Genomic DNA, 144,179 nt, shown 5'->3' on the forward strand with positions numbered 1-144,179 from the left:
ACATATGACCACTTAAAACAAAACTTATTACACTGTATTTTGGGTTTTAAAGTACAGGCATTTCATTTCATTGTACTTATTATATTGTGCTTAGCAGATATTGCCTTTTTTTTTTTAACAAATTGAAGCTTTGTGGAGTCCTCTGTGGGGCAAGTCTCTTAATGTCATTTTTCAACAGTATTTGCCCACTTTTTGTTTCCCTGTTGGGCTTCCCTGGTCCCCTAGAGAAGGGATAGGCTACAAATTTCAGTAATCTTGTGCGTCCCTGGTGGCTCAGATGGTAAAAAATCTGCCTGCAATGCGGGAGACCTGGGCTCTATCCCTGGGTTGGGAAGATGTCCTGGAGAAGGCATGGCAACCCACTCCAGTACTCTTGCCTGGATAATCCCCATGGACACAGGAGCCTGGTGGGCTGCAGTCCATGGGGTCACAAAGAGTCAGACACAACCGAGCTACTAAGCACATTATTGTCTCCCTGTCACATTTTAGCCAGAGAAGGAAATGGCATCCTACTCCAGTACTCTTGCCTGGAAAATCCCATGGATGGTGGAGCCTGGTAGGCTGTAGTCCATGGGGTCAGGAAGAGTTGGACACGACTGAGCGACTTCCCTTTCACTTTTCACTTTCATGCACTGGAGAAGGAAATGGCAACCCACTCCAATGTTCTTTCCTGGAGAATCCCAGGGACAGCGGAGCCTGGTGGGCTGCCGTCTATGGGGTTGCACAGAGTCGGATACAACTGAAGCAACTTAGAAGCAGCAGCAGCACATTTTAGCCATTTCTCAATGTTCCAAATTTTATTATTATTATTATATTTGTTATGGTGATCTGTGATTAGTGATCTTTGATGTTATGATTGAAAAAGATTACAATTCACTGAAGACTCAGAAGATGGTTATCACTGTTTAGCAATAAGATATTTTAAAATTAAGGTATGCACATTATTTTTAGAGATAATGCTGTTTCACATTTCATATACTACAGTACAGTGTAAATATAACTTTTATATAAACACTGAGAAACTAAAATATTCATATAACTTGCTTTATTGTGATATTTACTTTATTGCAGTGCTCTGGAACAAAAGCCGCATGCAGTATCTCCAAGGTATGTCTGTTTATAGATGTTAATATGTATGTTGCAATAGTAGCACCAAGGATGGAGGGGAGGTAAATGGGACTATAGAGTTGCAAGATATCTATATCTTTATCTTTATCTCTATACCGAATCTCCATATATATATATGTATATATGTATATGTGTCTCCAAAGTTAATTTGATAATAATTTAAGTTGATTGTGATAAAGAAGTGTATTATAATCCCTATAGTAATCATTAGAAGAATAATGCAAAGGAATATAGCTATAACAAACCAACAGAATTAAAATATACTATACTATGAAATATCTAACACAAAGAAGGCAGAAAAAGACGATGAAATGCAAGAGACAAATAGCAAACAACAAAGGGCAGATCTAAATTTGACTATAACACTAATTACATTAAATGTAAATGCACCAAACACTAATCAAAAGGCTGATGTTTTGGGGCCAATCTATATAAAAAAGCTTCATTAGAAAAGACCCTGAAGCTGGGAAAGATTGACAGCCTTAGGTAAAGGGGACGACAGAGGATAAGATGGCTGGATGGCATCACCAACTCAATGGACGTGAGTTTGAGCCAGCTCTGGGAGATGGTGAAGGACAGGGAAGCCTGGTGTGATGCAGTCCATGGGGTCGCAAAGCATTGGACATGACTGAGTGACTGAACAGCAACAACAGTTTCAAAAAGTTAGACTCAACTATATGCTATCTGCAAGAGATACTCTTTAAACATAAAAATACGAGTATCTTGAAAGCAACAGGTTGGAAAAGATATGCAATATGAATAAGTAACGGCTTCCCAGGTGGCATAATGGTAAAGAATCTGCCTGCCATTGCAGGAAATGCAGGTTCAATCACTGAGTCAGGAAGAACCCCTGGAGGAGGAAATGGCAGCCTCTTCCAGTATCCTTGCCAGGAAAATCCCATGGACAGAGGAGCCTGGCAGGCAGCTGTCTATGGGCTTGCAAAGTCAGACATGACTTAGTGACTGAGCATGCATGCATGCATAAGTAAACTTCACTGGCTATATTAGGGTCAGACAAAAATATTTAGAATTTAAGACAAGAAGTATTACTCAAGTCAAAGACATTTCATAACGATAAAAGAATCAATACAGCAGGGACTTGTACCATTGTAAACATATATGTATCTCATAATAGAACTGAAAAATACATGAACCAAATCAAACTTCAAAGAAGAAAAGACAATTACAAATACAGTCAAGTTGATGACTTAAATATGCTTCCTTCAGTAACAGGACTAGTAGACAGAAAAATCAGTAATGGCAGAGTTGTACAACAGTATGAACCAAGTTGGTTTAATTCATGTTTATATACTTTACACTTCACAAAACAACAGCAGCACTCACATTCTTTTCAAGTACAGACAGAATATCAATCAAAATACACTCTATGTTAAACCATAGAACAAGTTGCAATATAGTTAAAAGAACTGACTTTATATAGAACATATTCTCTGACCACAAATAAAGATAGTAACCAAGATAACTATAAACCTCTAAAAAATTGTACATTAAACAATATATATGTAAATAACCCACAAGTCATAAAAGAAGTGATAAGGGAAGCAAGAAAGTATTTTGAACTGAATTAAAATGAAAACACAACATCAAAATTTGTGGGGTGCAGCGAAGACATGCTTAGAAGGAAATTACAGCTTTATGTGCTCATATTTAAAAAGAAGAAAAGTCATTACTCTTAAACGAGCTTCCAAATTTCATAAGTCTAGTTCTTTTATATTCTGCTAGATGATGATGTTGAAGAAGTTACCGCCGGTTTTCAAATGTATTATGGTCGGGTATATATTTCATTTACTTTTGTGAATAAGGGAGATGCGTAGTAAAGAAGAATGTACTAAGTGCCTATCAAGTAACAAATAGTGCACTTAAATGAAACACCTTTTTTTCTTTTGAGATTCAGTGAGGTTTTCCAGAGTCACAGAGCTAGTGAGTGATGTGACTTGGGTGAAGTTCAGATTTGAGTCTGCCTGACTTGAGAGCTCACACTCCCATTAGACAGCACGATGCCTGAGTTCTTGATGGCTGTTCAACCTGTGGTCCACTGTGGATCCTGTGTTTCCTCTTGCTTAAGCTTTAATCTGCTCAGTTTATCTTCCATTATGATACACTGTTTGTTATTAAGTAGAGTTTCCTACAATTTATCCATTGTCAATTTATGGAAGATAGAGCAACTGCCTATCTTTGCCATTGTGTTGCCTTTTAGGTTATAAGGTCATGTGGGCAGCATTCACGTTTACTTCATTATACTCCTCCAGGTTTGAAGTGCCTGCACTGCATGAGCATGACAACATGCTTTTATCACTTATATTTGCTTTAGGAAACACATCTGGTACAACATGTTTCCAGGTGTAAAGATATCAGTTACTGTTAACAGTGACTGCTATAAATTCCCAAACAGTTAAAAAAAGAAAATACATTTATTAAAAATTAATTTCACTAAATTACCCAAATAAGCCATGTCTTAATATGGTTCTGAGTTAACATAACTGATCAGACTTTAATAATGATAACTAACATGTTTGGATGCTTTCCATGTTCCAAGCCCTGTGCTAAGTGATAAGTACCTTATTGCTGTAAATAACCCAGATGGATGAGGAAAAAGGCTTAAACTTGCTCAGAAGTACACAGGAGTTTAGATCTATCCTCAGATTTACTTCTCTCAGCATCTTTATAAATATTCACATCCTAAACAAAGAAAGTATGAAAGAATGGAAGTACATTCTTGTTCTTAAAGCATTATATGAATATCCATTGATATTAGAAAAGCACCAGAAACTCAGATGTATCTGGAGACTTTATAGTCTCTTACAATTGCGTGTCGTGCTAGATGATATTTAAAGTTAATTATCTGAGGCTCATGCAATGTCTTTATCATTCCTTGCCTACTGGTATTTCAATGTTCAATAATGAAATTATTGATGAGCATATAACTCCCCAAAGAATAAGTTAAATAATAAAATATAGAGGTCACTATATTTTATAATCAAGAAATTCAAGGAAATTAATTTTCTGAGTTAGCATTTTGCAGCTACTAAATTAGCAACATTAAAACATATACACAGAGCTTCCCTGGTGACTCAGTGGTAAAGAATCTTCCTGACAATGCAGGAGACCCAGGTTTGATCCCTGGGTCAGAAAGATTCCCCTGGAGAAGGATATAGCAACCCACTCCAGTATTCTTGCCTGGAGAATCCTGTGGACAGAGGAGCCTGGTGGGCTACGGTCCATGGAGTCGCAAGGAGTTGGACACTGAGCATGCATGCATGCATGCAAACATATACACAGTATAGGCACAGCTGCAGCAGATCTGTTATACCCCTATGTAGCTAAAACTCAGCTTTTTTCCTGGTGCTATTGCTTAAAGGAATTTATTATGAGAAAGTGGTAGCACCAAAAACTGTATGAGAATATTAGTTGTCAAAATGAAAACAATTCAAACAGTAATTTGGTACATTACCATATCAATATAATGTAATCATTTAAGTGACTGAGTAAAAATTTAAGTATAATATAATATTGTTTAAATACTCATGTGATTTTCATCTGCATAAAATGAACAGGCACTACGAGGTAATAACTAAAGGCAAAACCTAAAATATTTGGGTGTGAATAGTAGGATTAGGAATCATCTTTCTTTGAGGACATTTTGGTTCCTGTTTGCTCGATGCTTCAACAATATTTAAGAAGACAAAAAGGATACAAGAGTACTTTTGCATTCCCTGAGTCATACGGCAATTTCCTATTGGCGATCTATTTTTCATATGGTAAATTTCCATGTTACTTTCTCCATACATCCAACCTCGAGGGGTGGAATGGCAAGGAAGGTGGGAGGGACATTCAGGAGAGAGGGGACATATGTGTATCTATGGCTGATTCATGTTGATGCTTGGCAGAAATTAACAATTCTGTAAAGCAATTATCTTTCAATTAAGAAGATTAATAAAAATAAAAATACAGCTAAATTTTAGCTATATTTTCTTCAACTAGAGATCACTTCAAGAAAATTAGAGATACCAAGGGAACATTTCATGCAAAGATGGGCATAATAAAGGACAGAAATGGTATGGACAGAAGATATTAAGAAGAGGTAGCAAGATTACACAGAACTATACAAAAATGGTCTTCATGACCCAGATAACCATGATGGTGTGATTACTCACCTAGAGCCAGACATCCTGGAATGTGAAGTCAAATGGGCCTTAGGAAACATCAGTAACAACATAGCTAGCGGAGGTGATAGAATTCCAGTTGAGCCATTGCAAAGCCTAAAAGATGATGCTGTTAAAGTGGTGCACCCAATATGCCAATAAATTTGGAAAACTCAGCAGTGGCCACAGGCCTGGAAAAGGTCAGTTTTCATTACAATCCTAAAGAAGGGCAATTCCAAAAATGTTCATACTACCGCACAATTGCACTCATTTCACATGCTAGTAAAGTAATGTTCAAAATTCTCCAAGCCAGGCTTCAACAGTACGTGAAGCTTCAGATGTTCAAGCTGGATTTAGAAAAGGCAGAGGAACCACAGATCAAACTGCCAACATCTGTTGGATCATAGAAAAAGCAAGAAAATTCCAGAACATCTACTTCTGTTTTATTGATTTTGCCAAAGCCTTTGATTGTGTAGATCACAACAAAATGTGGGAAATTCTGAAAGAGATGGGAATATCAGACCACCTCACCTGCCTCCTGAGAAATCTGTATGCAGGTCAAGAAGCAACAATTAGAACTGGACGTGGTACAACAGACTCGTTCCAAATTGGGAAAGGAGTACATCAAGGCTGTATATTGTCACCCTACTTATTTAACTTATATGCAGAGTACATCATGTGAAATGCTGGACTGGATGAAGCACAAAGTGAAATCAAGCACAAGCTAGAATCAAGATTGAAAGGAGAAATATCGATAACCTCAGATATTAAGAGGACACCATCCTTATGGCAGAAAGTGAAGAGGAAACAAAGAGCCTCTTGATGAAAGTGAAAGAGGAGAGTGAAATAGCTGGCGTAAAACTCCACATTCAAAAACCTTAAGTTCATGGCATTCTGTCCCATCACTTCATGGCAAATAGATGGAGAAACAATGGAAACAGTGATGGATTTTATTTTCTTGGGCTTCAAAATCACTGCAGATGGTGACTGCAACCATGAAATTAAAAGACTCTTGCTGCTTGGAAGAAAAGCTATGACCAACCTAGACAGTGTATTTATTAAAAAGCAGAGACATTACTTTGTCAACAAACATCTGTCTAGTCAAGGCTATGGTTTTTCCAGTGGTCATTTATGGATGTGAGAGTTGGACTGTGAAGAAAGCTGAGTGCCGAAGAATTGATGCTTTTGAACTGTGGTGTTGGAGAAGACTCTTGAGAGTCCCTTGGACTGCAAGGAAATGCAACCAGTTCATCCTAAAGGAGATCAGTCCTGGGTGTTCATTGGAAGGACTGATGCTGAAGCTGAAACTCTAGTACTTTGGCCACCTGATGTGAAGAACTGACTCACTGGAAAAGGCCCCAGTCCTGGGAAGGATTAAAGGCAGGAGGAAAAGGGGATGACAGAGGATGAGATGTTTGTATGGCATCACTGACTTGATGGACATGAGTTTGAGCAAGCTCCAGGATTTGGGGATGGACAGGGAAGCCTGGTGTTTTGCAGTCCATGGGGTCACAAAGAGTAGGACATGAATGAGTGACTGAACTGATATTTTTAAATAACCAAAGTATAAAATAAGCTGCATATATTATAAAGAAGTAAAAAAAAAAAAGGAAAAGAAAAAGTACCTTTGCCTTACAATGGTCAAACTTAAATAAATAATGTAATGCTCTTTTTAGGTTGCTGATTATATTCTGTATAATCTGAAGAGGGAACACCTTATATTTTGAGAAAACTTTTGAAAATTATTTCTTTTCAGCAGCACTGAGGGTGGTATCCTTCTGCAATTTTTTGCTGCTATTGTACATTAACATGACATAATTATTTTTTTGATAAAAAACAGAAACCAATAGAATTGGGCAAAAAGGAAAATGTATAGTAATTTTTAAGGCAAATTAGTTAAGATATTTTTGGGCTTTGTTCTATTTAGTACTTAATCTTTATGTCTTTCTAATTGTATTTATGCACATGGACTAAATTTATCACAGCTATTTTTTCCATTATATTAAAATATATACCTTGAGAAAAACCACAATTCTAAAAGACACGTGTATCCCAATGTTAATTGGAGCACTATTTACAATAGCCAGGACATGGAAGCAACATAGATGTCCATCGACAGATGAATGGATAAAGAAGATGTAACACAAACACTCCAGTGTTCTTGCCTGTAGAATCCCAAGGACGGCAGAGCCTGGTGGGCTGCCATCTATGGGGTCGCACAGAGTTGGACACGACTGAAGCGACTTAGCAGCAGCAGCAGTACGAACACAAAGTGGAATCTTACTCAGCTATTAAAAGAACAAATCTGAGTCAGTTCTAGTGACGTGGATTAACCCAGAGCCTGCTTTACAGAGTGGAGTAAGTCAGAAAGATAATGCATACATACGGAATCTAGAAAATGGTACTGATGAACCTGTTTGCAGGGAAGGAGTGGAGGTGCAGATATAGGGAAGGGACTTGTGGACAAAGGTGGGGAGGGAGAGAGTGTAACAAACGGAGGAAGTAGCATCGACATGTGCACACTCTTGTGTGTAAGGTGGATAGCTGGTGAGAAGCTGCTGTATAACACAGGGAGCCCAGCCTGTCGCTCGGTGATGACCCAGAGGGGTAGGGAACTCAGGAAGGAGGGGCTGTGTGTCTAGTTGTGGCGGATTTGAGTTGTTAAGCAGTAAAAACCAACCCAGCATTGTGGAGCAATTTCCCTCCAATTTAAAAAAAAAAAAAAATTGAAAGTATGTTTCAGATAAAAAAAAAACAAACTTAGGATAAAAAGTCTCACAATAAAAGAATGTTATCTTGTTAACCTTTGCAAACTCAAGCCTCCTCCACTCTCTTTCTTCCCCACCAAGAAAATCTTTGAACAAAGATGAAATCCTATTACCTGGAAATTTATCTGAGAACTGTACATTTCCTTTCCAACTCAGCTAAAGGCTGAGGAGTTTTCAAGGGAAGCAAGAAAAATTTCAGATGCCCCAAGAAAAATCTGACTTGGCTCCATGTCTACTTGCTTAACCACCAATGCCTGAGTATCTCCAAGAGCCATGTGTGGGGATGAAAGGAGCCTGATTTATGAACTTGAAAGATGAGGCCCTCCCCCATCTGTCCTCTCTCCAAAAGGGAGGAAAATAAAGCAATACAAGGTTAATCTTGAGGAATGAGCGGTCACTGGAGAATTCGGCAAAAGAAATGAAAAGGAAAATGAGTTGGCCATGTCTTCACCCTCCACATTAAAACTCTGTGAAGAAAAACTGAAGCCCTTGATTGAAATGCAACCTTCAGATGAATCGTGGTTGATATTCTGGCCTTATTTACTCTGATAAGCAGGTGCTTGTTATAAAGTTTAATGCACTGCCCTTTATGTTCATTGTGCTTTCTCTATAAAGATATACCAATAAATATTTATAAGATTAATTTTTCTCTATTTGGAAGCATTTTAAGGAATTGCCTAAAGAAACGGGGTCAGCAGATCTGGGTATGGATCTTGGTTCCGTGTGCCACTTGTATGACCCTGGGCAAGCTCTGAACTTCAACACACTAAGCTTTAAAGCAGAGATGATGATCACAGCAGACCCCTCACTAAGATAAACCTTAAGGTTCGGAATGGTCAAAACAGGCACTTAGTTAAAAAACAACAACAAAAACTGAAGGATTTATTATGTGACAGGCACTGTTCTAAACCATAGGGGTGAATCAATGAGTCCCTGATCTCAGGGTATGCACAAAGAGACAAAGAAAAACAATCAAGAAATTAGCACATAATTCAACAGTTCTGATAAATGCTTCGAGGGAATGCATAGCAGCTTAGGTGATCAGGTGGGCGGGATAACTATTTCAGGCAGAAGTGAAAGAGGAGAGTGAAAAAGTTGGCTTAAAGCTGAACATTCAGAAAACTAAGATCATGGCATCTGGTCCCATCACTTCATGGGAAATAGATGGGGAAACAGTGGAAACAGTGTCAGACTTTATTTTTGGGGTGCTCCAAAATCACTGCAGATGGTGATTGCAGCCATGAAATTAAAAGACGCTTACTCCTTGGAAGAGAAGAAAGTTATGACCAACCTAGATAGCATATTCAAAAGCAGAGACATTACTCTTCAACAAAGGTCCATCTAGTCAAGGCTATGGTTTTTCCAGTGGTCATGTATGGATGTGAAAGTTGGACTGTGAAGAAAGCTGAGCGCTGAAGAATTGATGCTTTTGAACTGTGGTTTTGGAGAAGACTCTTGAGAGTCCCTTGGATGCAAGGAGATGCAACCAGTCCATCCTAAAGGAGATCAGTCCTGGGTGTTCACTGGAAGGACTGATGCTAAAGTTGAAACTCCAATACTTTGGCCACCTCATGTGAAGAGTTGACTCATTGGAAAAGACTGATGCTGGGAGGGATTGGGGGCAGGAGAAAGGGACGACAGAGGATGAGATGGCTGGATGGCATCACTGACGCGATGGACACGAGTTTGAGTGAACTCCGGGAGTTGGTGATGGACAGCGAGGCCTGGGGTGCTGCGATTCATGAGGTCGCAAAGAGCTGGACACAACTGAGCGACTGAACTGAACTGGGGCTCAGGTACGGCCTTTCTTATGAAAGTGACATTTGACCAGCAAAATGAGTAAAGCAAGAGAATAAGTCCCATGTAACCCGGCTGCCACATATCTGCCTAATTTCATTTAGGCAAGTTTCTACATCTACGTGTGACACACATTTGTACAGGAAGCTGCTGTACAGACAATCAGGGGATTGAAAGAAGCCTGAGAAGTCAGGAGACCAGCAGGAAAATGTATAAAGAGGAAAGAAAACAGTGATAGTGAGAAAAGGAAATATTTATTTTCCTTTGGCCAACTGGGAAGGTCTCATAGCTTCTGAGTTTGATTACAAACAATAGGACCCCAGGTGGAAGGCACGCTGAGCACCTGGGTGGGCTCCTGTAGGGACCGAGCTCCAGAGGACAGATGAAAAGTGTAAGTTGCTGAGTCGTATCCAACTCATTGTGACCCTCTAACTGTAGCCCACCAGGCTGTTCTGTCCATGAGATTCTCCAGGCAAGAGTACTTAAGTGGGTAGCCATGCCCTCCTCCAGGGGATCTTCCTGACCCAGGGATAGAACCCGAATATTGTGCATTGCAGATGGACTCTTTGCCATCTGAACCATTGGGGAAGCCTAGAAGGGGGATGGATATTACTTTTATTTGCAGCCTTGTAACTAAACTTTACACCCAGAGTCAAGCTACCCTGGAAAAGGAGAAAAGGAACTGAGTTACTGCTAATCAGGCTGATCATCTTCTGTTTCTCCACCTGCAGTCCTTTTGGGATCGTGCCTGGGGTATGATTAACTTTGAAGTCTGTATAAGAGTCAGCCCAGGTGTAGCACACACCTAAACAAAGGAGGATTTTCAGAAAATGGTGATTCCAAGCCCTCGGGACAAACAGTGGGAGAGATGGGTATTGCCTAAGTAATTCTCTGAAAGCTCTCGGAAGAACATTAGGCTTAGGCAACGTAGTACAAAATCGATTCATTGTTCTGCTAGGTGCTTTCCCCCCCTGTGGCAATAGAGTCAAAATCCTTATGTGGCAGTTCTAAGTTCAAAGACACTGACTTCAGATGACAGTGCCATTTGTACAGTATCTTAACCAGTGTGTGTGAAAGCTATCGCTTGCATGCACTTGAATTACCAGCATGAAAAATCTACTAATCCCAAATGTTTTAGAAAGCAATCTGCTGCACATTTCAGCTTCTGAGGCGTTATGTGTTACATGGTTCAACTAGTTTCCCAATCTCTCTAGATTTTTTTTTCCCCACAATATTATTAACTTGAAAAGCTTCCACATGTGCACATGCTGCTGCCTAGCTCTGGTCTGTCAACCACTGACCACAGCTCCTCTGCCCACCCTTCAGTGCCTCTGAGGGCAACCGGGCAGGAATGGCCATTTGTGGGGAGACAGGACGACATCTGGCTTGTTCACAGCTGTATCCTAAACTCTTAGCACAGGCTTCCATTCAGAGCAACTACTTAATAAATATTGACTATATGAATAAAATGATGTCTGGGATCCTGTGTCTTAGATACAGTTTATCTTTCATCTTCTCTGAGAAGGATCTAAGGGAGAAGACAGGCATGTATTGATGTGATACGGGTGTTCATTTTTACTTTCTCCCTTTCTGATAGGCTTACTAGACTGTAGACAGGCAAAGTCTACTTGGCCAAGTCTCTCAAGATGTCCTTGTGGAGAAACAGAGTCTGGATCCTCATGCAGTCAACAAGAGTCATGACTGTTGAACAGCTGTGCCCAGAGGGTTCAATGATCAGCCAATAATCAAGCTGGAGTCGAGGGTTGAGAGCCAGGCCTCAGGGCTCTGCTTTATTGATTCATTTTCTAGGCAATGATTTTTTAAAATCTTTATCAGTAAGTTCAACTAACCTTGAGAACAAAGACTTTCTCAATTTGACATAAAATTCTAGAAGCCAATAGCTATGCTGGATAACTGAATCAGGATCCAAAAGGACTCAGATTAATGCAATGGGCCAAATCTAACTTAACAATTTGGTAGTATTTCTAAGAAATTTCCTCTGGGGGAAATGTGGCATCCTGCAGCCCTTGTGAAGTCTTAGGGATACATATATCTATTTAAATTCAGATAGTAGGCTGAACAAGTACCAATGACGGCAAAAGAGCAATTCAAATGAAAAAGGAAGGAGTTTTAATTCACCTTAAGCCCAACCTGAGTAAAACTGATGACTGCCAAGAAAAGCGAATGTGATTTTAGTCAGTGTTAAGAGAACTGTGCTATCTTTAGAAACCAACAAAGTATTCATGGAGCTTCTATTCACATTGTTTTAGTGCTGTGTGGGATAGAGAAGTATCAGGCATAAAATACCGCTTTTATGGTGCATTCTCGTCTGAGGAAGTTTAGCAATCAGAAGACAATGTAAGATAGGGGATTTGACAGCCTATCAAGGAAATGATCCCTCAAACCTTCCAAACACCCAAAACTAAAAGCGAAAACAGAACAACTGGAGGCTTAATGGGACTCAGCAGGCATAATCCATTGATGCTTAGAACCATTGCCCCAAATCATCAGAACCTGCCTCTGTAGTGATCCAATCATAGCAACACACCTTAGAAATTGTCTTTTTTGTTTAGTTTAGTTTTCAATGAGATGTGATTCACTTATCTGGAAAACTCAGTTATGAGGATCAGGCCACTCCTGAAGGGGATCAAATAAATCAGATACCACCATATATAGTTAGAAGCTGAAGTAGAGCGGTCAATCCATGATGCTCGAGAGAGGAGGGGAACACACATGAGAAATCAGGGAAACAGAGAATCCCGCCCCAAACTCTCTATGAGCCAGGCCAGCTCTGAGGACTCTGAGGTCAAGGCCTAACCAAAGACTGGGGAGTACTCATAGGAGGAGGGGGGAAACAGCTGCTTTTAGAAGAGTCAAGCGTGCAATTGACCAAAATACCCCGAGCGGCACATAGTGTCACGTTGCTTTCTACAGCGATGGCACACCACACACGCAGGAGGTCCCGGCTCACAGTATTCTCCCTCCTTGGTGCCTACATGTGAACTTTTCATTTAAGGCTGGAGAAAGTCACGCCAACAGGTAGATACCGGCTTCTCCAAGCATATGGCCTCTGCCCTCCGCTGGCCTTGGAGCTGCCCGGGGTCAGCTTTCTCTGTGCTGGCAGCAGCTTTTCCAGACATCCCCAGTCCCCTATCTCCATTCCTCTCAGGCGTGCCCTACCAGCCCCGCCTCATGAAGTACCTGCTGCCCTCGCGTGACGGCATCTCCCAGCTCACAGTTGTCCCGATGGCTGCCTGTCCGTCTTTGTCCACAGAGACCCCTCTCCTGCTCCAGGCTTGTTCCTTCATCCCTTTGCAGTGCTGATGCTGTGGACCGCCCTCCCGGAACTCTCTGTTCCTGACACCTCCAGGCCCTTTCCAGCATTTCCCTCTGCTCATTGACTGCCCACCCCTCGATTCTGTCCATGGTCCTGCTCTCACATTTCCTTAGCCACCTGATCCACCGGCTACCCTTTCTGAGCAGGCTCTGTTCTCCACCTCTCCATCCTCTGCACAACCTCTTTATCTTTCTGGTATGTCTGCTCCACCGGTCCACTTGCCCAGGGTCTGTTTGTCTTTCAGTATGTTCACAATTTTTGGAACTGATTCTTGGTCCTTGTGCATGCTAAGTTGGTACAGTCGTGTCTGACTCCTTGCGACCCTAGGGAGTAGCCCGCTCGGCTCCCCTGTCCATGGGAGTCTTCAGGAAAGAATACTGAAATGGGTTGCCATGGCCTCCTCCAGGGGATCTTCCCACCCCAGGGATAGAACCCGCATCTCTTCTGTCTCCTGCATTGGCAGGCGGGTTCTTTACTGCGAGCGCCACCTGGGAAGCCCTGTTTCCTGCCCCTTACCCTAAGCTAAATAGACCTCTGTGTGCACCTTCTCCTGAAACTCCCAGTGGACCTTTTACCCTAGGTCCACTCCTGCAATCACTGCTTTCTGTGTTTTCTCTTCTTTTAAATAGCCAAATCTTTGAAACAAGAGACTGCATTGTTCTTTTCCACATCTCTGCGTGGGAAGTGCTCAAAAATCACCTACTGAGTGGATAAACTTTATGTGTGCAAAATATGATGCCAATAATGAGGTCCTTGACTCAGAAGCTACCCAAGTGTTGTCTGGATGACCAATTTTGGGGGCTGCCACTGTAGGGATGAGGAAGAGTCTGTGATGTTCCAATGATTTTGCACCAAGCAAATATTCTTCAAATTCCCTTTTTTTCGAAGACTAGAAATTAACAAAGTTTAGACTGTAAAACAAATTAAACAATACATTTGTGGTATTGTTTTGCCCTTATTTTTCTCAGCAGACATAAGCACTTCTGTGTAACTACTGCTCTGTGTTACAGTGGCAATGGTCATCGGCCGATGAAGACTTAGACCATCCTAGACTTGTACACCTAGGAGGTCTTGTCCCTCAGCAAACGGTCTCTAGCTTTCTACTGTGACTGCTAATCAACCACTGGAGCCCATCTGACATGTGTGCTCAATCTAGGAAACTTGGGTCATCAGCAGCTCCCCTGGAGCCCTCATTGTAGTTAGAAGCAAACAGGGAATGATGACAAGAACATCTTTTCCTCTACTTTGTGCAATTTTTATTTTTAACATAAAGCTCTTTGTGTTAAGGCTTTAAAAAGTACCAGGTCTTATGGCGAGTGTGTGAAAGAAAATCACTTCATAGTTTCTGGCATGACTGGAGACATTCAAAGAGCTCTGGATGTTGAATGAAATCACAGTTTTAAACCTTCCTGAGAGACAGTTATTTCCTCACTAATTCCCCTTAAGCAAAATGTTTAGGATTAGTATGAAGTTAAGAGTCTACAGCTTTTTCTTCTGAGGATTACCTTTCATGGAAATGATCAAATGGAAAAATAATTATTCCACAAAGTCCAATAAAAGAGACAAATCCTCCCAGCAAATCCAGAGATAACGTTACCCTTAAATACCCTCCACTTATTGGGGGGAAGGAAAAAAAAACTTCCTTAGATCCATTCAAATATAAAAACATTCTTTACTACATTGAATTTTATAAAATCCCATTGTTAAATACTTCCTCTCAGGCTCCTGCCAATGGGAGGATTACGGCTGAAACAGACAAGGAATCTGTGACCTCCTCCTCCTCCCCTGATGAACATCAGGGTTCCACTCTGGCACACGTACAGATCTATTTTCTACAAAGGATGCAGCTTTTCAGAGATGTGAAGGGTCTGGAATGAGAACACTGGCCCTCATCAACCCACTTCCTCTATTGGAAGGGAGTCTCCCAAATAGTCCTCAAAAGGAAATGCTGGGATGAAGTCACCCACGTTTAGTCAAGTAACAGTAGCCTGGTGACGGGCTCGTTTCAGAAGGGACCCAAGGCTCAGCGGTGAGACCCAGAGTTCACTGGGCCTTTTCATAATGCAATTTTAGATAAATATTTACACAGATGCACACACGTATTTATTTGTTCTGCTTCAGTGGGACCCATCCAAGTGCTGGTTTTAAAATATAAACAGTGGGAAACTGCTGTAGTAATGACTAGCAAAAGACAGCAATTATTTGCAAGAGTTGAAAACAGTTCATCTAATAAAAAGTGGGAATGTTGTGTGGGAGAAAGAGGAGTGAAATTCTCTAGCAAGTGAGGCCCACTGGAATTTAATAATTCACTTTGGCAATCATATTTGTTTAGTCAGCAGGCCAGAGTTCTTGCTGGGCTGCACAATGCCAGGGATGATCTTCATGTAAAACACCCAGCATGTTAAGAGAGCAACTGTTTCTAGCCAAGCTGCATAAATACACTCAGGGCAGCTCTTCTGGATATATACAAATGATTACATATCTCTGAGCATGTATGTAAATCCAGAAAGGATTCTCGTTAGTCAGAGATTAATTTGGCTGAGATGGTATCAGTTTATTTGAAAGTGGGTTATGAAGCACTATTTCAGAAGTGGCTTCTATGTCAGCAGACAGCCATGCTCCAGTTATACACTAAGATAGTCTCCGGGCTATATTTTTAACATCTCCTTAGTAATATAAACAGAGACTAGGACAAGAAAAACTCTCTTTTTGTGAAATAATGTTTGGACACTTCAAGAATATTCTCCTCAGCACCGTTCATTGAGATTAACTTTCTTTTTCAAAGCTGAAGAGGTGCAGAAGTTGAGAGGGTACAGAGTATGCAAATATTGCTATTGTATTAAAAATAGATAGGTATAGCTGATGACCAGAATAGTATAATGGGGGCTTCCCTGGTGGCTTAGAGGTAAAGAATCTGCATGAAATGTGGGTTTGATCCCTGGGTGGGGAAGATCCCGTGGAGAAGGAAATGGCAACCCACTCTGGTATTCTTGCCTGGAAAAATTCATGAGGTTGAAAAGAGTCAGATACGACTGAGCACAAAGAGTCAGACACAACTTAGCACGCATGAATCCACAGTATAATTAGATTAGTGCAACTCCTATTATGTTAACAGCTCAGATTTATAAATAACGACTGGCCACCTATGGAAGGTCCATAAAGGAGGAGGGAATGCAAAGAAATGGAAGGTTTAAAAATCCGTGGCTGCCCATACGTCTGCGTTCATCTACTAGCACTTCTAGCACAATTGGCATTGACTTCCTGTGCTTACTCAAGGGCTTTCTTATGTTTGACTCTTAAACATCATTTAGGTATTATTACTTTTTTTCCCCCCAAACCTCACAGCTTGTGGGATTTTCCTTCCTACACCAAGGATTGAACCTAACTGCCCTTGGCAGTGAGAGCCCAGACAACTAACCATTGGATCACTAGGTAATTCCCTTAAACACCACTTAGTTGGTTAACACTTTACCAGGATGAACTCTGTATTAAGTATCTTGGTAACCCAGAAACCACAGACCTGGTCAAGGGCCCCACCTGGAAGACGGGAAAGTTAGTGTCTGGGTATAATATGATGGATGGGCTTCCCTTGCAGCTCAGCTGGTAAAGAATCCGCCCACAATGTGGGAGAGCTGGGTTCCATCTCTGGATGGGAAGATCTCCTGGAGAAGGGAAAGGCTACCCACTCCTGTATTCTGGCCTGGAGAATTCCATGAACTGTACAGTCCATGGGGTCACAAAGAGTAGGACAGGCCTGAGTGATTTTCATTTTCATAACTTGATGGATAATGGTGGTGGTGGTTTAGTCGCTAAATCATGTCTGACTCTTGTGACCCCTTAGACTGTAGCCTGCCGGGCTCCTCTGTCCTTGGGGATTCTCCAGGCCAGAATACTGGAGTGGATAGCCTTTGTCTTCTCCAGGGGATCTTCCTGACCCAGGAATTGAACCCAGGTCTCCTGCATTGCAGGAGATTCTTTACTGACTGAGCTACAAGGGAAGCCCTGATGGATAATATTTTTTCTTTAATTAAAAAAAAACAAACCCTTTTTAAAAGAAAAGATGACTATTTCCCATCTAAGATCCTCACAGTCCTTGCTGAAGAAGTCAGCTGTGATACAGAAAAATACCATCTTCTGTGGCTCCTTCTGCCCAAACAGCCTCTCCCTTCTGCAGCCGACCTGACCCAGACCTCTGCGTCTCCCTCCTGGAGGAAGAGCAGCTCAGGCGACAGGGCCATCCAAGCGTCCTGGGTGAAGTGGACACCAAGTCCCGTGGACAATGTTGCCGAGAGACTCATGGAACAGAATGTGTAATTCCACTTAACAGCTGCGGAAGCTCATTAACTACACCGGCCCGAATGATTCTTCCCAACCACAAAATGAGAAACGGCGGCCTATTTACAGATGCAGTGGGAGCCGGCCTTATTTTCTAGCTTTCAAGGGAAACAAAACATTTCTGCATAATAACTTCATCCTATAATTCAACGCTATTTAAAAGCGAAGCTTGCCATGAACAGCAGAGAGAGATCCTTGCTCTCCCGTTTTAAGCCCCGTTGCAGGGCTACTGATGGCAGGGCCCCCGGTGCCTGGAACCCAGGGAGGCGAGGCGAGGCTAGGCACAGCCCCGCATCCTCCTGACTCAGACCACCTCCCCAAACACAGGCCACACTCCTTGTCCTCGGCTTCCGGAAAAGTAGAGCTCAGGTGACTTTCGCAATCCTCCCAACTTCAACTAGCTGTTCTTTCTTAGGCGATGGTCAGCACTTTTTAATCTGACGTTAGGGGCCTGCGGCTTCCCGAGTGACCTTGAACAGGTCACCGAGCTCTGCAGTGCCTTCACCTGTGTTTATGACAGCACAGACCTCGCGGGCTCCTGCCAGGATTAAAGCGTGAGTCAGTAAAAGCACCTAGAACAGCGCCTGCCGCAGGGCACACAATAAACAAATGCCAGCCAGCAGGTCATTGTTACTGAGGCTATTCAGGGCAACACACACCACTACTGTTTATTTTACTTGTATGTTACCAACTCCACCTGAGTAAACATTGTTGGAGGGCACGTATCAGCACCCAGAAGGAAGAGCAGGTTATACGCCAGCGTCCTTTCTCCTCTCCCACTTCTGGGGCCCCGCCCAGACACACAGGTGGAGATGAGATGCTGTTGTGGCCCCACCTGGCAAACACAAGTAGAGACTGGTTGCTGCTGCGCTGGCCGCTGGGTTCAGTTGAGGATGCAGGAAGGCACAGCTATACTTTGCCCCATTGGACAGACTTTCTTGTGGATATTCTTCCTCCCAATAGTAAGTGCTAAGGGGTGCTCTGGGAGGGGTCCCTATTTTTATTTCTCTTCCACATTCTCAGATGCTGTCTTCTTCAGGACCCCTCACACACAGAATGGCCCCATGCAGGGCTTAGACTGAAGGTGTATGAAAGAAATGTCTCCTTAGTGCAGCCTGGTTCATTCGGTATTGGGGTTGGAGGGAATGTTCTACCTTGTGACATTATTCCGTTTGCCTTCCTTTTAATTAGCAAGTATAGTTGACTCCTAAACAAAACAGTGGTTAGGGGCTCCATACAATAAAAACTCCACATGTCAGTTTTGACTTCCTCCGAAACGTCCCCAGTGGATCAGTAGTAGAGAATCTGTCTGCATGGCAGGACACGTGCAGGAGACCCAGTTTCAGTCCCTGGGTTGGGAAGATCCCCTGGAGAAGGGAAAGGCTACCCACTCCAGTATTCTGGCCTGGAGAATTCCATGGACCATGTAGTCCATGGGGTCAGAAAGAGTATAAGATGAATCATTTATCAATACTGTCAATACTGTCAATATTGTCAGTATTATCAATACTGTCAACATCAATATTGTCTTATATGATATGAAACACTGCAGATGTTACATGTATTACTAAATCCAGACATCAAAAATGAAACGCAAATGTGAAAAATGTGTGCTGAATCACTTCAGTAGTATCCAACTCTTTGTGACCCTATGGGCTGTAGACCCCGCCAAGCTTCTCTGTCCATGGGATTCTCCAGGCAAGAATACTGAAGTATTATTATTTACAGGTATAAAGATTCATGCATTGATAACAATGAAGCAGCAATGTTTTATGGTAGCCTCGTGTAATCGATATGACTGCTTCACAGTAGCTTAGCTTATACACTAATAAATGAAATTTCATTAAAACTTTATGACAAACAGTATTACAGTCATATCCATAATACAACATTGGAAACTTGAAAAAAAACTTACCTGTGATGATAGGCTGATGTACAGTTTTTCCAATTATGAGAGAGGCACACTGTATAGTAATGGAATTCTTTGAAAGCAGAATTATAAGGCAGTAAGAAAACTAACACATTAGTTTTATATTAAATATCACTCACCTTATGCCTATGTAAGGATGGGTTATCCACTTCAGTACATGATGTGCTACACAATCAAAGATGGTGCTGATGACACAAAAATGTCTATACAGTTCTTGTTGTTCAATCCTTAGACTTCCACATGAAGACACTCACACGTATTCAACAGATGAGTCTATCAACTGTGCAATATGATGATGACTGTCTACTCATTAAGTGGAGGTGGATCATCATAGAGGTCTTTGTCCTCACTGTCTTCATAACGAGTGGGCTGAGGACGAAGAGGAGGTTCTTGCTGTCTCAGGGGTGGAGGCGGAGGTGGAAGGGCAGGCACACTCGGCACAACTTTACATAAATACATCATAATTTCTGTCTGTTTTGCTTTCCACATTTCTCCAAAAATCTTTTTAAACAGTACCAATCTTTATTCCCTTGTCTGCCTAGGCTTCAGTGCCCACATCACGGAAGGGCCTCTGTTGTAAAATAAGTGAAACACATCACATTCATACTCAGGCGTGTCTGACTCTTTGTGACCCCATGGACTGTAGCCCTCCAGGCTCCTCTGTCCATGAGATTCTGCAGGCAAGAATATTGGAGTGGGTTGCCACTTCCTCCTCCAGGAGATCTTCCCGACTCAGGGATCAAACCCACATCTCCCGTGTCTCTGCATTGCAGGTAAGAGTCTTTATCCCCTGAGCCATCAGGGAAGCCCCAGGAGAAGTGAAAGACAATTTTAAATAATCAGAACCCTTCTGCCAGGTCTTCTGATGTCAGTTTGTTTTCTGGTGCTGCTTCTTGCTCATCACCTGGCACTGATTGGAAGCACTTGTCTCCATCAGGTTACCTTCTGTTAATTCCTCGGGCAGGGTGTCTCTTAGCTCTTGAATTCCTCCAAGGTGCATATCTTGATACCCTTCACACACACCTCCCCCTGCCCCTGAACTTTTCCTCCATATCCACAGTCTCCTTCATGATTTTCTTGATTGGCTCTGTCATAAATCCTGTGAAGTCATGCGCAACATCTGGACAGTTTCCTCCAGTAGGAATGTATTGTTTTGGGCTTGATGGCTTTCATGGCTTTTTCTACAATAAGGATGGCATCTTCAGTGGTGTGATCCTTCCAGACTCTTACGATATTCCATTGGGGGTTCTATTGCCCACTGTTGACAGTTCTTTCCATTGAGTACCATATGCAATGAGCTTTAAATGTCTTTATGACCTCTTGATCTAGAGGCTGAATTAGAGTTGTATTTTGGGAGCAAGTAGATTATTTTGGCACCTTCAGTGTTGAAGTCATGGGGTTCTGGGCGGCCAGAGGCATTGCCCAATATCAAAAGGACTTAAAAGGCAGTCTCTTACTGGCAAGGTGCTTCCTGACTTCACAGACAAAGCATCAATGGAACCAATGCAGAAAAAGTGTTCTAGTCCAGGACTTTTGTCCAACCAAAAGACTAGCAGCTGGTGTTTATCTTTTCCTTTTAAGACTTAGAGGTTCACAGCTTTATAGATGAGGGCATTTCTGACCATAAACCCTACTGGATTTGCACAGAACGGTAGAGTTAGGCTATCTTGTCCTGCCTTAAATCCTGGTGCTCACTCTTCCCTTCCCTACTAACCCATGCCCTTTATGACACTTTTTTTCCCCCCAGAATAGGGCACTTCTGTCTGCATGAAAAACCTCTTCAGGTAGATATCCTTTCCCTTCAATGACTCTGTGTGTCTGGGAGCTTATCTTCTGCCTCTTGGTCAGCAGATGCTGCTTTTCCTGTTCTCTGGACATTTTTTTTTTTTTTTTTTTATTCTTCCAATTTTATTTTATTTTTAAACTTTACATAATTGTATTAGTTTTGCCAAATATCAAAATGAATCCACCACAGGTATACATGTGTTCCCCATCCCGAACCCTCCTCCCTCCTCCCTCCCCATACCATCCCTCTGGGCCGTCCCAGTGCACCAGCCCCAAGCATCCAGCATCGTGCATCGAACCTGGACTGGCAACTCGTTTCCTACATGATATTTTACATGTTTCATTGCCATTCTCCCAAATCTTCCCCCTTCTTTCTGAAGTTATCAAACTATCCTTTGCTGGCATTAAATTCTCCAGCTTTAGCTCTTTCACCTTCCTTCTGCTCTAAGTTGTCATACAATGACTTTAAACTTTGTGAATCATAGTCTACAGGTATGCCATTCTTATAAACCAATCTTATCTCACATAAAAGCTGCATTTTCAACACATGATAATTTCCACCCCCCTCAAAAAAAATGCAAGGTTTTTGCACCTGCTGGCATAGCTGCAGTGACAGTTTCATGAATTTCCTTTTCTTTTCTTACACTGGTCCCTTCTCTGGATTCATTTCTCTTGAAATGGTGGCAACCGCAGCTGCAGACCTCAATCTGTGGTACATATAAAGCACTTCAACTATTTTCTTGTAATGTCATGAGTTTTCTCTGTGTACTGGGGGCACTTCCAGCATCCCTAGGGCACTTCGTGTGGGGCCCACAGTCTTATTCAAGGTCTACTCTGTTGCACAAACATGATGGAAAATACAGGAGAAATGTGAGAGATCACTTTATATTTCAATGCACAGTTTACTGAAGAGATGAACTGCTCATGTGTAGATGATCAGTGTCTCATGGCACTTTAAGCAGAGACTTCCCACACTTGAGTTTATTGCAGTAGCAACAGGACATGGCCCCCAAATTAATTTCATGCCATTACGATTTAATAATGCCTCTGTACATTTACATGTGTGCATGTGGTGCCATGTTCAGCCTGTGATGTCTGTGTGCATTAGCTTTGATAAATTTTAAATTTTTATAATAAATTTGTTCATATTTTATCATAGTAAATGATAAAGAAGACAAGTATCTCTATATATTTTATGCATACATGATGTATCTTCATTTTTATTGATATTTTCAGGCTATTTTGTTCATCTGTGACCTTTTTCAAATTTTCGCACATCTCCAAAATTTTTTCCAGTACATTTGGGGAAAATAAGCATATAAGTGAACCTATTCAGCTCAAACTCCTGTTGTTCAAGGGCCAACTGTATGATACTTCACAGGCATGGGTGGCTGGTCTCAGGATTTGGATAATCCTGCATTTTGGTCCACATGACATTTCATCCCAACCTTATGAGCAATCACAGGGAGCAAATCTTTTTCAAGTTTTTATCCTTCAGCCCCTAACATTCACTATTCTTTATACTAGTAGGCATTCAATATTTACCAAAATGAGTAGTTTTTCATCTTAAAAAAAAAAAAAAGTTACCCACATTCTGATAGACTCTATCACTAATGATTTAAATCCTATCATTAAACTAAAAATTCAAAGAACATTTCATGACAAGAACTAATCCAACGTTTACCAGGGAAATCCAAAGTTGTCACTCTGACCTCATGATGGCCCTGCACTTACCTCTCTGACCCTGTCCTGAACCACAGCATTTCATCATTTATACCTGGCCCAACTTCTGCTCATTTGCACTTGCTTTCCTTCTGCCTGGAAAGCTTTTCCACCCAGAGTTTTACATGATGGGCTGCTCCTCTGGATTTCCATCTCAGGATGGAGGCATCCATAGCATGAAGAAAAGGGAGTAGTAAGACATCCCCAGAAAAAATGCCACTAACCATGATACCTAACGTTGAGCGTGAGTGTGTGTACATGCTTAGGCTTTGTGTATTTGGGGGTAGATGTGGGTAAACTAGGAACATTCTGTCTATGCAGAGGGAAGCCCTAAGGCCTTTGAAGGCTTTGTGGGGAAAGGGATAAAGCAAGGTTGTTTGAAGAACTAAAAGTCAGTGTGGCTGAAGCTTAGAAAGCTGGGGGATAGCAGAAGAGGGGGCACAAGCCAAGCTATGAAGCTCCCTTTAGAAAAGGCTCCAAAAGGAGGGTGTGTGTGCAGCACTGATGTATAGTGCTTCAGTAATAGCTTAACCTCAGACATAGATCCTTCTTCACAAGAAGACAATCGTTCTGCCCTCACTGGTATTCTCCGACGCCCCTGAACCTCAACAGAATCAGTGGTGCTAGGTGTGAGTCGCCTCGAGAACTTTTACGTTTTCTTCAGGAAGAGTGAGCTATTATGTCCCCAGATTCAAGGGAGAGGACGGCTCACCAGCCCCTGGAACTGGTTCTCCAACCCCGAGCATGGCCTAACTTCTCCCAGCACTGCTCCTGGTGCTACCCCAGCTGGGAGACTAGGGAACTCTTCAAGTCGGCTTTGATTAGCTATCAGCACATCTCACTCATTAAACAGGAATTAAACTTGTACCAAAATATCAATAGATTAGTTCTATACAAAAAGGATCAATTATATTTAAGAGAAGCAACAGTTAGGACTGGACATGGAACAACAGACTGGTTCCAAATTGGGAAAGGAATACGTCAAGGCTGTATATTGTCTCCCTGCTTATTTAACTTATATGTGGAATAATACATCATGCAAAATGCTGGGCTAGATGAAACACAAGATGGAATCAAGATTTCTGGGAGAAATATCAGTAACCTCAGATATACAGATGACACCAGCCTTATGGGAGAAAGTGAAGAACTAAAGAGCCTCTTGATGAAAGTGAAAGAGGAGAGTGAAATAGTTGGCTTAAAGCTCAACATTCAGAAAATTAAGATCATGGTATTCAGTCCCATCACTTCATGGCAAATAGATGGGGAAACAAGGGAAACAGTAACAGACTTTATTTTGGGGGGCTCTAAAATCACTACAGATGGTGACTGCAGCCATGAAATTAAAAGACACTTGATCCTTGGAAGAAAAGCTATGACCAACCTAGACAGTATATTAAAAAGCAGAGTCAAAATTTTACCAACAAAGTCTAGTCAAAGCCATGATTTTTCCAGTGGTCATGTATGGATGTGACAGTTGGACTATAAAGAAAGCTGAGTGCTGAAGAATTGATGTGTTTGAACTGTGGTGTTGGAGGAGACTCTTGAGACTCCCTTGGACAGCAGGGAGATCAAATTAGTCAACTCTAAAGGAAATCAGTCCTGAATATTCATTGGAAGGACTGATGCTGAAGCTGAAACTCCAATACTTTGGCCACCTGATGCAAAGAACTGACTCACTGAAAAAGACCTTGATGCTTGGAAAGGTTGAAGGCAGGAGGAGAAGGAGACGACAAAGGATGAGACAGTTGTATGGCATCATCAACTCAATGGACATGAGTTTGAGTAAGCTCTGGGAGTTGGTGATGGACAGGGAGGCCTGGCATGCTGCAGTTCATGGGGTCACAAAGAGTTGGACATGACTAGACTGAACTGAACTGAACTGAAATTGAATTTTGACAAATTGAATTATGCTATTAAAACAACCTTAGATTTTTAAAATTTCTAATAACTCATGATCATTTATTTTTAATTACTCAGATTTAGGAGCAAGTTACTAGAAATCAATAACATCAGCACAGAGACTAAAGAGTAGAAAGATTAGAGGATTAACTCAAGATATAGCTGAACATTATTCTGAAAAGTGTGCAAATTTTCTAATGTATTATTCAATATCTGATGGTCAGAATTTAAGTAAAATACTTCCTAGGGTAAAACAGTAGAGACAGAATTGGAAAAAATACAAACTATATATCTGATACAGCCAAGAAGACCCCTGAGAGTACATGAAAGGAGTAAGTTTCAAAATTAAATTTTCCATATGGGCATTGCATAGTTGAAAGATTATAATTCCAAAGATAATTTTAATCTAACATGATCATTAATCAGTAAGGAATTTAACAAAATCACTTCCTTAATATGCACTTAGATATATTTTGTACAAGACATGAATACTCAATGTTGAATATCTGAATCTGCAAGTAATTCTCTGACTCACTTCAGCATACTTATGCTCAGCACAAATCTTCATTTAAAGAAACAGAGAAATAATGTTTCTATTTATTAACATCACACATCCTGCAAATCAATATATTTTTACTGTGGGAATCATGGCTGCAAGTGCCAACATTACATGGCATTGTGACATTTATTTACATACTGAACTGCAGGAATTTCTTTAGCTTTTACACATGCTTTCCTTTGCTGGTATAGGCATTTGCTCTTTTCAAGAGTTTAACTCTTTAGCTAAAGATACTGAATCCAAAATCCAGAAATAGTAGTTCAGTCCCTGCAAGGGAGCGTATGCTACTAACAAGCTTATGACATATTATCACAGTGTAATGTCTGATGTTTTCCATGACACTTTTCAATAGGAGATTGCATATCTGGAGAGCTCATGCTGCCATTTTTGAAATGGGAGCTGGGAGACATTCTTATTTTACTCAGAGTTGTTAGGGTAACTAAAAGAGTTCATTAATTTCTCCAACCATGCAGGGCTTCAAACTGGGGATAATAAGCTTGCATTTAGTGTTTGTGCTGCTGAATCCACAATCTACTTTAATTTACATTAAAAAGCCTCTACTCTCAAAGTACTACATCATTACATTTATATAATTATTAGACATACCATTTAGGAAAGGCAGACTGAGTATCACTTGGTAACATTAACTTCCCCACTACACTCATGCTGAAGATTTAAAAGTGCATAATAGTGACAGGTATTTGTGTATAACTGAAGAAGCCTATTCAAGAGTATTTAATTCATTGACTAATATTTTAATAATAAGCACATCCAGAGGACGAGATTTTTTTTTTTTTCATTTTATTTACTGGCTTCTTACCATTAAGAAGACTAGTAATAAAACAGGAAAACAATCATAAACCTCCAATTTTTTCAATGCTTTAACAATTTAGTTCATGCATACAGACAGCCACAGTATACACAACCAGATACACCTTCCATAGATACTTAGAGACCTCATTTTGATTCAGAACCAGATGAAGAAAGTCTTCCACATGATTGGAGTCAGACTCTGAGACAGTTCACTGAGCCACCAAGATTTCAGTAAGTCATTTCAAAAATTAAGAGGAATTGTGTGGATCACAACAATATTCTTAAAGAGATAATCTTAAAGAGATAAGAATACCAGACCACCTTACCTGTCTCCTGAGAAATCTCTATGTGGGTCAAGAAGCAACAGTTAGCACCAGACATGGAACAACAGACTGGTTCCAAATCTGGAAACAAGTGCATCAAGACTGTATACTGTCACCTTGCTTATTTAACTTGTATGCAGAGTACATCATGCAAAATGCCAGCTGGATGAATCACAAGTTGGAATCAAGATTGTCGGGAGAAATATTAACAAGCTCAGATATGCAGATGACACCACTCTAATGGTAGAAAGTGAAGAGGAACTAAAGAGCCTCCTGATGAGAGTTAAAGAGGAAAGTGAAAAAGCTGTCTTAAAACATTCAAAAAACCAAGATCACGGCATCTGGTTGCATCACTTCACGGCAAATAAAAGGGGAAAAAGTGGAAGCAGTGACAGATTTTATTTTCTTGGGCTCCAAAATCACTGTAGATGGTGACTGAAGCCATGAAATTAAAAGATGCTTGCTCCTTGGAAGAAAAGCTCTGACAAACCTGGATAGTGTGTTAAAAAGCAAAGATGTCACTTTGCTGACAAAGGCCCATATAGTCAAAGCTATGGTTTTTCCTGTAATCATCTACAGATCTGAGAGTAGGTCCATAAAGAAGGCTGAGTGCTGAAGAATTGATACTTTCAAATTGTGGCTCTGGAGAAGACTCTTGAGAGTCTCTTAGACAGCAAGGAGATCAAACCTGTCAATCCTAAAGGAAATCAACCCTGAATATTCATTGGAAGGACTGATGCTGAAGCTCCAATACTTTCACCACCTGATGTGAAGAATTCACTCACTGGAAAAGACTCTGATGCTGTGAAGACTGAAGGCAAAAGAAGGGGGCAACAGAGGGTGAGATGGCTAGATAGCATCACCGACTCAATGGACATGAATCTGAGCAAACCTAGGGAGACAGTGAAGGACAGGGAAGCCTGGTGTGCTGCAGTCCGTGCGGTTGCAAAGAGTTGGTCACAACTTAGTGACCGAACAACAACTAACTCTCTGGTTATTCTTCTGATACAGGAAAACAACTGGTATCTTTGCATTATTATTTCTAAGCCACCTCAAACTGACGCCACTCAAGGAAGATTTTCTTTTCCCAGTGGTCATTTAGCTACAACTTTAGTGAAAGAAAACAAGGCAATTCTGTCAGCAAATCTGTTTGGGTGCAGTTGGGTTTCAGAGACCGAGCGCTGACTCCCCACGCAGGACTGCCTTCTGAGTAGGCTCCCTTGTCACTAGAGTATTCACCCCTGGTTTTAGTTATTCTTTAATAGAGGAAAGGTTGCATATGCAGAGCATTTACAGATAGCATCATTACAAAATGGAGTTCAGGTTCAAGCTGGTTCAAGCAGGTTCAATCTGAGTTTCAAGCTCAGGAAAAATAAGTATCATTTAAATGAGTTACCACTGCCACTTTTAGAACCTCATATACTTCCATTAGAAATCTCCACTTCAAGGATGCTTCAATTTTTATTCTGGAAAATCCCTTGGAGAAGGGCGTGGCTACCCACTCCAGTATTCTGGCTTGAAGAATTCCATGGACTATACAGTCCATGGTGTCACAGAGTCGGACACGACTGAACGACTTTCACTTCACTTCATTTCAAACATACAGTGGTTGTGATGATTGCTCTGTGTTTTTTTCTTTTAACATCACAATCTTCACAGCAACACAGTTTCCATTTACCTAACACATATTTTGACAATGTTTTAATCTCTGTAACTGACTTACTGTGGTCCACTTCAAGAATTTTATTTTCTAGATCATATATGGTATTTTATTATGCTGATATGAACATGGAATTTTAAATATATATCCACAAAGAAGAAAAACTACATGAAAGCAATTAGCAATAAAGAATTTTAATTTATGCTAATTACTAACTTATCTTACATGCACAACTTTGTGTAGTTGTAGAAATGTAAAGCTGTACATTTTTTTAAAGTCAGATATTTTTGTGAAATTAAAACAAATTGCATCCAGATCTTATTCCAAATATATATAGCACACTTTTGATACTATCTTAATGCAGCATTTTACATTGTCACCATGGAAATAGGGGGCACATAAAACAGTGAATAATAGGCATTAATTTCAGAACTAGCCAGAAGGCTTTCTGGAGGTTTGTAGTTTGTTCATAAGAGTATTTAAGAAGGCTGTACTTTTTACATATTAAAATGTTCCAACAAGTAATTACTTAAATGAAGGAAATAACCAAAGAGAGATGGGAAATGGAAAATTTAGGGGGCAGTGAGGCAAGGAAGGGGAATCTGAGCTGAAGGGAGTGAAGGTCAAAGAGCAGGGGAGGGTTCACTCATTCCTCCTGCAACCATCTCCTTGTGACACAGCTGAGTTATTCCCCCAGAGTGTTTTAAGTTTACCTATTAAAGAACAGGCCACATTTTCAGCTACACATCCCAGGGCCTAGCAGATGGAAGTCCCTCCCCTCTTGCCCCTGGCTCAGAGGTATCTAATCTACTGATCTCTCATGGCCAGTGGCCGGTGTGACTGACTTTTTTTTTTCCCACTTAGAAGCTTTATGTATGCAGAGAATGTGAAGGCATTTCTAAACAGCTCTCTCTCCATCCCACTTAATCACGATATTCAAGTAGCACTATGTCCCACTGCTTCAGTAAACACTCTTACCGACACCATCAGCTTCCCGGGTGCAGCAATGGTAAAGAACCCACCTGCCAATCAGGAGACACAGGAGACGTGGGTTCCATTCCTGGTTTGGGAAGATCCCCTGGAGGAGGAAATTTCCATTCCAGTAGCTTGCCTGGAGAATCCCATGGACAAGGGAGCCTGGCAAGCTGCAGTCCATGGGGTTGCAGAGTGGGACACGACTTAGCAACTGAGCACGTACACACACATTGATGTCATCAGGGGGCAGTGAACAGGGAACTAATTTCTGTATTACTGACAATATTCACGTGTAGAAGATACTGCATTTTAGAGGGCAAAGGATGCCACCTTCATCTCCTCTTAAAGTGTCTGTCTCCTTCCCACTATTTAAATGTCTCATATTAAACAAATCTGCCATAAGGCAAATACAGATTTACAAAAAGGACAAGTTAGAAATTAGGTCCTTCACAGAGATCCACAAGAAGAGACTTTTAAACATCTTAGGCTGCCTTCCTATATCTAGGATAGCATTTTGTATTATTTTAAAGAGATATATGCTATTACATAAAGCAAAGATAACAGCTCATTTGCATGGAGTCAGTATCAACAAATGCCTAAAATTCTGTTCTCATCAGTTAAAACAGGAACAAATAGGTTTCTTAAATAAGAGTTAGTAGAGTCAATGTTAGTTTATTTTAGGCACTTGGTTAAACTGAAAATGACTTTATTACTTAAAGACTAAACCTATAAACAGTAAAAGAGGTTTAATCCAAATAATGTGAAAGTGAATTAACTCTTTACTCTGGCCTTTACTTTTTCTTTTTCAAGAAATTTAGATTTATTAATAGAAATATTTGCAAATGGCTGTAAAAAGCACTTATTTTGAAATTACAGGTAAATATAAACAGCAGGACAAAAAAAATTCCTTTTGAGGCTGATTTGTGGAAATAGTGTCCTAGAACACTTTTTTTCTAAGAACAAAAATACTGTAATACATTCCCTCACTTTTCTTAGGAATATTTTACTTTTTTCTTTCTTCTTTTTTTCTTTTGATGTAGCAAAATCCCTATACAAACAGAGCACCTCTCCTGCTCTAATGAAAATGTAGGGATGGGTTTAAAAGTTACTGAACCTGTACCATTCTCACGCAAGGATGTGAACACGTATTCCCAGGAGAGCACAGTGTCCAGTGGAGTCAAGGAGGCCACTGCTCCTAAGGGGGCTCCTGACGTGGGCGGCAGTCGGCAGCTGCAAACATCCGACTGAAAGCCTTTCTGCAGCCTCACAGCTTCCAGTCGAGGATGTTTACAGCCGCTCACTGTCACAGGGACACTCCTTGCTGTCTGGTTACCTGAGGGTCCCTAAGACAGACAGGCAGCAATTCTGCACACCATTAAGTCTTCTCCCAAACTTTGAAACATTCTAGAGAATGTCTCAAATCCAAAGCTTCATGCATGTCTCTTATGCATCTGCCAGATTGCTATAAAATCCTTTGATAATCTAACACAATGAATGCCGATGGCATTCATCCATTACTGTTAGTGACAAGGAACACACAGGCAATGGTAGGTTTCCTTAACATGCGTGATATAACTAAAATCTTTCTTTGAGTGAAAATGAATAAACATACAAGTTAAATCATGCTAATAAGATAAAGTGCACATTTAACATTAAATACATATAGAGTCTCAATGAAAACATAAGATTTTTATTTCAAACTCTATAAATTCTGACCAAAAAAAAAAAAAAAGACTTACGCACTGCTTTTATGTATCACCTTTGCCCTGAAATCTGCTCCTAGAGACAACCTGTACAGTCAGCTGGTTTTTGAACGAGTAAGCAATAACCAGGAGAGAAACAGAAGGAATAGCAAAGCCTGTAACAGGCGTCTATCAGTTTGTGGGTCAAAGTTTTCCCACTGGAAAAACACAGAGCCTGTCAGTTGCTGACAGGGTGACGTACATTAACTCCAGATCTGAATGTTTTGAATTCCACTCCCATTCTCTTATGAAAATAAATGAGGAAAACTGGAGGGTAGGCTCTATTAGTCACTGCTTTCCTGAAGTAATTCAAAACCCCTCCTCGCCTAGTGAGAGATTAAGTTGATACAAAGAAGTGGGTGTGCCTTTCCCCAAGATTTGTTTTTAGATGATGTTACCAGAAGGTTCTTAAGTTGCAGAAGTCTTAGTTTGTGACACCAAACCCCAAACAAAAACCAAATCCACACAAACACTGTCATGTTTAGTGAAACGAACGAACGTGAAGTGCTCCACAAACTACTTTTTCAAAGCAAAGTGTAACTCTATCTCCTTAATGTTAAGAAAGTTAATCTTTGAGGCAGCAGGTGAAAACAAGCTGAATTATGTTGTGGCCTTTTTCTTTATTAACTAAGGACTTTGAACTATTAAAACTTCCTAGGGAACCACATCTTCTCTCAATGGGTCAAGTCACACAGGGGAACAAAGCAAACTTTATCAGTGCTGTGCGATTCTACATTCCAGAAATTCTTAGTGCTTGGCATTCATATACCACTGCTGACTAGGGCTTGAGTCGGTTCAGCAAACTCAGCTACAGCTTCCAACCTTGTGAACTTCTCACCAAGATACCCCCTTCTTATGAGCTGGTCACAAACAGACAGGCAGGATACTCTTTAATTAAAACAGATGAATACCAAGCCTCACCCTGGGAAGACATTGTAGAGCAGTAACTGTTTACAAAAAGAATATTTTTACTCCCATAAATTTTTCTCCAAGTGACAGATCCCCTACTTGCCTTGGAATCTTACCACTTTTCAATAATAGCTTTAAATTAAAAATGCCTAGTGCAAACTAGGCAAACCACCTCACATAACAATTCAGTGAATGTTGAAAAAGATAGTAAACCTTAGCACAGCTTTGAAGATCCAGACTTTGCTCAGAGCTCTATGAATAAACATTAAAAAAAAAAATCCTCCAAATAAAGCACCAAAGATCATAAGATCTTAGTTACAAGGATTCGTAAAGGGAAGGGCATTTAACAGGCATCAAAAGAATGCTTCACTGCCTGTATGTACAGCCTTCCTTTTTAGCAAGAGACCAACTAGAGGAAATCCATGTGAAAGGTAAAGCAGATTTATCCCCAAAAGCTGCTGAACAATTTTGCCAGTTTGAGTGAGACTTAAAGTTATTTAGTTTAAACTATTTCCTTGTTTTCTGGTTATTAAGCAGTATCGGTTCCACTTGGAATAGCAGTTCTTAAAATGAGAGGCTGGTAATAGGCTTATCAGGACAGAGTCTTCTAACTTCACACACCTGGCCTGTCTCTTGCCCCGTCCACACTCTAATTCTTTTTCAGATGAGGGGAGCGCTGAGAGCAATTGGCAAAAGCTATACAACAATTCTGCTGTACTTTCCTGGCAGAGAACCACTAATCTAGAAAGATGGAACTAAGTAAATTTGCTCAGGACTACAATATCTTGTCACTAACTGAGAAATGTGACCAACAAAATTAATTCAAAACCACAGGAAACAGGCTGCTCTAGCCCTGTTAAGACAAGGCTCCTAAAAGTCTCCTCACCTGAAGGTGTAGCACTGGATGTCTATACCCTGGTCATGTTTTATAGTCTGGGGCAATGGCACCCCACTCCAGTACTCTTGCCTGGAAAATCCCATGGATGGAGGAGCCTGGTAGGCTGCAGTCCATGGGGTCGCAAAGAGTTGGACACAACTGAGCGACTTCACTTTCACTTTTTCACTTTCATGCATTGGAGAAGGAAATGGCAACCCACTCCAGAGTTCTTGCCTGGAGAATCCCAGGGACGGGGGAGCCTGGTGGGCTGCCATCCATGGGGTCACACAGAGTCGGACATGACTGAAGTGACTTAGCAGCAGCATATTAGCTTATTTTAAAGATTTTTTTGATGTGGACTATTTTTAAACTCTTTATTGGATTTTTACAGTGTTTCTCTTTAATGTTTTTGGTTTTTTGGACACATGGCATGTGGGATCCTAGCTCCCTGATCAGGAATCAAACCAGTATCCCCTGCATTGGAAGTTAAAAGTCTTAACCACAGGAGCACCGGGGAAGTGCTTGAAGAATTCATTCCTTCTGACGGTGGATGGTACAGCACTGCTCCTGGATAAAGTTTACAAGTTTTCCTTACCTACCCTGTATCTTTCAGTCTTGAACCCTCCTGTTGACTCTGTCGTCATGAATTTTCCTAAGCTATGCATAATTAAGGATAGCTTAAAATAAGACAGCCACTCAAGCTTCCCCACCTCCCATTCTTCCTAAACCCAATTCTCTGGATTTTGACACATCAGAGTATTGAAGTTAAAGACCCATCCTTGATGGTGAGAGTTCAGGCACTAAACAGCAGGGGGCGGGAGTTACCATCGCTCTATCTGTTGACTAATTGATACTAGGAGTCTCCTTTGGCCATGGGAATGCAGGGGTGCATGTGGCTGGCCTGCCCTCCCCACCTTCTCCATTCGCCCTTGTCCACCCACCCCCACTGCTCTGGTCCTGAGCATCTACAATGCTCTCTCAGAAAGGGAGCGTTCCATGTCAGTGCAGGGCCCAGCATCCGGGCTCTGCAGCCGCATCCTTTCATCTGCCTCTCTAGGGCCTAAGGGCTCAGACAAGGGCATCCTGGCACTGGCTTAGCTCTTCCTTCAGAAAATCCATCTAAGTAAAGACAAGAAACACAAGTGTTCTCCAGTTCCTTTTGTAGAAAGCATATGTAGAACTAATCTGATGTGAAAGTAAATGTACAAACAGAATTCTGCCCTTTAAAATTCATCTTCATCTTCTATTTATACTTGATATTTAGTAGTCCACACTGCTTTTAGGCTAATTCAGAGGCTTCTAATGCTCATTATATTCCTTGCTAATAACAATGACGATGGATTTTCCGTTTCTATTTTCTTTTCGTAATTAATAGAAACACAAATCTCCTGGGTCCTTGCACCTTGAAAATGGCTGAAGGCTGTAGGAATTTACTGGAAACAATTTCCCATGGATTGTGCACACATGGAAAATTAAAAAACTCAAATTCTAGGAAGAAAAGCATTGTCTGGGATAGTACAGACCCTACAGAGTTATAAAGAGGAAAATTTCTTCTACTCCAGAAATTAATGAAATTTTTGTTCCACTGACATTCTCTAAGAATTAAGCTAGGTAAACCATGTGTACTCAAGTCTATAGCCTTACTTTGACACAACCGTTGCTGTGTTCTGAGTAATGCCTATGCACAATCGTGTTTTATGTGTGCCCTGGTATGATGAAGCATTTGCTCTCACCATCATTACACATGTGGTGACGCTAAACTTGGGCAGCTGGAGTCCCAGCTATTGCTCACTCTCCCAATCTGAAGTCTTGCTTACTGTAAGCTCTTCTGAAATCATTCAGGGAGTTCAGGAGGGTGTGAGTTTGAATAAATACAAGCTAGTTAATAATTATTCAATAAAAATTGTGTTTTCATTATAAAGTGCGTGTAAAAAATTAGTAAGTGAAGCCAACTTTTAAGAGCAGAAACAAATATCTAGATCCTTTGTGAGAAAACAATTCATTCAGTCACCAATTCATTCATCATATATATATATCCATTTCCTAAACTCTCATTAATTATTTTTATGAATCCATGTTTAGTTTAATATCAATACAGGTGGAGATATACACATTATTAGGTAGATAGATAATATGTACATGGATGGGTTGGTATACACACATATGCACGCATACACACACATATACATTTTTTTTTCTGTCAGTTAAGAGGGCCTAGAATCTATGGTTCCAGTAATAATGAGAACATCTATTTTCCAGATTTTGGTTTCCTTCTAAAAAATTTATTTTTATTAACATATAGTTGATTTACAATGCTGTGCTTTTTTCAAAATATTTCTTTTTAACTTTATCTTTATTGAAGGATAGTTGATTAAAAATGTTGTGTTGCCATGAGAAAAACAATCCAATCAAAAAATGGGCAGAAGACCTAAACAGACATTTCTCCAAAGAAGACATCTGCTAAGTCACTTCAGTCATGTCCGACTCTGTGTGACCCCATAGATGGCAGCCCACGAGGCTCCCCTGTCCCTGGGATTCTCCAGGCAAGAACACGGGAGTAGGTTGCCATTTCCTTCTCCAATGCATGAAAATGAAAAGTGAAAGTGAAGTCAGTCAGTCACATCCAACTCTTTGCGACCCCATGGACTGCAGCCTACCAGGCTCCTCCGTCCATGGGATTTTCCAGGCAAGAGCACTGGAGTGGGTTGCCATTGCCTTCTCCAAGAAGACATCCAGATGACTAATAAATATGAAAAAATGCTCACTGTTGCTTATTATTGGAGAAATGAAAATCAAAACTACAAAGAGGTATCACCTCATACTGGTCAGAATGGCCATCATCAAAAAATTTATAAACAATAAATGCTGGAGAAGGTGTGGAGAAACGCTCTTGGTGGGAATGCAAATTGATACAGCCACTATGGAGAACAGTATGGAGATACCTTAAAAACTTAGCAATAAAACTATCATACGTCCCAGCAATCCCACTACAGGGCATATATCTTGAGAAAACCATAACTGAAAAGACACATGTACCCCAATGTTCATTGCAGCACTATTTACAATAGTCAGGACATGGAAGCAACCTGGACGTCCACTGACAGATAAATGGATAAAGTAGTTGTGGTTCATATATACAATGGAATACTACTCAGCCACAAAAAGGAATAAATTTGAGTCAGTTCTAGTGAGGTGGATGAACCGAGAGCTTCATACAGAGTGTGGGCTTCCCTGATAGCTCAGTTGGTAAAGAATCCACCTGCGATTCCTGGGTCAGAAAGATCTGCTGGAGACAGGACAGACTACCCACTCCAGTATTCTTGGGCTTCCTTTGTGGCTCAGCTGGTGAAGAATCCACCTGCAATGTGGGAGACCTGGGTTTGATCCCTGGGTTGTAAAGATCCCCTGGAGAAGGAAAAGGCTACCCACTCCAGTAATCTGGCCAGGAGAATTCCATGGACTGTAGAGTCCACGGGCTCGCAAAGAGTCGGACATGACTGAGCTACTTTCACTAGAGTGAAGTAAGTCAGAAAGAAAAATAAATATTGTGTATTAATGCATATATAGAGTCTAGAAAAGTGGTACTGATGAACCTCTCTGCAGGGCAGGAATGGAGACTCAAAGTACAGAACAGACTTATGGATACAGCATGGAAAGGAGAGGGTGGGACAAATTGAGAGAGTAGCATTGAAATATATACATTACCATGTATAAAACAGATGGCCAATGGGGAGCCCCTGTGTAGCACAGGGGGCTCAGCCTGGTGCTCGGTGACAACCTAGAGGGGAGGATGGGGTGGGAGGGAGGTTCAGGAGTGAAGCGCGTGTGTTACCTATGGCTGATTCATGCTGATGTATGGCAGAAACCAACACAACGTTATAAAGCGATTATCCTCCAACTAAAAATAAATAAATAAACAAAAATGTAGTGTGGCCAAACAGTCCTTTAAAATGGTACTGATTTCCAGTTCAGGCCAGGGTCCCCCAGAATGGGGCTCTCCAGGCTTATCAGGGCATTCTGGGTGGTTCTTCCTCTGTCCTGTAACCTGCCCTGACCCCTGCTCTTCTGCGTGGGCTGTGTCCTCACTAGGGAGGGGGATTCCAGAGAGCCAGGGCATCCCAAATCCAGGCGAATCAGGGGCTTTCCATCCCACCCCTCCAGTCCCCGTCCCTGCCACAGTCAGCCATTTCTAGGCTGCAGCCCTCAGGCCACTGGCTGGCCCAGCGCCTCCCTTTCAGGGGCTCCTGTCCCTCGGATTTCCGAGGAAGAGTATGCCCCATTCCTGTTGAAACACAAGGTCTGTTTCTAAAGGGACGTCAGGTGAGTTTAAGATGCATTTCACCATTATAATCACATGGCAGAATTCAGAATTCCAACCGATCCTGGTTTTGTGTTTGTAAATCAAATAGATTATGCAATTGTTAAAACATATTTACAAAGCTCTGCAATGATGGAGAGCATCCGCTATCCCCACAAGTTAAGGAAAAGCCAAGATAAAACTGCATGTATGGTATACACATTATCATGTTAAAAATTCAGAATACACATATATTATTTGTTTCCCTTCTACTTTTCTGAATTTTACAAGTTTTCTTTAATGGTAGTACTTCTAATACAATTATTTTGAAAATGCTGACTTGTTTCAGACATAGGAATTAGTATCTCTTTCATCTCAAGAATAATGCAGACAGCACTAGACATTTCTCAAACCCAGTTTTCAATCTGGAGAAATCTTTGAAGGGACAGAAGATTGTGCAAGCCTCCTTCCTGAAGGCGGCGATTCTATCTCAGTCATGGCTGTGGCTGCTGGAGCAGTTCACAGGTGCCTGACACATGGGAGGGGATCCATATATTCTGGCTGAATGTCTGAAATGTTGGTTAGCAGAGTCTCAGAACACATCTCATTCAGAGTTATTCAGCATCTTTCTTTAGAAAAGTTTATGAGCTCCCAGCTCTTTAAAAAGTGCCTTTCCCCGCTTTAAAAATGATGAAATAAGACAACAGCTAATAACTGGTCCAAGTTGACAGCCAGAGCCTCCATATGAAGCTGTGACTCTCCTCCGGGGTCTCGGGGATCTGTCTCGAGACTAGCTGGTGCTTCTGCCGAGGTGGGGAGATGGGGTCCTGGGCCCATTTGGGGGATGACCGTCCTGCACAGGCCCCTGCCCTTCGTCGAGCCTATTTTCTCTGTGGATAGAAATCTATCACAGCTGATCTCCACCTCATAGAGCTCTTCTCAGAAGTGATTGAGAGCTGTGTGAGACAGGACCATCCACATGCTAGTTATTTTCCTTTTCTCCTTCTCATTGTGGACATGTTAGGGCAGATTCATCAGAACAGCGGTCACTAATGGAAATAAACTACTAGTGTCATCTGGGCCTTTAAACTCGTTACATGATCTCATTTGACCTCACTGGATACCCTTTTTCTCAACTGTAATGAGAGGGTAAATCAGATCCTAAAATTCTTCTAGCCATAAAATCCTATGACTCTAATTCCTTCATTGCTTGAATTGATGAGGTGCAATGGGAACTGGAGTGGGGCAGGGTCGGAAGGATTTTTTAAAAAATAAACATACACCAATCATGGAAGCCGACTTCCCTTAACCAGTGTGATTTTTCTTAGTACAAAGGATCACCATTAACCCTGCCTTCATTCACCATCACTTCCCACACCCACACACTTTAAAATAGCAGACTACAGAACGGCTGAGACGACACTGATAGACACAGCAGTTAGCAGTGACTTACGAAACTTTCTATTGTCTTAATTATCTCCAATGCTGTCTGGTATGGTGACTGGGCTATAAGTCACAGAAAAAGAGAGGCTCATATACTTTATACCGGTGGCACACGTGACAAAAATTGTCTATTCGGGGCCCAACACCAGAGTATTTCATATGGAGAGTGGGCAAATTCACCTGACATAGCTCACTGCATCTCAAAATCAAAGACACTTTCATCAGACTTTTACTGCAAGTTAATGTTTGACTCGGAGAAGGCAATGGCACCCCACTCCAGTACTCTTGCCTGGAAAATCCCATGGACGGAGGAGCCTGGTAGGCTGCAGTCCATGGGGTCGCTGAGGGTCGGACACGACTGAGCGACTTCACTTTCACTTTTCACTTTCATGCATTGGGGAAGGAAATGGCAACCAGTGTTCTTGCCTGGAGAATCCCAGGGACGGGGAAGCCTGGTGGGCTGCCGTCTATGGGGTCTCACAGAGTCGGACACGACTGAAGTGACTTAGCAGCAATGTTTGACTTACACTGTTCTAACACGGGCTTAGTTGCCATGGAAAGATTTTCCAGATTTTCAACAAAATAACTGTAAACTTGTAAGATAAAAATCATACTTGAGGGACTTCCCTGGTCGCTTGGGGGTAAAGAATTGCCGGCCAATGCAGGAGACATGGGTTCAGTCCCTGGTTGGGGAAAATCCCACATGACACGGAGCAACCGCGCCCGTGTGCCCCAACTGTTGAGCCTGTGCTCTGGAGCCCGGGGGCTGCAACCGCTGAAGCCCATGCACCCTAGAGCCCATGCCCTGCCACGAGAGAAGCCACTGCAGAGAGAACCCCCTACTGCAACTAAAGAAAAGCCCAGCAGTGAAGACTCAGCACAGCCAAACATAAGATTGAATAAGTAAAATTATTAAAAAAAATACTTGAACTCAAAGAAGAATAGTTATTAAAAAAGCTGTTAAAATTTCATCCTATTCTATTCACCTAATTAACATGCGCTCACAGCAGGTTTGTGCTAAATTTGAACCACAAGGGACAGCAGATGATGAGACACACTGTGACTGGCCCCGACTCCATTTGTGGATATAAGTATTAAGCGTGGAGGTAAAAATGCTGAGGTCAACCAAACAGCCACAGGAGCGACAGTGACAAATCACCAACTACTGTTTTGCTCCTTCTGCTTCCAGGAGAGAGTCTGAGAAAGTATGGGATGGTTTCCATCACCTTCCAGAGACTTGGGTTTCTAATCCTAAGGAATCTTGGTGTGGCAGTGATCTGGGACATACAAATGGAGAACATTTGATGGACAGTGGAGAAAAATAAAAATTTCCATGATTAAAGGAAAGGATGGACAAGTGGAGAGAAAATGGATAAATGAAAACAGAACATATGAGAAAAAACTTCCCTTCCCCTCTTTCTACTTCTAAGGGTAATCTGTGATTCTTGAAATGCTACTTCAAGAATTTGTTACTGCCATGCAATGATAAAAAAAAATTTTTTCCTTTGTTTTATTGAGAGGGATCTAATTATTAATAAATCTGTTAAGGCCAGTACCCTCTACCTGAAAGCTGAATAACTATTTAAAAATAATGTCTTCAAATCAATAGTTATATCACTTAGATTAGCTCAACAATTTTTATTTAAACTGGGTGTTTTTCATAAATGCTACTGAATAGGGTACCATTCTACAAGGAACAGGATAAAGAGAGACTTCAATGGGACATAAAATGAATTATCAGAAAGTTTAAGGGTAAAATTAACTACCTACTTTGGACTTTTTAGAAGTGTCACAATTTCAATGATTCTATTCCAATATAATTAGAAATTCTTAAGGAAATACTTTCAGGCCTGTGATCTGACCAAGTAAAGTCATTAGAGATGATTTAAGCAGCATCCAAAAAGATCCTAAATTCTCCAAAAGAAGTAACCTTAGTTTTACATCCTATGGAACAAATACCTAAACTATTAAGAGGACTTATCTACAAGAAAAGCACTTTAAAGCCACTGTGAAAAAATAATTAATGAGTCTGAGTCAGTCTTTGAAACCATGAACTTTAAAAAAACCTACTGCATTGGTTGGCATTCCAGAGCCTGAAAGTTCTAACTTTTCTTACCTTTTTTTTTCTAAAGCACTTTTTAAACTTGCCTCTGGTATTTTTTAAAATATGCTCAGAACTCTTAAGGCTCCAGCAGTTTTTTAACTAGTAAAATAAACACAGCAATTGAGTACCTGCAGTTCTGCTAACAGGACTGTTTGTATTCTAAGCCCCATCCACAAAGGCTACAGAGAAAAATATCCAGTATAAACAAATATTACTTAGATACCAGTGGCATCTCAAAGCAGCACACCCAAGTCTCAAAATGCAAAAGGGAGAAATTTTCCACTCCCACCATGCTTAACTCCCTGGCAAACTTCAGGTCAGACAGAAGGGACTGAAACTGCCTCTGTTTCAGTGAAGTTGGGGAGCGAATGTGGGTGTGAAACAAATCAGTAATACTTTTTATTCTTTTCTTTCCCTTTTTTCCTTCAGTGTATCTCCTCTTGTCCCTGTTTGTCTCCTTTCTCTGTATCTCCCAGTGTCAGCTATTCCCCAGTTCTGACAGAAGACAGCTTTATCCTTCAGTCTCCCTGCTCACCATCCGTCTCTGAACTTCACACAACACCACACACACAGCCATCGCTGAAAATATTGTCAAAGTAATACACACAATAGGGCAAAGAGCAAGAATGGAGTGGGCTGGGGTTAAGACAGGGCAGAGTGTGTTCACTCATTTTTGTACCACCCGAACTTCCAGCTGAGAAAGAGGCTGAGCCCTCTAGGGGAAAAGAAGCTAGAGTCCCAGAAACGGAAGGAGTGAGGCACAGCGGGCCCCCAAGGGACCCTGTCCTCTCTCAGGCTGACCAGTGGCTGAGGCCTGCAGCTGGGTCTTCAGACAGGACCACTGTTTCCAGGCCTGGAGAGGCTCCTCTCTCTGGTCTGGCCTTTGCTTCTACTCCCACGACTGACGATCGAGGAAGGAAGTCACGCTGGACTTTGCAATCGGGCCCAGCTGAGTCCCTGATGCCATCCATGGAAGGTCGTCTTCCCCAAACTCTTCTACATCTCTGCTGATTCTCAGCACTGCGGCTCAGTTGTCCCCTCCGTTCACACTTCCTAGCTGCCCTCAACCCAAGCCCTACTCTAAAATAAAACTCTGTGCCTTATTCAATCGTAAAAGTATAATGACTGTAACTATATAGAACAGCTACAGGGGTGAGAGGACCAAATAGACTAAAACTTGTAAAGTGCTTAGAAAGGGTTTGGCACGTGAAAGTACAAGGTAAGAATCTGCTAAATAAAATGAAAATAAACCATCCGTGATTCAAAGGACAGAAAGTGCTTTATGATGATAAAATAGACTTCAAACAGAAAAGGAGAGCAAATACATTGATTCTGTCACTCTGGGTCACCAGTCCAGGAGGACTGCCAAGGGACGGCCCAAGTAAGCGTCGTACCTTCGTGTTCTGTGTTAAAGTGCTTCTGGCCTGGTCCTGAGACACTTCTATAGTGAGGAAGGAACACATGTGTTGAAACCACAGATTTTAGAATGGAAGTGTGAGAGTTCACACAGAGTCTGGGGTGTACTGAATCCGACCACTCGGCGCTACAGTCACTTGCACTCTTTCATGTCTGACTCTGCAACCCCATGCATGGCAGCCCATTAGGCTCCTCTGTCCATGGGGTTTTCCAGGCACGGATACTGGAGTGGGTTGCCATGCTCTTCTCCAGGGGATCTTCCTAACCCAGGGATTGAACCCAGGTCTTCTGCATTGCAGGCAGATTCTTTACCTTCTGAGCCACCAGGGAAGCTTTGTATTAATACTATATAGATACTACTATTACTATTATTTAAGAAGCTTCATTGTCTCTTCTAAAAAATGGTAAGAGTTTGAAGTTAAACATGTAAAGGAAAAGGAATTTTTCTTTTGGGGTGAGGCTATAATGAGATGAAAAGGACAGTTGTAGGTTGTAAAACTGAGGACAGAAAAGGGCAGAGAAAAAATACAGGGCAATATGAACAAAAGGGAGACAACGATGAGAAAATAAGGTCAGCTTCATGGAGTGAGACTATCTCTTGTGCTTGTAATGTGTGACTAAATAAATATTATAATGACTCCAAAACCTAGTATAAACAGGGAACAAATGCATTCCAAATACGGAGCTACATACCTCAGAAGTACAAAATTACCTCATGAATATAAAAGCTCTGGTTTTAACTGAATCTTCCCTATTTAAAAATTGCTTTTAAGACAAAAATATTTTTTAAAATGTCTGGAGTCTTACAGGTACCCCCAAACTGGCAATTCCATGTTTTAATTTTTCTATCAATATTTAGCAAAAAAAGTACTACTTTCCTACAAGTATCAGAAATACTAATTTAGAGACCTGTAAGGCAACTAATTATTAAAAAATTTCCATAGTTAATAAATTTAACACTCAGAAATGATTAGACATTTCATTTGATGTTCTCTGGCTGACAGTAATAAAACATTAAGCTTTAAGAAAGAAATATATTTGATTGATGTTTTTTTAAACAAAATACATCATTTATAATAAAATAAAGTACTACTCAGAGTAATTCAAGGAATATAATTAATTTGCTTTAAAAATAAATCCTTTGAATCCTTGTTTAATAAAAAGTATTAGCACTGATAGTTTTAATCTACAGAAATGGACTTGAAAGATTTTCCAAGTTTATTATGTTAAAAATATGTAGTGTTGAAGTTTTAAGCTTCTCTAAATTTTAGCATTATACCTTGAAGAGTTCTAACTTCTGCCAGAAGCAAAGTATGCCTCCATTAAACAAGAAATTTCCATTACTCCTATCTTAAGAAGTCACACCCCATACAACTAATGGCAGGAAAACATTTCAATTCAAACCTCTGACACCCTCAAGCCTGAGGCAAAATTTAAAAAAAAAAATACAAAAATAAAACACAACTCACATTTTCAAGGAAGAAAGGAAACCCTGCTAAATAAGTAACAATTATGCTGAAGAATTTATATGCTAAGCACGGCTGAATGTAAAAACACCAGAGCAGTCAACCATAGCTTTAGCACTTTGAGTATGATTAACAGAATGAACTTTCAAAGGTCAATTAAATGTCAACACACTTTAAAGAGATATTCTTCTTAAGGCTGGTCAGTGCATAATAGTACCTCACGATTTAGGGGCACCCTTCTTAAGGGTAATGTGCATGTCATGCATGTACTTGCACGCATATCTACATGTCACTAACCAATAAGGATGAAACACAAAGTAAATCATAAATGTTAAGACTAGAGTATATCCAATAGCTGATCCTATTTATTCCATGACTTCAAAGGAAGTCATTCACAGAGCTGATCCTTTATTGCCCTAATACACCATTCTGCAAATTCATCCACCCACAAACCTTCCCTGAATACCTGTGGTTAAATAACTTATCCCCAAAGGCACCTGGCATTTGAAAACTACCCACTTTAGTATCTGTGGGACAGAACACGACCAGTGCCCATTCAGGACACTGTCACCCACTAACTCAGTAAGAGCCCCCATTCCATCCATTAAGGAAGGCCAAATTGCCCCAGAACCTCAGAAGGAGCAGGAATCATTATCAACATCATCTGGCCCAAACCTCTCCACATTCACAGGAAACAGAAGCAAAAAGGCAGAGCAACTTGGCCTGGTCCCCATGGCCCCCTACCAGACAGCAAGCCCAGTGTTACTTAGTTCAGCATTTTCTTGTCTGAATCAAATCTATCATAGACTGGTTCTCCATTAGGACTTTAACAGCAGGTGATAAGTAACCAAATAGCAGTGACTACCATCGGAATTCAGAGGAAGATGGAATCTTTAAGATGTTAATGATCTGTCTGGGAAGGTTCCAAGACGAGCTTGAAATTGAAGATGAGTAGAATGTAGATGGTTGGCGGGGAGGCCTCACTGAAGAGGGAAGCATGGTGAGCTAAGGCCCCTGGTGGGTGAGCTAAGCACCTCTCCATGCACGGATGGGGACCCTGGCTTTAGAACAGGAGGAGGTGGGACAGACAAAGAGGGAGAAAAGGATTTCTACTTTAGAAAACTGAGACAAAGACAGAAAAGGCTAACCTCGCGATAGGTTTGCCAGAAAGAATGGAGATGGGGAGAGAGAAAGATCCAAAGTGCCTCGTAGGGGTCTAGTAATATTCATAGTATTACAGGGCTGTTGTAAGGAAACTAGTGAGCTGATGCGAGAAAAGGGTACTCTGAAAAGTCTAAAAGCTCTAGAAGGTAAAGATGTTTTAGACGTCAGCAGGCAAGAACCTCTCAAATCATGGCCCCGTGTGTTGACAGCATACCTCTCTCTGCAAAGGCAAACTTGCAGTTTAATTCTGGGTCTATTCGTATGAGGTCAGAGATAGAAACATCTTCCTTCAATGATTCCAAAAGCTAGAGCCCAGGGAGGGAAGAGACAGCCACCATCAAGTCTCTGTAGGCTGAGGATCACTGATATTAAAATCCAAATCCAGGGTTACAGTTCTGAGGCAGACCACATCATCCATGGTTTTCTCACTGAATCTAAGAAATACATAACGTGCCAAATAAGGTGGCACAAAAAGGGAGGGGAGGGGCGGCCGTCAACAGCGGGCTGTAAGCGGGAGCCGTGGCGGGCACCCCCTCTGGCCCCTGGCCCTCGGCTCCACTGTGACCGCTTGGCAGGTGACCTTCCCTGTGTCCACTTCTAGGCACTGCCTTCCTCTTCTGTCCCTCTTTCACAGCAACTCCCCAGGCTTAAAAAGGAATTACGAAAAGTTACCAAAGTAAAAGCTACACATATGGAGTATATATTGAGTGCCAGTTATTAGCGGCCAGTAATTGGTACCTTACATAATTCCCCAAACAACTCCCAGGTGGCAGGAACCACTATCCTCATTTTTAAGTATGGAAACCAAAGCTTATGGGGTCACCTACGTAGTAAATGGCAAAGTCAGGACTTCAATCAGGTGTGGCTGACTCTTCAGCCGAGGCTTTGAATCTTCCCGTTTTTTTTTCCATAACCAAGAAAATCCTGACTATGTGTTAGGGATTTTATGGATACAGAAGTTATAAGAGCTAATATACAGTTTGTGGGTTTCCCTGGTGGCTCCCATGGTAAAGAATCCTGCAATGCAGGATACCAAGGTTCAATCCCTGGGTTGGGAAGATCCCCTGGAGAAGGGATGGGCTACCCACTCCAGTATTCTTGCCTGGAGAATTCCAAGGACTGAAGAGCCTGGCGGGTCACGAAGACTCAGACATGACTGAGCGACTAACATATGGTTTGTAGATGAAAGTTTTGGAGGAGAAGGCCAAGTGCCTTCACCACACACACCTGACTGCCGACTGTCAGCCTCCGGACTAAACTCTTCCAGTGTGAGTGTGGCATTGTGTCAAGGGCACGGCTTTCCACCCAGCATTCCTGCTCTGATCTTCCCCAGGTCTCCTGTCCCTTGGGGTCCTTTTCCAATTATTTGCCTGAAACCTTATCTGGACAGTTGAAGAGGAGGCAGCTGGCACTCTGACAGATCACACACACGCTGGGGATGGGGGTGGTCCCATAGTAGGAGGGCTGTCTTGGACCTTGTGCCTTGAGACAACCTTAATTCTGCCTGTAGGAGCGGTTCAAGGAGGGCTCCATGGCCACACAGCCCCACTAAGAGGCGAAGCCAATCTATCTGGGGCTGGAGGAGAAGTGATGAGAGCATTGGGCATATGGGGAGGCTTTTCCAGTGTTCCTGGAAAGCAAGAGTTCCCATTAAACACTGGCAAGAAAACACTAACATTAATTCTCAAGATTTAGTGTGATAAACTCTTTCTGGGAAGAATACAGGTTCCAGAGTCTGCTCACAGATAGTCTGACTCTTCTAGTATTGGAAGGCGCCCAGGAGTCTGAAGTTTTGCAAGAACTACAGCAGAGTCTGATACTGGGGGTCTAAGGATCTCGATTTCCGATACATAGCCCTGACCAGGCCCTACAGGGCTGCCCAACCAGCAAACTTGCTCTCAGGTGACCATACATTCTATAAAGACAGCTTGTTCACAAAGCAATGCCAGGTTCTGGGTGGAGTGGTTATTATTTTTAAATAAGGCCACCAGGCTTTCCAGAAGTTTCCACACTCACAAATGTTAGGGACTTATTTTTCTGATGTCACTAATACACACACACACACACACACACACACACACCCCAACATCTGTCCGGAGTGAAGACGCTTTCAGCAAGATGCTCCTGACAGTACTTACTTTCTATCTGGTGTAAGACTGGAGATGATATTCTCACTGAATATTTAAGTGATTTCAAAAGTTATACTTTTTATCATTCAACTGAACTGCCCTGAAAAGTTTACTTCAAGCAATTAAAAAAAAATGAGTTTAAAATCCAGACAGCACTCAAATAAAATATTAAGGATATGATTAGGACGTTTAACTAGACATTCAATCACAATGCAAACAGCTACTGATTAAGAAAAACACCTCTTCACAGGTTGTGTTCTTCAAAGACAGTGAGGTCATAAAACGTATTATGTTAATATTACTATCTTTCTCCTAGAAACCCTATCATTGTTCTTTGTCTCTTTCCAAATCTGTATCTTTATTTTAAGCTATACATTTTCAGGCTACAAACTGGAATTAAGCTCAGTTTTTCTGTCGGATCTTTATGATACCTTCTTCTTTCCCCTAAAGCACCATAACAATTCTCCTTAAGGATGGGGAAGTTATTATTTTTATCTGAGTACCTGGTATTTTATTCAGCAGATATTTGTTGAGTATTGGTATTTATGCATTCATAGTTTCAAAAAATCAACTTTTGTTATTATAAACTTCTTGAGCAGAAAAAAAATGCTGAGTGGAGCACCTGGCCTCTAGAAGGCACTGCATGAATAGTGAGAAAACCTGGGGAATTTATCATTCAGAGAATAAGATAATTTCTCCTGATTCAGTACTGAGTCCACATTTCATAGTGGAGACAATTCTGGTTAGGGAAAATGTTTCATTTCACTTTGTACGGAAAAAATGCAGGTTATCAAGATAACCAAAAGTTCACACTGCACTGTATTGCGACACAACCTCTCAAGACATTATTTCAATACCATTTAAAGGCCAAACCTTTAACATTAATCATTTATCAAAATTATACATGTCACTAAGATATCCCAACAAAGAAGATTATGTAAGTGAGCCGTTTTGGCCTCGGTGACAACTGAACACAGCAGCTATTTTCAACCCTTCATTAAAATTAGATCAAGATATACTTGCATTGTGTGTTACCACTCCTGCAGGGAAGATTTACATTAAAGATTTACTTTGGTTGGAAGTGACCACTTCTTTCACTTCGTCGGAAACTAGAATTCCCTCCCCTACAGCCTTCACAGGAAAGTTTTCCGTAGAAAGCAGCAGCAATTTGGAAAAACACCACCAAACAGCCGTCCTGTTTACTGTCTCCCAGGGGTAACCAAAGCTCTGTTTTCCTCCTAAACAGAGTCCGGAGGGCGTGAAGGGGCTGCTGGGGCACCTGGCACTTCACCTTGAGCTTGGCTCGGTCCCCAGCCTGGCCCTATACAACTTCGAGGGCTGCCGCAAAGCTGGTCAGTCCTGAGGCGCTTTAAAAAAGAAGCCATGGGGAATGGATTTCCCCCCCGCACCCGGAGAGCGACCTTCACATATAAATGTTTGAAAACACGAGGCTGACAAGTTCCTTCTCCGGGACTGAAGGGGGTGGTGGGGTAGGGGGGGCGGTTCCGGGCGCACGTCAAGGTCTCGGCCCGGCGCTTCGCTGTCCCGCTCGCACTGAGGCCCAGGCAGAACCGCGACCCGAGTTCGCCTCGGAATCTGGGGGGTGGGGTGGCGGGGAGGGTGCCGCGATGGTCGCGCAGCTGCAGCCCCGGGGAGGACATGGGGGCGAAGGCGGCCGGCCGCGGGCCCCGGGTCTGGGAGCGCCCTCGCGCCTCGCCCGCCCCGCCCGCGCCCCGCGCCCCGGCCCCCCCATCCCCCGCGCCCCCAAGGCCGCGGCCCCCGGCCATCCCCCGGTCTCTCTCCGCCGCCCCCTCTCCGCCCTGGCGGCCCGAAGCCAACTCACCGCGGCCCCGCGACGACGCGCCCCGGAGCCCCCGGGGGCCGGGTCGCCCCGCGGACCAGCCGCAAACTTTTCCCGGGCCTCGCGGCGCGGCGGGGCCGTCGGGTCGGGCCGGGCGGCGCCGTAGTCCCGCACCGGCCGCCCGCGCGCCCTTTGTGTCCCGCGCCGCCCGCCGCCCCCTGACAGCTGACGGGCCGCGGCGCCGCCGGGGAGGCGAGGGGAGCTGACAGGCGCGCCCCTGGAGCGGCCACCCCGCGAGAGACGGCACCGCCCGCCGGCGGCCGCCCCGCGCCGCCCGGCCTCCCGCAGGCTCCGCGCCGTCCGGACTCCCGCAGGCTCCGCGCCGCCCGCAACCCCGGCCCGGCAGCCGCTCAGCCCTGCTCCGCTCTCCGCCGCCGGCGCGCTCCGTCAGGACCCGGCCCCGCCCCGCCCCGGCCCCGCCTTGGCCCCGCCCCTGTCCGCTCCCTCCAATGAGTGAGGCCAGCTGGGGCCAGCTCCGTCCAGTCAGGAGCCGGAGAGCGCGGCCCGGCCCCGGGAGGCGAGCCAATAGGAGGCGACTCCGGCAACACACCCGCCCCGGGCCCTGGGAGCCTTCTGCTCCGAGGGCCGTGGGGGAACTGGACCGCCGCCGGAGCCAGTGGGTTGGGCCGGGCGGAGCCGCCGAGCGTAGATTTAGTCCCGGGGAGCGCTGGGCTGCGGGGCGGTACTAGAGTATGAGATGCAGACGAAAGTGGGGACGCTGGACTCTCCTCCTTGTAGTTGTCCTGCTCCCCACCCCGAACTTACACTCCTTTTCTGGCCGAAGTTCACGCAGAAAAGCAAGCCGCACAAACTCGCTGCGGCCGGTGACTGTCCCAGTTCAGGCCTGGCCTTTCCTTTGGGGCTCTACGCCAAGGGCTCCGTCAGGCAGCGCTCGAGATGCTGCGCCGCAGTCCGTAGCTCTTGTTTCTGCCCTTAATAAAATCGTCGGAATGCTAGGGATCTGCAAGTGGGGGTGGGGGTGGGGGTGGAGGACGGAGATCAGTTTCCATCCTGCTGCAAAACGCAGGTGCTCATGGCACTTGCCAGGTCTTTTTTTTTCTTTCTAAAAGAAAATTGCAATGAAAAATAATACAAAAAAAGTAATTTCTGTATGCAAGTCATCTTTACTGTGAGCTTTATTTCTTTAAGAAACTCGCATTCTATCTTCAAAGGAAGTTAAATTATATAGCCAAGTAGACTATTACATGCTCCTGTTTAGTCGCTAAGTCGTGTCCGACTGTTTTGGGATCCCTCCAGGCTCCTCTGTCCATGGGATTTTTCCAGGCAAGTATATTGGAATGAGTTGCCGTTTCCTTCTCCAGGTATATGTATATAACATTAACACACACACAGAGGAGAGACTTAAATAGACCACTGGTTATAAAAGACTGGAGCTGTTAACACAAAAGCTTGCAAATTATAAGCACTCTATTGTTTCTTTGCTGTGAATAGGATTACCCATTTGTTGTTGGTCATACAAGGCTTGTAAGATTTATTGAGAGCTCTTTACTGAAAGCGAATTACGTATGATGAAAACAGTTTTGATAACACATATTTGCAAATGTTAAAATCAAACCATATTTATTTGTACTTCAAATAGCTGACACCTTCAGTTTATTTCTTCTGGTAATAGACTTTGCACTTAAACATTTTTGTGCAGGTATGACCTCTTCCTTCTGCATGCATTAAAAAAAATAATTTTATTTATTTATTTTTGGTTGTTCTGGGTCTTCCTTGCTGCAGAGGCTTTCTCTAGTTGTGGTGAATGGGGACTACCCTATAGTTTGTACAGGCTTCTCTTTGCAGTGGCTTCTGTTGCTTCAGAGTACAAGCTTTAGGGCTCTTTGTGGCACATGGTCTCAGCAGTTACTGTTCCTCCTACGCTAGAGCACAGGTTAAATAGTTGGGGCACCTGGGCTACTTGCTTCATGGCATTTGAGATCTTCCCAGACCAGGACTGGAACCCGTGTCCCTGCATTGGCAGGTGAATTCTTTACCACTGAGCCACCAGGGAAGCCCTGCTTAAAGTATTTTGCTGACCATATTTCGTTTTTTAATGATGATCTGTACAATGAACCAAAAGAAGGAAAAGGAGAGAAAAGGAGAGAGAGGTCAAACAAGTGATGAATGGCTTTTATTACCATCTTGCTTTCATGATTGAAACTTACCACATCTTATTAACTTTAAGAGATAGTATGGACCCAAGACTAAGATTTATCAGATGATTCAGATTCAGATTGGACCAAAGCTCTTAATGACTAACTCTGTCATGAAAGGTCAATATCCCAAACTCTGTCTGCCCTATGGAGGGACGTTGAGGTTCAACCATAGGAGCATTTTGTCAACAGTGTATTTTCTCTAGGATGTTGTGCCGAGTCTTTTCTACAAGCATGTGTCAATATACTAGCCTGATAGCAGCCTATTAATATTTCCTCTGACTGCACATTTTTCCATCTGAAATATTTTTTGAGCCCATCAGTTTTCCTTCAAACATGTGAATGAAATTTCTGCCTCTTAATTCTAGAGCAAAGCTGTACTTCTGAGCGTCTTCCTTCATCCCCTCTTTCTTTGTTTCCTTTTTCTCTCTTTTTTAATGGAGAAATGCTATGAGAAAAATTGAATGTATGCTATGACTGGAAATATGCACAGTTTTACATGGAAATTGTTATTGTCTGGGTCAGATTTCTACCCATATAATCAAGTAACTTTGCAGGCATTTATTAGGCCTTCCCAGGTGGTGCTAGAGGTAAAAGACCCATGTGCCAATGCAGGAGACATAAGTGATACGGGTTCGATTCCTGTGTCAGGAAGATCCCCTGGAGAACGGCATGGCAATCCACTCCAGTACTTTTGCCTGGACAATTCCATGGACAGAGGAGCCTGGTGACCTACAGTCCATAGGCTCACAAAGAGTGAGACATGATTGAAGTGACTTGGCACTCACACATTAGGGATTCACTTAAGGCAATTATGTTTAATTTTCAAAGAGGAAACCAAAGGCATATTTTTAGAGATATTTCCATGTGTCATAATGTAATTTGTTTACTTTGTTCAAAAATATGCAAACTAGTACAGAAGTTTAAATATTACTTCTAACAAATATACATATGGTAACACTACAATGTGAAATTTGCTAAATTTAATTGAACCAGCAGTTGTTATTTTCAACTAATTAACTGCACAGATTTCACTTTATGATTGAAAATTGTGGAAGAATTAATGAATATGAATCAAATAGGGATGACTTATTAAGTGTAAGACAAAACCAGTATTGGGTGTTAGCAATCTATTACAGGGAATGAATATTTTATTAATTCTCTGGATGATATTCATAATTCTACCATGGTGATGCTTCATTCACTAAGTGATAGTTTCAAAGATTTTTCTTAATGATTGTTTCATCAGCTGTCCAATATGGGACAGGAGAGCTGTTGCTGATTTAGAGATCTCTCAGTTTGAACACATATTTAAATGTAACTACTGCTGAGTTTTCCAAATTTGCTGGTATGTTGAGTGAAGCAATATCACAGCATCATCTTTCAGGATTTGAAATAGCTCAACTGGAATTCCATCACCTCCACTAGCTTTGTTTGTAATAATGCTTTCTAAGACCGACTTGACTTCACATTCCAGGGTGTCTGGCTCTAGGTGAGTGATCACACCATCGTGATTATCTGGGTTGTGAAGATCTTTTTTGTACAGTTCTTCTATGTATTCTTGCCACCTCTTCTTAATATCTTCTGCTTCTGTTAAGTCCATACCATTTCTGTCCTTTATCGAGCCCATCTTTGCATGAAATGTTCCCTTGTATCTCTAATTTCCTTGAAGAGATCTCTAGTCTTTCCCATTCTGTTGTTTTCCTCTATTTCTTTGCATTGATCCCTGAGGAAGGCTTTCTTATCTCTTCTTGCTATTCTTTGGAACTCTGCATTCAGATGCTTATGTCTTTCCTTTTCTCCTTTGCTTTTCGCTTCTCTTCTTTTCACAACTATTCCTAAGGCCTCCCCAGACAGCCATTTTGCTTTTTTGCATTTCTTTTCCTTGGGGATGGTCTTAATCCCTGTCTCCTGTACAATGTCACGAATCTCCATCCATAGTTCAAGCTGGTTTTAGAAAAGGCAGAGGAACCAGAGATCAAATTGCCAACATTCGCTGGATCATCAAAAAAGCAAGAGAGTTCCAGAAAGACATCTATTTCTGCTTTATGGACTATGCCAAAGCCTTTGACTGTGTGGATCACAATAAACTGTGGAAAATTCTGAAAGAGATGGCAATACCAGACCATCTGACTTGTCTCTTAAGAAACTTGTATGCAGGTCAGGAAGCAACAGTAAAAACTGGACATGGAACAACAGACTGGTTCCAAATAGGAAAAGGAGTACGTCAAGGCTGTATATTGTCACCCTGCTTATTTAACTTATATGCAGAGTACATCATGAGAAATGCTGCGCTGGAAGAAGCACAAGCTGGAATCAAGATTGCCAGGAGAGATATCAATAACCTCAGATATGCAGATGACACCACCCTTATGGCAGAAAGTGAAGAGGAACTAAAAAGCCTCTTGATGAAAGTGAAAGAGAAGAGTGAAAAAGTTGGCTTAAAGCTCAACATTCAGAAAATGAAGATCATGGCATCTGGTCCCATCACTTCATGGGAAATAGATGGGGAAACAGTGGAAACAGTGTCAGACTTTATTTTTGGGGGGCTCCAAAATCACTGCAGATGGTGACTGCAGCCATGAAATTAAAAGATGCTTACTCCTTGGAAGGAAAGTTATGACCAACCTAGATAGCATATTCAAAAGCAGAGATATTAGTTTGCCAACAAAGGTCCATCTAGTCAAGGCTATGGTTTTTCCAGTAGTCAGGTATGGATGTGAGAGTTGGATTTGAAGAAAACTGAGTGCCGAAGAATTGATGCTTTTGAACTGTGGTGTTGGAGAAGACTCTTGAGAGTCCCTTGGATTGCAAGGAGATCCAACCAATCCATCCTAAAGGAGATCAGTCCTGGGTGTTGTTTGGAAGGACTGATGCTGAAGCTGAAACTCCAATACTTTGGCCACCTCATGAGAAGAGTTGACTTGTTGGAAAAGATCCTAATGCTGGGAAGGATTTGGGGCAGGAGGAGAAGGGGATGACAGAGGATGAGATGGCTGAATGGCATCACCGACTTGATGGACATGGGTTTGGGTAGACTCTGGGAGTTGGTGATGGACAGGGAGGCCTAGCGTGCTGCAGTTCATGGGGTTGCAAAGAGTAGGACATAACTGAGTGACTGAACTGAACTAAATGTAACTAGGGAAGCTGTGACTTTAGGGGTAATTTAGCATTTGTAAAGATAATTTTTTTAATGCAAGACAAAAGGTCTTTTATAAATTGTATCACATGATCAGTGGTAATATGACCAATAATAATGTTATTTTCTCTGTATTTTTACATTTAAGATACTGTCATCTTAATATTGTTTCATCAATGAGCATAACATATAAATGGATTCCCATCTTCTGAATTTTGATCATTGATTTGCCTCTGGATTTTTGTGTGTCTTATGCAAACTAGATTCCTATGTGACTTTTATTCAATCCACTGGATCCAATTCACTGGTTTGAAGATATTGTTATTAGGAACAGTGAAATAATATCTATACAGAGAGAGCATAGATAAATAATTTGCTTGTTTTCCTTTCTATTTTGGACTCAAATGGGGGAAAATTCATTTTATGAACCACAATATCAGATGCTTTTAACACTGCTTTTACAAAACATATTTTTCTTATTTCTTGAGCCTAAACCCTGGAGTGTTTCCTTGTTGTAGGATATGTTTATAGTAAGAGTTATTTATAAGCATGTGAAGGAATAGAGAGAAAATTCCAGAAATCACAGGTGATAGGCACTCTAAACTTCTGTCCCTACTTTATCTTGGGCCACAGTCCTTAAAGAAAATTGTTTTAGAGTTTAGTATTAGGATAAATTTTGTTTCTTCTGAATTAAATCTTTGAGCTATCAAGATGCTCTGAACTAAATTTACAGCTCGATTTAGGAAAGTATTATGGCCCCCTTCACTGTGTTTTTTAAATATATATAAACATAATATTTATCCTGTCTTCGTTTATTTATTTTTCACCTATTTAAGAGCTGACTCATTTGAAAAGACCCTGATGCTGGGAAAGACTGAGGGCAGGAGGAGAAGCGGATGACAGAGGATGAGATAGTTGGATGGCATCACCAACTCAATGGACATGAGTTTGGTTAAACTCCAGGAGTTGGTGATGGACAGGGAAGTCTGGCGTGCTGCGGTTCATAGGGTCACAAAGAGTCGGACATGACTGAGCCACTAAACTGAACTGAACTGATACATTTCTATCTTATATTTTTATGTATGTTTTATGTAAGTTATCTAAAATACTTTATGAAATGTTAATACCATGTTATTAAATGCGTATGTGTGCTTTGCTTAGTTGCTCAGTGGTGTCCAACTCTTTGCAACCTTGTGGACTGTAGCCCGTTAGGCTCCTCCTTCCATGGGATTCTCCAGGCAAGAATAATGGAATGGGATGCCATGCCCTCCTCCAGAGGATCTCCCCAATTGCAGCGATCGAACACAGGTGTCCCTAATTGCAGGAGGCTTCTTTACCATCTGAGCCACCAGGGAAGCCCTATTAAATGCATAATGACATATTTTGAGCCATAGGTAAACCCTGGGTCTCCTGAGCTCATATCACTTACACAGAATGTGTAGTAAGGGCAGCAGGAAGAAGATTCTGTTGTTCCTTCTCAGAGGAAGCAGAATCTGATTCACCAGGCACAACATCTCAAAACTGTTTTCAGAGAGGCAGAAAAATATAGTGGTACATGATAGGGAAAGTTTATTACACTTATTTTTTATGGGAAACATGTATTTATGGGTTTTCTGCAAAATCAGGGGTTTAACTCAAAAATAGGATATTTAACTTAGATACAAACTGAAATGCATAGTATAAATTACGCTAAAATCATGGTCACTTCCCACATTATCCATCAGTAGTCATTATGCTTAATACAGTAATCCATTAGAATATGTTTCAAATGCAATAAACCTTTCTGCTAGGATTAGTATACGCCCATTTCCTTCAATTTTAGTAGTCTCTTTTAGAAAATAAACAAGGCATTTGCTTGTTTTCAGATAATATTCCATCATGGTTTTATTTTCAAAGGTTATCCTACTAAGATCTTTTTTTAGAACCGCTGCAGAGCTTCATCTTATCGTTTTGTTTTGTTTTATGAGATCTATAATTAACTCTAACTCACAGATTAAGAAAACCATATATCCCTTTGAAATACAGTCTTTACACAAAATTGATGGTTGCACCCCTTTTCCTGGCCAGCAAGTTGGTATGTAGGAGGTGCTCAGTGAAGAAAAAGCAACTCAACCTGACTTAAATTATAAAAATATCTTTTATCAGCTCTTATAATTTGCAGTCCACTTTATTACCATGAAAAAAGAAATGAATAACTAGCCAATAGAAGGTAGAAGATGAGAGATAAGAACAAAAGTGGGGAGATGGATAGAGGTGCCAACAGCCTCACTCCACCCAGAAGGGCGTCAAGAAACTGAGCAACATTTACCGGATGAGAAACACAACTGTCAGTAGGTATTTCTAAATTACAAGGAGCAAAACTTAAAATAATAATGAAATTATGAATTGTAGAGATGTTGAGGAAAGAACTACCCTAAAGGAACTAAAACCTCATTTCACACAGTCGAAGGTCAAGTGCATAAAGAGATAAAAAGACAAACATGTATGTACATTATTCTTTAAATTTCATGTTTTCTTTTCAAATAAGGTTATTATTTCATTTTTCCAAAAGCAGGCACATATGAAAGACTTTTTCTTTTGGGGGATGTTGCCATTGGGCAGGAGGAGAATTATTGTTTGATTTTTTTTCTTTTTCTAGAGTGAATATTGTTTCTTTTTGAACTAATATATATTGGAGTTAGTTTCAGGTGTACAAAAAAGTGAATCAGTTATACGTATACATATATTCACCCTTTTTAAGATTCTTTCCCCCTATATGTCATTACAGAGTGTTGAATAGAATTTCTTGTGCTGAACAGTAGGTCCTTGTTGCTATGCAGTAGCCGAGTCGTGTCAACTCTTCTGCGACCCATTGAACTGTAGCCCCCGAGGCCCCTCTGTCCATAGAATTTCCTAGGCAAGGGTACTGGAGTGGGTTGCCATTCCTTCTCCTTGCTGCTTACCTATTTTATATATAGCAGTGTATATATGTTAATCCCAAACTCCTGGTTAATCCCTCCTCCCCTTTGGTAAGGGCTTCCAGTGGCTCAGTGGAAAAGAACCAGCCTGTCAATGCAAGAGATGTGGGTTTGATCTCGGGATCAGGAAGATCCCCTGGAGAAGGAAATGGCAACCCACTCCAGTATTCTTGCCTGAGAAATCCCATGGACTGAGGAGCCTGGCGGGCTACATACAGTTCATGGGGTTGCAAGAGGCCAACACAACTTAGTGACTAAACAATAAACGACAAACCCTTTTGGTAATCACAAATTTGTTTCCTATGTCTGTGGCTCTATTTCAGCTTTCTAAATAAGTTCATTTGTATCTTTTTTTTCAATGAAAATCTTCAATGTTGCAAAAAAGTTTTAGCATGAAATTTATTAAAAAATAAATGTAAGGAATCAATATAAGTTGGAAAACCAGAGTTGTAAAGTATTTAGGGTAGGATAAATACTGGATTTAGGCCCTGCTGCTGCTAAGTTGCTTCAGTTGTGTCCGACTCTGTGTGACCCCATAGACGGCAGCCCACCAGGCTCCCCGTCCCTGGGATTCTCCAGGCAAGAACTCTGGAGTGGGTTGCCATTTCCTTCTCCAGTGCATGAAAGTGAAAAGTGAAAGTGAAGTCACTCAGTCCTGTCTGACTCTTATCGACCTCATGGACTGCAGCCCACCAGGCTCCTCCATCCATGGGATTTTCCAGGCAAGAGTACTGGAGTGGGGTGCCATTAGTGTGCTGAAATACAAGCATTAATCGGGAGTGTATCAATATATGGTGGTTTTAAGAAAGCAAATATAATGGATACATTGTGAAATTATTATGTTTTCTTCACAAGCAATTCTTAATATAGTAGACTATCTTTTTTTGTGTGCTTGAGAACAACTGTGCCTCTGGAGCCCACAGATTCTAGTACAGACTGGGTACGGAAAACATTGTTTGTTAAATGCCTGTTTGTTTTTTGATGAAGTAATTGTGTGGTTTGAAACCATTTGACTCAGCACACAGGAAGACTCAATAGAAAATGTGTTCAATTGTGAACTCCGTAGCTTGAGAAATGAATGAAAATTATGCAGAAGATTCTGTGGAAAGTTACAAAGGAATTAGAAATCTGGAACACAGAATATTTGAGGAATTGATATTTATGAGTTTGGGGGGTTCCAGATTTTTCAGATGTGATTCATTGCTAATTTTCTGTTAGTGAAGGAGAATATTGGGGCTGCTGTGAGGTGCTCACTGGGGATCTTTTGGAATCAGTTCTTCTTGGATAAAAGGGAAATAAATCTGCTAGAATAGTAGTCTGCATAGTAAATATTCAAAAGCAAGGAAAAGAACAATTAGTAGAAACCATGAAGGAAGAAAAGGTGTGTGTGTGTATCTGAGGGACTAAACTGAATCAATGTTTGGATCACCAAATGTTTGGCTTGCCTATCAGTAGATAAAGAAAAAGATAAATATAAAAAACAAGCACAGGAAAAAAATTAAAGAATCATTATGGGAGTAAAAATTACTGTCAGAATGTAATTTTTAAAATCCTAACATGTAAACTTTTATTTTGTAATGTGCTCTACCATCTGGAGGCTTCTCAGGTGGCTCAGTGGTAAAGAATTTGCCTGCCAATGCAGAAGATGCAGGAGACTCGGGTTCGATCCTTGGGTTGGGAAGATCCCCTGGAGGGAGAAATGGCAACCCACTCCAGTATTCATGCCTGGAAAATCCCACAGACAGAGGAGCCTGGGGGGCTACAGTCCATGGGATCACAAAGAGTTGGACATGACTGAGGGACTAAGCAGACATACAGCCATTTGGAGAGAGTATTCATGGAAACTACCTGAATTCTAACCAAAGCATTCTCTTGTCAGTGGGATCTTTCCAAAGTTGTCTGAAAATAAACACATCAATAAATGTTGGATTTTTGTTTTAATTTGGAAAGAACCTTCATGTGTGTCGTTACTGCTGCTGCTAAGTCGCTCAGTCGTGTCTGACTCTTTGCAACCCTGTGGATTGCAGCCTATCAGGCTCCTCCATCCATGGGATTTTCTGGGCAAGAGTACTGGAGTGGGTTGGCATTCCTTCTCCAATGCATGAAAGTGAAAAGTGAAAGTGAAGTCGTTCAGTCGTGTCTGACTGACTCTTAGCGACCCCATGGACTGCAGCTTACCAGGCTCTTCTGTCCATGGGATTTTCCAGGCAAGATTACTGGAGTGGGGTGCCATTTCCTTCTCCACATGCATCATTAGATCCATTAACTTTCCCTCCAGATGAAGAGAAGGCAACTCGGTGTGGCACTCGGGTTAAGAGACATTTTTGAGCTCTGCTGTTTCCATGGGTCTCAGTGAGGCCTCCAAGTCCTCTGAGCATATACAGAGGATGATAATAATAATAAATGGTGTATCTCCTTCCCTGTATTGTCCTGAGGATGGGAGTTGCCAGTTTGTTTGAACATGCTATGCAGACCATCACGTGAGTCACCAACGTTCTCTCTCTCTCTCTTTTTTTAATTCAAAAGAATTTTAATGTGAGGGACCTTTAAAGAGCAAATCCCTAAGCGTCCAATGCCATAAGAGTCGCCCATGTTCTTAGCATCTCCCACTTTATAGAGAATGCAGAGGGGACACAGGTAAAGTTGTATGTGTAAATCACCCCAGGTGCCCAGGCCTCCTAACTAATCACAAGTTCTCACAAGACCTGAAGGGGAGGCAGGAGGCTAGGGCAGTGGGCAGAGAACTCCGTATAGTAAACAGAAATTTTCCTTGCTCCTGGGAGAAAAGAATGGATGCAAAGCACCAGGGAGAGGCTATGAATTGGGAACTACAGAGGATGAATCAGCTCCTGAGCATTCCAAGACTGGGGGACCCAAGTTCTTTTGTCCTCCAGAGAGAGAATTTCTAAGGTTCAAGGGCAAATGTTCACCGACATCTTCTAAACACATGAAAAGCTTTGTTATTGTTGCTGTAACTTGTTTGTTTTGTTTTAATGGATCCATGAAGAGCAAAAGAAAAAAATAGATGGCCATGAAAATGTAAGACCCTCTTCTCCTTCCCCCAGAATTCTCAGAAAAATTGGCAGGGCTTTGGACATCTGTATCTAGATGACACATAGAACAGAATGAAAAAAAAGATAAGCTCTAACTGTATTTGAGGGCTCACTTCTCACTATTGCTAAAGGCTATGGGGCAGAGAAACAGAACGGAAAATTGGAGCATGTGGAGATTATTGCTGAAAGTAGGAAATCCAATGTTGTGTGCTGTACTGCTGTGAAAAATAATTGTTTGAGAAAGCTGAGTATATTTATAACTGCAAAATTTTGCCCTTAATATCCATCAAACATCATGTTTAACTTGCAGAGGGGAATATAAATTGTAATGGCAACCCACTCCTGTACTCTTGCCTGGAAAATCCCATGGACGGAAGAGCCTGGTAGGCTGCAGTCCATGGGGTCGCAAAGAGTCGGACACGACTGAACGACTTCACTTTCACTTTTCACTTTCATGGATTAGAGAAGGAAATGGCAACCCACTCCAGTGTTCTTGCCTGGAGAATCCCAGGGAAGGGGGAGCCTGGTGGGCTGCCGTCTATGGGGTCGCACAGAGTCGGACACGACTGAAGTGACTTAGCAGCAGCAGCAGCAGCAAGGATATAGTCTAGGATATAAGGATATATATATATAGATAGATAGATATACTAAGGATATAGTATAGGATATATTTATATGAGGGGCTTCCCTGGTGGCTCAGATGGTAAAGAATCCACCTGCAATGCAGGAGATCCAGGTTCAATCCCTGACTCAGAAAGATCCCCTGGAGAAGGTAATGGCCACTAACTCCAGTATTCTTGCCTGGGAAATCCTGTGGACACAGGAGCCTGTCAGATATGACCTAGTGACTAACACTGTCACTTTCATATTTATATAAGTAAAATAAAGATTGGAACCTGCTTGTGTTTATGTAGGATTATGCTGATATACATACTTCTCTGTATTTTCTGAAAATTTTCCAATAAACATGTTTATTTAGAGATAAAAATTTAGAGATAGGTTTATTTCCAATAAACCTGTTTATTTAGAGATAAAAAAGAGATAAAAATCTCTTTAAAAGGTATGTCACTGGTACAGAAACTCTCACTTCTCCCTTGCTATTTTATTTACAAAGTCTATGAATAAAAAAGTATGCATTCATATGAATTCTATTATCAGCCTCTTATTGAAAAAAATCTCTTTATTTGGACTTTTGAAAAACAGTTTGAACACATTACTTAGATAACTTTTATGACTAAGGGCTTCCCTGATGGTTCAGTTGATAAAGAATCTGCTTGCAATGCAGAAGACCTGGATTCTATCCCTGGGTTGGGAAGATCCCTCGAAGAAGGAAATGACAAGCCACTCCAGCATTCTTGCCTGGAGAATCCCTTGGACAAAGGAGCTTGGCAGGCTATGGTCCATGGGTTCACAAAGAATCAGACACGACTGAGCAACTAACACTTTCACTATGACCAAGTCAGAACTTGTTATTGTTCAGTTGCTCAGTTGTGTCCAACTCTTTGTGACCCCATGGACTGCAGCACGCCAGGCTTCCCTGTCCTTCACTATCTCCCGGAGTTTGCTCAAACTTATGTTGACTGAGTTAGTTATTCAAACATCTCATCCTCTATCACCGTTCTCCTGCCTTCAATCTTTCCCAGCATCAGAGTCTTTTCCAATGAGTCAGCTCTTTGCTTCAGGTGGCCTAAGTATTGTAGCTTCAGCATCTGTTCTTCCAATGAATAGTCAAGGTTTATTTCCTTCAGGGTTGACTGGTTTGATCTCCTTGCTGTCCAAGGGACTCTCAAGAGTCTTCACCAGCACCACAGTTCAAAGCATCAATTCGTTGGTGCCCAGCCTTGTTTATTGTTCAACTCTCAGATCCTTATTTGACTACTGGAAAAACCATAGCTTTGACTGTGTGGACCTTTGTCAGCAAAGTGATGTCTCTGCTTTATAATATACTAGATTTGTCTAGTATATCAGACAAAACTAACTAGATTTGTCATAGCTTTTCTTTCAAGAACTAAGTATCTTAATTTCATGGCTGCAGTCTCCCTCTGACTGATGGTTTCCAATTTTTTCCCCATCTATTTGCCATGAAGTGATGGGACTGGATGCCATGATCTTAGTCTTTTGAATTTTGAGTTTTAAGTCAGGCTTTTCACTCTCCTCTTTCAGCTTCATCAAGAGATTCTTTAGTTCCTCTTTACTTTCTGCCATTAGGCTGGTGTCATCTGCTTAACTGAGGTTTTTGTTATTTCTCCCAGCAATCTTGATTCCAGTTTGAGCTTCATCCAGCCTGGCATTTCACATGATGTACTTTGTGATTCATGGGGTCGCAAAGAGTCGGACATGACTGAGCGACTGAACTGACTGAACTGAACTGAACTCTGCACTAAGTTAAATACACAGGGTTACAATATACAGCCTTGATGTGCACCTCTCCCAATTTGGAACCAGTCCATTGTTCCTTGCCAGGTTCTGTTTCTTTTTGACCCACATATAGTTTTCTCAGGAGGCAGGTAAGGTGGTCTGGTACTCTCATCTAAGAATTTTCCACAGTTTGTGTGATCCACACAGTCAAAGGTTTTAGTGTAGTCAATGAAGCAGAAGTAGATGTTTTTCTGGAATTCCCTTGTTTTTCTATGATCCAACAGCTGTTGGCAATTGGATCTCTGGTTCATCTGCTTTCTCTAATCCATCTTGAACATCTGGAAATTCTTGGTTCATGTACTGCTGAAGCCTAGCTTGAAGGATTTTGAGCATTACTTTGCTAGCCTGTGAAATGCATGTGATTGTGTGGTAGTTTGAATATTCTTTGAGGTTGACTTCTTTGGCACTGAAATGAAAACAGACCTTTTCCAGTCCTGTGACTATGGTTGAGTTTTCCAAATTTGATGCCATATTGAGTGCAGCACTTTCACAGCATCGTCTTTTAGGATTTGAAGTAGCTGACCTGGAAGTCAGAACCAGGAAATAATATAAAGAGAAGGCAGCTGAATTTTCAGTGTGACAGTTACCTGTAAAATCTGAATTCCAGTTTTTTGGTCACCTGCTTTTCTTTGAAGGATATGGAAAAGCTTACTTCCTTATTCACTTTAGGTAGACTATCTAAGGAATAGTAGAATATATAGTAACAAGTAGTCTCAACATTTGAAACACAGGCATTTTCACATTTTGCAGACTTTGTAATAGAGGAAGAAGATAGGTATATACTCCACAGCTCTCTGTGGGGTATATAATTTAGAGCAGAATTCTCAGCCAGGGAGAGTTTGCCTCCCCAAGGGACTTTTGACAAGGTCTGCAGACATTGGTTGTTATCACTCAGAGGGGGAGGACTGACAGGGATGCTGTTGTGTCTGCTACAATGTATAGGACACCCTCTGCTCAAAGGATCAGCCCAAAATGTCACTAGTGCCTAGGCTGAGAAACACTGCCTTGGACTCCTTTTTATTTATATATAAACAAAATGGCACCATCAGCTTAAAAACTTTAAAAAAGAAAACAATTGTTGCTTACACATTTTCTTTCAAGCAATGGAAAATGGAAGTGATATTTTCCTTCCCCCAAAGTCAAAAGTAGACGTATTTCCAGTTCATTTTTGTGTAATAACATAATATGTAAAAATTAAGAATCCTAATCTTAGACAGCAAGGAGATCAAACCAGTCACTCTAAAGGAAATCAACCCTGAATATTCATTGAAAGGTCTGATGCTGAAGCTGAAGCTCCAATACTTTGGCCACCTGATGTGAAGAGATGACTCATTGGAAAAGACCCTGATGCTGGGAAAGATTGAAGGCAGGAGGAGAAGAGGGTGGCAGAGGATGAGATGGTTGTATGGCATCATTGACTCAATGAACATGAGTTTGAGCAAAGTCCGACAGGGAAGTCTGGCGTGCTGCAGTCCATGGGGTCACAAAGAGTTGGACATGACTGAGTGACTGAACAACAGCAAAGAATCCTAAAATATTTTTTCCTAATGTATGAGAAAACATAATTGAAATGGTCCAGTTCATGGAAAACAAATATACTCCAGCGAGTTAGCTGAGGATGGCTAAATAAAAAACATTCCTTAAAAGAGTATTTTAGGTAGTAATTCAAAATGTTTGGGAATAGAAATCCAATGATATGTCAAGAACACACATTAATGATGACTGCTATTCTCCCAGGCAATAAATGAAAACCCAAAATGCACTTCTGAGATGTTTTATGTGCCTTTTGGAATCAAAAGTTATTAGTAAGGCAGTTTTGGGACCAGATTTGTGGATGCAGTACAGAAATCCCAAAGTGAGATTTGTCTTCTTCCACTAAGATTCTTGGATTAAGAACACAATAATAACAGGAAATTTGTCCACACTTTGTAGACAGCATATCGAAAAGCAGAGACATTGCCAACAAAGGTCCATCTAGTCAAAGCTATGGTTTTTCCAATAGTCATGTATGGATGTGAGAGTTGGAGTATAAAGAAAGCTGAGCGCCGAAGAATTGATGCTTTTGAACTGTGTTGTTGGAGAAGACTCTTGAGAGTCCCTTGGATTGCAAGGAGATCCAACCAGTCAGTCCTAAAGGAAACCAGTCCTAAAAATTCATTGGAAGGACTGATGCTGAAGCTGAAACTCCAGTACTTTGGCCACCTCATGTGAAGAACTGATCCATTGGGAAAGACCCTGATGCTTGGAAAGATTGAAGGCAGGAGGAGCAGGGGACGACAGAGGATGACATGGTTGAATGGCATCACTGACTCAATAGGCAGGAGTTTGAGTAAGCTCCGGGAGTTGGTGATGGACAGGGATGTCTGGTGTGTTGTGGTCCATGGGGTTGCAGAGTCAGACACGACTGAATGACTGAACTGAACTGTACTGTGTTAACCCCACAACCCTGAAATACTTTTAAAGAAAGACTTTTAAAAATATGCTTTCAGTTGGCTATCATGAAATCCAGTGAAAGTCACTCTGTGCTTTTTATTTTTTCTCCCCAGAGAGGGCATTTAACTTGGTTCCCTGTAAATGTGAATGAAGAGTGTTAACTAAAGCATACCTATGTAGTCTGGAATACTTGCTCCTTTCCTCAAAGAATCGTGTATGTTTTTGCACAAGGTGAAGTGATATGTCACGATTATATTTTGGTTTAGTTTTTAATTAAATGTTTCTGCTTCAACAGCCACAAATTGTCTTTGGCAAGTTAGATGAAGACATGCTGCATACAGATCAAGTTACTTCATGCTGTCAGGGGCTCTTTCTTGTGATAGAATTGACTTTAGAAGGTTAATTAGGAAGGCATAAATCCTGTTCTGTAAATATTTACTATAGGTTTTAATTGGTGTAGAAATCAGGAAGGAAAGAGGATTACAGGATTAGTTTGTAAATGCACTTTATTTTACAATATTATTTGTTAACAATAATTTCTTTTTGCTCACAAAAATAATATCTGCTCACTATTTCATGTTTGGACGAGTCAGGAAAGTTTAAAAGAAAAGATGTCTCAGAGGCCACCACTTCTAACACAGGACAACTTCTTTCTGGTTCTTCCATGAAAGGAGGGGGTCACTGTCCCCCAAGGCTATCTTCTGCCTCCACTGTAGACTGAGCAGTCACCCATCTCACCAAACTTCTTCCAAACACGGTTACAGTGTCTCCCTCACATGTTTTCAATGGCTGCACCCAACTCAGTTCTATAAGTGGTTCCTACTTTTTTCTCCTCCATGACACACACAGGTGAGTTCTGATGTGCATATCAATAAGAAAGGCAAATTTCTGGGGCATTTGGTATTACTCTTTCTTTCCCACTCATTTAGTAAAAGTAACATTACACAGATAACTGCAACTAGACTCTAATTCATCAGCTAATGTCTAAACTTCAGTACTTCAGATATTTATAGTAACAAAGTGTGACCTCTATATAACTGATGTGGGATATTTTATGACATTTCAGGTGATTAACATTACATTCAACTAAATATAGGTGAATGCAGCAATGAATGTCCCCGCCCTCAAAATTCCCCTAATTATTTCTGCAATATGAATGGCTGAAAGTAGAGTTATTAAATCTAAGAACATTAATTCTTGATTTAGATCATCAGAATTTCCTTTCAGAAAAGTTGTTCCAATTTCTAGTCTCACATCCAACAATACTGGACTTTAGAATTAACTTACACTTATTGACAGCAACAACAACAACAAAAAACCTTAAAAAGTGTTTGAAATTGAGTAATATTTTCCCTCATGTTTATTTTTTATTTTTTTCCCTTCCATTTCTTCTTTCCTTATTTTACTTTCCCTCTCACTCTCTTCCTTCTTCTTTTCTTACCTGGAATAGATACTTTACGTTCTTTGCCAATGTTTCTATTGAGGTTTAAGGTTAAGATGCAATATTTATTGATATATTATGTTTTGGATATAGGTTTATGTCAAGAATTTCTCCCAGTTGTGTGCTTTTAAAATTATGTTTATTTTTCATGATAATGGAAGTTTCATTTCAGTTTTTGATGCTTTCTGTTTCTGTAGGGAAATTTCACATTTTATTCTCCATAGTCAAATGCATACTATAATTTTTACATGTTTTTTTCCCGGTGCTTTTACTAATTAGAAAGCTCCTTCTCACTCTGAGGCCTGGTAGGTTTCCACATTTTCTTCTAGATTTGTGAGTGGTGTGGGTGGCTTTAATTTTTAACATTAAAATAGTTAATCCATCTGCTAAGTCATGTCAGTCATGTTCGACTCTGCGATCCCATGGACTGAAGCCCACTAGGCTCCTCTGTCCCTGGGATTCTCCAGGCAAGAACACTGGAGTGGATTGCCATCCCCTTCTCCAGGGACTCCTCCTGACTCAGGGAAAAAACCTGTGTCTTTTGTCTCCTACATTGGCAGGCACTTAACTAATGCCAACTGGGAAGCCCAAAGGACCGTGAAGGGACTAAAACCTTCAATCATCTGACCTGGAATCAGGCACCTTATCCATTAGGCCACACAGCCAACGAATAAGTCTACAGTCTACAGTTTATTTTGTTTCATGGTTTAAAGTGAGAACTTTATTATATTTCAATTTGTTAAGTAATTGTCATGCTATTACTAAGTTATCTTTAATGCCTTTACTAACTTGTGATGTCACCTTTAATTCACACAGGGCTTTTTTATTCTTTTTTGATTTATTCATTGTTTTATTATGTAATCTACTTGTTTTGACTGGTTGTCTATCTGTTTAATTCCATTGTTATACTTATTTTCACATCTCAATAAAATCTGGTGGGACATGCTTTTCTCCATTAAACTTTTTATTTTTGTTTTTAGTTCTTCTCTCTTATTTCTAATAATCTTTGGAACTGCTTTGAAAAGATAGAGGATAGGCTTTCTGACTGATATTCCAAGGATATTTAATGGAATTTTGATGGATTATATTAAACCCTTTTTCTCCCTATTTAGTCACAAGGTATGCATGTCTATTAATTAAATCTTTTTATTCTTTTAACAACTACTTGTAATTTTCATTGTATAGGTCCTAAATGATTCTTTTTAAAATAATTTCTGTAAGTATATATTATGTGAACAATATGTTTTTCGTTATATTTTGATTGTACATTATTGACATTAGAATATGATTGATTTTTATATTTATTTTTCATTTGATCATTTCACTGAACTATGTTATTAGATCCAATACTTTTTTCAGCTCATTTCCTTAGATTATTATAAAGATATTATCTGTAAATAAATATGTATGTTTCCCTACTGTTTTAAATTGACAAATATACCTTATGTTTCTGGGTTTTGTTTGTTTTGGCTATTGTTTCTAGAACAGTTGGAAAGATGGTGGTAATAATAGATATTTTTAATTTATGATTCCACCAGAGTGTTGTTATAAAAATATGATTTAGACTTTATGTTAAAGATAGTTATTATTTATCATGTCCATGAATTATCACTTTAAACTTATTAAGCAAGTTTTAAAGCCCAAGCGAGTTATTAAATTTTATCAAATTATTTTCCAGGCCTATTGAGATGTTTATGTTTATTTTTCAGCCTATTGATGTGATTTATTCATTTGGAATTATTTACATGCATTCTTACAACAATCCTCAAATTTTCAGGGTTTTTAAATATAATCTGAACTAACTATGCTAATCTTTTATCAAACTTTTGTGCCTATGCTAAGCATTTTTAGGTTTTTCTAGAAAGGTCATCCTGGCTTTGTAAAATTAATTAGACCATCTTCCCCATTTGTAAAATATGGACAAGAAGAGTATACATTACAGGAATAACTTATTTCCAATGTTGAAAAGTAACCACCAGTAAAACTCTTGACTCTGCAGCTGCCTTGATGGTAGTTGCTGAAAACTTTTCCAATTTCATTTTTTTATAGATAGTGATCTTTGTAGTTCAGCTCACAGCTATTTTCCTTCATTGTCTTTGAATCCTCATTACTGAGATTTTTAACTTTATTTAGCTAATTCATTTATGCTAATACTTTTAAAATCATGTTTAAAATCATCCTTGGATCTAAATTCTTTAAATACTATACATTTTTCCTTCTAATTGTGTTTATTTGTTCATTATTTTATCCTTGATTAGATTTGTTAGCAATTTTGGATAGTTGTCTGTTCTTTGTCTTTAGGAACTCAGTACAGTAGTTTATTTGACAACTAAGAAGAATTAATATCAGTCCTTTTCCAACTCTTCCAAAAAACAGGAAGAAGGGATTTCGTTTGAGCTCATTATAAAAGGCAAGCGTTACCATGAAATGGGTAACAGACAAGGATGTCACAAGAAACGAAAATTACCTGATGAACATAGATGCAAAAATCCTTAACAAACTATTAGTAAACTGAATTCAATAATACATTAAAAAGATCATACACCATGATAAAGACCATAGTGAAGTGCAATATATCCCAGGGATGTAAGAATGGATCAGCATCTGAAAATCAGTCACTGTGATATAATTAATAAAATAAAGGATAAAAATAATGTGAGCATCTCAATAGATACAGAAAAGCCAACATTTGACAAAAGCCAACATTCATTTACTGTCAAAGTTTTGACAAAGCCTATATAAAAGGAATGTACACATAATAAAGACTAAATATGAGAAACCCACAAGCTAACTTTATATTTAACAGTGAAAAACTAAAAGATTTTCCTCTAAAATCAAGAGCAAGAGAAGGATACCCTTTCTTGCCACTTTTATTCATCATAGTATTTTATCTTAACCAGAGCATCCAAACTGGAAAGAAAGAAGTAAAATTGACTATATGTAGATTCAATGGTGGCTCAGATGGTTAAGTGACTGCCTGCAATGCAGGAGACCTGGGTTTGATCCCTGGGTTGGGAAGATCCCTTGGAGGAGGGCATGGCAACCCACTCCAGTATTCTTGCCTGGAGACTCTCTATGGACAAAGGAGCCTACTAGGCTACAGTTCATGGGGTCACAAAGAGTTGGACAAGACTGAGTGACTAAACACACACACACACACGTATATAGAAAACCCTAAAGTGAAAACTGAAAATGAAAGTTGCTCGGTCATGTCCAACTCTTTGTGACCCCATGGACTTTACAGTCCATGGAATTCTTCAGGCCAGAATACTAGAGTGGGTAGCCTTTCCCTTCTCCAGGGGATCTTCCCAACCCATAGATCAAACCCAGGTCTCCCACATTGCAGGCAGATTCTTTACCAGCTGAGCCACAAGGGAATCCCAAGAATACTGGAGTGGATAGCCTATGCCTTCTCCAGTGGATCTTCTTGACCCAGGAATTGAACTGGGGTTTCCTGCATTGCAGGCGGATTCTTTACCAACTGAGCTATCAGTTAAGCCCCTAGAAAACCCTAAAGACTGCATTAAAAACCTGTCAGAACTAATAAATGAATGCAACAAAGTTGCAGGATGCAAAATTAATATTAAAAAATCTCTTTCATAATTACATATGAATAATTAACAATCACAGTGAGAAATTAAGTATATAATCCCATTTAATAGTTCATCAAAAAGAAGAAAATTTGAATACCAAAGATGTGAAAGACATGTACATTGAAAAGTATCAGACATTAATGAAAAAAATTTAAGAAGACGAAAGAAATGGAAGGATTTTTTGTATTCATGGATTAGATGAATTAATATTGTTAAAATGTCTATGCTATTCAAGCAATCTACAGATTCAGTGAAATTCCTCTCAAAATTCCAATGACTTTTTTTTTTTACAATTCTTTACAATTGTTCATAAATAGAACAATTCTAAAATTTATATGGAATCATAAAAGACCCTAAATAGTCAAAGCAATCTTGAGAAAGAAAACTAAAAAGCTGGAGCCATATGTGCCTGACTTTAAACTGTATTGCAAAGCTATAATAATTAAATAAGTATGGTATTGGCATAAAACAGACACACAGATCAATGGAACAAAACAAAAACCCAGAAATAAACCCACATATACATGGTTAATTAATTTACTACAATGAAGTCCAGAATATGAAGTGGGGAAAGAAGAGTCTCTCTCTCTCTTTTTTTTTTAAGCAAACCCCCCCCCCAATTTTAACAAAAGGGACAGAAGATCTGAATATGAAGTTTTCCATAGAAGACATGCTGATGGCCACAGGTACATGAAAAGATGATCAGCATCACCAATCATCAGAGAAATGCACATTGAAACCACAATGAAATATCATTGACCACACCTGTCACAATAGCTGCAATCAAAAGATTAAAATAAAAAATGTTGATGAGGATGTGGAGAAAAAAAGTAACACTACTATACTGTTGGTGGGCTTTCCAAGTAGTGCTAATGGTAAAGATCCTGCCTGCCAATGCAGGAGACATAAGAGACGTGAATTCAATCCCTCAATGGGGAAGATCCCCTAGAAGAGGGTATGGCAATCCACTCCAGTATTCTTGCCTGGAGAATCTCATGGACAGAGAAGCTTGGAGGGCTACAGTTCATGGGGTCACCAAGACATGACTGAAGCGACTTAGCATGCAGACACACAATTGGTAGGAATGTAAATTGGTGCAGCCACTTGGAAAACAGTATGGAGGTTCCTCAAAAAATGAAAAATAGAACTGCCATAGATCCAGCAGTTCCACTTCTGGGTATTTACCAAAAGGAAATGCAAACACTATCTTAAATAGATACATGCAACCCCATGTACACTGCAGGTTCATTTACAATAGCCAAGATATGGAAACAACCTAAGTGTCCATCTGTACATGAATGAATAAAGAAATTGTAGAATACGGTTTGCCCTCAAGTTCATTGGTTTAGCATCATGCATTCAACCACTTTCATTCCATGTTTGATTGAATTCAAGGGGGGCATCTAAGGATACAGAGGGAAAACTGTATTTATTGTACTATGCCACTTTATATGCAACTTGAACATCCTGGATTTTTATATGTATGGGGGTCCTGGAACCTATCTCCCAGGGATGCTGAAGGGCGACTGTATATATACAATGAAATATTATGTGTTAGATCACTCAATTGTGTCTGATTTTTTCAACTCCATGAGCTATAGTCCAGCAGGTTCCTTTGTCCATGGAGTTCTCCAGGCAAGTATACTGGAATGGGTTGCCATTCTCTTCTCCAGGGGATCTTCCTAACCCAGGGATCTAACCCAGCTTTCCTGTAAGTCAGGCATATTCTTTACTGACTGAGCCACCATACAATGAAATGTCATTCAGCCATAACAAAGGAAGAAATCTTGCCATTTGCTACGGCATGGATGGAACTCAAGGGCATTTTGTTAGATGAAATAAGTCATATAGAGAAAGACAAGTACCAGTTGATCTCTCCTATATGTGGAATCAAAAATGTAGGTTTGTGTTACAACAAAAGAAGCTCATAGATACAAAGAACAGACTGGTGTCTGCTGGGGAGCAGGGGGTGAGATAGAAGAGAAATGGGTGAACTGTTTTTGTTTTTATTTTCAGTTTAAACAAGTAGAATTTTTTTTTTTATTAAAGTAAATTATCCTGAATAGATCTTACCTAATCAAACTGTGGTGTTGGAGAAGACTCTTGAGAGTCCCTTGGACTGCAAGGAGATCCAACCAGTCCATTCTGAGGGAGGTCAGCCCTGGGATTTCTTTGGAAGGAATGATGCTAAAGCTGAAACTCCAGTACTTTGGCCACCTCATGCAAAGAGTTGACTCATTGGAAAAGACTCTGATGCTGGGAGGGATTGAGGGCAGGAGGAGAAGGGGATGACAGAGGATGAGATGGCTGGATGGCATCACTGACTCGATGGGCATGAGTCTGAGTGAACTCCGGGAGTTGGTGATGGACAGGGAGGCCTGGCATGCTGCAATTCATGGGGTCGCAAAGAGTCGAACACGACTGAGCAAATGAACTGAACTGAACTGATGTATATTTGCACATTCTTTTATCTTGTCTGTGCCGGTTTGCTTCAGAGGTTCTCTTACAAGTATCATGAGGTTCATGGTTTTGAAACTAGATCTGAACTGTTTTTGCCTTCTACTACAGATTCTCAATTACCCCAATTATTATAACTAATATGTTTGCTCATTTCTTTTATCTTGATTTGTGACTTTTCTCACATTTTTCTAGTAATATTGCTTATGATATAAGCTTTTCCACTCTCTAGTATTTGTTATTATAAAGATTATCTTTGGGTTTTTTGAAATTGTACTTTCACTCTCATTTTTAATTATTGGGATAAAAAAAAGACAAAATAGATTTTTGACTATCTTAATACAAAATGAGGTGTTTTGTTCATTTTCCTCTCAGCTTTGACCTTTCCTCACTTGTGTCTTTATCTTACAATAATGTATAATTATAGACCTAGATAATTATCATTAAATACTTGATATATTTGCCTTCTGCTCTGTAACAAAATTAGCAACAGTTCTTGAGATTATCTTTGTGTTGAACAGGTTTGATGCATGCCCTGACTTCCTGTGTTTGAGGTCTTTGTTAGGACTTATCTCTTGGTCACTAGGAGTACAACTTTAAACTTTTCACATGGATAGTTCATTTTCTGAGCTCTTGCAAACCTGAGACTTTCTGTTTCCTTCTTTGCTGAAGGTCAAGTTATCTGAGAACACAATTCTTGAAACTTTTACTCTCACAATTTTTCCCTTAAGAGATGTTGATGCATTGATTTTCATAATTTTGTTTGTGGAAAATAAAGTCTTATAAATAGCATGTGGTTCAACTTTATTAAAAGTCATTAACTCTTTTCCTTCCTGAATGCTTAAAATAAACTTTCTTAATCACTGAATTCAAAAATTATTTTTTTTCCCAGAACATAATTCAGTGTAGCTCTAGTTCTCTTTTTTCATGAATTTTTGCCTTGAATCTAGTGGACATGTTTTATTTTTATGCTTAAATCATTTAGTTTGGTTATTCATTGAATTTTCCCCTCTGGAACATTTTTATGATCACATCTATTCCAGTAGTTTTCTTTTTCTTGAGATTGTGGTTCTTTGCATGACTATAGTCTTATTTCTTAGAATTTTCATCTTTTCTTCATTTTCCTATGTTTTCTGACTAACCTACTCAACATTTGTCCTTAAGATCTCTGATTTGATTTTCCGTAGTACAAATTCTGGAGCTTATTGCTTTTGTTGCTTTTTAATTCAACTATTAAATATTTCAAATATTCAAAAATTATTTATTTATCCTCTATTTTCCTGATAGACATTAGGGTTGTTGTCAGATCACCATATGATAAGAACCCCACTTAGAAACCCTCACATGTGTAAGAATGTCTCCAGGGTCATGAGCACATTCAAGAATGGAATTTCTGAGTAACAGCTGCATTTTTAGTTTTCTTGTATGTCTCTTGGGTATCATTCACGTCTCATATTAGTATCTCAATCTCTCTTCTTTCTTTCTCTTTAACGTTCTTTTCTACTTTATACAGGAAACATTTTCTCACCTCATGTAGTGGATGACAAACATCATTCTAAAGTAGTGTAAGTAATTTTAAGGGGTGTGTTTTTGACATAGGAGTTAAGAATTCTGTTCCTTTCCCTTTAATTGTCCCCTTTTAAATTTATTGTATGTTTTGGGGTTTTGTCTCTACCCACACTAAAGCAAATAGCCTCTTTTTCTATGCAAATGGTATGCCAGTCGACCTTAGCACTGCTGTTTTTCTACTGTTAAACAAGCTAATACACCACCTTTTAACCCTCTTATTACTGTATGTTCTACCTGACAATTCCATTAACTCATGATGCAGTCGTTTCCTTGCATCTCCCCTCCTGACTTTCCGCCCATCTGAAAAGCTGTAGTACTTGAACAGATATGACTCCTAGCATACCCTGGTTTCAGGCTCTCCTCTCTGCCCAGGTGCTGGGCGTTCCTGGAAATCCCTCCTAGATTCCAGCACAAGCCTGAGAGTCCTGCTTTCTTTGCATTGTATTTTCTACAATTTCTTCAATTTTGAACTACTTTGGGTGAGAAGTAGGGAAAAAGCTTCCTCATGTCCTCCTAGCCCCTTTAAAACAGAACTCTTTATTTCTGATAGATTCTTCCAAGCCAGAAAGACTTGCTACATCTCGAGTTCCAGAGGGTGCTTTGGAATTTTGTACCTCTATGACTCAATTAAGCTATCAGTGATGAGAATGAATAACTCAAAGAATTATTCATTACATACAGGCTAGCGGTTTTTTTTTGTGGTTGTTTGTGGTGGCGTTTTTCTTTTGTAGCTTGGTGCTTCCTGCTGACCTACTTCCTCATAAAATAACAATTAGTTGGTCCTGCAGATCTTACTGAAACTAACAAAGAGTGCCATCTGTTGATGTGGGCGATACATTCTCTAGAATCAGTCCTTGATTGCTGTGTGGAACTCAAAGAACTTCACAGTATTACTTTGCTTTTCATCTTTTTAAATGTCTCAGAGTCACCATCAATAAAATGTAAATAATTCCCATTTTACAGATGACCACCTTGAGGCAAAAAGCAAGGGAATTGTGCTATAATTGAACAGAAAGGCACCCTTCAAATCAATAGTGTAATCGAAGTCATAATTTCTGGAGAGGTGGTTTTCCCCATTTCTCAGGATCTGTGTGAACTTCCCATCTTTAATGGGTGTTTATAACTGTGAAGTTCATCCCTAACAACTGCTACTCCTTCTGGGAAGGTTCTCTCTGCAAAGCACACCTTTGCAAGCACACTTTGAGGAGTGGTAAGGAAGAGAGAGTTGTTCAGCCAGGTGACACACCCTCACATTTCCTCTTTTGGGAATAATCAATAATAACGATTTAAAAATTTCATCCAGTAAGCTAGCAGGTATCCTAATGATCTTATCCCTGGTTGGCTGTTTACATTCAGAGCACCCTGGGTTTACAAACAATTAAAAAAGGGGCTTGATAGAGACCTATCATTACAGAGGAAGAGGTATGCAAAAATCTCTGAGTTTCTATTACATTTCTAAAAGTTTTAGTATTCTTTTAGTAATTTATGCTCTGCAGAGATAGAGGTCTCTTTCAGAAGTTATGGTTATAGGTAGCTAGGCTTCATTCACAAAAGGGTTTTTTATTAATGCTTTCCTATTGAGGAGTAGAAAGAGACACAGGCGAAGACACAATATTAATAATTATGACAAACACAACTCACATTTTTGTGTGCTTACTATATGTCCAGTTCTTTTCTACACATGGCTCATTGAATCTTCAGGACCCCATATGAGGTAGTTACATCATCATTTTCATTTTACAGATGAGATAAACGACAGTAAGAAACCCTCCCAAGAACTTAGGGTAAGTGTATCGTGTCCCCTAAAGTGTACACACTTTCCCCCACCATGCCATCCTCCTTGCAGAGTGAGCCAAGGGTTTTTCAATCTTATTTTATAAACCAAGTTGATGTGTTTAGGCAACTAATCCCCAGTGGATAAAACAGTGCTCAGTTCATATGGGAAGAGTTAGCAAACCATTTCCCAAAAGGACACATTCAAGAAGAAAATGAGTACTAAAAGGGACATGCTTGTGGAGATTAATTCAAAAGAAGTGTCTCTTTGAGATCTCTTTCCCCATTCCTTCATTCGTTTCACTCCAGTGGGACTGGCCCAGCCCCCAGCTTAACCTTTGCTTTCTTGGCTTGCTTAGTAGCTTCCAAAGTGGGGAAGAGTATGCAAAGGAGCCCAAGTGTCAGGGCGGCCAGCTGGCTGCGGGGCATTCCAGCTGCACTGTGCGTCCACTTGCGCTCTTTTCATCCGAGCTGTTCACGGGCACACAAGTCAAAGGCTCAGCTGCCTGTGTGCTTCTCGAAGGATGACAACGCTGCAATGTTCCGGATGTCCTAGCACAACTCACTAGGTCTGTTCTATGTGGACTTGGAGCAAGCTGCCGTGAGTGGAAAATTTATAAGGTCATGGGTGGTTGAGAAATAAAATCATAAGAATAGGAAAGAACAATCCTCTTTATTCCGTGACTTTGGGTCTCCAGTAAGCTAAGAGGCTAAGAATCAAGGACCTAAACACAGCCCTGTTGTATCTTAAGCGTGGGCAGGGCTGCTCTGCGGCTCTGTGGGGCTTAGAGGATAAAGTCAAGCACGCTACTTGGCATCTGAGGCATTCCCTGCTCTGGTCACAGCCTCCTGTTCAGTCCCATCCTTTGGACAAGCCAGGCTGCTATTCAGAGGCTACAGGACCAGTCAACCATTCCATTGTCTGCACCCAAATGTGTCCTAACTGACTAGTGTTCATGCCTTCACAGGGGTTAAATCTTTTCAATATCACTCCTTTTTCACATTTTATATACCATACTTTTCAAAATGAAATCCCATTTCTTCTCCTAGACTGTTCTTATGTTGTTTAAGATCATTGATTCTATCTTACTCCATTTTATTTATTTATTTTTTTTTCTAATTTTATTTTATTTTTAAACATAATTGTATTAGTTTTGCCAAATATCAAAATGAATCCGCCACAGGTATACATGTGTTCCCCATCCTGAACCCTCCTCCCTCCTCCCTCCCCATACCATCCCTCTGGGTCGTCCCAGTGCACTAGCCCCAAGCATCCAGTATCGTGCATCGAACCTGGACTGGCAACTCGTTTCTTACATGATATTTTACATGTTTCAATGCCATTCTCCCAAATCTTCCCACCCTCTCCCTCTCCCACAGAGTCCATAAGACTGTTCTATACATCAGTGTCTCTTTTGCTGTCTCGTACACCGGGTTATTGTTACCATCTTTCTAAATTCCATATATATGCATTAGTATACTGTATTTATGTTTTTCCTTCTGGCTTACTTCACTCTATTTTATATTTATCATAATGCCTAGCACATTCTGGGCCAATAGTAAATGCTCAGTAAATTTGTGATATGAATGAGAGGGATAAATTTTGGGAGACTATACATTTACATTTCTCTTTCTTCTGTGCTGAGAAGGGAAAGCAGTTGCAAGAGGGCTGTCCTGAGAAGGAAGACATGCCACCTCCCATTATGCTGCACAGAATTTCCCAAGGCCTGTGAATGAGACACAGGGAAAAACCGTGAAACCATTGGGTGCAGAGCAGAGACAACCTCCTCAGTAGCTCAGTTTCTGTGGAAAGGAAAAAGGTTAGGCCAATATACAGGCTCTAAGGGAAGAAAAATAAAAGGTTCCTTTAACTAGGAAATATCCTGAATTTCACTCAAAACTGATGCCCTATACACTAATGTTCTAAGCCTCATTGTCTGCCCAGGTGCCAAGAAATGAGAGCAACTAATAATTACTGAATATCTACTAGGGCTTATTAAATATATTTAAAAAGTCAATCTCAGACTGCCTGGATTCAAATTCTGGTTTTCCCAGAATCTTGTGCTGTCTTATTCCCTCAGAAGTTGAATTGAAATAGTGGTAATATTAGCCTCAAAGGATAGTCAAGAGCATCATAAAACAAATATGGATAAAGTACTGAGAACACAGGCTAGTATGTAGCAGATAACAGCCCAACAGTTAGTAAATCGAAAATGTTGAGTGTTATTTCCCAGGAGACATTGTTTTGTGTGGAAGCTCACTGTGGTTTTATTGCAATAGGATGTTCATAGTAGTACTTATCAGAGTAGCTCAAGCTGAAAAGCACTCTAATGGCCCTAGTATCAGAACAGAAAAACAAATTGTGGTATATTCACACAACATCATGACATTTGGCAATGAGAAAAAAATCTACTCCTTCTTGCAATGTTGTGGATGAACCTCACAAACATTATAGTAAGTGAAAAAAGCCAGACATACAATATATGACTCCAGTTACATAAAGTATAACAACTGGCAAAACTAATCTGGGCTGTTAGAAGTCAGGATAATTGTTACCATCCTCTAGAGAAGAAGAAAACTTCTGGAGTGCTGGCAATGTTCTGCTGCTTTGCCTGGATACTGCTTCCTCAGCTGTGTTCATTGTGTGGAAATCCATCACCTAGTATATTTAGGATACATGAGCTTTTTGTGTGAGTATTACACATCAATAAAGAAGTTCCAAAAATGATGTGACAGTGAAATAAAAGTAGAACTTATTGCAATAATGAGTTAATAAGTGATCAGAGGTTAATGTATCAACTAGTAAAGCAGTTGGAATGATTATCTGCAAAATCTTTGGAGTATACACATGGAGACTTGCTGGTGGTTAGAAGCAATCAAAGAAAGATTTGCAAGGATTTTAACTGCTGAACTATAACCAAACCTTTCTCTCAATTTAGCTCAGTTGGTAAAGAATCCGCCTGCAATGCAGGAGACCTGGTTCGATTCCTGGGTTGGGAAGATCTGCTGGAGAAGGGATAAGCTATCCACTTCAGTATTCTTGGGCTTCCCTTGTGGCTCAGCTGGTAAAGATTCCACCTGCAATGTGGGAGACTTGGATTCAATCCCTTGGCTGGCAAGAGCCCAGGAGAAGGGAAAGGCTACCCACTCCAGTATTCAGTCCTGGAGAATTCCATGAACTGTATAGTCCATGGGGTTGCAAAGAGGTGGACATGACTGTGTGACTTTCACTTCCACAGTTTACCCAGTAGGTGAATTTTCCTTCACTCCTTTGTAACCATCTCAAATTTGCATCACTTTTTTTCCTTTGAGTATTTTAATTTTACTTAACTTGTGTTCAAGTGATGTAATGGCACTGGAGAGGGGTCATACCACCACAATTTCCTTCTAGGTCCTTCTGTTATTCTCCCCTCAGTGCAGTCATCCTTCCGTACTCCCCCACACCCACCCCCAAGCCTCCAACCTTAGGCTCACATCTAAGTCTTCCTGCTCTCCTGAAACTGCCTTCCCTGACTTGTTCTTACCCTTAGGGGCCTAAAAGCACGGAGATCCCTGGGTCTAATGCATAGCCATTCTATATTCTTATAATTACTATTGCATTCAACAGGAAAAAGAGTATAGCTAAGGAGTTAGTATTTATTATCACAAAGGGAACTAGATAAATTTTATGTGGCAGGCTTGTTTATATTTTGGGATTCCCTGGTGGTTCATGGGAGATCTGAGTTTGATCTCTGGGGCAGGAAGATCCCCTGGAGAAGAAAATGGCAAATCACTCCAGTATTCTTGCCTGGAAAATCCCATGGACGGAGGAGGCTGGTGGACTAGGGCTACAATTGATAGGATTTCAAAGAGTCAGACACGACTAAGTGACTTCACTTTACTTGTTTATATTACAAACTGTAAGTTAATCAGTGATCTTTTTTCTTTCTAAAAATACCATTGATATCAATGCAAATAACACAGACACCCAGAAAATACTGAATGAGTTGGTAAGTTATTCTGGTCATCACTTAAGCCTTTTTAAGAGAACAATGCAAAGAAATAGAGGAAAACAATACAATGGGAAAAACTAGAGATCTCTTCAAGAAAATTGGAGATACTAAGGGAACATTTTGTGCAAAGATGGGCACAATAAAGACAGAAATTGCAAGGACATAATAGAAGCAGAAGAGATTAAGAAGTGATGGCAAGAATACACAGGAGAGCTATACAAAAAAGTCTTCATGACCCATATAACCATGATAGTGTGGTCACTCACCTAGAGCCAGACATCCTGTGTGAAGTGAAGTGGACCTTAGGAAGCATTACTACAAACATAGCCAGTGGAGGTGATGGAATTCCATCTGAGCTATTTCAAATCCCAAAAGATGATGCTGTTAAAGTGCTGCACTCAATATGCCAACAAACATGGAAAACTCAGCAGTGGCCACAGGACTGGGAAAGGTCAGTTTTCGTTCCAATCTCAAAGAAAGGCAATATCAAAGAATGTTCAAAGTACCATACAGTTGAATTCATGTACTAGCAAGGTAATGCTCCAAATCTTTTAAGCTAGGCTTCAGCAGTATTTGAACCAAGAACTTCTAGATGTACAAGCTGTATTGAGAAAAGGCAGAGGAACCAGAGGTCAAATTGCCAATATCTGTTGGGTCATAGATAAAAAAGGGAAATCTAGAAAAACATCTACTTCTGCTTCACTAACTATGCTAAAGCCTTTGACTGTGTGGATCATAACAAACTTTGGGAAACTCTTAAAGAGATGGGAATACCAGACCACCTTATTTGTTTCCTGAGAAACCTGTATGTGGGTCAAGAAGCAACAGGTAGAAACGGACATGTAACTATGGACTTGTTCAAAGTTAGGGAAGGAATAGGTCAAGGCTGCATATGGTCACCCTGCTTATTTAGGTTAACATCTGTGGAGGGTACATCATGCAAAATGCCAAGCTGGATGAATCTCAAGCTGGAATCAAGATTTCTGGGAGAAATATCAACAATCTCAGATATGCAGATGGTACCACTCTAATGGCAGAAAGTAAAGAGAAACTATAGAGCCTGTTGACGAGGGGGAAAGAGGAGATTGAAAATGCTGACTTAAAACTCAGTATTCAAAAAACTAAGATCATGGCATCTTGTCCTCTCACTTCATGACAAATAGATGAGGAAAAAGTGTAAGGAATGACATATTTTATTTTCTTGGGCTACAAAATCACCGCAGACGGTGGCTGAAGTCTTGAAATTAAAAGATGCTTGTTCTTTGGAAGAAAAGCTATGATAAACCTAGACAGCATATTAAAAAGCAGAGACATCACTTTTCCAACAAAGGTCCTTAGAGTCAAAGCTTTGGTTTTTCCAGTGGTGACATATGGATGTGAGAGCTGGACAGTAAAGAAGGTTGAGTGCCAAAGAATTGATGCTTTCAAATTGTGGTGCTGGAGAAGACTCTTGAGAGTCTCTTGGACAGCAAGGAGACCAAACCAGTCAACTCTAAAGGAAATCAACCCTGAATATTCATTGGAAGAACTGATGTTGAAGCTGAAGCTTCAATACTTTGGACACATGTTGCAAAGAGCTGACTCACTGTAAAAGACCCTGGATGCTGGGAAAAATTGAGGGCAGGAGAAGAAGTAGGCAACAGAGGATGAGATTGATTGGACAGCATCATCGGATCACTGGATATGAGTTTGAGCAAGCTCATGGAGAGAAGGACAGGGAAGACTGGCATGTTGCAGTCCATGGAGTCTCAAAGAGTCAGCCACGACTTAGCGAATGTACAACAACATGAAGGCAGGACTTCAGGTATCCTCAAGGGCTGTGTGATTAGATACAGGATGGTCAAGGAAAGTTCGAAGGTTTTCATGAAGTTTGACTCCCAGGGGGAATTGGTAATTCCAAAGATGCTTAAATCGAAGAAGGCAGTTGGGTGATCAATGGATATGGAGATGGAAAACTCCTGAAGTGTGAGCCACTTGTTTCTTTACAGGGATGAAATAGGAGAGTAATTAAAATCTGGTTGGTAATAATTTCTTGAATGAATAAATGAACAAATAACTGAATTATGGCAGAAATGGATCATCTAAAGCAAAGGCTTTCACTCTATTGATGATTATAGTCTAATCTATTATTTGTGGATTTTAGATTAAGACTTCCAAAATTAAAACTAAGAATCTTTTAATTTCTGGATTCTACATTTTTAATCCAGAATATTTACAATATTTTACAAGACTGTGAAGATCCCTATAAAGTGTAATAGTATGTTCTAGTTGATAGACATGGATATATCTAGGTAGACATTCATATAAATAACTTTTAAAACAGTTTTATAGCTTTGGTAAATTTTAATTATGATGAGCAAAACTTAAAGTGTAATGAGAAAAAATAGTTAATCATGTTTTAAGCATGGGGTTAATACCTAATTGTAGACATATTTCAGTTCTTTCAGAAAATAACATTTCCTAAAAGACTTAAAAGGTCTATAAGAATAAAGCATTGACAGTCCATTATCACCTTGTCTTTCCCAAGTAGAGAAGACAATTTTTTATTATGTTATGTTATTATTATATTTACACATTTTAGCAATCCTTAATTTTTTTAATCTCTTTTCTTGGAGGTACTATAATGTCTATTTTATAGGTGAGAAGACTAAAACTCAGTAAGTAATTTGTCCAGGTCACAATATACACCTGGAAGAAGTAGCACTCAACCTAGGAACATCTGATTTCAAAATCTGCTTGGTTTGTACTGTGAATCCTGTCTCTAGAGACAGCCAGACGAACAAACACACACACACATACACAAATGGCAATTTTTTCCCCCTTCTTTGCTAATTCAAAATCTTGTCATGGCATTCAAAGCATATAGATGCCATAATAATTATTTAGGCAATTAAAAATGCAACAAAAGCATATTCTGAATTGGACAGACCATGGTTTACTCTTTTTTTTTAAAATTTTATTTTATTTAACTTTACAATATTGTATTGGTTTTGCCATATATCAAAATGAATCTGCCACAGGTATACATGTGTTCCCCATCCTGAACCGTCCTCCCTCCTCCCTCCCCATACCATTGGTCTGGGTCGTCCCAGTGCACCAGCCCCAAGCATCCAGTATCGTGCATCAAACCTGGACTGGCAACTCGTTTCATATACGATATTATACATATAAGTCCCTCAGACTGCAAGGAGATCCAACCAGTCCATCCTAAAGGAGATCAGTCCTGGATGTTCATTGGAAGGACTGATGTTGAAGCTGAAACTCCAAAACTTTGGTCACCTGATGTGAAGAGCTGACTCATTTGAAAAGACCTTGATGCTGGGAAAGATTGAGGGCAGGAGAAGAAGGGGACAGCAGAGGATGAGATGGTTGGATGGCATCACCGACTCGATGGACATGGGTTTGGGTGAACTCCGGGAGTTGGTGATGGACAGGGAGCCTGGCGTGCTGCGGTTCATGGGGTCACAAAGAGTCGGAGACGACTGAGTGACTGAACTGAACTGGACTGGTTTATTCTTCTGATCACTTAACTGAATGTAGTCATTCATTGACTCGGGTTGTAGTTGAAGCACAGTGGAGGGTGAGACATTTCACGGTTGGTGCTTCTTTTCTCTTGCCTTTTTTCAGAAATGTCCCTGCACTACAAGGGGTTCCCTTGTTCTCAAGCCTCCATTCCTCTGACACTGTGTTTCCTCCTACGATGACAGTAGGGGGGCGCTTGAAGAATCCCCTTTGGCATTGGTGTGTCCGTGGAATTTAATAGAAAAATGTCTCTCAGGTTTCTTCAAATACCATTTCTCCATTTCAAACTCCTACCAAGATGTCCCTATTAAATTGAAATTTCTAGGGAGAGAAATAAACCATATGCTGCCTTTCCCTTCAGCATATTTCAACCAGATGGTCCCAGGAATGGAAGGTAACAGTGCTAGTAATTTAGACTCCCCATGCTTCCAACATCACCATTCTCCAGTTAATTAAAAAAAAAATCCTTACTACTGGTCTGGAAAAATTGTCTATGACAAATACTTAAGGATCAGGGTTAGGAAAGAAAATGTAACTAGAAGGTACATTTTGGATAATGTGGGCCTGGACAAAGGCCACCATTAAGACTGTAGTTCACGGAACACACACTGGACTCCTGTGAGGACTCTGACTTGATTCCGCATGGAACAGAGCTCCCAGGCTGTCACTGATGCACTGACCCCAGAAGAGCTAAGCTTTAGTATTTCATTTCACTGACATTTATTGAGTACTTCAAAAGCAACAGGAATTACTTTGGGTAACACCGTATAAATGTTTTCAACCGTGGAAACATGACAACAGACATCTTTGACTTAAAACTAATTAGGATTTTAAGTTTTCTAAATGATTATTAGGCTCAGAAACTAGAAAATTTGGAAAATTAGTCATGTAAAGATGCAATGCCCACTGGTCAAATACAGCTATTCAGTTAAATTACAAAAATAGATCAAATATGCTAAGAATTAATTTTTTTCAAACTGAAAATCACATTTCAAAGCATTTGCAGGTTTCTTATTCCAGCCTGGACTTTGGTTTTCATTCTGTTTGTCTTCAGTTCAGTTCAGTTCAGTCGCTCAGTCCTGTCCGACTCTTTGCGACCCCGTGCTGTTTGTCTTGGGACATGTCTAATGTTTTATTTTTAATGTAGTCATGTTTATCAATCTTTTCTTTTAAGGATTTTGGTTCATTGAGTGCCATTTAAGAAATTCCCCTTTTCTTCAAAATCATAAAGTTTTGTGGTTTTTTCTTTAAGATTTTTTTTTCCTATAAGTTTTAATTTTCACTTTTAGGTATTTATTGAACTTGATATTTGTTGGTGTGTATAGTAGGAATGGATATCTGATATTTCCCACATAAAGAAAACCAACTCTCCCTGGACCATTTGTTGGATAATTCATTGCTCCTGACTAATTCGTAAGGACACAGGTATTACATAGTACTTTTTGATATATGTCTGGGTCTGTTTCTAAATTTTGTGTTCTGTATCCTTTGTCAATTTCCCTATCCTAATACATTACTGTTTCATTTACAACTACAAGGGAAATTCTATCTCATAGGACAAGTTACTGTTTAATGCTTATTTTCAGAATTCTCCAGACCATTTCAATTTTCCAAGTAAATTTTAGAATAGCTATGTCAAATTCCTTAAAAATATGTTAAAGTTTTGACTATAACCGAGTTGAATTGATAGATTAATTTAGCAAAATTTAAAATTCATATTTTTGAGTCTCTCCATCCATATTTTGTTGGCTAGAATCTTAGCATCAGGTTTTGAAGATATTTTGAGTTGAATCTTGTTTTCTTTTATATTTTCTAAGTGTTAGCATTTGTTGTTGTTCAGTTGCTAAGTCATATCTGACTCTTTGCAACCCCATAGACTGCAGCATGCCAGGCTTCTCAGTTAGCACGCTGAACTGCTATTGATTTTGTGATTTTGTACGGATATCACAACCAGTGAACTTTCTTGATTTATCAATATTTTAAATAATTAGTGTATTGTTATGGATTTTCCATGCAATTAGTTCACCTCTAAATAAAGATAGCCACATCTTTCTTTATAGCACTTGTAGATTTTATTTCTTTTACTTATCTTAGTGCACTAGTTAGAATTTCCAGTAAAAGAAAAATGTTAAGTAAAATGGCAATGATAGTAGTAGTAGTGTTAGTCGCTCAGTCGTGTCTGACTCTTTGCAACGTCATGGACTGTGGCCCGCCAGACTCCTCTGTCCATGGGATTCTCCAGGCAACAATACAGTGATAGTCATCTTTATTTTATTTTTGATTTAAAATAATGCCTTTAGATGTTTACAATTAAAGATAATGCTTGCTTTAGGTTTTTCACAGATATTGTTCATTAAGGAAATAGCTTTCTTTTCTGAGTTTACTAAAAGTTTTAAATTATAAATGTAATTTTGAATAATTTATTATATTTTTAGCATGTACTTTATTTTATTATTTTTCTCCTTTACTTGTTACTATGGTGTGTAAATAATAGATTTTCTGAGGCTGAACCATCTTATACTTGGGATAAACTTTTCTTGTTCATGACATATTAATTTTTAATAGCTTATTTATACTTGCTTGCATTTTATTTAATGTTTTAGTATCTATGTTTATAAGTGAGATTAGTCTATACTGTCTTTGTATATTCCTTGGTATTATTGACTATTTCTTTGTTCTTATTGTTCATGTCATTTTCTGCAACAGTTAATATAAAACAATAAGTTTTTCCTTAGAGTCAAGTTTACCTTGAAAGCCAGCTGGGCCTTAGATTTGTTGTGGAATCTAACAATCTATTTATAATCCAGTTTCTGTAGGGTTCATTGCCTTATCGTGGTTTTCCATTTCATCTTGAGTTTTAGTGATTTATACTGGGACTTCCCAAGTGGTGCTGAGTTATAAAGAACCTGTCTGCCAGGGCAAGAAATGTAAGAGACATGGGTTCAATCCCTGGGTTGGGAAGAGGCCCTGGAGGAGGGCATGGCAACCCACTCCAGTATTTCTGCTTGGGGAATCCCAGGGATAGAGGAGCCTGGCAGGTTACAGTCCGTAGGGTCACAAAGAGTCAGACATGACTGAAGTGACTTGGTGAATATTATCCAGTTCATCAAAATTATAAATTTTATTTGCCAAAAATTTTCCAAGCTCTGACCTTTTAGGATCCTTCTAGTATCTGTAATTAGTCCTCTTTCAATTTAATATTGTGTGTCATATCATCTCTTTTTCTTTGTTTTTGAATAGTATTTCTGAAAGCTCTACCTTGTTGTCTTGATCTACTCTATTTTTTATTAGCTTTCCCCCTTATTTTTATTATTTATTTTCTTCTACTTCTATAGGTTTACTTTACCATTCCTTTTTAGTTTAGTTTTTTTTTTTTTTTGAGCAAAATACTTGGTGCTTATTAGAAAATTTATTTTCATTTTGTTTTGTTTTTAAGATGTACACTTAAGTTTATATAATTACTGTAAATGTACTTTAGCTTTATTGCATATATTTTTATATATAGCATGTAGAAAAATCACTCTAAATATTTTGTAATTTCAATTGTGACTTCTTTTTTGTTTTAAAGATTATTTAGCAGTTTATAGTTTCTACTCACACATAGATATTTTGCTATATTTTTAGTCAATAATTTCAATTCAGAAACATGTATATATTATGATTTCTTTACAGTTTATTGAAACTTTGTGGTCAATATTCTTATGTACTGAAAATTTCTTTTTTTATTTTCTGGGCATATATATCTCTAATGTGTATATAAAGCATATATACACATTATATTTTATATTATATTTTTATATTATATATATAATAAATACATTAGATCAATATTGTTAATATTGCTTTTTAAATCTTTCACATATTTATTTGTTTTTTGTCTGCTTGATTTTTCAACTTTTCATAGAAGCATGCTCAATTCTACCATGAATTTAACAATTCTTTTTTTAAATATATTTTTAAATTAAATTAATTAATTTATTTTAATTGGAGGATAATTACTTTACAATATTGTAGTGGTTTTTGCCATACATTGATATGAATCAGCCATGGGTTGTACATGTGTCCCCTATCCTGAACCCCTCTCCCACTTCCCTCCCTATCCCATCCTTCAGGGTCATCCCAGTGCACCGGCCCTGAGCATCCTGTCTCATGCATCGAACCTGGACTGGTGATCTATTTCACATATGATAATATACATGTTTCAATGTTATTTTCTCAAATCATCCCACCCTTGCCTTCTCCCACAGAGTCCAAAAGACTGTTCTTTACTTCTGTGTCTCTTTTGCTGTCTCGCATATAGGGTCATCATTACCATCTTTCTAAATTCCATATATATGCGTTAATATACTGTAGTGGTGTTTTTCTTTCTGACTTACTTCACTCTGTGTAATTCTTAATAGTCCCATTGTCTTTAATGATTCCTATCTATCAGTTAGGGCAAGGTCAGAGACTCAAAACCACTGTGAGGAATGTTGAAGGAGGGATTTAGTGCAGGGGTACTGACCAAATGGAACTGTGGACTGTGGTTAAAGTTTCTGTGCTGCTTTGTGCCTGCTGCAGAACCTGAGGGCAAGAGCTGGGAAGGAAGATGGCCAGGAAGTGGGCAAAGCAAGGATAAATAGCAATCCAGTGGGCACAAGCTGGAACCCATGTCTGTATCTCACTGTCTGCAAACCTTGACTTTGGGTGATGCAGGTGACCTATAGGGGAAGCTGGTTCTCTGTGCCCGGAACAGTGGACATGGGTGCAGAAGTCAGAGGAGCTTGGGCCCAGGGCTGTCCTGGGTGCTGCTGCAGCTCAGCTGCAGAGCACAAAGGTGACTATTACAACTTCTGCCTCCCCAGTTTCATGTAAATTTCTATTGACACCAACCTTCATATAGAAACACAGAGGAATATGAGAAGGAACATAGGTAATCTGAGAAGTCTAGCTTCAGTTTAGCTGAGCTGACACAGTGCAAAGCCACCAGGGCTCCTTTTGAAGCTATTAGTGAATAGTTTCTTTCTTTTGTTCTTTAAATGCCCTTGAGTCCATGCTCAGTTGCTCAGTCATGTTTGACTTTTTGTAATCCTATGTACTGGGATTCACCAGGCTCATCTATACCTGGGATTCTCCAGGCAAGAATACTGGAGTGGGTTGCCATTTCCTACTTCTTCCTGAACCAGGGATAGAACCAGCATCTCTTGCATCTCCTGCATTGGCAGGTGGATTCTTTTACCACTGACCTACTTGGGAATCCCCTTGAATGCTTTTAGCCTTCAACTATTCTAATATAAATATTCTTTTTTAAAAGATATCCATATTCTTATGCAGCTTTCTTTTGCTTAGGTTTTGATTGATAGAAATTTCTCATCCCTTTATATGTAACTTTCTGGTTTAGGTAGCTATGGAAACATATGGCTTAGGTCTCCTAATTAGGAAGTGTGATTGACCAGATGCCCCAGTGGCTGCTCCTCTGGATCCATCACCAAGTCATGATGAACCAGGTTTCCCATTGGCCACTCTCAGTCGAAGACAGAGCAGATCAGGAGAACTAAAGCAGGTGTCTTAATCTGACATGTAGGGCTCTTTAACAAGGTGGCTTAACTCAGGGACCCTCAATTAGTGTCACATATTTCCTGGAGTGCACTGTACTTTAGACTCTCCTACTGCGTCCTTTTTGTTCCCTGTCCTACGCAGAATTCAGACATGCATCACAGTTGGAAGACTCCCCTCCTTTCGCACCTTCACCTTTTTGTACAGGCATTTATCCAATGAACCTCCTACATGTTTAGTCTTGTCTTTGTGTCTGCTTGAATACTCGAACTAATGAACAGTGTACCTATGTGCTTTTAAGTCCTATTATTAAGAGTCATATGATTCTAAATTCAGTCCAAGTCTTTTTCTAACAAATGAGTGTAATATATTTATTGTGATTTATAATAGATTTAATCTTGTTTTCAGTTGTCAAGTCATTTGACTCTTTGTGACCTCATGGATTGCAGTATACCAGGCTTCCCTGTCCTTCACTATCTCCTGGAGTTTGCTCAAATTCATGTCCATTGAGTTGGTGATGCTGTCTAACCATCACATCCTCTGCCACCCTTTTGTCCTTTTGCCTTCAGTCTTATGATTGCATTATTTTCTGTTTGCCAGGCTTTCTCTTTTCCTTGTACCTTCCCCTTTTGTGGACTGCTAAAGCCTATCATTCAGAAAAAGCTTGGGATACTGGAGTAACAAAGTCCCAAATTTGTTGCTTCAAATCAAGGTTATTTCTCACTCATTCTGTAGGATGATGGTGGGCTGGCTGATTAACTCATAGAAACTCAGACCTATGCAGGCTCCATCTGGACATGTGTTCCTGTAGGAGGGGCAGAGAAAAAAGAATATGCCCAACAATACAGTTCTTTGCGCTGCAAGTGACACTGGCCACTTCCACCCCCATCTCACTGACCAAAAGGAGATAACGTGGTCACTTTTGAATTTAAATGGGCAGTGAAATGCAATTGTGCACACAATTATGTATTGTGTCTACATAAAATAGGATGTTTGCTCCTTGTCCTATTAACTCTATACCTTTTGTCTCCCTCTGCTGCTTTGGAAGCTACAAAATGTATTATTATTTTAATAGTTTTCCTTAAATGTGTTTTAAACATACTTGTTTAATGATACTTATTTTCCTATTTTCCTAGTAAGTTCTAAAATGCATGTAATGTTTTCATCTTCCACCCAAATTTAACAAAAATCTTAATGGTTTTTAGAACTGTATCTTCTTTTTTTTTTTTGCTTTGTTTTTTAAGAACAGTTTTCTAATTCTTTTTTGATCATTATTTTAATGATCATATTTTTAGTTCAAGGTTTCTAACTCTTTCCTTTTTCATATCTACCAGTTCCTATCACAGTTCTGCCTGTTTTTGTTTCATAGTTTTATGTTTCTTTAAATCAGGAGTCTGCAACTATGATTCAGTCTCTATCTAGCTTACTGCTATTTCTATCGGAGAAGGTGATGGCACCCCACTCCAGTACTCTTGCTTGGAAAATCCCATGGATGGAGGAGCTTGGTAGCTGCAGTCCATGGGGTCGCAAAGAGTTGGACATGACTGAGTGACTTCACTTTCACTTTTCACTTTCATGCATTGAAGAAGGAGATGGCAACTCACTCCAGTGTTCTTGCCTGGAGAATCCCAGGGATGGGGGTGCCTGGTGGGCTGCCATCTATGGGGTTGCACAGAGTCGGACACGACTGAAGTGACTTAGCAGCAGCAGCAGCAGCAATTTCTATAAATACAGTCTTATTGAAACTCAGTCTCACTCATTCATTTATGTATTATCCATGGCTTCTTTCTTGCTATAACAACAGACTTGAGTAGGTACGGAAAAGACAGAAGAGCAAGCAAAGCCAAAACAATTTACTTAGTGGCACTTAACCAAAAAAAAATTTGCAAATCTCTGCTTTCAATGAATAAATAGGACTTCATTTTTTTTTTCTTCTGTTTGAGTCATCTTCAGATCAGATCAGTCGCTCAGTTGTGTCCGACTCTTTGCGACCCCATGAATTGCAGCACACCAGGCCTCCCTGTCCATCACTAACTCCCAGAGTTCACTCAGACTCACGTCCATCGAGTCAGTGATACCATCCAGCCATCTCATCCTCTGTCGTCCCCTTATCCTCCTGCACCCAATCCTTCCCAGCATCAGAGTCTTTTCCAATGAGTCATCTTAAACATACCTTTAAAAAGTCTTTGTCAGACTATTTTACAACATTAATTTCATCTGGAAGACTTTCTTAGACTTGTATTTCTTCACATATCTTATTTTTTCTTCTTCAGGTACTTTTAAACTAGGGATTATAAGCTCAGTTTGAGTGGAAATGTTTTAGTTTGATAAGTGTTGTTTTTCCCTTTTCTCTCTCTCTCTCTCTCTCTCACTGTCTCCTCTCTCTTTCAGTTGTTTCATTGTCCCCAACACCGGATCCCAACTCTGCTGCACATAAGTCAGTCTTACAGTCTAGGCTGATGATTCTTTCCTTCCTGGTGACTGTGGGATGCTTGTGCATCCAGAAACCCAAGGAGAAGAATAGTTTGTGTAATCTCAACACTCTTTTTGCCTTTAGTCTCCCCTGACAGATGATATTAATACTTGGCTGCAGATGAAGACTAGGTAGCATATTCTGAGTCTCTATTTATCAGAGAAGTAGGCAGACCCACTATAGCCACTGGCTTCTTCTAATGTTCGGTATCATTCAGGAGCAAACTCCTACAGAACACTGCCTGCTTCTAACCTGAGAAATGAGCGGGCATGTGATTTTGTCCTGCTCATCAATTTGTATTTCTGCTGCCTATGAACTCCAGAATTGTTTATCACATCATATTTTTAAACCTGATATTATTTTTTGCATTTCTTTAAAAATTTAAAATCATATTATTGGCATGTATTTGGAGCAGAGGAGTGTAACAGCATAAAGTTATGCCACTGTCTTGACTAAAAGTCTCCATTATATATTTTATGGAATGATATAACAGTATCTGGTTTTTTGTAATTGAAGTCACAGGCATTGAATTAAGATGAAGCTACCTGAGTGACTGTGATGGAGTCATTTTAAGACATAATTCAAGTTAACTTTCTCATGAGTTACATCTTGTTTTGAAAACTCTAAGTTTTAAATGGAATTATTAAAAATAAATCAAGTCTTTAATTTGGCAGAAAAATCATTTTATAGAACACAATAAAATTGATTTCAACAGATAATCTTAATTCTGCCTTTTAGAATGACAAAAGAAAAATGCAATGTGTTACTTAGTAGAGCTGTAAGATTTTCCTAGGGGCAGAGATACAATTACATGAACAATTATATGTCAGCCCATAAACTATGCTGCCATTAATATCCATTAGTAGCTTTTCATTTCAACCAAAATCTTTAAATTTAGAGCCCTAATGGTTAATGTCCAGCTGTTAGTTTATTACTTAATGGTTGAGGGAACAAAAGAAATGATAATCCATTTTTTTAAAGATTAGATTTGATTGCCTTACATAATGTTTTTTGTCATCTTCTTGATTTCCAGATGAACTTTGAGAGTCATAAGCTGAAAGAGGACGAGATTGGGTCCCCAGGTCCCTGAAACTAGAAGCATCCACATGTGGAAGTTAGACGAGTAAGAAATAAACCTGTGTTATACCACTAAGCATTGGGGGTTAATATGTTACATGGCCAGTGCTACCTAAGCTAATGCCACCCTAGAGGGTACTTGCCATGTCACACCCATTCTCCAAGGAATTATCCTTATTAAAATGTGTTTTTAACTTAAAGGCATGGTTTTCTACAACTCTAATTCAGGTATGTCAGAGGAAAGCAGAAAAATTTGCCTTATGTTCGTGAAAGTTATTCCCATATAATCCACTCATGGGTTTTTACAACTGAAAATAAGACATATTTATGTAATGGAATTCTATTTTTTTCCATTAAACAAAATAAAGGCTCAGATTATTAAATGGTATCTCAGTGATCTGTTTCTGCTGAATGACTGCTGATTTAACTATTTAAACCTAAACTTAGTTTCAAAAACTGAAATGGGATTTAAATAAAATGTATGAAATTTTGAAAGTTATCATTGGGCTGGATATGCTAAATAGTGTACTAAATTATAGATAACCAAGGACAAGTTTTTCCTAATGAAATGCTAGAGAAACTAATTTAGAACCAATACAATAAAGGAGTTTCAATACTTATGTAAACAATTTGCACTACACTTTTTTTAAGTTGCTTATGTATGTCTTCTAACAGGTATTTGTGGAGTTGTTGAGATATATAAACTACCATACTGGACCCTGGAAGCAGTGAGAAACAAATATGAGTCACTGTCTTACACCTTCTGTTCTCCAAGTTCTTAAATTTTAGAGGCTAGATCTACTCAAATACATCATGTGAAATAGAGTATGATGAACACCAAGAGTTGTACAGTAATAAATGATGTGGGGACTTTGTTCAGAGAATGGATACAGGGGCTTGAGTGGCAATTGGAGGAGGTTTCGCAGTGAAGGAAAGAATTGGGATGGAGTTTGATAAAAGAAAATATCTGGTGTCTTTGAGACAAGTTGAATATCCACAGTCAAAGCCAACAAAACAAGGAAGGATGATTTATGGCAAGAAGGTCTCCAGACTCTCCCAGGTTGGTGCTAGTGAGGTTGAAGCATTTTTATTCAATTTTAGGATCACCTGATTCTGAGTTGCATGACAGAATCATTATCCATAAGAAAATAGAGATGTGGGGTTCCTAGTACAAACTCAGGCTGAAATAGAAGTCTTTTGCACATTATAATGAAGATAATAACAAATGTAGACTTGGTATTTGAAAACTGAGAGTCAATATCTCTGAACCTCAGTTTCTTATGTAAACTTGGGATAAATATTTCTATCCTTTCTTCATGAATGGCATTTGTGAAAATCAAATGAGAAACATGATAAACTGTTTTGTAAACTATGAAGTGCTATGAAGATGTGAAAGTGTAGATGATATATTGTGTATTGAAGATAGTCTTGAATTTTTTTGGTGCTTTTCCCATTAAAAGGTGAAACTTTTGTCCTGTCCTTGGACTCTGGGTGGGTTTGGTAACTTTTTGAGCAATAGAACACAGTGCAAATGATGCTGTGACTATTTCCAGGACCAGATTTTAAGAGAGAGGCAGTTTTCATGTTCTGTATTATAGGAATTTTTGCTCTTGAAACTGAACTAACAGGCATGACGAAGCCCAAGCAGCCACATGGAGAGGGTCACTGGATGGGGATTAAGCCCCAAATCAACTACCCTAACTGAGTCTCCAACTAACAGCTGTAGCTTAACAGTTCTGACCTTGAGTACATTGTTTTGCACTAAACAAGCAACTCCAGCTGACATTGTGTGGAACAAAGGTGAACTGTCCCTATCTCACAGGGACATGGAAATTTAAGTTTTGTGTAAAAATAAATGACCATTGCAGTTTTAAATCACTAAATTTTAGGGTGGGTGGTTTGTCAATCAGCGATAAATGATCAGGACAGGTTATTTGTCAAGTGTAATTACTGTACTATTTCAGAGAATGATATAATTAATTATACATATTTTATTTGCTTCAACTATGTGAATGCATGTTAAGTTGCTTCAGTCATGTTTGACTCTTTGCAACCTCATGGACTGAAGCCTGCCAGGCTCCTCTGTCCATGGAATTCTCCAGGCAAGAATTCTGCAGTGGGTTGTCATTTTCTCTTCCAGGGGATCTACCTGACCCAGGGATTGAGCCCACTCTCTTACATCTCCTGCATTGGCAGGTGAGTTCTTTACCATTAGCGCCACCTGGGAAACCCCATCAGAGCAAGTTGTTTGTCAAATATAAGTATTGTATTGTATTATTAATAAGTATTATACTATTTCAGAGGATGGTATAATTCATGATACATATTTTTTTTGCTTCAACTATAATTTCCATAATATATTTTGAGACATATTTTCAAGAAATATGTTCTAGAGCAAAGAGTCTTTGTCTAAATCAGGCTTCATTGAAAGCAGTTCCACGATTTGACTCAGAATCAGTAGATCCGATGACACTTGAAATGTTTATGGTAGATCAGGATGTATGTAAAGATCTCACAGAAAAAGCAGAAGAGAGAGGCTGGAGAAAAGTCACAGACCCTTCCTCAGTGTACTCTTCTTCCCATGGGGGAGGAAAAAAACAACTCTTGGTTTGCTACTGAGACTGTAGAAACTGACCACCTGATTATGGAATAAAAGATGACCACATGACCTGAACTGTATCACCTATTTTCACCGAATCTCTCCTGATCCATGTAGACTAAAGAATGTCTTCCAGAAATTTTTAAAATGGTCTACTGGAGCCAAATTCTCTCAGGTTTCATCTGTCTGAAAAGATCTTTATTTCACCTTAACTTTGAAGGTTAGTTTTGTAAGGTGTAGAATTCCAAATTGACATTTTTTTTCTTCAGCATTTTATTTTTTGGTTTTTTTTTGTTTGTTTGTTTGTTTTTGGGCAAAGTACTAGAGTTTCAGCTTTATTTATTTTTTTTAGGTTGTTTCATATTTTATTATTTTTTTAAATTTAATTTTATTTTAACTTTACATAATTGTATTATTTTTGCCAAATATCAAAATTTATTTCATTTATATATATTTAATTAAAAAATTTTTTTAAATTAGTGTTTTTATTTTCTTTGGGCAAATACCAAAGAGTACAACTGTTGATTCATATGGCAGTTCTATTTTTATTTTTGAGGAACCACAATACTGTTTTTCATAGTGGCTGCTCCAATTTACAATCCAATCAGCATTGCATAAGGATTCCCTTTTGTCTACATCCCAGCTAATAGTTGTTATTTCTTGTCTTTTTGATGATAACCAAATCTGACAGATGTGAGATAGTATCTCACTGTGGTTTTGAATTGCATTTATCTGATGATAAGTGATATTGAGCATCTTTTTATGTGTCTGCTGGTCATTTGTATGCCTTCTTTGAAAGAAGTATCTGTCTATTTTTAAGATCAGTTGTTTGCTTCTGATGTTGAGATGTATGTTATTTGTATATTTTGATATTACCCCCTTATCAAATATATTGTTTGAAAATATCTTCTCCCATTCAGTAGATTACCTTTTTATTTTGCTAATAGTTTCCTTTGTTGTGAAAAAGCTTTTTAATTTGATATAGTCCCATTAATTTTTTTTTTTGCTTTTGTTTCCCTTGCCTAAGGAGACATGTTCAAAAAAATATTGCTAAGATGCCAAAGAACATAGTGCCTATGTTTTCTTCTAAGAGTTTTATGATTTCAGGTCTTACATTTAGACTTTAATCTATTTTGAGTTTATTTTTGCGTATGATGTGAGAAAGCAGTACAGTTTGATTTTCTTATATGAGTTGTCCGAGCTTCCTAGCACCACTTATTGAAGAAACTGTATATTCTCTGGTGTACGTTCCTGCTTCCTATGTAGTAGGTTAATTGATCACAATGACATGGATTTATTTCTGGGCTTTCTTTCCTATTCCATTGAGTTATATTTCTGTTTTTTGTGCCAGTACCATATATTTTGAGTACTGTACTTTTGTTCAGTTCAGTTCAGTTCAGTTCAGTCGTTAGTCATGTCTGACTCTTTGCAACCCCATGAATTGCAGCACACCAGGCCTACCTGTCCATCATCAACTCCTGGAGTTTCACTCAAACTCACGTCCATCGAGTTGGTGATGCCATCCAGCCATCTCATCCTCTGTCGTCCCTTCTCCTCCTGCCCCCAATCCCTCCCAGCATCAGAGTCTTTTCCAATGAGTCAACTCTTCGCATGAGGTGGCCAAAGTACTGGAGTTTCAGCTTCAGCATCATTCCTTCCAAAGAATACCCAGGACTGATCTCCTCTAGAATGGACAGGTTGGATCTCCTTGCAGTCCAAGGGACTCTCAAGAGTCTTCTCCAACACCACAGTTCAAAAGCATCAATTCCTCGGTGCTCAGCTTTCTTCACAGTCCAACTCTCACATCCATACATGACCACAGGAAAAACCATAGCCTTGACTAGACAAACCTTTGTTGGCCAAGTAATGTCTCTGCTTTTCAATATGCTATCTAGGTTTGTCATAACTTTCCTTCCAAGGAGTAAGCGTCTTTTAATTTCCTGGCTGCAATCAACATCTGCAGTGATTTTGGAGCCCCCCCAAATAAAGTCTGACACTGTTTCCACTGTTTCCCCATCTATTTCCCCTGAAGTGATGGGACCAGATGCCATGATTGTCATTTTCTGAATGTTGAGCTTTAAGCCAACTTTTTCACTCTCCTCTTTCACTTTCATCAAGAGGCTTTTTAGTTTCTTTTAACTTTCTGCCATAAAGGTGGTGTCATGTGCATATGTGAGGTTATTGATATTTCTCCTGGCAATCTTGATTCCAGCTTGTGCTTCTTCCAGCCCAGAGTTTCTCATGATGTACTCTGCTAAATTCAGGCACATGATTCCTCCACCTCTGTTCTTTCTTTTTTAAAAATTTCTATTGAGTAGACTTGATTTGTGATGTTGTGTTAGTTTAAGGTGTGCAGCAAAGTGAATCAGTTGCACATATACATACATCCACTCTTTGTAAGATTCTTTGCCCATTTAGGCCATTACAAAGTACTGAATTGAGTTCCCTGTGCCATTCAGTGTCCTTATTAATTATCTATTTTATATATCAATCTTTTCAGTTGCTCAGTTGTGTCCAACTCTCTGTGACCCCATGGACTGCAGCACTCCAGGCTTCCCTGTCCATTACCAACTCCTGGAGTTTCCTCAAACTCATCTGTAGAGTCAGTGATGCCATCCAACCATCTCATCCTCATCCCTTGCTCCACCTGCCTTCAATCTTTCCTAGCATCAGAGTCTTTTCCAGTGAGTCAGTTCTTAATATCAGGTGGTCAAAGTATTGGAGTTTCAGCTTTAGCATCAGTCCTTCCAATGAATATTCAGGACCGATTTTCTTTAGGATCGACTGGTTTGATCTCCTTACAGTCCAGGGGACCCTCAAGAGTCTTCTCCAACACCACAGTTCAAAAGCATTAATTCTTTGGTGCTTAGCTTTCTTTATAGTCCAACTCTCCCATATATATATATTTTATGTATAGTATCCTGTATCCTGGAGAAGGAAATGGCAACCCACTCCAGTATTCTTGCCTGGAGAATCCTATGGACAGAGGAGCCCGGCAAGCTACAGTCTATGGGGTTGCAAGAGTCAGACACGACTTAACGACTAAACCACCACCACCAGCCTGTATATATACCAACCCCGCTCTTCCAATTTATCCCTATCTACTCTCCCAGATGGAGAAGGCAATGGCAACCCACTCCAGTACTCTTGCCTGGAAAATTCTATGGACGGAGGAGCCTGGAAGGCTGCAGTCCATGGGGTTGCTGAGGGTTGGACACAACTGAACAACTTCACTTTCACTTTTCCCTTTCATGCATTGGAGAAGGAAATGGCAACCCACTCCAGTGTTCTTGCCTGGAGAATCCCAGGGATGGGGGAGCCTGGTGGGCTGCTGTCTGTGGGGTCGCACAGAGTCGGACACGACTGAAGTGACTTAGCAGCGGTAGCAGTAGCACTCTCCCAGATACACTTTAAAAAAAAATTATTTATTTTAATTGGAGGCTAATTACTTTACAATATTGTATTGGTTTTGCCATACATCAACATGAATCCGCCACGGGTGTACATGTGTTCCCCATCCCGAACCCCCTTCCCACCTCCCTCCCCATACCATCCCTCTGGGTCACCCCAGTGCACCAGCCCTGAGCATCCTGTATCAGATACACTTTTATTGGGGGATATTTGTTACAATATTGTGTAGGTCTCTTGCTCTACGATAACATGAATCAATTTATATATCTTTTTATCTTCAGTTTTTTAATGGAAAAAAAAACAAACCATGATTTTATAATTTGTCTACCTTGTTCTGTTTGTTAGAGTGGGAACAGTGGTCTCATGGCTGTATGCGTTTTAACCTGAAACATCTGTATCCTTATAATTAGTTCATTTTCTGCTTTAAATAGTCATTTCTGATGGTTGCAAACAAGGGCCATAGTTGAAATTATTCATAAAATATTAAAAACAGAAATATGTAACAATCATAATCACACACATTGAATTATGAGATTATTTAATTTCAGTAATATTTAAATAATATTTATAGGAAATTGCTGTAACCAAATACATATGTGTATGACTAATACTTCAAGATCTTAAATCATTTGATTCAACTAAATTCCATTTCTTTTGATTCTGTCTTGAAGCAATATTTTCAAAAATTATAGCTTACAGATAGCGTTCTTCATAAATATAGGAATATAATCTTTGTATATAGCCTTAGACATTCACTTACTATATATAATATCATGTAATATGTTATATACACATATTTGGACACCATTAATAATTTTTTTCTTCCTCTTTTCTGAGACCTCTACAATTCTTACAATTCTGTGATCATCGGAAGACCAAAGCAGGATACTGTGTTTAAGAGTGTGAGATAAAGTGCAGCATATTTACTAGTTTTATTGTCCTTTATAAGGTTGCTCTTCTTTCCTCCAGGGATCACTGTATGTTCCACAAACAAAATATAATTAAATTATCATGTGTTGATCTTGAAAACAAATGCTTAATCCTCTATCTTCCATCCTTGCAGTGTCTTATTCTATGCTCCCAATGCAGTGGATACATGATTAGAAACAAACGTTTCTAGGTTATCAAATACATGTATGAATTTTCCAGCTTGAATCTTTCTGAGTGATCACAGTGCATTCATTCAATGACAGCTGTATGCAGAAGTGTTCTACATTTTAGTTAAATGATTGAAATAGTTTAATATATGATTCCAGAAATGTGTGGTCTCTTTTGCTGTTGCTTTGGTGGTGTTGTTGTTGAACTTTTTACCCATTTCCAAAGGCCCAGTTGTCTTCTGTTGGCCAATACCTCTTCTAAGCTCTTAAATCTTGTCACTCATCAACCTACATCTTTCCAAACTGCTTTCACTACACAAGATACATTTTCCATCTGGTAGGAATGGCCCTTTCACTAGCTGAGGGAATTGACTCACCACTTGTTCAACAGAGAGACACTTGCTGTTGACTTGAGGAGACAGGGCGGCCGGTCAATGAAGAAAATGTATGATAGAATGAGGAAGTCATTGGGTAGATTGGATTAAGGTCAACATTTGCTGCATGATGTTACAGGGTGCTTTTATGGGACATCCATGTTGGGACATAATGCTTCCTTAATATCAGGTCTTACCATGTGACTTGGTTTGGCCAGTGAAATATGAATAGCAATGCCATGTGCCAGTTCTGGCAGATACGTTGAGAGCCGTTGCATGATTCAGCCAAGAACCAACTTTCCTTTTCTCAAAGAGTAGCAATTTTCCAGGTAAGAACTGATCATTCAGTCTGCATCCCAGAGAAAAGAAAACACAGGGAACAATCTATATGTAACATGGACAAGAAATAAGCTGTTTATGTTGTAAACCACTGAAATCTAGAAATAGTTTCTTACTGTGGCATAATGTAGTAAATGTTCACTTTTACCCATGGGGAATTTTTGAGGTTTACCATTTTATTTTGTGTTGATTGCTTGGTTCCTAAAGCAGGTATAGAAGTACAATTCTGGAAGTGTGTAAAGCATTTGTATGTATTTATTCGTGAAAATATTCCTTGTGAGATTAGAGATGGCAAATTCTTTAGGAATTTTCCCTGAATCCCCAGAATCATCTAGATGATCCTTCTCAGTTTCCCTTTGGTATCCAAAGCACGCACGTAAATATCAGTTTGCTTAAGCAACTCATCAGCTAGACTCCTTGGAAGCAGGGACTATGTCATACTTGACTTAAGCAGGGCATCTAACAGAGAACCCAGACCAGGCAGGCACTTAGAGATGTTTACTGATATGTAGGCACCAGTCTACAATGTCAAAGAGCCCAACTAGACAATTCATAGTGAAACCTGATCTGAGCTCACTTGGCAACCAAATCTGATCTGAATGGACACAAAATATTTCCAGTCATTAACTAACCCACATAAAATGAGCATTTATAATCTTCCTTGAAGAAATACTAAACATTTTATTCTAGAGTGCTGCTCTCAGCCACGTGGGTGATGTTACATTATACGTAGTAGATGTATTTTATTACTTCTCTAAAATACCACAAATTTTGATTTATAAAACTCATTCTGGCTTCAAGAGTTTAAAATAAGTGATTGTGGATCTGTGTCAGGAAGTGAACACTTTATAACTATGAGTAACCCTTCATACTCTGTAGTTAAATCATATGTCATTATAGGCTTCTGTCTTTTATAAGATAAACTCCTCGGATTCTTCATAGCCCTCTTGAGCTAATTTCTACCTTTCAGCTATGTAATACCTGATGGTAAGAAAAGAGTATGCTTGCAATTTCAGCACTCAAAACTTCATAATAATGTGACTTGACTTATATGTGAGTATAAATATTGATGGCTCTTGTTTATAAGGTCTGACACACTAGCACTAAAGATACATGTGTAAATAGTAAGCTACATTTAATCTATAGAGTAATTCCACTGTGTAAAAGTGGATAACTTGGAGATTTAGGGGAACAAATCATTCTGAACAAATACTTTGTTTTCAGTGTTTCTATTCATGTGAAGAAATAGCACTTGTCTGGATTAGGAATTCATCACCAATCATTATTCATCATTATACTATGGACTTCCCTGGTGGCTCAGTGGAAAAGAATCTGCTTGCAATGCAGGAGCCATAGGAGACATGAGTTCAGTCCGTGGGTTGAGAAGACCCTGTGGAGGAGAAAATGGCAACCCACTCCAGTATTCTTGCCTGGAAAATCCCACAGACAGAGGAGCCCGGTGGGCTACAGTCCACGTGGTCACAAAGACTGGGATACGACCGAAGTGACTCAGCAGCAGTAGCAGAAGACCATACACACATGCGTGCCTATGTGCAAACATGTGCACACACAAAACCCACATTGTTTGTAAAATGGTACAAATGAGGCTGGCATCTCAGTTGTAACAATGAGATTCCAAATCTTTTCTAACTTTAAAATGCTGCTGACAGGTTAGAGCTGGCCATGCTTAGATCTAAAGAGCTATTATATTTCCTCCATGTATTAAATCATATTTAATCATAGGTAAAACTGCAATAAAATAGACCCCAGAGTTTCAAGGCTGCAGTCCAAGCCATTCACTGCTTTATATTCTGATTATGCTGCTGCTATAAAATGAACAAAGAGTAACATGGAATTTGATAAAGACAAGAAAACTTTTATTAAACTTTTACAACAGTGAAATAAATTATTCATGCAGTTGCATGAATAATGGTATCCATGCTGATTAAATCAGCCAAGAGGAGGCAAAATATTCACATGCATGGCATGAGTTCCATTTTCAAACAGTTCTGAAATGAAAATGTAATATAAAACAACGCAGTGGTTGGTCCCCCAAAATGGAAAGGAACAAAAAACCTGGAGTACAGTATTAATTCAAAAGAGGAGGGAAAAGTTTAATGCACTTGCAGTTCTGAAATCCACTAGCCAGAAGGAATTTTCAAAGTCAGAAAAAAAAAAAAAGTAATCCACCACTTCAAAGGCATTTAATGAAAGAGAGAAACAGGAAAGAGGACACTGGTGTTAGAGGGACAGATCTGGGGCTTACAGGAGGGGGAGAAATGCTATTAAAGCTACCCACCACCTCGCTTATTCTATAAACACGATTCTCTCCAAACTGGGCTGTTGGGCCCATGCCAATCTTTTTGGATGGTCCAGAAAGGAGTTATTCCTGGTGATAAATAAGGCTTTCCAGACTCCTCTGCCACCTGCTTGAATATTTGTGACTCTCACTTGTCCTTTCATCAAACTGCTCACAAAAAGAAGGTGTCATAGTTCTTAGTCCTTCACTTTCCAGATCGTTGAGCACAGGAGCTGGGGAGAAGACCCTTGCCGCCCACAGAATTCCAAAGAGCCAGTACACTTAGGAAAGGAAGGCAGGAGGCATAAGTGGGCTAAGGAGGCTTTCCAAGTGGGAAATTCCTTAACAGAGATGCAGAATTCCATCTTCAGAAAACCCCTTCCCCCAGGGAAGATGCTGCCCATGATGACACAGGACCTCTGATGCCCCTGTGAGCACAGTGACATCAGGGCCAATGCATAGGGCTATCTAGAGGGTGCTGGTGTGCGCAGGACCAGCCATAGATGTCCAGCCAGCTCAGCCACTAGGGGTGCCAGTCTCTGTCCCCCTTGTTGGCATCCGTGCCAGTGGCACCTATTGACTCAACCTTAATGTGAGCCACCAAGAGTGCCCTGAACAATTCTCTCTTCTTACCCTAGGGACTGTCCATCCCCTCATCTCTCTTCCCCTTCCTCTGGTGTCCCCATGTCCCCACGCCTTTCTCATTTGTCTGCCCTTCAGACTCGACGTGGGGCTTCTCTAAGCATCTGTGGGCCCGTGGAGCCCAAATTGGCCCAGGAGGCCCTTGATTCCATCTAGGAGTAAAGACAGAGGAGTAACTACCTGTAGGACCTTCCCTGAAACCTTCTGTCCCTTAGAAGAGATGCTGTGCCTATTTAAGTCTTACCCAAAACTTTCTTTGAGAAAAGCCATCTGTCTGTAACCTCAGCGTCTCCCACTTGCCAGGATGCCTCCTGTCTTTGGACAAAGAACCAGCTGGATCTCCAGCCTGCCTGAGGAAGATAGCTGGGGGCTGTTCTCCAACATGAATGAGCATCCTTCTGAGGGTCCCAATTTTGCACAAAGCTATTCTGACTTCTGATGGTCAGTTCCCAACTGGTCATGCCCCCGAGAGGCAGCCCACTAGCCACCTGTGCTCTTTCACAGGCTACTCCCACCATCCAGCTCTCCCCCATGCCTGAAGCTATCATGTTTGGCAGAATCAATGACGTCCTGGAGGGTGCAGGAGAGTATTTATAACACAGGGTGGTAAACACTTTAAAGAATTGCTGTCAATCTCTGGGGGTCTGTCAGAGGACCCTGTGGTCTCCCCTCTCCATGGCCCTGAAGTTGCCACATGTGCTGCCGTGGGCAGCTGTCCTTTAGGGCTCTGCTCCAGAACATGAAGCCCAACTCTTCACCACCCAGACATGCACAAGGAAGGAAAAACACTATTGAATATTGAATATCATAATAATCCCAGCAGTGTCATGCTGCCCTCTGAGAAGACACCCAATACTTTGATAAAAATAGATTGTAATATGCATGAGTCCTGTTTTGTGGTATGACCATTTGGATGTATCATCAGTCACGATTTCCCCGTTGGTTACCTATGGTGGTTGCATGAAAACAGAAAAGTGAAAGTGACAGGGTAGTCACTCAGTTGTGTTTGACTTTTTGTGACCTCATGGACTGTAGGCCTACAGGCTCCTCTGTCTATGGAATTATCCAGGAATGGGTTGCTGTATCCTTCTCTAGGTGATCTTCTAGTCCCAGGGATTGAACCCAGGTCTCTCACATTGCAGGCAGATTCTTTGCCGTCTGAGATGGTGGTTGCATGAGCATTACTTAAAAAAGAATCAGTAAACTGATTTCTTGCACACAAAGCAAGAGTTTGCACCAAAGACAAATTCCACCAAACTCCACTGCCCATAGTGGTTTTGTTCCATAATGATGCTGTCTCTGAAAAAGAATGGAGTGGAGTGAAAGTTGCTCAGTCATGTCCGACTCTTTGCAACCCAATAGACTATCCAGTCCACGGAATTCTCCAGGCCAGAATACTGGAGTGGGTAGCCTTTCCCTTCTCCATGGGATCATCCCAACTCAGGGATCGAACCCAGGTCTCCCACATTGCAGGCAGATTCTTTACCAGCTGAGCCACAAGGGAAGCCCAAGAATATTGGAGTAGGAAGCCTCTCTCTTCTCCAGCGGATCTTCCTGACCCAGAAATCAAACCGGGGTCTCCTGCATTGCAGGCAGATTCTTTAGCAACTGAGCTATCAGGGGAGCCCATCAGTCCGTTGAGTTGCACAGTTGTGTCCGACTCTGCAACCCCACGGACTGCAGCACGCCAGGCTTCCCTGTCCATCACCAACTCCTGGAGCTTGCTCAAATTCATGCCCATCGAGTCAGTGATGCCATGGGAAGCCCACAGCCTTCCTCAAATCATGAAGCTGAACTAGGTGCCATTCTCACATGTTGCAGCATCACACCTTGTGACTCTGACAATACGGGACCATCCACAATAGTTCTTGAATCCTTCATGTATGAGACATTGGGCTCTGTGTTCAGGATAAAGGGATGACAAAGTTGTGGTCTCTATCCTTAGATTGCCTCTAGTCTAATAGGAAAAACAGACTGCACTTACAGAGTGCCTTATACAGAATGATAATAATGGTCCAGTGAGTGCATGGTCAGTTCTGGAAGGGATGAGAGGAAGTAGGCTCTCAGGATCGAGTTCTGCTTGAATTGAATCCTGATGACAAGTACTGTTTAATCTGGATAAAACCAAACCATCAGCTTCTGGACTCAGAATGACTCACTTCTGCAGCAGCTGAAGCGATTCCTCCAATTTTCTCGTCATCTCCAGTTCTTCATTGTATTATATATACCAACCTCTCTCTCTAACACTCACAGTGAAAACATCAAACCTATGGCCAAGGAGGAGGAAGAGGAAAATGGGGAAAATGTGTCAGTGATAGATATTTATTTATTCAGGAAAGGCATGCGTGGACAAAGTTATGAGTCTTGTCTGTCAAACTGCACTATGCATAGTCAAGTTTCTGGTTTCAGAATTTATAACATGTGCTGTTTTTGTATGTGGACTTGTTCATAGAAGGAAATATGTTGAGTCCATCCCAGTAAAAATTTATAACTGTTGTATAGTTTGAAATATACTTCCATCACATAAACCAAATTTATGAAGAAGTAAAGCTAGTTGAAATATGTTTAGTGCATTAAAGTTCAAACATTTCTTGTCCTGTAGGAGAGAGCTGCAGGAAATTCTAGAATTTGCGAGAGCAGGGAAAGACTATATCTCCTGATAAGTGTGTGAGTTTCTCCTTTCCCTCTGCTTTCTGTGGCAGAAGACCCAGATATGCTAGGAGATGTGATCAGGGAAGACATAGGAATTGCCTCAAAAACTCAGCACTGTGTACACTTTATTTTCTGAGTGTCCATTTTCCTGCAGTGAGTGTGTGTTTTAGCGGAGAAGGCACCTACCTCTAATTGTGAACATGGTCGACAATCATGGAAAGCAGTGAAGGAAGGGCTTGCCTCCTTTGCAATGATCTGATGATAATCTATTGAGCAGTCTTTATATTCTCAGTACTTCTTCCGAAAGATGAAAGAGAGAAACTAGTCAGTCGGTCCTAATTCCTTCAATGGGCTCCCAACTCTTTCAGCAAAAATCAAAGGCTAGGAAGCCCTATCCCGTTTATGCTCCAATCTTTGTGTCTTCATCTTCTTTCACTCCTGCCCCAGCTCACTCCTCAAGTCATCCTGGACCCTTGAACACAAAGACATCTTTTTGCTAAATGTCTCTGGTCTCTCCATCTCCAGGCTCCCTCAGCAGACACTGTTCTTATCTCAGATGTCATTTTTGCCCTGAGGGGTCCCATCACCACAGTTAAAATTTCCAAGGCATTGTCCCACCCCCATCCACCTTTGTTTCATTACTCCATCTCCTGCTTACAATTCCTTCATTGCCCTTTTCACTCTATCATACTATTTTATATTTGCTTATCGACTCTTCCTGGAATGTATAGAAGGGATATTTATTATCCCACTGCTGCATATCCAGAGCCTGGAGCCACACCTGGCACATAGTAGGAGGTTGATGGCTAGATTTGGTTGTTACGTTACGAGAAGTGTGACGTCAGCCCTGAGATGAAGGCTCACTGTTAAATGGGTAAAGGCAGATGATCTAGAATGGGCTAACGCATTTCCATCCCCACTAAATCCAGCAGAAAATGTCCCCTAGCCAATCAATCCTCCTGAGCAAACAAACCTGGGATAGTCCTTGCTGGTCCCTGTATAATGGGTTTAAGTTCTTTTCTAGCCTGTTCAGTTCAGTTCCGTCACTCAGCCATGTCTGACTCTTTGCAACCCCATGGACTGCAGCACGCCAGGCCTCCCTGTCTATCACCAACTCCCAGAGTTTACTCAAACTCATGTCCATTGAGTTGGTGATGCCATCCAATCATCTCGTCCTCTGTGGATTTAGTCAAACAAACCAGTCACATCCTTCTGTGGGAACCCCAGGGCACCTCATCCTCTTGACACTACAAAGCCTGCCCCCCATGCCCCTGACTGTTTGCTCTGTTACTGAGTGCAGCTCTGTGTAATGCAGGATGGCACAATGTCCCTCTCCCCTGGCTGGGAGCAAATGTGACTGAGAAATTACTCTTGAGCCATCTGCCCAGTGTCAGGTTGTGTGTTTGGCCGACACCAGGGTCATAGGTGCAGGAATGCCTCCCTCACCTCATTCAATGTGATGAATAGGATGCAATTAAAACAAGGAGCTCTAGTAAGGCAAGACATATATAAGAATCAATAGTATAGCTGAGAGTGTCTAGGAAAGTGGTCAATGAGGTGATGTTCGGTAAAAGTCCTATGGGAGTTTTGGAAATATTTGTAGACATAAATACTTTTACCTTGGTAAACAAAGTCTTTATGAAAATTTGCAGTAAAGACTTTGAAATTTGAATTAAAAAACTCTAGTCAGTGTCTTATTTAGTGCACTTTTCTAGGTTATCTCTGCCTCTCATTGTCTAAGCTATTATACAGCTCTGTACTTGTAGAAACTGATGAAAATGCATAAGACCCTTGTCCATAGAGATGAAAATAATTGAATCCAGTGAAATGCAATTGTGGGTAGATCCTCTTTGCATCTATTTGTAATTTCACTTCAAAATTCCTGAAAATATCTATATCTACATCTCTATCTGTATCTCTATGTGTATCACCATCCTCCCATAGAAGTTTCTAAGAATTCTCCATTGAACAGGCTATAACATTTTACTGCTTTCCTCATTAACTGATGAGTTAAATAAAATCTGTAACATGCTTTCATTTGACATTTGTATGAGAGGCATGATTTTGTCCTTTTTCTTTTTTTTAAATAGGCAAAACTAATACAATTATGTAAAGTTTAAAAATAAAATAAAATTAAAATTACAAAAAAAAAAATAGTATCCTTTAACAATGTGATTTCTACTGAAACACGAACAATGACTTACACTACCCTATCCTTATTCCTGTCATAGCCACTCTAAATTTTGAACAATGTGGTAAATTATAATGAAATCAAGCACGTGAGATGACAATCTCTACCTGAAAGCAGACATCTGGAGGAAACATGAAAATCTCTGGCAGTCAGGATGCAGAGACTTGGCTCCGAGTATGCAGAACATCTGGATTTCTGTGAATTGATTAATTTCCACCCTCTTCCACTATTTTGGCTTCATCCAGCCTTGCCTTTTTCTAGCACTGTGCAAACACTGCTATCTGTGTACAGAGAGGATTTTTTCCTACCTGTCTCTACTTCTCTATATAGTATACCTGATAACAGACTATTTTTACTTGATTATAACCTAAACTATTGCTTGTAACCATCAAAAAGACAGAGGAAAATAAAGACTTGTTTGTATTTAGTGTACCCGAGAAGTCACTTTATTCTGGTCTTTAGCTAAAAGATCATTTATTTTTGTAGAATTTTGTAGGTTTTCTTTCCATGAGAGCCACTGCTTCTAAATATTCCAAAAACAATACACAGATGAACCAAAAATATGTATCTGTTCATTTGTATGTGGGACCACAGTCATACAAAGAGAAAAATAAGGGGGTAAAACATTGAAGACTCATGATATTCTTTAATAAGTACCTAGATACATTACACAAACTCAAGGTCATGACTAGGGAGAAATGTGATGGAGCCAAAAATATACCTGGATCTCAAAGTACAGTGTTGCCTTCACATAGGGACCTACCTGGAACAGTGATTCTATGGGGTCAAACCAAATTGTGAAATCAACAACTTCCATTTTTATTTTCTTACCAAATACTTACCACTTGGCAAATCTTCCAACAACCACCACCACCAAATCCTAAGGAGCACGGAAAGAACCAGTGCAGTGGGTTGTCCCAGTTTATATTCGGTTTTGTCAATTGGACCTTCACAGGTCTGTAATTATTGTAATCACAGCCTGCTGAACCTGCTAACAGTCAAAGAATTCCAGTTGGCACCGTTCAACAATAGCCTTTGTAATCGGGGTAAAACCATGCCAGAAAGGCTGACTGCTTCACTTGCAGCCTTTTCTGAAGACATTGAATAATAAGGAATAGGTGTCAAGCAATTTACTTCCTAAGAAACTGGCTGTGCAGAGAGTGACCCAACTCTCACTTAGAGAACAGTCACGTGGCCAGAATGAGGGCCGCCTGCACTCTGTGGCCCTGATTCCTCCCACGTTGCCCAACGTGTGGACAAAGTATCATTTACTTTTCAGATATTCACTTTGAATACCCAGCAGAGCCTATGACATTTTCAAAGGTTGAAAAGAATCAATAAAATCACTCAATTTGAGATAGTCCCAAATGCCTTGCCAGTGTAAGGGACTTTCCCCACCACCACCAGAATAATAAGGAAAACTGTACTGAATTACAAGTACGTTAACCTCACGGTTGCACTGCCTTATTTTTGGTCATTGTTTCCTTCCACTGATTGCCATAGATTTATTCTGAATTATCTATGACATATTTCTCAACACTTTGGACCAAAATGAACATTAATAAGATTCTGACTAAGGTTAAAATAGTCTTTGGTCACGAAACAAACTCTGTGGTTCATGTTTGTGTGAGTGTTTTGGATTTCATAATTTGTTTTATTATGAATTATAAACTAAAAGTTTGTAGTTGCACAATTGCAGAATATCAAGGCTGAAAGAAATTAGAAAATACATGGCCTGTATCTCCACCCCGCCTTTTTTTTTTTGGCCAAAGGATCCCTTTTAACAAGTTAAATCAGTATATAAAATTAGATAAAAGCAGAGCTTCACTAAGCCCAGACACCCAGAATCCCACCTGCCACATGTCCCTTTTATCACCTGTCCTTGGATCCCAGCAAAGCAGAACTCCAAGGCTCCATGGAACACAGTTTGAATACTTGTGGCTTATCCAAGGTTCCAAAGTCTAGAGATAAAAGGGTTTAGCCAAGGTCACCCCTGACTCCTGGAGTCACCTTTCTCTGACCAACTGAGTCAACAACAAGTAAGCACTAAACGTATTGCAATTCCTTATCGCTGTTTTTTTTTTTTTTTCCCCCTCCACTATCTTCATCTGGATTTTACTCCAATAGGCAACTCAGTACTTTCCTTGTGACAATGGATCCAGGGATGTAGGACTAGTGAGACTGGCAGTGTAACTACCCAAAGTAGAGCGAACCTTTGTCAGGAAAAGAAGAGGATGCTCACAGAACTGATGCCACAAAAATGAGATCTGCTTCTCACGGAGGAATCCCAGTGGACACACACAATGGCCCACATGTCCAGGGAGAGAAGTAAGCTCTGCAAAGTCCCCGCTCTCTCACCACCAGAGAGTGGTGTGTTCTGGGCCCATGAGAACATTGCAAACTTGCATGGTCCTCTGCCTCTGTCAGAGGGTATGGAAGATTTCCCTGCTTGCTTGGGCCGCTCAGATTGTTAGCAGTCTCACAAGCATGGTGAGAGTGAATTCTCTGGAGATCCTTAAACTGTTATCAGGATTTGTCCCTTATGTACTGTCAAGGAAGACAACAGTAGGGGCCACTGGAACAAGAAAGTTCTAGGCCTGAGTCCAGGAGAGACATTAAACCAGGAGCAGACAGGCATAAACTGAATGAAAAATATCAGAATGGAGAAGCCACATGGAGGACAGAGGTAAAACTCTTATTTATTGATCAACTGTTATGCAACACTCCTTTTGCCAGGTCCTCTCTTTATGCATTTCGAGGGTAAAATAACCAAACATGAGAGTCACTGGCAGTGGCTGGGGTACACAAGGATCACAGAGGAGAAGGCACCCAGCTTCTGGGTTCTGGGTCTGTCTGGCATCCTTTACTGCAAAGTCAGTTCAAAGGACGATGGTAGCAAGAAGATGAGTAATGTTAGTGATCCTGAGATTCACAATTCAGAGGCTACAAGGAGAAATTCCTAGGAGAGTCTTGTTTATATCCCTCAAGAACGTTGATAATTAATCAAAGGCGAAAGAGCAGGGTACCCTCAGGTCCCAGCTCTTGGTACATTGTTAAATTACCACCATTTAACCTCTAAGGACCAACTGTGACCTGCAATTTGTAAGCCAAATTCAGCACTTTTTTTTGCGGGGGGTGGGGGGGTGGCAGGGAGGGGTGGGTGGGTGGGTAGGATGAGTGAGTCAAGATAAATTGATCTTTGGAATGAGTAAAATCTTCAGTGCTTCTAAAATATCATTTAAGAAGTCAAAAAAATAAATGATATTATTCTGAGCAAATAGTAGACTTTATTTATCAACCAAACCTTTCTATAACTATCTAATATCCAAGTTATCCAAAGGGAGCAAATAGTTATGAATATCATAGGTAATATAACGTTCTACTTCTAACAGTCTAAATCCATATATTAATCACTAATTGGGGCTACTGTGTTTATCTGCATTATCTCTGAGTTGTGGGCAAGAGGAATGAGGAAAACTGATGTAAGGAGTGAGGAGAAAAAATTTAAATACTAAGCCATTCCGCTAACAAAATGCTCAAGCTGTCTAGCGTAATTTGGGTGCTTGGTGAATCACTGCTTAGCAATTCATGAACACTGTGGGTGCCTGGAATTCAATTCTATTGTCCTCGAGCTGAATTGCTTTGAAAAAGGTCACATGAGAGGGAGAGGAAGTTTTGACTTTCACATGCCAGTTATTGCTAAGGAAACCACTTCCTCAGTATTCACAGATTCAGCATGTCTGCAGTTTTGGCTTCCATACGGATTACATTTTGGTGCCACATTAAGAAACAAGGGTGGAGAGTATTTTAAGAAGTCAACTTAACTATGACATGTTCACAGAACAATAAGAGGAGCCTTCTCAGATGCCTTTCTTTTCAGAAGCACTCTAGGTAAGCCTGGGTGAAGCTTCCAGGATCTGACAGGATGTTTGAGGTTCAAGGAGCACGCCTGTGATGGCCAAAACCAAATGAGAAGTGAGTACAGCTCTGCTGTGTTTTCTGATTGGCAAGGGCTCTGAATTATCTCCTACTTGTAGTGGTGGTCAGAGAAACACGAGAAGAATTACCATGTTCTAGGACTGAGTGTTCCTTTGCAATTCAAGTGGCAATAAGAAATAAAAATGGTTAGCCTTCCAGAGTTAGATTATATAACTTGTCTCCTCTGTTTCTTTGTTTTTGCTTTCCTTTTTGTCTTTTAAGGAGAAAAATGGATAAGATGAAGGGACATTTTTAGAATGACTGGGGCTATCAGTGGACCTTATTGCAAATAACAGCTGAACTCAGAAGTGGCTATTTTTGCTCTAGTTGGTCTTAACTATTTGGTGACTTCTTTGCTTTTATTTACATTTCTATTTTTAACCCAAAAAGATCTTGTGTAAGCTACCTCTTTGTTCAGCATAGACATCCAACTATTTTTAATTCTCTCTGCTGCTAAGAATAATAATTAGGAGCCAGAAGATCACAAATCTTAGATGTCTGGGTTCCATCTGTTTGAATATCTCAAGTTGCTCTTCTAGTACTATGATTTACAGTTTTGTCTTTTGTCATTTAGTTTTCAAGCTTATTCATGAACCATAGGTTCAAAACTCGACTGCATTGTTATTAAGAACAATCTGCAAACAGCTACCCTGTAGTGAACTTACAGTGGCCGCTAAATGGAATGGCAGCAACTATGAAAGAGGCAACTCTCAGTTATAGTAAAGCATAGCATGAGCTGAGCATTTGAGAATTTTAATACTGGAAAATGACAGACTTTAGATCAGATGAATACCTTAAAATTTTTAAATATGTTGCTTTTGAAATCACAAATTTAATTCTTTTTTAACATCTAAGAAAGCTAAATATTTTTGGATTGAGAGAAAAATACACAGAGAGATGTTTATTGAGTTATTTATTGATAACCATCTATGCACACTCTCCAGAAATTCCTCTAAAGCTCTGTCAACTATAAATTGGCCCTTGCCATGAACACTTGCCCTCTACCTCTACAAGGATTAAATCATGTGCTGCTGCAGCTGCTGATTTTCAACACCCCATGAAAGGAGCTCAGGATGGAGAGCAGGAGTGAGGCTCTGGGTTCGGCAAAAAACTGGCAGGAGAAGTCCTCAGATAGCTTGATATTTTTAGGAGCCAATTTCATTGGCTCAATTCTTGTATCTCCTCTTATCTAGAAAAACACTGAAATCCTTTATGGTGATGACTGTTCCTTATGACTGGCAGAAAGCTTCAGATTGTTAGAAACCTTCTGGAAAAATATGTGATTGATTGCATGTACTCCTCCTTCACTGAAATCACACATATACTGAGATTTCCTCCTGCCTCTTTGGAACAGTTTCTCAGAGCTATCTGAGGTGCTGTCTCCCAGGCTGCAGCCCTCCCTTTTCCCCCAAATAAAACTTACCTGGAAACTCTCATGTTGTGCATTTTTTTAAGTTGACACCCTTGATCTTCACATGAACTAAGACTCAGAGAGTTTAAAGGAATGCTCAAGTTCACTCACATAGTAAACAGCAAAGCTAAAAACTCTTGGTCTGTGTCCAGGGTCTGAGCTCTTACTACTAGAGAACTGAAATGAAATACGAAAGTGTTAGCTGCTCAGTCATGTCAACTCTTCGCGACCTCATGGACTGTAGTCCACCAGGCTCCTCTGTCCATAGCATTCTCCGGACAAGAATACTGGAGTGGGTAGTCATTCCCTTCTCCAGGGGATTTTCCTGACCCAGGGATCAAATCTGGATCTCTTGCATTGCAAGCAGATTCTTTACTATCTGAAACACCAGGGAAGCCCCTTACTGCTAGCATAGATGTTTACAGAGAGAAAGCCCTTGACATGGACTCATTTGAGTGGCCAAAAGGTTAAAGTAAGGAAAAGACCCCACTCTTCTAACCCAGAAAGTGTCTGTGTAGAGTGCATGTCTGGTTCTTTGGAACTTAAAGTCCAGATACTACCATCTTTGGGGTAGGATGAGGGGCATTGCCAGCCTCATCATCCAGGAAAGGAGACCTCGTGGGAGAGAAAGAAGGGAGATTGGAGCAGCAGACTCATGGGATTAGTGAGTTGGTGACTCAATGTGTCTTTGGGTATTGGGTTCACCCCCCATTCCTGCCTCCAGGGGACAGACTAGGAATTTGTAAAGGATCCCAGTCACACTGGGGGCAACAAATTGCGGAAGATAGGCCTCGTTCAACTGGAAAAACAAGTTTCATGCTCTGCCCTTCATCTTCAATGCTTGTTCTGTCAAAGAGATGCTCCAAGGCTCCTAAGGAAAAAGTCCTGCAGCTGTTGTGTTGAAATAACTTTCAGGCCTGGGAGGCGGGGGCATGTCAGCAAACCGAAACTTAGGTCACTTTCCCTGTAAATGCTCTGCTAGACCAGAAATGCAGGACATCCAGGCAGCTGATCCCAAAGGCCAAGCCTTCAAATTGCAAGTGAGTTGGCATCTGTAGGCCTGGCCAATTATTTACTCTTTCTTGTTTGTTAAGCTTATAAAAGCTTCCTGCCTTCTACCTCATTCTTCTACAGAGGAAGCTGTAGCTTCACCGAGCATTCAAGTTTGTTTGTATCACCCAAATTGTCTTTAGTCATTTCTTTTAATAGTTTGGATCTAACCTTAAAGGGAAATAGGGCTTTTCCCTAGCTTCTCACTCTGGGCCAAAGGTAAGATTTCACCATAGGTTTGGGGTGAATCTGTTGGGAGGACGAAAGCTTCAAGATCAGATAACTTCAGGCCACGAAGAGATCCTTCTTTCATGCCAAAGTGAGAAGAATCAATCTCGTTCTCTCCCTCTTTTTATTTCCTTCCTTTCTTCTTTTCTTTTTTCCTTAGAAGGCACTGTCTCACAGCATCTCAGAAATATTCCCCCCACTCTTCCCATCACAACTCCAGGCAGTCTCCATCCTGGGTTACAGTACTGAGGGCCACAATTAAATGCAACCTGGATGGAGACCAAGCCCAACTTGGTGAAATGGCAGCAACCTCATCCAGCTGCTGAAGCCAAATCTTAGAGTTATTCTTGATTCTCTCATTTCTTCATTCAACTGAACATTCGGAGATGCCAAAATCCATATGAAAACATCCCAAAGCTGCCCTCTTCTCTATATCACTGTGAGCTTGTACCGTCCCAGCTGTCCCCGTACTGTCTCCTCTTAACTCCTCCACATGTCAGTTAGGGGGAGGTTTTTCCAACTTCATAAGAGAACATAACTTCTGCTTAAACTCCTCTTTCGCCTTTGCACTGTGTTTAAAATAAACCCTAAACCTCTATATGTGAGCGAAGTCACTTCAGTCATGTCAGACCCTTTGCGACCCTATGGATTGTAACCCACCAGGCTCCTCTGTCCATGGGATTCTCCAGGCAAGAATAATGGAGTGGGTTGCCATTTCCTTCTCCAGGGGATCTTCCCAACCCAGGGATCAAACTCCCATCTCTTAGTTCTCCTACGTTGGCAGGCAGGTTCTTTACTACTAACGCCACATGGGAAACCATTATGGTGACTTGTAAAGCCACACGGTGATCTGAAACTGCCCACCCTTGAAAGGTTCCTCTCGCTACTGTTCCTTCAACTGCCCAGTTCAGCCCTGGCTCTGGACTTTCAAAGTTTCCCCGGACACATCCAGTTCCTCCCACTCAAGGGCCTTGTCACACATTGTTCTCCTTCCTTGTCTTCAGGTGGCTGGCTCCCTGCCATTCTGATTTTACTTTCAATGTCATCACTTTAGAGAAGATTTCTCCAACCTTCCTGCTAAAGTGGTTGAGTTTTAGTTGGAGGTTGCATCATGCTGGAAGGTGGGCTTCAGGAAAACAGGCCCTTCTCTGTCCCAGTCATTATGTTGTACCCACAGCCTACAAATGTACGAACAGTCCTGGGAGGAGCTCACTGTGTCTGATGAAACGAGGAAGAAACCCTTGTTATTAGCTGTTATAGATCAGCCCTGGGATTTCTTTGGAAGGAATGATGCTGAAGCTGAGACTCCAGTACTTTGGCCACCTCATGCGAAGAGTTGACTCATTGGAAAAGACTCTGATGCTGGAAGGGATTGGGGGCAAGAGGAGAAGGGGACGACAGAGGATGAGATGGCTGGATGGCATCACTGACTCGATGGACGTGAGTCTGAGTGAACTCCGGGAGTTGGTGATGGACAGGGAGGCCTGGCGTGCTGTGATTCATGGGGTTGCAAGGAGTCAGTCGGACATGACTGAGTGACTGATCTGATCTGATCTGATTGAGTTTAACTCAGATTACCATGCCCCCTAAGCTAAACTCTGGGGAGGCCAAGGGCAGGACGTGGGGGTTGCAGAAAATTGAATCAAACTCCTTCTGGTCCACAATTAGTGTGGCCCGAAAGAGTGACACCTGATGGGGGTATTGATTTAAGAATTCTGATGTGATTGTTTCTACCTTAGAACTTACCATGACACAGTCTCAACTATAGCTGTTAACTCACTGTTTACACTGACCAGTCAGGATTGGTCAGGTTAGGGTAGGGTCAAAACACACAACCCCCAAATATCTCAGGGACTTGAAATGATCAAAACTGATTTTTTGTGTGTGATACATGTGTTCATAAAATCTGCTTAATGTAGGGCCTCAGGGACCAAATCAGATGGAGGGAGGACTCATGATTTGGAAGTTGGGGCAGCTGAGACAGAGGGAGATAAGGGTGAGTTGTCTCCATCAGATGTGACATAGGTCACCTCACACCAATTTTATGAGGACATAAACATTCAGACCATAGCACAGAGGTAGGAAGTTGGAGGGCAGAATTTGAGAGGTTGGGATGATCACCTCCATCCTGAAGCTCCATCCCTGACCTTGTTTTCATTGCAGGGGTTCCTAGCTCTGTGGCCCTGGGTTCTGTCTTGAAACCTTTCCTCTGTGGCTCCAGATCCCATAAGGATCTTGCCAGGGGAACCCTCCTTCAGTCCTTTGGGCCTTGGCTTGGTGTAGATTTCCTGTTGCTGCTGATCTCTAAGAACCTCATCATCCCTAACTGATACTTTCGCTCTTATGTCGCCATAAACCACCTCCTTGTCTTTTCCCTGTAGTTAAAGGCTTTGTGTCTTTCATCTGCTCCTTGCCAAACTGAGTAATACATCATCTGACCTGCAGGGTTCCAAACAGCTGTACACATCCCCACCCACCATTCTTTCCTTCAGATATTTGTTAGATGTGCCTAATTTCTCAGCTGTCTTACTCCTATGCCTTTCTCTTTCTGTTCACTGTATCGACTGATAAAAGAACAATGTGAGAGTTGTAAGTTACGTTTTTTGGGGGATGAAATGAGGGCTAAATGTAGCTTGGGAGATAACATTTCAGATAGCTTTGAGAAATTGCTTCAAAGAGGCAGGGGGGAAGGTCAGGATATATGCAATTTTGGTGAAGGGGGAGTACATGCAATCAACCACATATTTTTTGCAGAAGATTCCTGGTAGTCACAAGGAATAGTCATCACCATGAAGAATTTTAGGGCATTTCTAGATATGAGAAGATACAAGAATTGGACTAATAAAATCAGTTCTTGAAAATATCTGTCTACAGACCTGTTCTGCCAGTTTTCCCCAGAGCACAGAGTGCCTCATTTCTGCTCTCCACCCTGAAATCCTTTCAGAGGGTGTTGAAGGTCAGCGGCTACAGCAGCACATGATTTAATCCTTGTAGAGGTAGATGGCAAGTGCCAGTTTGTAGGTGACAACTGTTAGAACTTTGGGTTGTCTGATAGCTGGTCCAGTTGAGAGCATTTACTGGTTTTTATGGAAACACCTTGTTTCATTCAGCAGCATGCTGGCCATGTACTCTGTGTTAGTTGGCTAGGACTTCTATAGCCCCATACCTGAGACTGGGGGGCTTAAGGACAGAACTTTATTTCTGCGCTATCTGGAGGCTGGACGCCTCAGTCGAGGTGCCTCAGGTGTGGTTTCTCCTTTGGCCTCTGTCCTTGGCTCATGAGGCTGCCTTCTCACTGTGTCCTCCCCTGGCCTCTTCCCTCAGCACCCTTGGCTTCTGCATCTTCCTCTTCTTATAAGGACACTAATTTTACTGGATGAGGGCCCCACTCTAACGGCCTCATTTTAGCCTAATCACCTTTCAAAACTCCAGCGTAAACTAGGGTTGAATTCGTTTTGAGGTTCTTGGAGTTGAGAACTTTAACATATGAATGTGGGTTGGGGCAAAACCCAGCTCACTAGATACACTACTGACACAGGCAGAATCTCAATTAACTTTTGTGCTTCAAAGCTTTTAGCTTCATCTTTCACCTGCTGGAGAGAGAAAGCTGTGTCTTCTAACACTGAAGGTTCCCAGATTTCTGAACAATTCCTCCCTTTCTTTTATGGTGGTTTGCGAATGGCTTGATTGTTTTCAAGATCTTTTTCTATGGTGCCTTGTGAAAGACCTCCAATTGGTAATCAATACATCCCACTAATACTGCTTCTAATCTTTTTCTCTAGAACTACTTTTTCTGTCTATTATGTTTTTACTAGTAACAGTTTTACCAAAATTTTGAGAAAACACAGCAAAGTACACCAAACCAGTCAATCCTAAAGGAAATCAACCGTGAATGTTCTTTGGAAGGATTGATACTGAAGCTGAAGCTCCAATAATTTGGCCACCTGATGCAAAGAGCTGGCTCACTGGAAAAGACCCTGAAGCTGGGAAATATTGAGGGCGGGAGGAGAAGTGGGTGACAGAGGATGAGATGGTTGGATGGTATCACCAACTCAATGGACATGAGTTTGAGCAAACTCCAGGAGATAGTGAAGAACAGAGAATCCTGGTGTCCTGGGGTCCATGGGGTCACAAAGATTCAGACAACTTAGTGACTGAACAACAATCCTGATTACATGGATGACCAGTGTTCTGGACCCAGAGGTTTGTTGTCCATCATCTAGCCCTTGGCCATGCCATCTATTTTAGGCTTATCAGCTATGGTAGCACTCTATGTCAGGGCTCCAATGTCAGTACTTGTCAAAACAGACCAATTTTACCACAAAATCTTCATATTCACTTCTGTTTGTGGTGCCTGTCTGCCTGTTTGACATTTGGAACCTGGTGGGTACTCAGAAATCCTGATTGATGGAGTGACCACCTTCTTGCCGTGCCAAGAGGATAAGAGAGCCCTTGGCTCTGGGAACCTCTTCTCATGTATGATACAGATCACTTTTTAATGCTTCATTGACCAAGGTATGTCAAATGGGTGCTTTTTGAACTTAAGGGGGCAGGAAATGCCTGTCCTATCTCATGCTTGGAAAGAGAACCAGAAATTCTTGGTGAACAGCACTCATGGTTACTGTTCAGTGTCAGTTCTCAAGAGCTGGGATTTAGTTCTGCTGCTACTGCTGCTGCTAAGTCACTTCAGTCATGTCGGACTCTGTGTGACCCCATAGATGGCAGCCCACCAGGCTCCCCCATCCCTGGAATTCTCCAGGTAAGAAAACTGGAGTGGGTTGCCATTTCCTTCTCTAATTCATGAAAGAGAAAAGTGAAAGTGAAGTCACTCAGTCATGTCCAACTCTTAGCAATCCCATGGACTGCAGCCTACCAGGCTCCTCCGTCCATGGGATTTTCCAGGCAAGAGTACTGGAGTGGGTTGCCATTGCCTTCTCCAGGGATTTAGTTCTGGGAGTTAACAAACTACTTGGGGGAAAAGAGCAATTGGGGATTATCTGTGGCATAAATTGTGGGCCCTTGATGCTACTTTTGTTTTCTGATCACCTTGCCACTATTTCCTCCAACATATGTGTGTGCGTGCACACACACACACACACACACACACACACACACATGATAGCCACTCCTTTCTCTAATGCCACAGAATTACACAGTCAACTTCTCTAGTAGCAGCTGGCTGTCATGTGTCATTTGGCAATATCCATATCTTCTTTTTCTTGCTGTAAATGATGTCTGCAGAAGCTGTGTTAAGAGTCAGGTGTAACCTCTTTTGCATTATGGTGCTTGTGATCCACATGATATGTACCTCATTCTCCTCACAATGCATTTGAAAATGAAGTCATATTTAAGTTTGTCATTTCTATAAAGCAAGAAAGATAGTTACTGTCATGTGCTGCCAAGCAGACTGGCAGATGCCACTAACAAATGGTAAAACATTCTCCTCTGCTTCATTATTTCCATAAAAACAAACTCTTTTGGTTATCATTTCTGAAATAGAATATAAACCTGATTCTAAATGACAAAAGAAAAAATACAGTAGCTGTCAAATCCCAATGCAGTGTTTCTAGAAGTTAGTGAATAAGTGAAGTGAATCACATTCAGAAGAGGACTGATAATCCAGGGTACCCATTAAAGTGGTTTCCAGCCTGAAGTAGACAGGGATCACTAACAATGTGTTGAACAGTGGAACCAGGTAGGAAGCACCCAATGGGAAATGTGCACACAGTTAGATGGTTTTGATTTGATATAGCCTTTCCTCAGAAGCTACACTGAGAATTAATTATTTTGTTTCAAATTTCTCCCCAGTGAATCCATCCATCTTTTCTGAGGCCAACTGACTTTTATAAAATACAAGTCTGATCATGTCATCAATGAATCAGCTCTGGGACCAAGTTACCATCAGGAGAGAGTCTGCCCCATGGCCTCTGAGCCTGCGGTCATGACCTCTCCAAGCCAGTCACCCAGGGGATGCCACTCGCATACACTCATGCCACTCACCCCCATGCCCTTATGGCTGCTGCTTGGCAGCGTCAAAGCTACACTTGAATTGCCTCCGCTGCCAATTCCCATTTGTTTGTTCTCCATTCAGGCACCCGACTCCTCACCTCCCGTCCTTTTCCGGCCTTACTCTTCTGCGTTAGCTGCATGGTTATTTCCTGACTGTGTTTTTTTTTGTTTGTTTGTTAAAATTTGCTCTGAGCTCTGTCTTGGCAAGCTCTGACTGCCACTTGCTTCCTGGCTGCTGACTCATGATTTGCTCTGTCCTTTGCTGTGGGGGACCCTCCGGATTCTTGACCATGTGGCCCCCTGCCTCACTGGGACTCCTGGCACCAGGATGTCCTCAGTTCTGACTCAACCAGACACTTTCCTCTTTTTTCAGAGCTCCTTTACTGGTGTACTGCTTTGCTCGACAATCCTAGGTAAGTAAGTCATGTGGGCTTCCCTGGTGGCTGAGATGGTAAAGAATCTGCCTGCCATGTGGGAGACCTAGGTTCAATCCCTGGGTTGGGAAGATCTCCTGGAGAAGGGAAGGACCACTCACTCCAGTATTCTTGCCTCAAGAATCCCATGGACAGAGGAGCCTGGTGGGCTACAGTCCATGGAATCACAAAGAGTCAGACACGACTAAAGTGACTTAGCATACAAGTTGCCCTTATGGCTGGTGAATGAGGAAACTAATTGACATGCTCCAGTTTTTCATCCAACAAGTGATGCTTAATAAGAGGTGAGATTGGAACTCAGGTCCCTCAAAACCCAAGGCCTCAGCCTCTAAGCTGTGCTGCTGGAAGACATGCGTCTTTTCACAGGTGCTTTAGGTAGGGGATGAAGGTGGCCAGGCTGTTACTTTGGTGTTCTTGTACAAATGAAAGCAGATAAGAATTTTACATCTGGAGACAGATTGGTAGGGGACAGTTTGGGGATCATAGATCAAAGTGTGTGCGTGTATGCTTAGTCGCTCAGTCATGTCCTATTCTATGTGACCCTATGGACTGTAGAATGCCCTGCTCCTCTGTTCATGAGATTCTCCAGGCAAGAATACTGGAGTGGGTTGCCATTTCCTCCTCCAGGGAATCTTCCCTACCCAGGGGTAGAACCAGCATCCCCCGCATTGGCAGGTGGACACTTTTACCACTGTGCCATCTGGGCTTCCTAAATATTTCCAGGTAAAGTAGTCCTACTCCACTTGGGTATAGAGCCACTTTGACCTCAAGCAGAAGTCAACATTTTGTCTGCAAATAGTCAGAAAGTAAGTATTTTAGGCATTACAGGCCACATATGGTCTGTTGCATATTCATTAAAAAAAAAATAAACCATTAAATATGTAAAAGCATTCTTAGCTCAGAGGTCCTATAAAAATAGGCTATGAGTCACATTTGTCCCAGTTTGTTACCATTGGCTGACGTCAAGGTGGCCCTCAAAGACTATGCCTTAATCTGAGGAAGGTCCTCCATGGGATTCCAAATGGGAATTAAACCCTAATGTCCTAAAGCACCCATTGTACCATTGTATGATGTGAATCAGCTTCTCTTAGAAAGGTACTTGTTATGTTAGGAGAACTGAGTAAATACTCAAAACATTTTTGTGTTCTGAGGTTCAGCTGAAAAGCTCTGGCTGGTAGCACATGTAATCACACACTTATTCACTGAGCAATCATTAACCAGGCACTAACTATGTGCTCAGTGTCGGGTTATGTGATGTGACAGCTGAGATGAGTGAGATACAGATTTTCCCTCAAAAACATCACCCCGAATGGGCTACAGGAGATGCTGAAAATAATTTCTGAAGTCATGCTCAGGCAGAAACAATGTGATGATCCTAATAAGTATTCCGTTTTCATGAATGTGATATCTTTGCCGTAAAATGAGAGCATTTGTTTTTCTCCACAGGACTGTGATTTGTGCTATGCAGACCTGCTGACATTTTATGGGATCACAAAGAGTCAGACACAACTTAGCAACTGAGTAACAACAAAAGCTATGGACAGTTGTCTGAGAAATAAAATGACCCCATGGCAGTACCCATCCACAGACAGACTTGGGCAAGAATCAGTCCTTGCCCACCACTAACTATGAAAATTTGGGCAATTACTGATTTTGCTTTTGGCCATGCCATGCAGCACGCATGATCTTCCCCGACCAGGGATCAAACCCAAGACCTCTGCATTGGAAGCATGGAGTTTTTAACCACTGGACCACTGGGGAATTCCTCAATCTTTCTGAGATCCTTTTCACCATAAGATGGAGAAGATATAAGACCCACTTCAGTGAACAATGGTGTAAATTTTTTTTTTCTTTTTATTATTATTATTTTTTTTACTTTGCAATAATGGTGTAAATTTAAATGAAAAAAAATCACATAAAGCCTTTAGCGGTGATACTTTATACGTAGCAAAAGCTCAACAGAACTCATTATTAATGCTATTTTTGGACTATGTCCCATGGTTTCAGGGGTGTCAGAAACAAGTTCTTAATCTCGCTAAAGTCAGATCCATGTATATGAGAAAATTAAGTGTGCGCACAGAAAAGAAACACCTGCAGTGTTTGTCTAATTGCTTTGGACTCCTCAGAGAACTGGATGGAGCTATGGAGGGTCAAACATACCTAATTAGAGAATCAACAAATTCTGAATAGGTGCCATATTTAGAGGGACGGTTTGACTTCTCAATACAATAAACTGGCTGGAGGAAGATGGGGAAGGGGGAGACGAGGAGCATCACTTCAGCACATTCCTGACTTTAACTTGAGAGATTCTTCACGCAGAGAAATTTCTCTCATTCTTCTGGATTCTGCAGTGAGAAATAACACAATCCAGCCTTACTGGTTTTGTACCAGGCTCTGTCCACTTAATCCTTGCACAGCCCTATGAGAGTGGGGATATTTTATCACTCACATTTTAGATAAAGGACAACTGAAAGCACAGACTGTCCCTGTAACTTGCCCAAGGTCATATGGCTGGGGCACTGGTAGTCTGATTTAAATCTAGGTACATTTACTTCAGCCCTTATTTCCAATGCTGTACTACAAGGCTGCATAGTAGAAAGAGTGTGTGAGTCACACATGCACATAAAATGCTTTCCTAGTCACATTTTGAAAAAGGAAACAGGTACCATGAAGTTTTAAAATTTATTTGATTGAAGGATAATTGATTTACAATGTTGTGATAATTTCTGCTGTACAGAAAAGTGATTCAGTTATATATATACATGTGTGTGTGTGTATTAGGCTTCCCTCGTGGCACTAGTGGTAAAAAACCCGCCTGCTAATCAGTTGAGTGGAGTTCAGTCATTCAGTCATGCCCAACTCTTTGTGGTCCCATGGACTGCAGCATGCCAGGCCTCCCTGTCCTTCACCATCTCCCAGAGCTTATGCAAACTCGTATCCATCAAGGCAGTGATGCCATCCAACCATCTCATCCTCTGTCGTCCCCTCCTCCGCCTGCCTTCAGTCATTCCCAGCATAAGGGTCCTTGCCAATGAGTCAGTTCTTCGCATCAGGTGGCCAAAGTATTGGAGATTCAGCTTCAGCATCGGTCCTTCCAATGAATATTCAGGACTGATTTCCTTTAGGAGGGACTGATTGGATCTCCTTGCAGGCCAAGGAGACTCTCAAGAGTCTTCTCCAACACCACACTTCAAAAGCATCAATTCTTTGGCACTCAGCTTTCCTTGTAGTCTAATTCTCACATCTGTACATGAATCCTGCAAAAACCATAGCTTTGACTAGATGGACCTTTGTTGGCAAAGTAATATCTCTGCTTTTTAATATGCTGTGTAGGTTGGTCATAGCTTTTCTTCTAAGGAGCAAGCATCTTTTAATTTCATGGCTGCAGTCACCATCTGCAGTGATTTTGGAGCCCAGAAAAATAAAGTCAGCCACTGTTTCCATTGTTTCCCCATCTATTTGCCATGAAGTGATGGGACCAGATGCCATGATCATCGTTTTCTGAGTGTTGAGTTTTAAGCCAGCTTTTCACTCTCCTCTTTCACTTTCATCAAGAGACTCTTAGTTCTTCGCTTTCTGCCATAAGGGTGGTGTGATCTGCATATCTGAGATTATTGATATTTCTTCTGGCAATCTTGATTCCAGCTTGTGCTTCATCTAGCCTGGCATTTAGCATGATGTACTCTGTATATAAGTTAAATAAGCAGGGTGAAAATATACAGTCTTGACATGCTCCTTTCCCAGTTTGGAACCAGTCTGCTGTTCCGTGTCCGGTTTTAACTGTTGCTTCTTGAGCTGCATACAGATTTCTCAGGAGGCAGGTCAGGTGGTCTGGTATTCCCATCTCTTTCAGAATTTTCCAGTTTGTTGTAATCTACACAGTCAAAGGCTTTGGCATATTCAATAAAGCAGAAGTAGATGTTTTTCTGGAACTCTCTTGCTTTTTCAATGATCCAGCGGATGTTGGCAATTTGATCTCTGGTTTCTCTGCCTTTTCTAAAACCAGCTTGAACATCTGGAAGTTCACGGTTCATTTGCTGTTGAAGCCTGGCTTAGAGAGTTTTGAGCACTACTTTACTAGCGTGTGAGAGTGCAACTGTATGGTAGTTTGAGCATTCTTTGGCATTGCCTTTCTTTGGGATTGGAATGAAAACTGACCTTTTCCATTCCTGTGGCCACTGCTGAGTTCTCCAAATTTGCTGGCATTTGAGTGCAGCACTTTCATGGCATCATCTTTTAGGACTTGAAATAGCTCAACTGGAATTTCATCACCTCCACTAGCTTTGTTCATAAGATGCTTCCTAAGGCCAACTTGACTTTGTATTCCAGGATGTCTGTCTCTAGGTGAGTGATCACACCATCATGATTATCTGGGTCATAAAGACTTTTTTGATATAATTTTTCTGTGTATTCTTGCCAGCTCTTCTTAATATCTCCTGCTTCTGTTAGGTCCATACCATTTGTGTTTTTATTGTGCCCATCTTTGCATGAAGTATTCCCTTGGTATCTCTAATTTTCTTGGAGAGATCTCTAGTCTTTCCCAATCTATTGTTTTCCTCTATTTCTTTGCATTGATCACTGAGGAAGGCAGTGATCTCTCCTTGCTATTCATATCTCTCCTTGCTATTCTTTGGAACTCTGTATTCAGATGGCTATATCCTTCCTTTTTTCCTTTGCCTTTCACTTCTCTTCTTCTCTCAGCTATTTGTAAGGCCTCCTCAGACAACCATTTTCCCTTTTTGCATTTCTTTTTCTTGAAGATGGTCTTGACTGCTGTGTCATGTACAATGTCATGAACCTCTGTCAGTTCTCCTTTAGGCACTCTATCATATCTAATCCTTTGAATCTATTTATTAGGGATTTGATTTAGGTCATATCTGAATGGTCTAATGGTTTTCCCTACTTTCTTCAATTTAAGTTTGAATGTCACAATAAGGAGTTAACGTCTGAGTTATAGCCATGTGCTGACTGTATAGAGCTTCTCCATCTTCAGCTGCATAGAATATAATCAATCTGATTTTGGTATGACCATCTGATGATGTCCGTGTATAGAGTCATTGCTTGTGTTGTTGGAATAGCTTGCTTGCTATGACCAGTGCGTTCTCTTGGCAAAACTCTATTAGCCTTTGCCCTGCTTCATTCCTTCCAAGGCCGAACTTGCCTGTTACTATAGGTGTCTCTTGACTTCCTATTTTTGGGTTCCTGTCCCCTATGATGAAAAGGACATCTTTTTTGGGTGTTAGTTCTAGAAGGTCTTGTAGGTTGTCATCAGTTCAGTTCAGTCGCTCAGTCATGTCTGACCCTTTGCGACCCCATGAATCGCAGCATGCCAGGCCTCTCTGTCCATCACCAACTCCCGGAGTTCACTCAGACTCACGTCCATCGAGTCCATGATGCCATCCAGCCATCTCATCCTCTGTCATCCCCTTCTCTTCCTGCCTCCAGTCCCTCCCAGCATCAGGGTCTTTTCCAGTGAGTCAACTCTTCTCATGAAGTGGCCAAAGTACTGGAGTTTCAGCTTCAGCATCACTCCTTCCAAAGAAATCCCAGGGCTGATCTCCTTCAGAATGGACTGGTTGGATCTCCTTGCATTCCAAGGGACTCTCAGGAGTCTTCTCCAATAGCACAGTTCAAAAGCATCAATTCTTTGGCACTCAGCTTTCTTCACAGTCCAACTTTCACATCCATACATGACCACAGGAAAAACCATAGCCTTGACTACTTTGTTGGCTAAGTAATGTCTCTGCTTTTGAATATGCTATCTAGGTTGGTCATAACTTTTCTTCCAAGGAGTAAGCGTCTTTTAATTTCATGGCTGCAGTCACCATCTGCAGTGATTTTGGAGCCCCGCAAAATGAAGTCTGACACTGTTTCCACTGTTTCCCCATCCATTTGCCATGAAGTGATGGGACCAGATGCCATGATCTTCATTTTCTGAATGTTGAGCTTTAAGCCAATTTTTCACTTTCCACTTTCACTTTCATCAAGAGGCTTTTTAGTTCCTCTTCACTTTCTGCCATAAGGGTGATGTCATCTGCATATCTGAGGTTATTGATATTTCTCCTGGCACTCTTGATTCCAGCTTGTGCTTCTTCCAGCCCAGCGTTTCTCATGATGCACTCTGCATATAAGTTAAACAAGCAGGGTGACAATATACAGCCTTGACGTACTCCTTTTCCTATGTGGAATCAGTCTGTTGTTCCATGTCCAGTTCTAACTGTTGCTTCCTGACCTGCATAAAGATTTCTCAGAGGCAAGTCAGGTGGTCTGGTATTCCCATCTCTTGAAGAATTTTCCACAGTTTATTGTGATCCACACAGTCAAAGGCTTTGGCATAGTCCATAAAGCAGAAATAGATGTTTTTCTGGAACTCTCTTGCTTTTTCGATGATGCAGCGGATGTTGGCAATTTGATCTCTGGTTCCTCTGCCTTTTCTAAAACCAGCTTGAACATCTGGAAGTTCACAGTTCATATATTGCTGAAGCCTGGCTTGGAGAATTTTGAACATTACTTTACTAGCGTGTGAGATGAGTGCAATTGTGTGGTAGTTTGAGCATTCTTTGGCATTGCCTTTCTTTGGGATTGAAATGAAAACTGACCTTTTCCAGTCCTGTGGCATCATAGAACCTTTCAAGTTCAATTTTTTTGGCATTAGTGGTTGGGGCATAGACTTGGATTACTGTGATATTGAATGGTTTGCCTTGGAAATGAACAGAGAATATTTTGTCATTTTTGAGGTTGCATCCAAGTACTACATTTTGAACTCTTTTGTTGACTATGAGGGCTACTCCATTTCTTCCAAGGGATTCTTGAAATTAATTTTAATCATATGTTTAAGTTAACCATTCAACATGTAATCACAGAAAATAGTCTTTTTTCGTATGTCATGAGTTAGCACTTCTGCACAGCTCTATTAGGACCTTTCAGTGGTCAGGAGCCATGTGCCGTTGGTGGTATCCACAGCAGGAAGCACAACCCTGTGTTCACTCAGCCAGTTACTGAACTCTGTATTTGTATCTCTATGTTTACACAGTCTTTATTCCTTTTGCTTTTACCTATTCAAACTAGAAAGATTCTGAGTACTGAAAGTGAAAATAAGTTATGAAAAAAAGGAATAAAGAAAACAGTGGGTCATTGCTTGGCAATTTCTAACAACACCTAGGAAAGCTATGGTTTTCGGTGACTTCTGTCAGATTGCTCAAATATTTTGAGTTCAACTGCATGCCCATTTAAGAACATAAGGTTCATTTATTATGTTTCCCCCTTGGCCAAGCAGAAATCTAAAAATACACTCCTAAGTTGTTAGGTTTGACCAAACTCTTTATATAAATATCCGTTTGCAGTTGTTGTTTTAGCAAAAGAAAAAGCCAATCTCCTGTCTTTGGGTTCTAAAAACTTTAGGAAACTGATTTTCCCCCTAAGCACTTCCTTCCTCTAAACCACGTACAGACTGAAAAAAAGGAAGTGAAAATCAGATTTTATTTTTTTTCCTACAAGAGGACAGAAAAGACAGCCCCTCCCCCACATGACTGACATTCTTTTGCCATTTCCCCTCCCACCACCGAATCCCAAATGATGATTAGAGGATGGAAACTTGGCCCCTTAACATAAAGCTTCACGCTGTAAACTAAACCCTGGGGAATGTTGGCCTTAGGAATCATATCTCATCTGATGGGTTTGAAAGGGCCTACGGGGAATCACCATGTCACATAGATCCTTTTTTGCGTTTCAGGCAATGTTTTCCCAACATTAGACAAACAGCAGACAACAGTAGACAGTAAGTGCTTGTTCAATTAAATTTTTTTAATTAATTGGAGTAAATTCAAGAAAAATTTCTGTAGATAAGTATACAAGAAAAGCAGTTTACTATTTCCATAGACTCTAATGGGAACACTTAGAAGATATAGTTTGAATAGAAAGAAATGACCTATGGGACAAGAGTGATATAAAGACGTGGTAGAAAAACCTGGAACTTAAAAGGGCAACTAATTCCCAGAAGTTCTTCCTTGACCCTGTCTTCATGTGAAATTTTAATATGAGTAAAATATAAAAACTAACTATAAAATAAAGGTAAAATAATATGTAGAAGAATATTTATAAATTTTGGTCAAGGGGAAGATTTTAAGGTAGTAGATATGAAACTTGGAAAACACAGTTATATTTAACTTGTCTCCCTATATACATATAAGTGCATTATATATGTAGTATTTAGCATATAGCTTATGCAAAATAATGAGTTGGGAAACTTTTATGCAATTAGAATACTATCAGAAGACATAACAAGTTGCTGTTCCTAATATAGAAATAGCCGTTAAAAGGAAAGGCAAACTATAAATTAAAAAAAAAAAGAAAAATGACTACAAACATTTTCTTCCTCACTAGTGAATCAGAGGTGCAAAGTATACAAAAATCAGATGAAAATTTTAATGCATCACTTAAGCAAAACAAGCAAACAAAAAAGTAACATCATCCAACTACAGTGAAATAGGTCAGCCATCCAGCTGCTGGGGGTGTGAATTGCTTGAATAAATAGAGTAGACTTCACAGTGATTTCTGGTGAATAATACCTAATAGCATTAATGTCAGCTGTCTGAGCTTAAAACATTTTAGCAAAGTATCTTTCAGAACTGTGTGCAGGGCAAAGTGAAGCCATATTGATTATTACAGTCATATGTCCTTCCGTGCATGCTCATTTGTGTCCAGCTCTTTGCAACCTCATGGACTCTAGCTGCCCAGGCTCCTCTGCCCTTGGGATTATCCAGGCAGGAATACTGGAGTGGGGTGCCATTTCCATTTCAAGGTATATGTCCTTATAGAGAAAAACAAATATATGATATCATTTATATATAGAATCTAAAAAAAAAAAAAAACAAATGAACTTGCTTCCAAAACAGAAATAGACCTACAGATGAAGAAAGCCTAAGGGAAAGGTTTACCAAAGGGGAAAGGGTTAGGAGGGATAAATTATGAGTTTGGAATTAATATATACACACTACTATGTATAAAATAGATAAACAGCAAGGATCTACTGTATACCGCAGGGAACTGTACTTGGGAAAAGTATCTGAAAAAGTATATATAAAGAATATGCATATATATATATATATATAAAACTATCACTGTGTTGTACACTTGAAACTAACATATTGTAAATCAACTATATGCCAATAAAATCTGAAAAAAAGAGCAAAAAAACTATATGTCCTTATGCATTTTTATAAATATAAATAGATACTAACCAGCTGGATAAATCGCCTTATGCTGTAACTTTCGGTTGCCTGTGTGACTCCTATGCCGATGGAGCAGGAGTGGGAGGCACAGGGCTGGCTTTGGGCCAGGGCTGCTCAGGGCCTTAGTCTCCTCCGTCCCTTCCGTGCGGCAGTGGCTGGGAGGCTGGTGCTGCTGACGCTGCAGATGAAGGAAGCTTCCTGACGCCATCAGCCTGGGCTGAGAGAGCAAAGGAAACCTTCACTGCATTACACTACTGATATGTGAGGGTCAATCTGGTCACTGAGTTCTAGCCTAACTAGAGATACAAAACCTAACTAAAACAACAGTACAGTTAGTACTTTTAGGGACTATAGAACTTACATATTCTTTCTGGAGTTATGTATATAACACACACACACACACACAATGTATATGTCATCTACCTATCTTAAGGTCTCTTCCTTGACAAAAATTGTACAAATATTCTTCTACACATTCTTTTGATTTTGTCTGTATATTCTTTTGATTTTGTCTGTATATTTAGTTTTTACATTTTACCCATATTAAATTTCATTTAAAGCAGTCAGATGCATGGGACACAAAATAACATCCTCATTGGATGAAATATTATGAATAATTTGGAACTCATCTTTAGATCTTACATCACTTTCAGGTTGTTGCTGAGTAAATACATCATCACTCATCTGTAATTACACTTGCTAACCGAGTGCCCGGCAATGGTCCTAATAAGATGCTGCACCAACTTTAAATTTACTTGCTGTTGTGGTGGTGGCAACTGAGGCTTTGGAGGCAGCTGCACTGCTGAAATGACCACCCCTTCTGCCTTCATGGGTAAGAAAAAGATCACTGTTAATAAGGACTTTAAGGTACCCAAAGCCTGTTTGTTCACCACCAACAAGGAAAACCACACACTAGGAAACATCAGTCATTCTCAGCTACTGAAGGCCCCACAGGTGCAGTTTGCTGGCTACAAAGTCCGTCGCCCCTTGCAGCACAAGACCATCATCCATGTGCAGAGTGCCCTGGACTGCACCCCCAGGAGGCTCCCACCTGTGCCATCACAGACCTCACCAAGGAACTCTCCCTGCTGGAGGAGCGAGTCTGAGTGGCCATCAAAGTTCAGCAAGGAGAAAATGAGTGGTGGGCTGCATCTGGCCCTTTTCTAGGTACCAGGTGGACAAGAACACTTTTTCCAAACATGAGCCTCCTTGTAGAGGTACCAGTGAGTTCCTCACCCCTGGCACTGATGCATCCTATATGCAGAGTCTGTTTCATAAATTGTAGCTGAAGAGGACCCAGCTGTGGGCTGAAGCAGAGGTGACATCAGAGCAAAGGACCATCATTTCGGTGGAGGTAGAGGACCTGTTCTGAAGCCACTCTGGGACCTCATTTCAGAGTGGACTCTGTTCAGAGACCCCAGATATCTCTCTGTGCGGGTGGTGGGAACAAACTTGTCCTGGACAAAAACTGGAAACCTGGGGCTGCCAGCCAGCATCTCAAGCAGAGGAGCGCTGAAAACCAGTGTGCTTCCAGGAGTCTCTGCTCCAGAAGCTTCAGTTACTGGGCCTGCCTGCCTCCCTCAGGGTGGGGACACCCAATGGTCCCACAAACAGCTCTCCCCAGGCTTCTTTTGCATAGTAGAGTTTCATAAAAATAACAGTCACCAATAAAAATCAATCAATCGATCTTCTCATACCTCTTCTGAACATCTTGTCCTGACCAACACTCTATTCTTTGGAATTCTTACGTGGTTTCATGTTCTTCCACTTTCTCCCTCACGTCTCCCCTGGGATGTGGTCCTCAGGCATCAATTTTGGATCCCTTGATCACTGTTTTCAGACTGTGACCCATGGACGATTCACCTTCTCCTTTCCGGCTCCACAGTGTGAAGCCTCTCACTGAGTCTCCTGGTGTATTTCCTTGGATGCCACAGTCATTAAACCCCAAAACCTCAGCAGTGGGATTGGGGAGAAGGTCAACACCCTTAGATGGAGGTAGCAACAGAGTGGGAAAGGCATCATCAGATCTTCTTTCGAGATTAATGATCCAACATCAAAATACATTGTGGAAAATCTACAAATGCTTACACTATTAAGTATGTTGGACTTTTCATGGTTCCTGGATTCCCAAGTGAACAAAGCTTGAGAAGTTCCTGTTAATAAGTTCATTATTAACGGATAGGTAACTTTTAAACTAAAACACTTAATTTTACAGACTTGGTTAGATTGTGTGGAAGCCTCCAGCTGATACGTTGGGATCCTGCTGGAAATCATTACTCCATGGAGGTATATTTCTCTGGAGAGCTAGGATTAATTCTATTTCACTAATTTGTCTTTACGGAGATACCATGTAATTTTTTCCTTAGTGAAAATTAGCTGAAGCTGGACCAAAATAAATCCTAAACATTCATCATCTAGAGAATTGTTACATGAATTATTTCTACACCCATGTAATGTAATCTCATGCAACTATTAAAATAAAAACTAGAAAGACAAGTTCGATATGTGGAAGATTGGCAGGAAATAATGGTATGAGAAAGAGCAGAATGTGGTGTTTTATTTTCTAGAATCACACCCTGAGTAGGGAATTCAGTTATGTAGCTATGTTGAATTCAGGTTGATCAATGATTATTCTTCATGTTTGGATGGACTTTCAAAGGCAGGTGCTGTTGGGGGCTTTGTCTCCATGGGAACTTGAACAGCTTTCCCAGAGAGGCAGTAGTTGAACACAAGGAGTTCATGGTTGATCCCAATCCCCCAGCCTTACAATAGACATGGAGAAGGGGAGAGGGAGAGGGTCCAAGGGATGTGTGTGGCCATTGGGAAGTTTACCAGACAGACGGAGGGTCTCGATGCAAACTTGGTGTAGAGGTACTGCTGAAAGTTAGGGAGGGGTGAAGGTGGGGGTGGGAAGGTGAAAGTTGGGGGTGATGGGGGGCTGCATTTTGAGCACTATATTTAGAAACTACCATTTGGTACTTACTTCAGGCACAACTTCTTCTCATAGTCTTTTCCTCCAGTAACCAAGCTCTTGTGCCAAATTTGGAGTAAAATTGAAAACTGAAATTAAGTCAAAGAACGAGCTGAACAATTTCTGTGTGGGTATATGTGTCTGTGCGCATGTGTATGGGGGGTATAATGTAAAGAAGGTAAACGTTTTCTGTTCTGTGTTGGTATTTTTTTTACTAAGTTATGTTGAAATACAGTTGCTTTACAATGTACTAGTTTCTACTGTACAGCAAAGTGAATCAGTTACATGTATACATATATCTCTCTTTTTAAGATTTCCCTCCCTTTTAGGTCACCAGAGAGTACTGAGTAGATTACTCGTGCTAAATAGTAGGTTCTTATTAGTTGCCTGTTTTATAATATTAATACACAGTAGTGTATATAGGGGGCTTCCCAGGTGGCGATAGCAGTAAAGAAGCCGCCTGCTGATGCTGGAGACATTAAAAGATGCAGTTTCAATCCCCGGATAGGGAAGATCTCCTGGAGGAAGGCATGGCAATCCACTTCAGTATTCTTGCCTGGAGATTCCCAAGGACAGAGGACTATGGTGGGCTACAGTCCATAGGGTCACAAAGAGTCAGACACAACAGGAGCAACTGAGCACGCACACACACAGTGTATATATGTCAATCCCAATCTCCCGATTCCTTCTCCTCTTGGCTTCCACAAGTTTGTTCTCCATGTCTGTGTCTCTATTTTGGCTTTGCAAATAAGTTCATCTGTACCATTTTCCTGATCCACATAAGAGTCATATTCAGTTCAGTTCAGTTCAGTTGCTCAGTTGTGCCCAACTCTTTGCGACCCCATGAATCGCAGCACGCCAGGCCTCCCTGTCCATCACCAACTCCCGGAGTTCACTCAAACTCACGTCCATCAAGTCATCCATCCAGCCATCTCATCCTCTGTCTTCCCCTTCTCCTCCTGCCCCCAATCCCTCCCACCATCAGAGTCTTTTCCAATGAGTCAACTCTTCACATGAGGTGGCCAAAGTACTAGAGTTTCAGCTTTAGCGTCATTCCTTCCAAAGAACACCCAGGGCTGATCTCCTTCAGAATGGACTGGTTGGATCTCCTTGCAGTCCAAGGGACTCTCCAGAGTCTTCTCCAACACCACAGTTCAAAAGCATCAATTCCTCGGTGCTCAGCTTTCTTCACAGTCCAACTCTCACATCCATACATGACCACAGGAAAAACCATAGTCTTGACTAGACGGACCTTTGTTGGCAAAGTAATGTCTCTGCTTTTCAATATGCTATCTAGGTTGGTCATAACTTTTCCTCCAAGGAGTAAGCGTCTTCCAATTTCTACCATATTTATTTTTCTCTTTTTGACTTATTTCCCTCTGTGAGTCTCTAGGTCCATCATATGTCTGCACTATTTCATTCCTACATCTTCTTTGGGCTTCCCAGGTGACTCAGTGATAAAGAATCCTTTACCAATGCAGGAGATACAGGAAACATGAGTCTGACCCCTGGGTCAGGAAGATCTCTTGGAGGAGGAAATGGAAACTCACTCCAGTATTCTTGCCTGGGAATTCCCAGAGACAGAAGAGCCTGGCAGGCTACAGTCCATGGGGTCACAAAGAGTTGGACATGACTTAGAAAACACACACACACACACACACACATTTTCTTTATCTATTCCTCTGTTGATGGATGTTATGGGATTTTTAATGATGGCAAGAGGAGGACTATTTTTCCTATTCAGAGCAGCAGTGGTTTGTGTAGAAAGTGAAAATAAAAGTCGCTCAGTCGTGTCTGACTCTTTGCAACCCCACAGACTCTACAGTCCATGGAATTCTCCAGGCCAAAATACTGGAGTGGGTAGCCTTTCCCTTCTCCAGGGGATCTTCCCAGCCCAGGGATCAAACCCAGGCCTCCCACATTGCAGGCAGATTCTTTACCAGCTGAGCCACAAAGGAAGCCCAAGAATACTGGAGTGGGTAGCCTTTCCCTTCTCCAGCAGATCTTCCTGACCCAGGAATAGAACCAGGGTCTCCTGCATTGCAGACAGATTCTTTACCAACTGAGCGATCAGGGAAGCAGGGTTTGTGAAGTGAGGCCAAATCACACTCATCACAGGGACGCTGCATGTGGCCAGTGCAGATGGAATTAGACAGCAAAACACATGGTCCCTGAGCTCATCTCTCCTCCACATTGTCACTGTCTATATTCCCTCCATGAGGTCTCTTGAGGGAAACAGGAGCAATACAACCACTTAAAATGTGTGTATAAAATGCTGAATAGACTTTTCTCAAAGTCTATGAAAAACAGGAAGAGTACTCTGAAATCGGAGGCTGTGTGCTTCGTTAATTAAAACCTTAGGCTTTAGACCAAGACTGACTGGATTTGCCTCTTGGTTGCCCTGCCTCCTGGTATACAACCTTCAGTGAATTCCATGAACTTTGTGCTTTAATTTCTTCATCTGTGAAATGTGGCTGTTTTGAGAATTAAATGAGCTAATATCTATAAGAGAATCAGTGCAGTTTCTGGCCCATGAAGTTTAATAAGGATGCTCGTAATGATTATGATGATGGTAATGATCAGGGCTCAAAGCTGAGTTAAAGGAAGTCAGTTCATAATCTATATATATTTTAAAGAAAATCCTCAACAGTGGGATCTATGCATTCCTGCTGCTGTTGCTGCTGCTAAGTCACTTCAGTTGTGTCTGACTCTGTGTGACCTCATAGACGGCAGCCCACCAGGCTCCTCTGTCCCTGGGATTCTCCAGGCAAGAACACTGGAGTGGGTTTTCATTTCCTTCTCCAATGTATGCAGGCATGCTAAGTCGCTTCAGTAGTGTCGGACTCTGTGCAACCCCATGAACAGCAGCCCACCAGGCTCCTCTGTCCATGGAATTCTCTAGGCAAGAGTACTGGAGTGGGTTGCCATTTCCTTCTCCACTACGTGTTCCTAGACCTCATTTACAAGTGGTACAACTGGCTGTATCACCTCCAACAAACACCTCAAAACTCTTTGCCTTCTCTCACAGACACATTAGCTGTCAGGATGGGCAGTTCTGGGTATTGTAACAGGATGCGGGGTTGGCATCACTCGGAAATCTACAGGTGTGTCACTATTCAGAGGGTGGCTCTCCTCTGTGCAGACACTTAGGAACCAAAGCTCCTTGTACGCTGTGTTCTGACAGCCTCTGAGGCATGACAGTTCTCTGCATTGAAGTGACAACAAGGAAGCGAAAGCAAGAAGTCAGCAGTTTTTTAAAAGTCAAGGCCTGGAGGTGACATGGGACACCCATTGTCTTTCCATTGGTCAGACAGAGTCCCATGTTCCCAACTACACGTGAGTGCCTCCTTTGGACTGTGGTCCCCCAGAGACATAAGGGGAGAGCAGAATTCTCATAGATGGCGAGCTCTCCTTTCAAGAAAGGCAGAGGGACAGCGGTTGAATTGCAAGTAGGGGCCCCAGGCATTTCATTCTTGACTCAACACTTATAGAGGTGCAGAGCTGGCAGTGCCATCCTGGCCTGAACCCCGGAACAGAAGGTTGATGTGTGTCCTTCAAAGTTAGGGGGCCAGACATGAGAACAAAGACTGAGGCTACTTCTCACCTGTGGTTTCATCAGGCAGAAGCCTCACCAGAACAGCCAATTCATGCAGTGTGTGGCAACCCTGGATTTGAATACACAGGAAGGAAATGGAGTCAGGCTTCCGGCCCACACAGGACCCCAAGGGTCTGAAAGGAGGTCTATAAAGTCAGAGAGGATACAGAGGTCTTCAGGCAGCTGCTGGCCTACCCAAAGGATGCCCCACTCAGAGAGGTGTTTGGAGATAGTGATGCCTGGATGCAGTTAACCCTCTTTGAAGGTACCTTTAGTCGAGGAGCAGGTCAAGAAGAAACTGAAGAGATTCTTTGAAAATTCACATACAGCCTCTACTCAGAGGCCATCACGTTGGTGGAGACCCCAAGGAGTCGATTGGAGGGTTATCTTCTCCCGTCAACAGGCAGCCAGCTGTGCCAGACCCCTCCCACTTTTTTATTTCTTCCTACATGAAAGCAGCATCCAGTCCCATCACTTCATGGCAAATAGGTGGGGAAAAAATGGAAACAATAGAAGACTTTATTTTTTTTGGCTCCAAAAAGGACTGTGACCACAGCCACGAAGTTGAAAGACACTTGGAAGAAAAGCTTTGACAAACCTAGACACCATGTTAAAAAGCAGAGGCATCACTTTGCTGACAAAGTTCTGTCTAGTCAAAGCTATGGCTTTTCCAGCAGTCATGTATGGATGTGAGAATTGGGCCATAGAAAAGTCTGAGCACTGAAGAATTGATGCTTTTGAACTGTGGTGCTGGAGAAGACTCTTGAGAGTCCCTTGGACTGCAAGGAGATCCAACCAGTCAATCCTAAGGGGAATCAGTCCTGAATATCCATTGGAAGGACTGACGCTGAAGCTGAAACTTCAATACTTTGGCCACTGATGCGAAGAGCTGAGTCATTGGAAAAGACCCTGATTCTGGGAAACACTGAAGGCAGGAGAAGAAGAAGGCAACCGAGGATGAGATGGTTGGATGGCATCATTAATTCAATGGACCTGAATTTGAGCAAACCCCTGGAGACAGTGAAAGACAGGGAAACCTGGGGTGCTGCAGTCCGTGGGGTTGCAAAGAGTTGGACATGACTAAATGATTGAATAACAGTACGACAGCTCACGGGAGGAGGGGTGGGGGGAAGAAGAGAGCAGACCATGCCTCTTAGGAAGTAGAGGTCCCAAAAGGTAAAGATTAAGACTGAACTGCAGGGAAGGGAAAATATGAGAGCAGAACTTAAAATGAGAAGCAGTGAATGAGGCTATTCTAATATCTGAAAGGGACAAGGAAACTACAAAGTTTTCCAGAAATAAGAAGGGACCAAAAAAAAAAAAATCCCACAGTTTATGGTTAAATACAGTGATAGGAAAAAACAGCAATCAAAACTCCCAATATGTCAAGTACATTCCTCTTGAGACCAACTCACTTGGTGAACTGGTTTCACCAAGTAATTTCAGTTACACATAGGTGTAGAGGCTGCAGGTGGGAAAGAAAACACCACTTTCCTTTTAGAATCTCTTTGCATTACTGGCTGACATGGGGCTCACCAATGGATCTGCCAACATGCATTTACTGTGGCGAGGAGGTGGGCTATATGTCCTTAAGTTTTACGATTTTCAGAGCCTGAGAGGTCTTGACATAGGCAAAGAGGGGAGGGGGGCAAGGAGCTTTAATTCTCCATCCAGGTGGTGTTCAGAGCCTTGGGGCTGCTGTGGTTGAGAGAGAACTGCTCTGTGGAGCAGTGGGAACAAGGGAGAATCTGGCATTTAAACATTTAGGGGGGATGTTTTAGAACCCAGGGCTTCCTGGGAGAGAGACCGGGAGGTCACCAAAAGAGCAGTGTGTGAGGATAATGGGAAATGAGGTTCTTCATGTTTAGAAATGCCATTAATGCTGTTTTAATACTATTTTCATAGTAAATAATAATCATAAAAGGAGAGAAATAAAAATCTTGGCACCGTGAAGCAGAATTGCTTTCATGTTTTTCCTTAGAGGCCAAGTAAATTAAAAGTCGGTTAACAATGATGAAAGCTCCCTCTCACCTCATTTCTGCTTTCCCTGTTGAATCCCGAGAATGTTTTCTGTTTTCTCATCTCCCCTCCATTCCATTCTCGCTGGGTCCTGCCACATCTGGCTCCTTTTCCCTTGAAGCAAGTCGTGATAAGGATTTCCTCTTGGTCTCCATTGTAATTTCAGAATCCTTCAGTAGTGTCAGAGGAAGACTATTAAAGTTTTAGATTGCCCTTCCTTGTTATATCCTGAAAAAGTAGGACAAGAGAGCTGTTGTTACCTGAGGACCTCAACACCAGGAGTGCATTGAAAGCAAATGATGAGTCTTGTGATTCTCAAGGAAAGCCTGAGAAAGTAAATTTAGATGCCCAGGTACATTATGGGAAGAGCCAAACGGGATCTGATATAGGAATTTCAGGCAAGCATGAATTCTAACATCCCCAACTCACATCTGTTACACACACACACACACACACATGCACACACACACAAGCATAGGAATTCAAGACGTATAGGTACTAAAATAGACTGAACACTTCTAACTAGCCTGAGAACAGAGTTTAGGCTAAAAATGTAAACTCATTAAGTTTAGACCTTCCTAGAAACACTTCAGTGGCTAGTGACATAATTTTTCTCTAGTAGAAAATAAAGGATTTCTGTAGTTTTCAAGGTCCTACCAGGACCACCCACCCTCAATGAGGTGAATAGGATTCTCCATCTTCACGGTACAGGCATCATTATAATCACAGGGATGGATAACAGAAGGTCACACTGTGACCTTCTTGTAGACCCACTTGTGTGCTTGAATTGAGGAAGCTCTCAGGGAGGTCAGCCAACCCAGATGACTTCTGTCCAATGTGGGGGGGTGGGGTCCCCAGTAGTGACAGCGGCTGGGGAAGTGGAACTTTTGACCATGGCTTCAGAGTGTGGTGCAAAGAAGTGAAAGAGGCACGGATCAGGAGGAAGCACTGACAGGCTCCTTCCCTCCATGGGGGCTAAATTAAACAGATATTGCCTAGCTCCGAGAAAGCCTTCACTTATCATAAAACAACTATTTTGTCAATCTATTAAAACATCCCCCTGGACTTGTTCTTGGGCTAAATAAAAATTTCACCTCTCTTCTACATCTCCATTTAGTAACCTGAAATCCAGTAATTATAGAAAAGAGCTATCTATAGAAAAGCTGCTATTGTTGTGTGTTAAGGAGGGGGTCTTTGCTTAGAATATCTATTGATTTGAAAAAATGATACAATATATGTCTATAGGAAGAGAGCTAATTAAACATAAAAAATCTTTTATAAAAGTCCTTAGGAAAGAATTTAGCTATAAGGTTAAAAACAAAGGAAAAATAAAATTTAAAAAAGTCAATAGAAACATTCATGAATCTGCACAAAAGTTGATTTCCATAGAACTTAATGCAGTGTTTAAAATATAGACATTTGTACATTACTCCTTCCACTTCATGTCGTACCAAGGCCATTTTCTTATCTTAACGTTAAGTGTGTTTGTAGCATGTACACTTCAAACCAGTACACAGAGGTGAGTATGGGCTTGATGTAGGGGAGGTGAAAGTGTATGGAAATTTGAGAGGATGTTTCTGCTAATTATATTCTTCATTGGTTTGTTAGAAACGGTTGGGATCTTGGGAAAGAAGATACAGACTGACATGTGGAAACTCCAGGTACTGGCAAAGTTAAACATTGTACTTTATGACAGGTGATCCGTACTGTTAACCACATCTTCAAGAGAGTTAGCCACCCTCTCAGCAGTGCTGGAGCCAGGAGGGTCTCCCAGCTGTGGTCCCACCAGGTAGGACACCAAGGTCGAGGGGCCTCTCTCCCATAGTTGGTGGAACTGAGCTCTGTATGCCGTATTTATTTTAAATTCCCAACCTGACAAGAAACTCTCTTTTCCATAGGGGAATGGGAGCAGAGGGCTTAGGGAAAATCCCCCTTCATTGAAACCAGAACAGCTGAGAAAATGTGATTCCCTCTCACAGTAATGACTCCTTAATCCCTCAGCCTTTCCCCTTCTACGCTCCTGATGGCTGCAGAGTATGGTTCAACGTGGCTTTGAGGGATTAGGTATCAAAAACTGAAGTTGTGTAGTGCCGTGCAGTTGGTAGAATTGTTTTGTATGGCTTTGAATCCTCACGCTTTCGTTTGGGTCCTAGGCCCAGAGCTATGCTGAAGGGCTTCGATATGTTAAGCTCGTTACAAACTGACTAGTAAAGAGTGCTGGCAAGTAAGTCACTAAGACCTTCACACTTGACTTCAAATGGTTCAGTTCCACAAACAAATCAATGACACTTGGTCTTGCCATACAGACGTTTGTTCAACTATATCAGTTACATCATTGTTCAGAATTTTACATCCCAGATTTTATTCTAAACGCAAATGAAATATGTTTCTGAGTTCTTAGAAGCATGGGAAATGTGGTATTCTTATAAGATACAAACATTAAAATTCCTTCAGGCATTTAGGTTTCTGTTAGACAACATAAACCAAAACCAATGTGTATATACGTGCAAGTAAACACCCCCCCACACAGGCGGCGAACTGTGCATTGTCTACTATGAGGATTGATCAGGTTATGTGTGTTCCAAGCCGAAGCGGTTTTAGTAAGGAAAGCAATCAATGAGAGATCAAAAAAGATAAACTGTCTACATGCCAAATCAACAAATTGTTTTCATAAAACCTACACGTCTTAGTTTTCAAAATGGCTTTGAGGACACAAAGATGACTGCAGTGCAAATATGGTCACTGTTACTGCCTCGCTTCCCACTGACTTCTGGTCAACAACTTAAAATCCAAAGCAGCGAAGTCTTTCATGAAATCCTGTGACCTCGGAGTCTTAGCATTGAGTGATTTGGTGGCTGCTAAAAAATGTCTTACAATTTTAAGGGGCAAGTTCATTCTTGGCCAAGATCTGCGAGTATTTGCAGTGAACTTTGGAATAAAAGTATGTATTTACTAGAAATGTGATACTGTGTTTCAGGGATGACCTGTAGGGGCTGCGTCCCCTTCACGTCTAGAAAGGCGCAAGGGTGCCCTCTGGGGCCCTGGTGCAAAAGCTTGCCTCACATTTTCTTGAATTCTCTGGGCCCTCAATCCCAGGAACTGCAAAGGCCCAGGCAAGGCCTGAGTGGTGGTAGGGGTTGCAGAATTGAAGGAAGGTTTCCAATGCCACCTCCAATGGCCTCCAAGGCTTTTAAAATTGCATGTACCTGAGGGATGGTATGGGGAGGGAGGAGGGAGGAGGGTTCAGGATGGGGAACACATGTATACCTGTGGTGGATTCATTTTGATATTTGGCAAAACTAATACAATTATGTAAAGTTTAAAAATAAAATAAAATTAATTAAAAAAAAAAAAAATTGCATGTACCATTCCCACATTGGCCGGCCCCACCTCTTCCATCAGGACAACTGCTGCACTGACAGGGAGCTTATATTTTGGCTTTTTTGTTGATAAAAATAATGTTCCTTAGCTGAACCACACAATACTGTTTCTTAATGTGCCTTCAAATTAACATCATGTCACTGTGGCTTTAGCCATAAAAACGAAAGAATATAAGGGTTGGAAGAACATTGTAGATGATGTAATTTAATCTATTTATTCCATCAAAAAGGAAACAGAGGTTGGACCCATGTAAGTAACATAATTTAAAAACCTTCAAGATCTGAATCTAGAGCCAGTGTCCTGAACACCAGCTGAATTAAGTTTCCATTACCAAATGTTTACAATAAATATGCTCCTGGGTCAGGATAGATATTATTTCTATTTCATAGATAAAGCTGTTAAACATGAGAGATTAGGTGATTTATCCAAGCTTACACGAGCAAGTGAGGACAGAGCTGGAAGGGAACCCAGTGCCTTAATTTCCAGTTAGGAGTTTTTTTTTTTTTTTTCCAGAAACATATGTGCACGAACCCAAACTCAGAAACTGAGACACAAATCTGCCCTCCCCAGTTTGTCTCAGTTCAGTTTAGTCAGTTTAGTTGCTCAGTTGTGTCTGACTCTGTGACCCCATGGGCTGCAGTATGCCAGGCTTCCCTGTCCATCACCAACTCCCAGAGCTTACTCAAACTCATGTCCATTAAGTCAGTGATGCCATCCATCCATCTCATCCTCTGTCATCCCCTTCTCCTCCTGCCCTCAATCTTTCCCAGCATCTGGGTCTTTTCAAATGAGTCAGTTCTTCACATCAGGTGGCCAAAGTATTGGAGTTGTAGCTTCAACATCAGTCCTTTCAATGAATATTCAGGACTGATTTCCTTTAGGATGGACTGGTTGTCCAAGGGACTCTCAAGAGTCTTCTCCAACACCACAGTTCAAAAGCATCAATTCTTCTGTGCTCAGGTTTCTTTACAGTCCAACTTTCACATCCATACATGACTACTGGAAAAACCATAGCTTTGACTAGATGGACCTTTGTTGGCAAAGTAATATCTTTGTTTTTTAATATGCTGTCTAACTTGGTCATAACTTTTCTTCCAGGGAGCAAGTGTCTTTTAATATCATGGCTGCAGTCACAATTTGCAGTGATTTTAGAGCCTCCAAAAATAAAGCCTGTTACTGTTTCCATTGTTTCCCCATCTATTTGCCATGAAGTGATGGGACGGGATGCCATGATCTTAGTTTTCTGAATGTTGAGCTTTAAGCCAGCTTTTTCACTCTCTTCTGTCCCTTTCATCATGAGTCTCTTTAGTTCTTCTTCACTTTCTGTCATAAGTGTGATGTCCTCTATATATCTGAGGTTATTGATATTTCTCCCAGCAATCTTGATTCCAGCTTGTGTTCCATACAGTCCAGCATTTCTAATGATGTATTTTGCATGTAAGTTAAATAAGCAGGGTGACAATATACAGCCTTGATGTACTCCTTTCCAAATTTGGAACCAGTCTGTCGTTCCATGCCCAGTTCTAACTGTTGCTTCTTGACTTGCATACAGATTTCTCAGGAGGCAGGTCAGGTGGTCTGGTATTCCCATCTCTTTCAGAATTTTCCAGTCTGTTGTGATCTACAAAGTCAAAGGCTTTGGCATATTTAATAAAGCTGAAGTAGATGTTTTTCTGGAACTCTCTTGCTTTTTTGATGATCCAGTGGATGTTGGCAGTCTGGTCTCTGGTTCCTCTGCTTTTTCTAAATCCAGCTTGAACATCTGGAAGTTCACAGTCCACGTACTGTTGAAGCCTGGCTTGGAGAACTTTGAGCATCACTTTGCTAGCATCTGAGATGAATGCAGTTGTGTGGTACTTTGAACAAAGGTATTGCCTTTCTTTGGGGTTGGAATGAAAACTGATATTTTCGAATCCTATGGCCACTACTGAGTTTTCCAAATTTGCTGGCATATTGAGTGTAGCATTTTCATGGCATCATCTTTTAGGATTTGAAATAACTCATCTGGAATTCCATCACCTCCACTAGCTTTGTTTGTAGTGATGTTTCCTAAGGCCCACTTGAGTTTGCATTCCAGGA

At 40.8% G+C, this 144,179-nt stretch overlaps 1 protein-coding gene, 1 long non-coding RNA gene and 1 other non-coding gene across 3 annotated transcripts; 1 reads left to right on the plus strand and 2 right to left on the minus strand.

Moving 5' to 3' along the window:
* Positions 1 to 1,044: 1,044 nt before the first annotated feature.
* Positions 1,045 to 99,949, minus strand: LOC132346186 (collagen alpha-1(I) chain-like). Its single transcript, XM_059890027.1, has 3 exons — positions 99,869 to 99,949; positions 49,471 to 49,665; positions 1,045 to 49,287 (listed from the first exon to the last, which is right to left on the minus strand). The coding sequence occupies exons 1-3, from the start codon at positions 99,947 to 99,949 to the stop codon at positions 47,980 to 47,982; spliced, it is 1,584 nt and encodes a 527-aa protein (XP_059746010.1). The 3' UTR covers positions 1,045 to 47,979.
* MIR30A (microRNA mir-30a) lies at positions 30,421 to 30,487 on the minus strand. Its single transcript, NR_030969.1, has one exon. It is a non-coding gene; the product is annotated as a microRNA mir-30a (primary transcript).
* Positions 99,950 to 111,220: 11,271 nt separating the features above from the next.
* Positions 111,221 to 128,697, plus strand: LOC107132752 (uncharacterized). Its single transcript, XR_001500943.3, has 3 exons — positions 111,221 to 111,769; positions 120,844 to 120,883; positions 122,351 to 128,697. It is a non-coding gene; the product is annotated as an uncharacterized lncRNA (long non-coding RNA).
* The last annotated feature ends 15,482 nt before the right edge of the window (positions 128,698 to 144,179 follow it).

Source organism: Bos taurus, chromosome 9 (genome assembly GCF_002263795.3).
Source record: "Bos taurus isolate L1 Dominette 01449 registration number 42190680 breed Hereford chromosome 9, ARS-UCD2.0, whole genome shotgun sequence".
Classification (NCBI taxonomy): Eukaryota; Metazoa; Chordata; class Mammalia; order Artiodactyla; family Bovidae; genus Bos; species Bos taurus.

Coding starts and splice junctions, on each gene's coding strand:
- LOC132346186 (XM_059890027.1), bottom strand. CDS start 99,949: ATGCAACGGCTCTCAACGTATCTGCCAGAACTGGCACATGGCATTGCT. Junction 49,666..99,868: donor TGGCCAAACCAAGTCACATG/GTAAGACCTGAT, acceptor ATTTTCTTTTAG/AAAGAAAAAAAAAGACCTGG. Junction 49,288..49,470: donor TGCCTGACGGAGCCCTTGGC/GTAGAGCCCCAA, acceptor CTCATACTCTAG/TACCGCCCCGCAGCCCAGCG.